Consider the following 144,179-nt stretch of genomic DNA (forward strand, 5'->3'; position numbering starts at 1 on the left):
TCAATTAGCTCTCTTTCCAAAAAGAAAAGAAAACCAGATGCCACCAGATGTAAAGTAGCTATCCTAAAAGTTAATGGTTGACCTTTTATACAGGCCTTGAGGCATCACTTGGACAATAGCTAAGCCATTATCTTATCTGCAGACAGCTGTTTTGAGGTGAAAGATGGTCCTATAGATGGTGTGAACTTACACAGGTCGTCTACACCTGCATCTGATTTATCTCAGTGGCTCAGGCTGGATGATGAGCAGGTGTGGACACTTTTGTCTAGATCAATACCAACTATTGGTTGGCTTGCTCTAAAACAGAATTTTAGGCACAAATTGTGGCTCAATTTTGGCACAAAATGGCATATCTTAGACCATGCCCCTTTCCTGTGAATCACAGCTGCTTTCTGATAAGTCCTACCTCCTTTTCAATCAAGTCGAGAAAAAAAAAATAGAAACCCTAGTTCTGCCAAATTATGACAAAATTGCCAAAATTTGCACAGATTTTAGGTGCAGACAGATTAGTAAATGTAGGCCAAAGTGTAATGAAGGAGGGTTATCCACTATCATACCATTCTGGAGTGTAAGCCCAGGTTTTGTGTGTCATCCCTTCTTAAAGAAAGAAGCTGAGCTCCAGTTTAGGGCTTTGGAGCCATGTTTTGCAAGGGTTTTAGTCTCGGCTGTCAAATGCTGTGAGAGAAAGAATTGCTCTACACGTGATTATGAGAAGGTCCAGAGCAGCAGTGAATAATATCTGTGCAAAAGTGAGGGACATTATCTCAGAGACTTAAACAATCAACCACTGAACAGCCTACATTATAAGGCTAATTTCAAGCACGTGTGTTCTGTCTGGAAAATACTTTTTGTGTGATGGTTGCATTCTCTGGACTGAACACTGCTCCTTATATTCAAACTCACAACATCATAATGATCTATGATCCTGTGAGCTTGTGCCCGATTGTGGGTCTACTGTACTGTACTTGCATAATGCTGTGAGTACAGTTCAATAGACCTGCAGTCAGGCAGGAACTGACAGCATCATAAGTCATTATGATGCTGCGATTTCAAGTCAGAGAAGCAGCGTTCAGTCCAGGAAATGCAGCCATCATAGAGAGCATGTTTCCCAGACTGAACATGCTCATGTGAAACTGGCCTATATTTCTAACCGACATGTACTGAACTGTGTACTGTATATATGCAATGAAAAAGGGGGTGTCCTCACTAGTGTTGAGCACGAATATTCGAATAGCAATTTTTTTTATCGAATATCGGCACTTCGCTAATTCACGAATATGTCAAATATAGCGCTATAAATTCGTTATTTCGAATATTCATATTTTTTTTTTTTATTGTTATATTTTTTTCTTTCCCACTTCCCAAAAGTAGTTCTTACCTGTTCTGAGTATTCCTGGCTTCCTGGCTGCTCCAGTCAATAACCGTTGCCGCTTCTGCCCACTTCCGTGCTCATGGAGTGTCCCCATCACCATGGGAACGTCTCCATACTAGAATGTACTGTCGGATGCGAGAATTAAGTTGAAATCGCAATGCGATTAATATAACTTGAAGTAATCGCATTGCGATTTCAACTTAGAGCTGGGTTTCTAATGGGTCAGCTTGCTAGAATTAACAAAGTTAACAAATATGGAATATAGCAGTGCTAAGTTGAAATCGCAATGCGATTACTTCAAGTTATATTAATCGCATGGCGATTTCAACTTAGCACTGCTATATTCCATATTCGTTAACTTTGTTAATTCTAGCAAGCTGACCCATTATAAACACAGATCTAAGTTGAAATCGCAATGCGATTAGTATAACTTGAAGTAATCGCATTGCGATTTCAACTTAGACCTGATTTACTATGGTTGGCTTGGAAGAATTAGCTAAGATGACGAAGATGACGAATGTATTCGTCATATTCCTCAAAATGAAGATAACAAAATATTCTCCATCTTCGTTTTAGCTCCATATTCGTCAACTTCGCTAATTCTAGCAATGATATAGGAAAGTTGACTATAGAGACAGCTGTGTTTAATTCGCTATGGGATTATATTACTTAGCTTTTTTTTAAATAAATAGAATAATTATAATAATTATCAAGTATTATAATTATTCTATTTATTAAAAAAAAAAGCAATGTAATATTATCGCATAGCAAATTAAAAACTTAGCTGTCTCTAGTCAACTTTCCTATTTGATTGCTAGAATTAGCGAAGTTGACGAATATGGAGCTAAAACGAAGATGGAGAATATTTCGTTATCTTCGTTTTGAGGAATATGAAGAATACATTCGTCATCTTCGCTAATTCTAGATATCAAACCAATAGGAAAGTTGCCTTAAGTTAAGATCGCAAATCGATTATTTAAATCGCATATTAATCGCGATAACTGGAATAACGACGACTATTCGATTTTGACGAATATAAGTCGAATATTCAATCGAATATTCGCGAAATATCGCGAAATCGAATATGGCACCTCCCGTTCAACACTAGTTCTCACATCTCAATGTGCAGGTGCTTGTTGCCATGGCTGAAAGCACAAAGACAAAAAAAAAACAATGCAACAGCACTCTGCAAACACAAATAAAGTACAATAATGCCATAATTATAGAAATTATTCTGGTGCTAATGCTGCGCTTATTTTGTAAATGTGAGATTCTTGGCAATTACATTTTGTACAAAATTTTCTGTGCCTGTCCGCCGGCATCAAGACGATCTCTATAGAACAGGAACCTAACACTAAATGCTACCTGTTATGGTGCTGTACTGGCCACCATTACATCCATGGTATGCAGGTACCAAGATGCATGCTGAGCCCACTCTATACCTTACCTCTCCTGGTGCCAGACGGCTTCCAATGAATGCAGGGAGAGCAGGCTAGCTTTATACTTATATACTAATTAAAATCAGCCTAGGGGCAGACAGACTGGTCAGGGGTGTAAGACTTAATGAAGTCAGTCACACCACCAGTACAAACTGCAAAGAAAAAGGGGGTCAGTCAGCACAACCTAATGCGCAGGTGCATGTTGCCATGGCTGAATACACAAAGACAAAAAACTATGCAACAGCGCTCTGCAAACACAAATAAAGTACAATAATGCCATAATTCTAGAAAATATTCTTGTGCTAATGCGACGCTTATTTTATAAATTTTGTTGTGCCTGTCTGCCGACGTCAAGGCGAGGAAAAGGCAGAATGGACCCAGAATGCACGTGAAACCTGCATTACCTGTATTTTATGGTGGCCAGTATGGCACCATAACAGGTAGCATTTAGTGATAGGTTCCTGTCCTATAGAGAGCGTCTTGACATCTTGTATACAGGTATATAACTGTGTATATATGTCATCGCCAAGCTTTAAACCATGTACCTATCTTGTTTATATGCCAGTGTACCAAGTCATGTTGAACTTCCTTTGCACTTCACCTCATGTCTTCGCTCAGGCTTGGTGAATTTGGGATTTGCAAATGTGGGATGGGTAATATTTACATATAGCTGTACAGTAGGCCCCAAACAAAATGTTATTACTAATTATAACGTTGCACACAAACAGATTAGGGATATTATATCAAAACACTGGAACATTTTAAAATGTAAGCCCGTATTTAAGGATTGTCTCTTTGTCTCCCCAAATATCACTTTTAGGACAAATCAGACCCTAAAAAAATCTATTACTATCAAGTACATTAAGAACATTTTCAGTTAGGAAATTTTAAATCTAGGGGCACTTCTGTGCCTATGTTGCTCACTGATCCAACACCAATAGCTTTTATTTCACATTGTGGGGAAACAGTTTAATATTAAGCAGCGTTTGGATTGCTCCTCTATGTCTGTAATTTAAAGGGGTATTCCGGTAAAGTAACTTAAAGTGGTATTCCCACCACACACAATGGGGGCACACCACCAGGACACGCCCCCATCGTCCAACAAGCGCGGGCCCCCCCCCCCGGGAGCCACACCCCACAGTGAGAACGGAGCATGGAGAGCTGTATCTGGAGGATCCGGGTTTCCTGGTGTCCGTCTACCACCAAACGCTGCTCCCAACTGCTCCCATACAAGTGAATGGTAGTTGTGACGCAAGGTAACCACAAAATGGCTGTTCTGGCACAGTTTTGATTATTATTATTTTTTTTACAATTTTCATCTAACAGGTTAGATCATGTGATTTTTTTTATAAAGCAAGTTTTTTATGGATGCAGTGATACTTAATATGTTTATTTTTTATTTTATTTTTGTTTTACACAATAAAAGCTTTTTGGAAAAATAAAATCATGTTTTTGGATGATTATCTTATGTAGGGGCTAATTTTTTGCGGGATGAGATGACGGTTTGATTGGTACCATTTTGGGGAACATATGACTTTTTGATCACTTGGTATTACACTTTTTGTGTATTTTTGTGATTTTTTTTACTGCGTTCACCGTTTTTTTAAATCGTTTTGAGCAGGTTGTTATGGATGCGGCAATACCTAATATGTCTATTTTTGTTATTTTATTTCGGTTATACAGAATAAAAGCATTTTTGGAAAAAGAAATCATGTTTTTGTGTCTCCATTTTCTGAAAGTCAGATTTATTTATTTTTTTGGCGATTGTCTTATGTAGGGGCAAATTTTTTGTGGGATGAGATAACGGTTTGATTGGTACCATTTTGGGTACATATGACTTTTTAATTTTTTTAAGTTTTAAATGATTTATTAAAGAAATGCTAAATACATTACAAGATATATAGCATCCGAAAGATCAGTATACAGACGGCTTACATACACTCACCTAAAGAATTATTAGGAACACCATACTAATACGGTGATGGACCCGCTTTTGCCTTCAGAACTTAATTCTACGTAGCATTGAATCAACAAGGTGCTGATAGAATTCTTTAGAAATGTTGGCCCATATTGATAGGATAGCATCTTGCAGTTGATGGAGATTTGAGGGATGCACATCCAGGGCATGAAGCTCCCGTTCCACCACATCCCAAAGATGCTCTATTGGGTTGAGATCTGGTGACTGTGGGGGCCATTTTAGTACAGTAAACTCATTGTCATGTTCAAGAAACCAATTTGAAATGATTTGAGCTTTGTGACATGGTGCATTATCCTGCTGGAAGTAGCCATCAGAGGATGGGTACATGGTGGTCATGAAGGGATGGACATGGTCAGAAACAATGCTCATGTAGCCCGTGGCATTTAAACGATGGCCAATTGGCACTAAGGGGCCTAAAGTGTGCCCAGAAAACCTCCTCCACACCATTACACCACCACCACCAGCCTGCACAGTGGTAACAAGGCATGATGGATACATGTTCTCATTCTGTTTACGCCAAATTCGGACTCTACCATTTGAATGTCTCAACAGAAATCGAGACTCATCAGACCAGGCAACATTTTTCCAGTCTTCAACAGTCCAATTTTGGTGAGCTTGTGCAAATTGTAGCCTCTTTTTCCTATTTGTAGTGGAGATGAGTGGTACCCGGTGGGGACTTCTGCTGTTGTAGCCCATCCGCCTCAATGTTGTGCGTGTTGTGGCTTCACAAATGCTTTACTGCATACCTCGGTTGTAACGAGTGGTTATTTCAGTCAACGTTGCTCTTCTATCAGGTTGAATCAGTCAGCCCATTCTCCTCTGACCTCTAGCATCAACAAGGCATTTTCGCCCACAGGACTGCCGCATACTGGATGTTTTTCCCTTTTCACACCATTCTTTGTAAACCCTAGAAAAGGTTGTGCTTGAAAATCCCAGTAACTGAGCAGATTGTGAAATACTCAGACCGGCCCGTCTGGCACCAACAACCATGCCACGCTCAAAATTGCTTAAATCACCTTTCTTTCCCATTCGGACATTCAGTTTGGAGTTCAGGAGATTGTCTTGACCAGGACCACAACCCTACATGCATTGAAGCAACTGCCATGTGATTGGTTGACTAGATAATCGCATTAATGAGAAATAGAACAGGTGTTCCTAATAATTCTTTAGGTGAGTGTATATTATTATGAAATAACAGAAAGTCCAAAGAAAACCAACTGTGAGGGCGGTGGGGGGAAGGGAAAGAAACAGGGGGTGGGGTGGGAAAAGGGGACCATTTAGGAGCAGCTAAGACTACTTTCACATTAGCATTTTTGCTGGATCCGGCAGAGTTCAGCAAAAACGCTTCCGTTATTGATAATACAACCGTCTGAACCTGTTATGAACGGATCCGTTTGTATTATCTTTAACATACCCAAGAGGATGCGCCATGAACTCCATTGAAAGTCATTTGGGGATGGATCAGTTTTCTATAGTAAGTGGAGATAGTATATCAAAATATCAGTTTATTATTAAATATAAAATATGGGGAAAAGACAGGATGTAAACAGTATACAGAAAAGCGAAAGGCAGTTTACACAAATGCATTTACATGCATATCCACGCGGCAATAATCACTAGGTGGCTAGCAGGTAAAGGGGGGCTATAATTCAAGGACAACCAAATCTGCATAGCCATAAGTAATAATCACCTTAATTGGGCTGTATAATATATTGCAGAAAATAGTAATAACTGGATGTCCGTGAGTTATCCCACAGCGTCCAGGGATCATAGACAACCAAGACTGACAAGTATAATACAAAATATCTAAAGTCTGATCTGTGACTAAATCCCAAGGTATAGCGAAGGTCTGAGAATAATCTGAGGCCCAATATGGATATAAGGAAATACCATATATAGGTGTCGAGCTATACTATACACAGGACGTACCTGATGACATGGTGAACACAGGAGGATACTGGACCCTAAGTGCAAGACCTCGACGCGCATTTCACCTCAGCGGCTTCGTCAGGAGGTACTAAATGATATAATGGCAGGGTATATATATAAATAAAGGTGGGAGGGATTTACCTGGGTTGCGAACACCTGCGGTCCAATGAAGTGGGCGCGGGAACATCATGATCCACGGAGCCATCTCTCAGCGCGTCCCTGCCTGCATACCGCGCATGCACGGCACATACAGACGTCACGGAGCACGTTGAGATGACGCCGTGCAGTGCATGCGTGATCCGCGACCCAATGGAACGCAGGTGACCCGCAAACACCAGCGGATAGATCCTATTTAGGGAAGACTGCAGAATTAACAGCAAATCGCATAATACATATAGACAATGCCGATCGGGGAAAGGGGGAAGCTATTTGTACATAAGGAACATCCATATTAAGCCCACGATCATCCACGTACATCGCGATACCCACAAACAGAGCACAAGTCCAGCATACATTCGTATATAGGTAGAACTATACCACCGGTCCACATAATGGCATGGTGATATAGTACATAATCGGCCATAAATAAGTGCCCACGTGAAAAGAAAGAAGTATTAATAAAAAATAATTAATAAAAAAAAAATATAAAATAGAGAGATATAAATAAGCACCATATAAAACATTAAAAAGAGGTACTATAATAATTCATAAGTGATAGATATCATGATTAATGTCTATCACTTATGAATTATTATAGTACCTCTTTTTAATGTTTTATATGGTGCTTATTTATATCTCTATATATATATATTTTTTTTTTATTAATTATTTTTTATTAATACTTCTTTCTTTTCACGTGGACACTTATTTATGGCCGATTATGTACTATATCACCATGCCATTATGGCACCACTTGCTTGTTTGATACTATATTGGATGCCGTACAGGTGGAATGTTTTGCTGTCTAGTTTAGACAGAGAGGTTTTTGTAGGTTAATCAGTTTTCTATAGTGTCAGATAGTGTCAGAGTTAAACTTGACTTGCATTGTGGGTCATGACGGATCAGTTTTGGTCTGCATCCCATGACGGAAAGAAAACCGCAGCATGCTGTGGTTTGCTCTCCGGTATGAGAACACAACCAAACAGAACAGAATGCATTTTGGGCATTCCATTCTGTTATGTTTTGTCCCCATTGACAATAAATGGGGGCAAAACTGAAGCGCTTTATTCCAGTATTGAGACCCTATGACGGATCTCAATACCGTAAAATATTAACGCTAGTGTAAAAGTAGCCTTAGACTCTGTCCGAGAGAGGTGTTGGCGATGCGGGTTGTTATATCGCCTGTAAGCTAAAAGGATCATTGACAAAAAATCCTAAATTCCTTCCAGGGAGTCCAAGCCACTTGGAACAACCTTGTGCTCCTTGATTCCCATCCTGCGATTTGTTCCATTTCATAAATACTGTCACATTTTACCAGCCACTGTGAGAATGCTGGGGCATCTATAGATTTCCATTTAGTAGCTACCAATATCATGGCAACGGCTAGTAGTGCGAGAGTAATGTCCTCATTTGTCTGTGTAACGGATCACATGGCACCCCGACTGAGTACCTCCGTTTACGGATGCGCCTAGCGTTTTCCTGAGGCTTCCAAGCACTCTGGCAGACACCACAATCACCAAACCAGCATATAAATCCTCTCCCAGCAATGAATGCTGTAGGCAGTTGAATAGGAACCATACAAATAGGTTTTCACTCCTAGCAGTCAAACTGGGACAGCATGCAATAAATCCTCCCCCAAGAATGAGACGACACTTCACCTTGAGGTTTAAAACAGGAACTCCCTTTATTTTAACACAAGCATTGATTTATACATATCTTCCAACAAGGTACCACCCACAGGCTCTGCAAAACAGCCAATCATATGTATCTACAGTATTTAAACCTTCCCAGCAATTGTACACAAAATCCCCTTCCCTCTGTCTGTAACGCAATAAACAAAACACAATGAGCATTGTCTGAGATGTAATTAACCAACACAATAGCATTGTCTCAGACGCAATCCACAAAATACAATTATCAAACGTAATGGACTAACTTGAACCCTGGCATACACAGATACAATGTAACCGAACACATAATAACATACATAGTATTTAAGACAGCCTGAATGCAATCTGCTACACAGTCTTAAAGGGGCATTGCTCCTAAAAGTCAGACATGTCCACGGATGGCCATTAAAGGGCCAGTAGCAGCAATATAAAATAGCACATGCCCAAATATTGCATTCAAACGTACCAAATCACCAGGGGCCATAGTCAGTAGGTAGGAGGCGGGTAGCCAGTCCTCTCCAATGCCCAGTGGCGAGGCGGGTTCCGCCACATTTCTCCCCTTTCCCATTGAGACTATCCAGACTCCAGACCTCCAGTCGGTCTGGGGCTCTGATAGTCAGCCGGCCTTTCTCCAAGGGTGTAGTTGTCCCTATGGCCCCCTGCCACTTGTGCCCAGTTGTAGATCCATGACTTGGGGGGAAGGTAACCAGGGTGCCCTCTCCCCTGGTTGAACAAAGCTGTTGCTGGGGGGAAGGGGTAACAGGCTCCTCTCTCTGCGACACCCTCCCTTGTTGTAGGGGAAAACAGACTGCCTCTCCTTCCAATACATTGTCCTGTTATTGTGGACCAGGACAGACTGTCCATATCTCCAGTGGTGCAGGTACAGAGACTACGGTCCCATCTGCACTGTTGTGGGGCTTGCTGTCTCCCCTTGGTGTGCTAGGCAAACCGCTGGGGCTACTTGGGGAACAGCGGCCAGCGGTGTTCTGCACTGATGCCAGCAATTCTGCTGGGGCGAGGGGGGTACAAGCCAGCCCTGTAACAAGGGGGTCGGTGGAGCAGAGGCTAGCGGCTCTCTGCCCTGATGCCAGCTCTTCTGCTGGAGGGACTGGAGTACAGTCCTGCTGGGTAGTAAGGGGACAAGTAGGGCAGAGGCCCGCGGCGCTCTGCCCAGATGCCAGCTCTTCTGCTGGGAGGGGGCCAGAGGGGGCTAACGACTCCTCTACTGACCCCAGTACCTGGTTTGGAGTTGGCTGTGGAGGGGAGGGGTTGCTTACCTCCTCCTCCTGGTACTGCTGCTGGAGTTGGAGATCTGGGCTGGCTGCCCAGTATCCCTGTAGGGCCGGTAGAGAGATCTCGGTCCCATCTCCACCTGCCATCTGTGGGTCTTCCCAGGACCAGTCTGTGAGGTCCCTCAACATTTGCGAGTAAGGACCACCTGCGTCCACACCTGGCAACTTCGGCTGCTGCTGAGGGTCTGGGCCAGCTGCCCAGCATCCCGGTGGAGAGACCTCGGTCCCGTCTCCACCTGCCTGTTGTGGTTCCTCACAGGACCAGTCTATGAGGACCCCTACTTCGGGTTCCTCTGGCCGCCTCAAGGGGAAACGGCTTACCTCCTCGGATGCAGCCTCTGCTCGGCTGCTGTAACACTCCTTCTGCTGGGCAATTTCTCTCTCTTTCGCCAGTCGGAATTCTCGTTCCATCCTTGCGTGTCGCTTGGCTGTGACCTGGTTCCAGATGGCCTGGCATATATCCATGGACACATTATCTCCATACTGGTCCACTCGCTGCCTCACCTCGGCCAGCCAGTCATCTTCAGAGCCTTCCATACTTGTCTGCTCCAAGTCGCTGGATACCTCTGCTCCCAGGGGCGCTGCACGAGTGCTAGCGTTTGCCCTCAATTTGTAACTCCACACGTTACCGGTGTCTCTGAGCTGCTTCTCCTCGCACTAGGACGCCATCCCACTGCTTGCCACCAATGTAACGGATCACCTGGCACCCCGACTGAGTACCTCCGTTTACGGATGCGCCTAGCGTTTTCCTGAGGCTTCCAAGCACTCTGGCAGACACCACAATCACCGAACCAGCATATAAATCCTCTCCCAGCAATGAATGCTGTAGGCAGTTGAATAGGAACCATACAAATAGGTTTTCACTCCTAGCAGTCAAACTGGGACAGCATGCAATAAATCCTCCCCCAAGAATGAGACGACACTTCACCTTGAGGTTTAAAACAGGAACTCCCTTTATTTTAACACAAGCATTGATTTATACACATCTTCCAACAAGGTACCCACAGGCTCTGCAAACAGCCAATCATATGTATCTACAGTATTTAAACCTTCCCAGCAATTGTACACAAAATCCCCTTCCCTCTGTCTGTAACGCAATAAACAAAACACAATGAGCATTGTCTGAGATGTAATTAACCAACACAATAGCATTGTCTCAGACGCAATCCACAAAATACAATTATCAAACGTAATGGACTAACTTGAACCCTGGCATACACATATACAATGTAACCGAACACATAATAACATACATAGTATTTAAGACAGCCTGAATGCAATCTGCTACACAGTCTTAAAGGGGCATTGCTCCTAAAAGTCAGACATGTCCACGGATGGCCATTAAAGGGCCAGTAGCAGCAATATAAAATAGCACATGCCCAAATATTGCATTCAAACGTACCAAATCACCAGGGGCCATAGTCAGTAGGTAGGAGGCGGGTAGCCAGTCCTCTCCAATGCCCAGTGGCGAGGCGGGTTCCGCCACATTTCTCCCCTTTCCCATTGAGACTATCCAGACTCCAGACCTCCAGTCGGTCTGGGGCTCTGATAGTCAGCCGGCCTTTCTCCAAGGGTGTAGTTGTCCCTATGGCCCCCTGCCACTTGTGCCCAGTTGTAGATCCATGACTTGGGGGGAAGGTAACCAGGGTGCCCTCTCCCCTGGTTGAACAAAGCTGTTGCTGGGGGGAAGGGGTAACAGGCTCCTCTCTCTGCGACACCCTCCCTTGTTGTAGGGGAAAACAGACTGCCTCTCCTTCCAATACATTGTCCTGTTGTTGTGGACCAGGACAGACTGTCCATATCTCCAGTGGTGCAGGTACAGAGACTACGGTCCCATCTGCACTGTTGTGGGGCTTGCTGTCTCCCCTTGGTGTGCTAGGCAAACCGCTGGGGCTACTTGGGGAACAGCGGCCAGCGGTGTTCTGCACTGATGCCAGCAATTCTGCTGGGGCGAGGGGGGTACAAGCCAGCCCTGTAACAAGGGGGTCGGTGGAGCAGAGGCTAGCGGCTCTCTGCCCTGATGCCAGCTCTTCTGCTGGAGGGACTGGAGTACAGTCCTGCTGGGTAGTAAGGGGACAAGTAGGGCAGAGGCCAGCGGCGCTCTGCCCAGATGCCAGCTCTTCTGCTGGGAGGGGGCCAGAGGGGGCTAACGACTCCTCTACTGACCCCAGTACCTGGTTTGGAGTTGGCTGTGGAGGGGAGGGGTTGCTTACCTCCTCCTCCTGGTACTGCTGCTGGAGTTGGAGATCTGGGCCGGCTGCCCAGTATCCCTGTAGGGCCGGTAGAGAGATCTCGGTCCCATCTCCACCTGCCATCTGTGGGTCTTCCCAGGACCAGTCTGTGAGGTCCCTCAACATTTGCGAGTAAGGACCACCTGCGTCCACACCTGGCAACTTCGGCTGCTGCTGAGGGTCTGGGCCAGCTGCCCAGCATCCCGGTGGAGAGACCTCGGTCCCGTCTCCACCTGCCTGTTGTGGTTCCTCACAGGACCAGTCTATGAGGACCCCTACTTCGGGTTCCTCTGGCCACCTCAAGGGGAAACGGCTTACCTCCTCGGATGCAGCCTCTGCTCGGCTGCTGTAACACTCCTTCTGCTGGGCAATTTCTCTCTCTTTCGCCAGTCGGAATTCTCGTTCCATCCTTGCAGTGTCGCTTGGCTGTGACCTGGTTCCAGATGGCCTGGCATATATCCATGGACACATTATCTCCATACTGGTCCACTCGCTGCCTCACTTCGGCCAGCCAGTCATCTTCAGAGCCTTCCATACTTGTCTGCTCCAAGTCGCTGGATACCTCTGCTCCCAGGGGCGCTGCACGAGTGCTAGCGTTTGCCCTCAATTTGTAACTCCACACGTTACCGGTGTCTCTGAGCTGCTTCTCCTCGCACTAGGACGCCATCCCACTGCTTGCCACCAATGTAACGGATCACATGGCACCCCGACTGAGTACCTCCGTTTACGGATGCGCCTAGCGTTTTCCTGAGGCTTCCAAGCACTCTGGCAGACACCACAATCACCAAACCAGCATATAAATCCTCTCCCAGCAATGAATGCTGTAGGCAGTTGAATAGGAACCATACAAATAGGTTTTCACTCCTAGCAGTCAAACTGGGACAGCATGCAATAAATCCTCCCCCAACAATGAGACGACACTTCACCTTGAGGTTTAAAACAGGAACTCCCTTTATTTTAACACAAGCATTGATTTATACACATCTTCCAACAAGGTACCACCCACAGCTGCACAGCCAATCATATGTATCTACAGTATTTAAACCTTCCCAGCAATTGTACACAAAATCCCCTTCCCTCTGTCTGTAACGCAATAAACAAAACACAATGAGCATTGTCTGAGATGTAATTAACCAACACAATAGCATTGTCTCAGACGCAATCCACAAAATACAATTATCAAACGTAATGGACTAACTTGAACCCTGGCATACACATATACAATGTCAACCGAACACATAATAACATACATAGTATTTAAGACAGCCTGAATGCAATCTGCTACACAGTCTTAAAGGGGCATTGCTCCTAAAAGTCAGACATGTCCACGGATGGCCATTAAAGGGCCAGTAGCAGCAATATAAAATAGCACATGCCCAAATATTGCATTCAAACGTACCAAATCACCAGGGGCCATAGTCAGTAGGTAGGAGGCGGGTAGCCAGTCCTCTCTAATGCCCAGTGGCGAGGCGGGTTCCGCCACAGTCTGTTACCTTTGACGTCTCCCATGAGACCTAGCAAACAAAGTTTTTCAGATGGTATTATTTAGACCTTACTTATACGAGTGAGTGTTGCACAGATCTGCCGCCCGTAGGCCATTATATCGGGGCATTGCCACCATATGTGTAGGAACGTGCCTGATGCATTTTGGCATCTCCAGCACATGGGGTCACAGTCTGGGAAGAGAGTATGTAGCTTCTGTGGCATGTAATACCATCTAGTAAGTATCTTATAATAATTTTCCTGCACTTTACACAACGTGACACTTTTGGTGCAGAGAATAGGAGGTGTGTTATTTCTTTAGCTAAAAACCATATGACTTTTTTTATCACTTTTTATACCATTTTTTTTTTTGGAAGTGAGGTGGGCAAAATTGCAATTCCATCATAGTTTTTCTTTATGGCATTAAAAGTACAGATCAGGTCATTACAGGCCTGGTTAAAATTTTTAACCAATTATATGTGTGAAACAAAAAATAGATGAGCAGCACACGCACTTCTTATCAATAGGCGCAATTCCTTGGGGCAGACCACGGACTTGATCCAAATTGAATATGTATAGAAAAATCCAAGGCAGCACACAGATATCCGTGTAAAAAAAGGAGTATTTATTCACCCATGTGAAGACAGCAACGTTTCAGCTCTCTCTATGAAGCCTTTGTCAAGCCATAACATTCAGTGCAAACACAGGTGCTTATATAGCATACAAGATTACTGTGTAATTTACATGATTACAATCCAATTAATACAGAAATTCATAAAAAACAAGTGAATATTAATGATACAAATTCATAATACACATATAGTAAACCAGCATTATAAATGTCCAAATTGTGATTTATAAAAAAATCCATAAACCAGTTAATTATGGTATATAAACATAATTATTACTCATTGAGTACAGGTGCCCATAATTGTGTAATTTAAAAAAATCTATGGATATCTCACATACTGTAGAAGAGAGCAGGATTCGCTCGGCGTCTGGAACTTGATGCTGCGCATGCGAGGGACACAACTCGTACCGCAAAACTATCTGTAATGAGCAGAGACCGGCAGCCCGTAACCAAAATGGCCGCGAGACACCAGAGGCGAACCGAGCATGCCCATTCCCAATCATGGGCGGACACGGATCAGCGGGCATAACAATCATGTGAGCAGTCACAGGATGTACACACATCAACACGTCACGGGCTTATCTTAATCTCAGAACGTGGATTACACTGTCATAGAGATAAGGGGGTCCAGCGGTTTCTATCAAAGCCAGTGGAAAAAGCCACTCTCAAATTTCACCACCTCATCCCCATCCTATTAAAACTTATTACCCTCTACGTCCATACATCCCATGCATTCAAACTTATGACTCCTATGCAGCAACCTCCAATTGGAGACCAATCGGAGGCAACAAGCATTAGATGCACCAGCAGATAGAGATGTCACCGTAAGATGACCCTAGATCCCGGTTACCCCATTAGGAGAACACACAATTATACCCATTCTCCACGTGTCATGCCTCTACCCTCCGTTCAGCCACATGTCTATCTGGATGAGCCAGGTCTCAGACCGCAACCGGTGTTCAGCTCCATCTAAAATATCGGGCCCCAGATATCTGCTCATAAATCACACATTCTTTACAAAATTGTATCAATAATGTCAACTAATTAATGCCGGAAGGTCCTGCCATCTTCCAGTATTCACAGAGATGATCCAATTGTAGAATATAACTTCACGTTCATCTACAAAAAATATATAGAGAGACAATATTAATAATCAACATATAGTATAGCGATTGCACTTGTAGACTATCTAACGAGAGGGGCAAGTAGAATTTCTCAGAACCCCACATAAAATTCACACAAAGGGTATCGCAGGATCACCTACATTAATAACAAACATACATAAAGGAAAACAATGAGACAAGACTGAGAGAGTCAAACCACCCTAAAATCTACATTGAGCCCCCTTTGTTTTAAGAGTCTTGAGCTCAAAAATCCAATAGAGCTCCCTTCTTTTAAGACGTATCGTCCTGTCCCCACCCCGTCTGGGTAAGGGCACCTGTTCAAGCATCCTAAACTTTAAATCCTGTTCTAAATGTCCTGCTTCTGTGAAATGCTTGGGTACAGGTAAATCCAGCCTCTTTTTTCTTATAGTATATCTGTGCTGATTTAACCTTGTTTTGACATCCCAGGTTGTTTCCCCGACATACCATAGTCCACAGGGACACGATAATAAATAAATTACATATGTTGAATCACATGTCAAATACTGCTTTATTCGAACTGTCTTCCCAGAGGCTGGATTTACAAATGAATCACCCCTAAGCATATAGGGGAAATTCACACAATTGTAGCATGGATAGGAGCCCTTACGAGTAGAACCAAAATACGTGCTACAATCGACCCTCGCAGACCCAACGTCAGTTTTGACTAATTTGTCTCCTAAATTCCGGCTTCTCCGAAAGGAGCATAGTGGAGGAGTTTTAAATTCTTCTATATTGTCGAAACCACTAGCCAAAATCGACCAGTGTTTCCTAACAATAGAAGAAACCTGAGGGCTGCTGATACAATAATCCGTCACCAACGGTATCCTTTGTGTTGACTCTTTCAATCTCACATGGTCTCACATTATATGTGTGGATATATGAAGAAGTTAGATTTTTTTTTTACACTTTTTTGCCCCAGACCCACTTAGTTCTTGAAGATCTAGTGGGTCTGATGGCTCTTCAATACACTGCTGTACAGTCTATAGTGTACTGCAGTGTATTTTCATTTACACTTAGCCTGATCAGGCTCCTGCCTTTAGCCCTGTGAAGGCGTCCGGTTTCCATGGTAACCGTCAGGACGCTGTCACAGCAGCACAGCAGCCCGATGGGAGAGAGAGCAAGCACTCCGTATAGGTAGGTAGGGTCTACTAGCCCCCTCCCCCTTCTATTAGGGACACACTAGGGACTAATTTTCCCGACCTTGCCTACCATCTAGCAAATTTCGGTACCATCCTTAATGCACGCTCTCCAGTGACCACCACCCTCCAAGATCCGGACTTCTCCCCTGAGGCATCACCAACCAGGCTCCGTCCATACAGACCTGTCTGTCTATCAACTATCCGGGTGAGAACGTTCCATTCTTTACACTGGTGTATTGTCGTGCAATTGTTTTTGGCCCATCCGGGCTTGTCTAATTTTTGTATCCTTTTTTGTGCCATTTATTCTAATCTTATTACCATTAAATGTTAAGTTTTATTCCCTTTGAGGGAACAGTCCATTTACTCCACATATTTTGGGATTATTTTGGTCAAGGCTCCAAGCTAGACCCGTGCACTTTTTGGTTCCATGACACAGCAGCGGCCCTATGGGAGAGGAAAGAGCTCTCTCCCTCTGTTAACCCCTTCCATACAGCAATCCCTAAGGACAGCTGACATGGAAGTCGTTAAACGGCCAACATTGGAGCCAGCACCGATGTCGGTCGTTACGATGTATGTTACAGCTGACACTCTGCACACCGCTTGGCCATCCTGAAATATTGAATGATGATTGCAGTGTGGGGGATGGGGTGGAGGGCGGGAGCGCTACATGCTGCTGCCAGTCATCCTGAAAGGGGAGGGGGGTCCGACCACTAGGGTAAGGGGCTTCTAATAAACTTTAAATCCATTTTACATGGTTCTGATCCACACAGTCACATACTGTGGGGCTAAGAACATTTTACCAGGGTTTCAATCCTCTGATTCGCTAGTCTGTTCAGACTAGCCAATCACAGCGATCACCAGCCCGGGACTGACCTCATTGGCCGGTTAGCTGAGATCCCAGGATGTGTGTAATAGCCGGGATATCAGCGCTATCGCCATGTCTTCAGACATGGTGACAGCGTTCTGCCATGACTAACCTGTACCTCATGATTGCTTAAGGCAGTGCAGTTCATGACGTACAGGTACATCATGGTGGCTTAAGGGATTAATGCTGGGTATCGTAGACTACCTTGCCAATTGAGTTAGAGATCAGCGAATTTCTCAAAAATTCAATTCGGCTAGTTCGCCGAATTTTCCGAAACAATTAACTTCAATCCAAATTTATTTGCTGCGATTAGAATCACTGCATACTTCACTTATTTGGGCAGTCATAGGGCCAAAACTGACAAAATGAACTCAGCCTTACAGGTCGATGTTAGCGCCAAGAAGAAGCGCACTCCTTTTATACCGTCGTCAGCTGATTCCACATAGATGTCTACAGAACCTGTTCTATTAAATGCTAATACAAGTAGAGCCCCCCTGACAGAGTGGAGAGGGTTTCAGCAGTAAGTTTGTGTTGATTAGTTTTCCCTTCCTCTGATCCATCAGAATAGTAACCCACAAAAAACGGATCCTGTCTGTGGAGCATACCCCTTCGCTCGCTCAGCATTTGGTCAGTAATCCATCAGTATTGCTAATGGATAAAAAAAAAACAGGAGTGGATCTAAAACAGAGATGACATGTGAATGGAATATTTGCATGTCTTCTGTGTTTTGTACCCACTCATGCTTTTGGTAACCAAATCATAAGCCAATTCTGATGGGACCATACAGGCCTTACAGCTGCTACACAGACAGGATCCGTTGTGCATCTAATTTTTCCTTCCTTCTGACAGATCAAAAGAAGGGTCAAACAAATGATGATGTCAGCCAGGCCGAAAGGCAAAATAGTGGCCCAGTCATTAATTGGGGAGGTTGGGAACAGCATGAGGAGCCCACAGAGTGGCACAATGACAGTGTGGAGGTGGCGGCAGCATCAGGAGGCCACAGAGTGGCACGACGATGAGAGATTGCGGAGGTGGCAGCAGCATGAGGGGGCCACAGAGTGGCATGACCACAAAGCGATTGTGAATGTGGCAGCAGCATATAGGGAATATGGGACAGAACAGAAGCTTAAAATGTCTCAACTATATAAAGTGCTTAAAACACAATTTAAAAATACACGTTATCCAGCACAAAAGGCTTGGCAAATTGATTGTCCATGAATTTCCCTCGAAGATTGGGATAATATATATGCAAATTTAAGTTTACTTTCTTATAATTTTAATCAAGTTTTAGTTCAACTTAATATTCAATATTTAATAAATTTTATAATAATAAAGTCGACATCGACGATGTGGTTACGATGGAGAAAGCATTCCAAAAAACTATTTCTCTCCACCTGAAGACAAATCCTGTCAAGATTGATGCAAGTGCGGTATCGGCTGCTCATCGACCCAGATACTTCTGGGGGAACCTGCCTGGCATGAACAGGCCTAAAGTAGCTACAGACAATGAGAAGACAAAGCTTGAAGATAGCTTTAAGCCCAGAAGATTTGCAAAGTTCATCAAGATACATCACTAAAGATTTTACCGCATATAACCGCAGAGCTGACCACTGAATTAATTTGTTTTTTCGACTAAAATACTTCAATAAAGATTTAACCACATATAACCGCAGCGCCGACCGCTGAATAAATTTTGTTTTTCAACCAAAATAGTTCAATAAAGATTTAACCGCATATAACCGCAGCGCTGACCACTGAATTAATTAGGTTTTTCAACCGAAATGCTTCAATAAAGATTTTACCACATATAACCGCAGTTCTAAACGCTGAATATATAAAAAATTTTGACCGAAATACGTCAATAAAGATTTTACCGCATATAACCGCAGCAATGACCACTGAATACATTTTGTTTTTCGACCGAAATACATCAATAAAGATTTTACCGCATATAACTAACAGCAGCACTGACCACTGAATTAATTTTGTTTTTCGCCCAAAATACTTCAATAAAGATTTTACCACTAGTGTTCATCGAGCACTGTATTGCTCGGGTGCTCGGGCCGAACACATCAGGATGTTCGGGTGCTCAACCGAGCACCCGAGCATAATGGAAGTCAATGGGAGAACCCGAGCATTAAACCACGCACCGCCTGCTCTGAAGAGTGGAGGGTGTCTGGTTCATAGGAAAAGGTCAGAAATTGATGGAAACACCACCAAAATGGTTCTGTAACAGCATAGGGAGGATTTCTGGATGCATCTTGTACTTGCAGGTCGCTGCTGGGAATGATGTTGTCCAAATAGTACGCCACTTTTACAGACTGACAATAATACGCACAAAACCGAAGAAAAAATATTGATTTTAGAGGAAAAATTTATAGGAAACATTCTTTCCTGTATATTTACCAGTATATAAAGTGCAAGTGCTGCCAAAAATTACAAGAAAGAGGCACTTCGAAACAACCTGTATATCACATAAAGGAGGTACAATTGTTCATCTAGTGGGACTCCTATACTCATAAAGCCTATGCACTAAGTGAAAGGGCTGCCAAAAAATTCAAAGGCACCGGCACTTAAATACACCCTTTGTTACACACAAATTGATGGCCTGCTGGTGACCCTCAAAAACATTTGGAGCAAGGGCCTGCTGATCTGACCATCTAAAACATTATGGGCGAGGGGCTGCTGCCACTTTAGTGACTCTAGATAACCTGGGGATGATCGCACGTCCCGTGACGGCGATGATCCATTCGGATGTCTGCCCTATCAACTTTCGATGTTATTTTCAGCCCAAACCATGTAGACCATAGGACACAGGAAATCATGGTTTGATTCAGGAGAGGGTGCCTGAGAAACAGCTACGGCTACCACTTCCAAGCAAGGCAGCATGTGTGCAAATTACCTATTAGGTATAATTAGGTGAGGACCTGAAGGTGAGCTGACCCTGTAAAAGAATTTAGGTGTGGGCCTGCAGATGAGCTGACCCTGTAACAGATTTTAGGTGTGGGCCTGCAGGTCAGCTGACCCTGTAAAATATTTTAGGTGTGGGCCTGCTAGTGAGCTGACCATGTAAAAGATTGTAGGTGAAGGCCTTCAGGTGAGCTGACCCTGTAAAACATTATAGGCGAGGGAATGCAAGTGAGCTTACCATCTAAAAATTAAATGCGAGGGCCTTCAGTTGAGCTGACCCTGTAAAAGATTTGAGGTGCGGGCCTGCTGGTGAGCTGACCCTGTAAAAGATTTTAGGTGCAGGCCTGCTGGTGAGCTGACCCTGTAAAAGATTTTATGTGTGGGCCTGCATGTGAGCTGACCCTTTAAAAATTAAATGCGAGGGCCTTCGGGTGAGCTGACCCTGTAAAAGATTTGAGGTGCGGGCCTGTTGTTGAGCTGACCCTGTGAAAGATTTGAGGTGCAGGCCTGCTGGTGAGCTGACCCTGTAAAAGATTCGAGGGACGAGCCTGCTGGTGAGCTGACCCAGTAAAAGATTTTAGGTGCGGGCCTGCTGGTGAGCTGACCCTCTAAAAAATTATATGTGAGAGCCTGCAGCTGAGCTGACCCTCTAAAAAAATGTATTCGAGGGCCTGCAGGTGAGCTGACCCTGTAAAACATTATATGCGAAGGGCATATATGCGAGGGCATTATATGTGACGAATAGGCATGTTGATATGATAGGAGGAGGATGAGAAAAGGAAGATTCAACCATATACCCTTGTTTGTGGTGGAAGGGGCGCATGGGAATACAGTGTATTCAGAACATTATAAATAACACATTAAGGCCTCATGCACACGACCGTTGTGTGCATCCGTGGCCGTTGTGCCGTTTTCCGTTTTTTTTCGCGGACCCATTGACTTTCAATGGGTCCGTGGAAAAATCGGAAAATGCACAGTTTTGCAGCCGAGGCCGTGATCCGTGTATCCTGTCCGTCAAAAAAATATGACCTGTCCTATTTTTTTGACGGACAACGGTTCACGGACCCATTCAAGTCAATGGGTCCGTGAAAGAACACGGATGCACACAAGATTGGCATCCGTGTCCGTGATCCGTGGCCGTAGGTTGCTTTCATACAGACGGATCCGAAGATCCGTCTGCATAAAAGCTTTTTCAGAGGTGAGTTTTCACTTCGCGAAAACTCAGATCCGACAGTATATTCTAACACAGAGGCGTTCCCATGGTGATGGGGACGCTTCAGGTTAGAATATACTGAAAAACTGTGTACATGACTGCCCCCTGCTGTTAACTCATTTGTGGCCAGTGCGGCCGCCCCCCCCCCCTCCCTCCCCTGTAGTTAACTTCTTGGTAGCCAGCCCCCCCTCCCTCCCCTGTAGTTAACTAATTGGTGTCCAGTGGGCCCCCCCTCCGTCCGCTATAGATAACTCATTGGTGGCCAGTGGGCCCTCTCCCCTCCCACCCCCTCCTAATTAAAATCGCCCCCCTATCATTGGTGGCAGTGGTGAGTACCGATCGGAGTCCCAGTGTAATCGCTGGGGCTCCGATCGGTAACCATGGCAAGCGGGACGCTACTGCAGTCCCGGTTGCCATGGTAGCTTAGCAATTTGTAGAAGCTTTATACTTACCTGAAGAGCAGCGATGTCTGTGACCGGCCGGGAGCTCCTCCTACTGGTAAGTGACAGGTCTGTGCTATAAGCAATGCGCCGCACAGACCTTTCACTTACCAGTAGGAGGAGCTCCCGGCCGGTCACAGACATCGCAGCTCTTCAGGTAAGTATGAAGCTTCTACAAATTGCTAAGCTACCATGGCAACCGGGACTGCAGTAGCGTCCCGGTTGCCATGGTTACCGATCGGAGCCCCAGCGATTACACTGGGACTCCGATCGGTACTCACCACTGCCACCAATGATAGGGGGGCGATTTTAATGAGGAGGGGGAGGGAGGGGAGAGGGCCCACTGGCCACCAACAAGTTATCTACAGCGGAGGGAGGGGGGGCCCACTGGACACCAATGAGTTATCTATAGCGGACGGAGGGGGGGCCCACTGGACACCAATGAGTTATCTATAGAGGACGGAGGGGGGGGGCCCACTGGCCACCAACGAGTTAACTACAGGGGAGGGAGGGGGGGCCCACTGGACACCAACGAGTTTACTACAGGGGAGGGAGGGGGGGGGCGGCCGCACTGGCCACCAATGAGTTAACTACAGGGGAGGGAGGGGGGGCGGCCGCACTGGCCACCAATGAGTTAAAAACAGGGGGGGGGGTCTGCCCCCTGCTGCCTGGCAGCACCTGCCAGGCAGCAGCGGGCAGTCATGTACACAGTTTTTCAGTATATTCTAACCTGAAGCGTCCCCATCACCATGGGAACGCCTCTGTGTTAGAATATACTGTCGGATCTGATTTTCACGATGTAGCTCATATCCGACAGTATATTCTAACATAGAGGCGTTCCCATGGTGATGGGGACGCTTCAAGTTAAAATATACCATCGGATTGGAGAAAACTCCAATCCGATGGTATAAAAGAACTCCAGACTTTACATTGAAAGTCAATGGGGACGGATCCGTTTGAAATGGCACCATATTGTGTCAACTTCAAACGGATCCGTCCCTATTGACTTGCATTGTAATTCAGGACGGATCCGTTTGGCTCCGCACGGCCAGGCGGACACCAAAACGACTTTTTTTTCATGTCCGTGGATCCTCCAAAAATCAAGGAAGACCCACGGACGAAAAAACGGTCACGGATCACGGACCCACGGACCCCGTTTTTGCGGACCGTGAAAAAAAACGGTCGTGTGCATGAGGCCTTAAAGTGCCTTTATGTTCATCAGCTTTCCTCTGGTGGAGTCGAGGCCATGGTCAATCCAGGCCTTGTTCATTTTTATAATGCTTATCTGTTAAAATGCCACCAGCAGCACTAAATACCAGCTCAGACAAAACGCTGGCGGCAGGGAAGGCCGGCACCTACAAGGCATAGATGAAAATTTTTGGAGCAATTTTTCAACAAGGATCTTCTGTTATTGCACCATTTTGCTCGTCCTCTCCACCACAGGAATGAGAGATGAGAAGTTCTCTTTGTAGTGGGGGTCGAGAAGGGTGAACAACCCGTAATCAGTGCTGGCCAAAATGCGTACAATGCGAGGGTCACGGGAAAGGCAGCCTAACATAAAGTCAGCCATGTGTGCCAGAGTCCCAACAGACAAGACTTTGCTGTCCTCCTCAGGAGGATGACTCAACCTCCTCATCCTCTTCCTCCTCTTTGGCCCTTCCACGCTGAACAGATGTAATAAACCTGCTATGGATACTCCCCTCTGTAGCGGAGGCAACCGTCTCCTGCCCCTCCTACTCCTTATTATCCAATTCACGCTGAGAAGACGAACTGAGGGTTGTCTGGCTATCACCCTGTGCACTTTCTTCCCCCATTTCCACCTCTTCCACATGCAAAGCGTCCACCTTAATTTTGGGCAGCGAGCATTTGAGTAGACACAGAAGTGGGATGGTTACACTTATAATAGCGTTATGGCCGCTCACCATCTGTGTTGATTCCTCAAAGTTGCGTAAAACCTCACAGAGGTCAGACATCAATGCCCACTCGTCGCTTGTGAAGAGCAGAAGCTGACTGGAAAGGCAACAACCATGTTGCAGCTGGTATTCCACTACTGCCCTCTGCTGCTCACAAAGCCTAGCCAACATGTGGAACGTGGAGTTCCAGCGTGTGCTCACATCGCACAACAGTCAGTGAGCACCCCATTGCCGCAAGGGGGTGCTCCGGGGAACAGTTGCGGCCCTGTTTGGTGTGGACCGCCTTCTCCCTTTTGCCACCCCACTGCCTCTTCCAGCCTGTTGCAGTGCTGCAGATCCCTCCCCCTCCGTACTGCTGTCCTCGCTCGGCTTGCCACCTTCCCAGGTTGGGACAGTGATTTCATCGTCCAGCACCTCCTCTTTCAGTTCCTCACTCTGGTCTTCCTTTTGACTTGTTGACCTAACAACAACCTCAGTTATTGACAACTGAGTCTCATCCTATCATGAACTTCTTGAGACACTAATTGCGGTTGACTTATTGGCAACTGTGTCTCATCATCATCCACCTTGTGAAACACTAATTGCCATTCCCCACCGTCATCTTCTTCTGACTGTGCAGGCTTCAGAGTTTGGGAATCAGGGCACAAAATCTCCTCATGTCCCGGCCTTCAACCGGGCTTGGCGAGAGGCCTAAATTAAGGAATGGCGATGAAAACATCTCCTCGGAATATCCGAGTGTGGGATAACTTGTTTGCCAAGACATTCCATGGTGGGTGGAAGGAGTATCAGGGTGAGGATTCTGTTGACCAGACTATTGGCTACTGAGACTGGACTTTGTGGAAGACAGGGTGATGCTTAACCGACTGGAAGCATTATCTGCTGCAATCTAACTGAACTCCTGGTCGCACTGGTTTGACTTCGAGTGGTGTCCTGCACCACTCTGCAAACTAGAACATGAAGCTAGGTATCGTGGATGAGTGTGTTTCTTGTGTTCTGGAGGAGACTCGATCATCGCGCTCGAGCACACACAGATTTTCGGCCGAACACCGCGATGTGCCAAGCATCACGATGCTCTAGCCGAACTAGTGTTCGGCGAGCATGCTTGCCCAACACTAATAAGTATGCCTAAATGAATTAAGCACTTGGAAAGCATTGAATAATTTTGAACAGAACGAGTTTTACTCCAACAATTACCTGATCTACATCAAAGTTTGCTTACTAAACAGTGTATGAAAATGTAATGGAATACCAAAATGTCAAAAAGTCTAATTTTTCAGTTTAAAATTCTTACTTAAGCAAGGCCCAGTACTGTTAAAAGTGCTTCAGGTATCTGCTTTTGCAAAAAACAGCAGTAGTCCCCCATAATGTTGGGATTCCAGAGGCCTTGATACCTGTTCTCCATCAAAGAAATATCTTTATGGAACTGCTCTCCATGTTCGTCACTTGTCCCAAATTGGGTGGGAAAAATTCAAGATGGGAATGTAAGAAATGCACTTTCAATGACATTTGGCAGCCAAGTTGTTCATATGCTCCTCCAGATCTTGGCTGGGCAGTAGCTGCTGACTGTCCTCTAGTAGCTCATCCTTGCTGAAAATTGAAGCCGAGCCTACGGCATATAATACTTCTCACGCTGAGAGAACTGAAAATGAAAGAGGAAGGTTCAGGACAGGTAGGGCCACAGGGCCTGCTCCTGAGCCATGCCAACTAAGCGTCATGTCAGAGGAACCCACCGACTCTTGGCTGGGGGTGTCACTTGAGACGAAGTCGAAGACCGAGTTAACCATTCTAGCATCGCTGGGTTGCTGGTCAAGACACAACCGCTAGATGACACCAGGAGTACAGGCCTCTCGCTGCGACTCCTTCTGCAACCTCTCCTTTTTCTGCTGCCTGCAACAGAAAGATTTTGGCCACTGCCCATTCCCTTTGAAGAGCCTGCCACCTGTTTGTCTGACATACTGTATAATAAAAGAATTAAATTAAAATAATACCTCCCAAAAAAGGCTGTAGTACAAGGTAACTTAACCGCTGAACTGCAATTAAGACATATATTTTTTTTTCTGATTAAAAAATTTCCCCCCCCCAAAAAAAAAAATATAACAATCACAATTCACTGCAGAATTGCAATCAAGATGTATTCTTTTTCCTTTTAATACACTCCAACAAAAGAAATATAACAATCACAATTCACCGAAAAATGGCTAATGGGACTTACAGTACATATATTTCCTTTTAATACGCCACATAAATGGCTGTAGTACAATGTAACTTCACCGCTGAGCGGCGTTTATGACATATATTTTCCCTTTTTTTTCCCCTATTAATACACCCCCCCAAAAAATGAAAACAATGTAAAATCAATGCAGAATGGCTAATACGACGTACGTATCTTTCCTATTAATACACCCCGTAAATGGCTGTAGTACAATGTAACTTCACCGCAGAACGGCAATCATAACATATATTTTTTCTTTTTTTTCCCTAATAATACATCCCCCCAAAAAATTTAAACAATGTAAAATCAACGCAGATTGGCTAATAGTACATATGTATCTTTCCTATTAATATACCCCATAAACAGCTGTATCACACCGAACTTGCACCCGAATAACAAGCAAGGTTTGCTGGAATTAGTGATATATCATATAGTGCAAACAACCTAAAAGCAGCAGTATCACTGCAATTTGGATCCCCAATTAGTGCAGCAAGGTGTAATAGAATCGCTCCTATTACCCAGGCTGTACACTCCCCTATTGCACCCTGTTCCCCTTTTATAATGTAGATGATGCCTCCCTATCCTTTCCCTACACCTTAAATAATCTTTCCCTGAACTTCTAAATAGTTTTTTCAGCACAAATGAAATCTGCTGACATCTATCCCTGCACTAAGCACACTGGAAAATGGCAGAATCCAAGATGACTGAGGCTATTTATAGGGCTGTGACATCACAGGGGCTGGCTGCTGATTGGCTGCATGCATGCCATTGTGGATAATCCCTTGTTCCCAGAGTTCTTTGCTCCATGTCCTCACACGTGCAGCAGCCATTTTAGGAAAAAATGTGATTCGTTACCAGAAAGCGTGAGGAAATTGGGATTTGGAGCAAATATTTTTTTTTACTGAAATTCAGATCGAATTCCACTTCATCAACTGTGATTCACTCATCTCTAATGGTAGCACTTCTGTTCATAAGGTGTTCATAAGATTTAGTTCATTACAGTAAATGTTTCAATAAGGAACAAATAAAAGCAAGCTATTTCATGTTTTCTGCATTGACTGGTGATTTTGTACAGATGATGTTTTGCTAGCCTTATGGTTTGGAGTCGTTAATTAATAGGTAGGTTTGATGTGTCATGCCCGGATGTTGCCTCCTTTCAACTGCTGTAATCCATGAAGTATGGGTCACTGGATACATTTCTATCATCATGAGATGAAACGTCTTTTGTATTTTGAAACATCTTATAAAGCTCGGTAATTAGAATTCCTCCTTTTTATCGAGCTAGTGTCAGCGTGGTACCATTATTTACACATTGAAGGCCAAACAGCAAGTGTTCTATGAGAGCCTAACACACATTCCACAACCTTTGTCATGTAATAGATCATAACGGTGGTAATTCATGACTGCGGTCAAACTGTGCCAAAGATACAAAGCTTCTATGCTCTTGTGCGAGCAGTACAAGATTTCTGTAGCAAAGCTATGTCACACACTTTCAAATTCAAAGTACAAAGCTATAGTCATACGTAGAGATGAGTGAAGTTTTGAAAAATTTGATTCAGCAACTTTAGCGAAGTTAGCGAAGAAATTTGATTTGTTATGAATTAATTTGTAACAAATCACTATAAATCAGGTATACCCAGGCCACTCTGCCTTTGAGTACGGCCACATGGAGCGGCCGTGTTAAGATGAAGAACCATATGCCCAATTAGCCCGCAGCTGCCTTTCATTATATATATATATATATATATATATATAGTCCAGAAAATGAACGGTACTCCAGTAGGTCATGAACAAATAACTCCTTTAGTCACCCATGCGGTGCAACGTTTCGGCTCAATTCTAGAGCCTTTTTCAAACTTGAAAAAGGCTCTAGTATTGAGACGAAACGTTGCACCGCATGGGTGAATAAAGGAGTTATTTGTTCATGACCTACTGGAGTGCCGTTCATTTTCTGGACTATTTATTGGGGTAAGAAGCCTATTCCCTCAAGAATGCGCACTCACATTTTCACTTTTTGCCATTGCTGCCATTTTTCTCTGATATATATATGTACAGAACAGACCAAAAGTTTGGACACACCTTCTCATTCACAGAGTTTTCTTTATTTTCATGACTATGAAAATTGTAGATTCACACTGAAGGCATCAAAACCATGAATTAACACATGTGGAATTATATACATAAAAAAGTGTGAAACAACTGAAAATATGTCATATTCTAGGTTCTTTTTTTTTTTTTTTTTTTTATTATTTATATATTTTATTTTCCAAAAAAGATTAATGTACAACAGTCTTCCATTTCAATATAAAAGAGATAAAGTGAGAATGCAGAAATGGTTTCATCTCAACCTGTACTAAATTTCCATTTTAATTATTTATAAACCCCCCCTGTCCCTCCCTCCACCCCCCCCCCCTTTTTTTTTTTTTTTTTTTTCCTTTTTTTTTTTTTCCTTTCCGCGGGGCTGCCATATCTGCATCTTTAACATTGTTATTGTTTCCAATTGTTTCCAATTGCCAGTGGCCCCCCCTTCTCCTCCACAAAACCGCTGTACCCACATAGACTGTCATTGTTTCCAGTTACCCCAGATCCGCAGCCAGGCTATATTCTAGGTTCTTTAAAGTAGCCACCTTTTGCTTTGATTACTGCTTTGCACACTCTTGGCATTCTCTTGATGAGCTTCAAGAGGCAGTCACCTGAAATGGTTTTCACTTCACAGGTGTGCCCTGTCAGGTTTAATAAGTGGGATTTCTTGCCTTTTAAATGGGGTTGGGACCATCAGTTGCGTTGTGGAGAAGTCAGATGGATACACAGCTGATAGTCCTACTGAATAGACTGTTAGAATTTGTATTATTGCAAGAAAAAAGCAGCTAAGTAAAGAAAAACGAGTGGCCATCATTATTTTAAGAAATGAAGGTCAGTCAGTCCGAAAAATTGGGAAAACGTTGAAAGTGTCCTCAAGTGCAGTCACAAAAACCATCAAGCGCTACAAAGAAACTGGCTCACATGCGGACCGCCCCAGGAAAGGAAGATCAAAAGTCACCTCTGCTGCAGAGGATAAATTCATCCGAGTCACCAGCCTCAGAAATCGCAGATTAACAGCAGCTCAGATTAGAGACCAGGTCAATGCCACACAGAGTTCTAGCAACAGACACATCTCTAGAAAAACTGTTAAGAAGAGACTGTTTGAATCAGGCCTTAATGGTAGAATATCTGCTAGGAAACCACTGCTAAGGACAGGCAACAAGCTGAAGAGACTTGTTTGGGCTAAAGAACACAAGGAATGGATATTAGACCAGTGGAAATCTGTGCTTTGGTCTGATGAGTCCAAATTTGAGATCTTTGGTTCCAACCACCGTGTCTTTGTGCGATGCAGAAAAGGTGAACGGATGAACTCTACATGCCTGGTTCCCACTGTGAAGCATGGAGGAGGAGGTGGTGTGATGGTGCTTTGCTGGTGACACTGTTGGGGATTTATTCTAATTGAAGGCATACTGAACTAGCATGGCTGCCACAGCATCTTGCAGCGGCATGCTATTCCATCCGGTTTGCGTTTAGTTGCACCACCATTTATTTTTCAACTGGACAATGACCCCAAACACACTTCCAGGCTGTGTAAGGGCTATTTGACCATGAAGGAGAGTGATGGGGTGCTGTGCCAGATGACCTGGCCTCCACAGTCATCGGACCTGAACCCAATCGAGATGGTTTGGGGTGAGCTGGACCGCAGAGTGAAGGCAAAAGGGCCAACAAGTGCTAAGCATCTCTGGCAACTCCTTCAAGACTGTTGGAAGACCATTTCAGATGACTACCTCTTGAAGCTCATCAAGAGAATGCCAAGAGTGTGCAAAGCAGTAATCAAAGCAAAATGTGGCTACTTTGAAGAACCTAGAATATGACATATTTTCAGTTGTTTCACACTTTTTTGTTATGTATATAATTCCACATGTGTTAATTCATAGTTTTGATACCTTCAGTGTGAATCTACAATTTTCATAGTCATGAAAATAAAGAAAACTCTTTGAATGAGAAGATGTGTCCAAACTTTTGGTCTGTACTGTATATTAGTGATGAGCGGGAGGTGCCATATTCGATTTCGCGATATTTCGCGAATATTCGAATGAATATTCGTGTTATATTCGTCGAAATCGAATATTCGTAATTATTCCAATTATCGCGAATAATATACGAATAAAAATTTTCGCGTATTGCGATTATTTATCTTGATAGTATAAGGCAACGTTCCTATGCTAATTGACAATGGCTAGGCTAATATGTGCATTTTACGAAATTTCGTAATATTGCTCTAACTTCGTCTTTTCGAAATTTCGTAATATTGCTCTAACTTCGTCTTTTAGAATATTCGTAATATTCTAATAGACGAAGTTAGAGCAATATTAAGAACATTTGCAAAAGCCGAAATTGCGATGCGAGTAATATAATACGAAATAATCGCATGAAGATTTCAATTTAGCACTGCTATATTCCATATTCTAGCCTAATATGGAATATAGCTGTGCTAAGTTAGCACTGCTACATTCCATACTAGGCTAGAATATGGAATATAGCAGTGCTAAAGTTGAAATCTTCATGCGATTATTTCGTATTATATTATTCGCATCGCAATTTCGACTTATTCAAATGTTCTTATTATTGCTCTAACTTCGTCTTTTCGAAATTTCGTAATATTCTGAAAGACGAAGTTAAAGCAATATTACGAATATTCTAAAAGACGAAGTTAGAGCAATATTACGAAATTTCGTAAAATACACATATAGATTGTAATTTAGCTTATATAGTGCTATAATCCCTTTTTTTTCCTCTAAGTTTTTTTTTGCCTCTTCTGAACTTAAGTTTTGTAAAATATGTACACTATTAAAAAATATTACTATAGCAGTATATTAGCTTAAATACAATCTATGTGTATTTTACGAAATTTTGTAATATTGCTCTAACTTCGTCTTTTCGAAATTTCGTAATATTGCTTTAACTTCGTCTTTCAGAATATTACGAAATTTCGAAAAGACGAAGTTAGAGCAATAATAAGAACATTTGAAAAAGTCGAAATTGCGATGCGAATAATATAATACGAAATAATCGCATGAAGATTTCAACTTTAGCACTGCTATATTCCATATTCTAGCCTAGTATGGAATGTAGCAGTGCTAACTTAGCACAGCTATATTCCATATTAGGCTAGAATATGGAATATAGCAGTGCTAAATTGAAATCTTCATGCGATTATTTCGTATTATATTACTCGCATCGCAATTTCGGCTTTTGCGAAATTTCGTAAAATACACATATAGATTAGATTGTAATTTAGCTAATATTGAATATAGCAGTAAGTTGAAAACGCCACTGACTGGAGCAGCCAGGAAGCCAGGAATCCAAAGGACAGGTAAGAACAACTTTAGGGAAGTGGGAAAGGAAAAAATTATAATAATAAAAAAAAAAAAAAAAAAAAAAAAAGACGAATATTCGAATTCGCGAATATATAGAACGATATTCTAAATATTCGCGAAATCTCGAAATTGCGATATTCGAGAAAAAAATTCGCGATTCGAATATTCGCGCTCAACACTACTGTATATATATATATATATATATATATATATACAGTTGCAAGAAAAAGTATGGGAACCCTTTAGAGTGATATGGATTTCTGCAAAAATTGGTCATAAAATGTTATCTGATCATCTAAGTCCCAACAATAGACAATCACAGTCTGCTTAACCCTCCTCTTATGTTAGCTTTCTGTTACTATCCATGATGTTAACGGGTCGGTTTTGACCCGTGTCTTAAATCAGCCATAAAATACCCTCTGAACAATTATTTATCATCCAATTTGTTTCTTACCTTTTGGTTACCCTGTTAGGCTTCTTTATCCTTGAAAAGATTGGTTTTAATATTTTTGGTGTGACCCTTAGACCTTTCTTTTGATAGCATACCTCCCATGCTGCATATTGGAGATGATTACTCTGCAAGTCAGCAACTCTGAAATGTATTGGTCCTATGTTTCTTTACTTTATTTAGAGAAGCAGACAAGCAGGCAAAGAGATAGGCCCCTCCCTAACTACAGCTCACAGGGTTGAGAGGTGATTGGCTGTCAGTGTTACTAAGCAGAGAGAGTGTTTATGATTTCAGTTTTGGCACTTATTAGTATCCTATAATCCTATATTATTACTGTGTCAGAATTGACCCTAACACCATAAACGTCTTAATTTTAACCACAGTATTTTATAATTTAGTGAAAAGGATTCTTTTTCTATTACATTGTTTAAATAGAGGTTCCTGACAAAGTAAAAAAAATCTTGATGCAATAAACAAATTTATGTGATACTTATAGACATTCAAAACCTGAAAACGGGTCGGTTCTGACCCTAACATAAGAGGAGTGTTAAACTAATAACACACAAAGAATTAAATGTTACCATATTTTTATTGAACACACCATGTAAATATTCACAGTGCAGGTGGAAAAAGTATGTGAACTCCTAGACTAATGACATCTCCAAGAACTAATTGAAGTGAGGTGTCAGCCAACTGGAGTCCAATCAATGAGATGAGATTTGAGGTGTTGGTTACAGCTGCCCTGCCCTATAAAAAACACACACCAGTTCTGGATTTGCTTTTCACAAGAAGCATTGCCTGATGTGAATGATGCCTCGCACAAAAGAGCTCTCAGAAGACCTACGATTAAGACTTGCATAAAGCTGGAAAGGGTTATAAAAGTATCTCCAAAAGCCTTGCTGTTCATCAGTCCACGGTAAGACAAATTGTCTATAAATGGAGAAAGTTCAGCACTGCTGCTACTCTCTCTAGGAGGGGCCATCCTGTAAAGATGACTACAAGAGCACAGCGCAGACTGCTCAGTGAGGTGAAGAAGAATCCTAGAGTGTCAGCTAAAGACTTACAACAGTCTCTGGCATATGCTAACATCCCTGTTAGCTAATCTACGATACATAAAACACTAAACAAGAATTGATTTAATGGGAGGATAACACAGAGGAAGCCACTGCTGTCCAAAAAAAAAATTGCTGCACGTTTACAGTTTGCACAAGAGCACCTGGATGTTCCACAGCAGTACTGGCAAAATATTCTATTGACAGATAAAACCAAAGCTGAATTGTTTGGAAGAAATACACAACACTATGTGTGGAGCAAAAGAGGCACAGCACACCAACATCGAAACCTCATCCCAACTGTGAAGTATGCTGGTGGGGGCATCCTGGTTTGGGGCTGCTTTGCTGCGTCAGGGCCTGCACGGATTGCTATCAAAGGAAAAATGAATTCCCAAGTTTATCAAGACATTTTGTAGGAGAACTTAAGGTCATCTGTCCACCAGCTGAAGCTCAACAGAAGATGAATGTTGCAACAGGACAACGACCCAAAGCATAAAAGTAAATCAAGAACAGAATGGCTTAAACAGAAGAAAATACGCCTTCTGGAAAGGCCCAATCAGAGTCCTGACCTCAACCCGATTGAGATACTGTGGCATGACCTCAAGAAAGCGATTCACACCAGACATCCCAAGAATATGACTATGATTGTCTATTGCTGTGACTTAGATGAAGATCAGATCACATTTTATGACCAATTTGTGCAGAAATCCATATCATTCCATAGGGTTCACATACTTTTTCTTGCAACTGTATATATATATATATATATATATATATATATATATATTATTATTATTATTTTTTTGTAATTACATATTTATTTTGTGCATTTTTTACTATTACTAAAAAAAATATTAGATATATAAATCTAATTTAACCTCTATTTCTGAAAAAGTTTGTGATGGGACTTGAACTCACAGCTTCTGCATAATAGTCCAAAACTTTAACCACTACACTATACAGCTGCATAGCCAGTCACTTAGAAAAATAAGTAAATGTGACTTCTACTCTACTGTACTTCTACTGAGATCTATACAGTAGAGGTCTCTCTTTTTTTTGTGACTGGCTATCCAGCTATATAGTGTAGTGGTTAAAGTTCTGGGCTGTGATGCAGAAGCTGTGAGTTCAAACCCTGTCACAAACATTTTCAAAAATAGAGGCTAAACTTAATATATAGATATAGATATATATATATATGTTTTTAGCCATAATATATTTACACATATTATTATATATTTAGAATATATAATATATTATAATATATGTAAATATATTATGGATAAAACATAAGTAGTAGTTTACCACATATTATGCATTTATATATATATCAGAAGTATGATTATATACAGTGGATATAAAAAGTCTACACACCCCTGTTAAAATGTCAGGTTTCTGTGATGTAAAAAAATGAGACAAAGATAAATCATTTCAGAACTTTTTCCACCTTTAATGTGACTTATAAACTGTACAACTCTGAAATCTTTTAGGTAGAGGGAAGAAAAAAAATATAAAAATAAAGTAATATGGTTGCATAAGTGTGCACACCCTTAAACTAATACTTTGTTGAAGCACTTTTTTATTTTATTACAGCACTCAGTCTTTTTGGGTATGAGTCTATCAGCATGGCACATTTTGACTTGGCAAGATCTGCCCACTCTTCTTTGTAAACACACTCCAAATCTGTCAGATTGCTAGGGCATCTCCTGTGCACAGCCCTCTTCAGATCACCTCACAGATTTTCAATCCGATTCAGGTCTGGACTCTGGCTGGGCCATTCCAAAACTTTAATCTTCTTCTGGTGAAGCCATTTCTTTGTTGATTTGGATGTATGCTTTGGGTCATTGCCATGCTGAAAGATGAAGTTCCTCTTCATGTTCAGCTTTCTAGGAGAAGCCTGAAGGTTTTCTGCCAATATTGACTGGTATTTGGAATTGCTCATAATTCCCTCTAGCTTAACTAAGGCCCCAGTTCCAGCTAAAGAAAAACAGCCCCAAAGCATGATGCTGCCACCACCATGCTTCACTGTGGGTATGGTAATCTTTTGGTGTTGTTTTTGCCCCCAACATCTTTTGGAATTATCACCAAAAAGTTAAACCTTGGTTTCATCAGACCATAGCACCTTTTCCCACATGCTTTTGGGAGACTTTAGATGTGTTTTTGCAAAATGTAGCCTGGCTTGGATTTTTTTCTTCGTAAGAAAAGGCTTTCGTCTTGCCACTCTACCCCATAGCCCAGACATATGAAGAATACGGGAGATTGTTGTTACATGTACCATACAGCCAGTACTTGCCAGATATTCCTGCAGCTCCTTTAATATTGTTGTAGGCCTCTTGGTAGCCTCCCAGACCAGTTTTCTTTTCGTCTTTGCATCAATTTTGGAGGGACGTCCAGTTCTTGGTAATGTCACTGTTGTGCCATATTTTCTCCACTTGATGATGACTGCTTTCACTGTGTTCCATGGTATATCTAATGCCTTGGAAATTATTTTGTACCCTTCTCCTGACTGATACCTTTGATGCCTTGGAAGCTCTCTGGACCATGGCTTTTGCTGTGGGATGAGAATAAGAAAATTTCAGGAAAGACTAACTAGAGCAGCAGAACTTTATTTGGGATTAGACAGAGGCACTTTAAATGATGGCAGGTGTATGCTGACTCCTATTTAACATGATTTTGAATGTGATTGCTTAATTTTGAACACAGCTACATCCCCAGTTATAAGAGGGTGTGCACACTTATGCAACCACATTTTTTTTTCATTCTTCCCTCCACCTAAAAGATTTCAGTTTGTTTTTCAATTGAGTTGTACAGTTTGTAGGTCACATTAAAGGTGGAAAAAGTTGTGAAATGATTTATCTTTGCCTCAATTTTATTTACAGCACAGAAACCTGACATTTTAACAGGGGTGTGTAGACTTTTTATATACACTGTGTGTATATACATATATACACTGCTCAAAAAAATAAAGGGAACACAAAAATAACACATCCTAGATCTGAATTAATTAAATATTCTTCTGAAATACTTTGTTTTTTACATAGTTGAATGTGCTGACAACAAAATCACACAAAAATAAAAAAATGGAAATTAAATTGTTCAACCCATGGAGGTCTGAAGTTGGAGTCACACTCAAAATTAAAGTGGAAAAACACACTACAGGCTGATCCAACTTTGATGTAATGTCCTCAAAACAAGTCAAAATGAGGCTCAGTAGTGTGTGTGGCCTCCACGTGCCTGTATGACCTCCCTACAACGCCTGAGCATGCTCCTGATGAGGTGGCGGACGGCCTCCTGAGGGATCTCCTCCCAGACCTGGACTAAAGCATCTGCCAACTCCTGGACAGTCTGTGGTGCAACGTGACGTTGGTGGATAGAGCGAGACATGATGTCCCAGATGTGCTCAATTGGATTCAGGTCTAGGGAACGGGCGGGCCAGTCCATAGCATCAATGCCTTCGTCTTGTAGAAACTGCTGACACACTCCAGCCACATGAGGTCTAGCATTGTCTTGCATCAGGAGGAACCCAGGGCCAACCGCACCAGCATATGGTCTCACAAGGGGTCTGAGGATCTCATCTCGGTACCTAATGGCAGTCAGGCTACCTCTGGCGAGCACATGGAGGGCTGTGCGGCCCTCCTAAGAATTGCCACCCCACATTATTACTGACCCATTGCCAAACCGGTCATGCTGGAGGATATTGCAGGCAGCAGAACGTTCTCCACGGCGTCTCCAGACTCTGTCACGTCTGTCATGTGCTCAGTGTGAACCTGCTTTCATCTGTGAAGAGCACAGGGCGCCAGTGGCGAATTTGCCAATCTTGGTGTTCTCTGGCAAATGCCAAACGTCCTGCAAGGTGTTGGGCTGTAAGCACAACCCCCACCTGTGGACGTTGGGTCCTCATATCACCCTCATGGAGTCTGTTTCTAAACATTTGAGCAGACACATGCACATTTGTGGCCTGCTGGAGGTCATTTTGCAGGGCTCTGGCAGTGCTCCTCCTGTTCCTCCTTGCACAAAGGCGGAGGTAGCGGTCCTGATGCTGGGTTGTTGCCCTCCTACGGCCTCCTCCACGTCCCCTAATGTACTGGCCTGTCTCCTGGTAGTGCCTCCATGCTCTGGACACTACGCTGACAGACACAGCAAACCTTCTTGCCACAGCTCGCATTGATGTGCCATCCTGGATAAGCTGCACTACCTGAGCCACTTGTGTGGGTTCTAGACTCCGTCTCATGCTACCACTAGAGTGAAAGCACTGCCAGCATTCAAAAGTGACCAAAACATCAGCCAGGAAGCATAGGAACTGAGAAGTGGTCTGTGGTCACCACCTGCAGAACCACTCCTTTATTGGGGGTGTCTTGCTAATTGCCTATAATTTCCACCTGCTGTATATCCCATTTGCACAACAGCATGTGAAATTGATTGTCACTCAGTGTTGATTCCTAAGTGGAAGGCAAAAGGGCCAACAAGTGCTAAGCATCTCTGGGAACTCCTTCAAGACTGTTGGAAGACCATTTCAGGTGACTACCTCTTGAAGCTCACCAAGAGAATGCCAAGAGTGTGCAAAGCAGTAAACAAAGCAAAAGGTGGCTACTTTGAAGAACCTAGAATATGACATATTTTCAGTTCTTTCACACTTTTTTGTTATGTATGGTATATAATTCCACATGTGTTAATTCATAATTTTGATGCCTTCAGTGTGAATCTACAATTTTCATAGTTATGAAAATAAATAAAACTCTTTGAATGAGGTGTGTCCAAAACTTTTGGTCTGTACTGTATATATATATATATATATATATACACACACAAAAGGAAAAATGGCAGCACAGACATAAATGTTGATGATGTACGAGTGCAAAGCCCAATGGGAATAAGCAATTACCCACACACAAAAACAAAAAAGGACAACACTCCAAAAAATTAAATAAAAACTATTTATTACCCAGTGGTACAGCGACGTTTCAGCTCAACAATAGAGCCTTTCTCAAGCAAGGAAAAGGACAAAGTGCTTAAAATATATACCTTACATAATTAAGTGCATGATTACATCTTAATTGAATACATAATTAACTAATAAGTGCAAACATAAGTCTCATATATATATATATATATATATACAGTACAGACCAAAAGTTTGGACACACCTTCTCATTCAAAGAGTTTTCTTTATTTTCATGACTATAAAAATTGTAGATTCACACTGAAGGCATAAAAACTATGAATTAACACATGTGGAATTATATACATAACAAAAAAGTGTGAAACAACTGAAAATATGTCATATTCTATGTTCTTCAAAGTAGCCACCTTTTGCTTTGATTACTGCTTTGCACACTCTTGGCATTCTCTTGATGAGCTTCAAGAGGTAGTCACCTGAAATGGTTTTCACTTCACAGGTGTGCCCTGTCAGATTTAATAAGTGGATTTCTTGCCTTATAAATGGGGTTGGGACCATCAGTTGCGTTGTGGAGAAATCAGGTGGATACACAGCTGATAGTCCTACTGAATAGACTGTTAGAATTTGTATTATGGCAAGAAAAAAGCAGCTAAGTAAAGAAAAACTAGTGGCAATCAGTACTTTAAGAAATGAAGGTCAGTCAGTCCGAAAAATTGGGAAAACTTTGAAAGTATCCCCAAGTGCAGTCACAAAAACCATCAAGCGCTACAAAGAAACTGGCTCACATGCAGACCGCCCCAGGAAAGGAAGACCAAGAGTCACCTCTGCTGCGGAGGATAAGTTCATCCGAGTCACCAGCCTCAGAAATCGCAGGTTAACAGCAGCTCAGATTAGAGACCAGGTCAATGCCACACAGAGTTCTAGCAGCAGACACATCTCTAGAACAACTGTTAAGAGGAGACTGTGTGAATCAGGCCTTCATGGTAGAATATCTGCTAGGAAGCCACTGCTAAGGACAGGCAACAAGCAGAAAGAGACTTGTTTGGGCTAAAGAACACAAGGAATAGGACATTAGACCAGTGGAAATCTGTGCTTTGGTCTGATGAGTCCAAATTTGAGATCTTTGGTTCCAACCACCGTGTCTTTGTGCGACGCAGAAAAGGTGAACGGATGGACTCTACATGCCTGGTTCCCACCGTGAAGCATGGAGGAGGTAGGTGTGATGGTGTGGGGGTGCTTTGCTGGTGACACTGCTGGGGATTTATTCAAAATTGAAGGCATACTGAACCAGCATGGCTACCACAGCATCTTGCAGCGGCATGCTATTCCATCCGGTTTGCGTTTAGTTGGACCATCATTTATTTTTCAACAGGACAATGACCCCAAACACACCTCCAGGCTGTGTAAGGGCTATTTGACCATGAAGGAGAGTGATGGGGTGCTGCGCCAGATGACCTGGCCTCCACAGTCACCGAACCTGAACCCAATAGAAATGTTTTGGGGTGAGCTGGACCGCAGAGTGAAGGCAAAAGGGCCAAAAAGTGCTAAGCATCTCTGGGAACTCCTTCAAGACTGTTGGAAGACCATTTCAGGTGACTACCTCTTGAAGCTCATCAAGTCGGAACAGAAGACCGGCACTTCACTCAGAATCTGAGTGAAGTGCCGGTCTTCTGTTCCGTATTGTAAGTGGGCTTTTCATACCCTGGACGCGAGCACCACGACTCTGCCAGAGGAGTGCCGACTGTTTTTCCTTTTTGAAGCTCATCAAGAAAATGCCAAGAGCAAAATCAAAGCAAAAGGTGGCTACTTTGAAGAACCTAGAATATGACATATTTTCGGTTGTTTCATACTTTTTTGATGAGTATATAATTCCACATGTGTTAATTCATAGTTTTGATGCCTTCAGTGTGAATCTACAATTTTCATAGTCATGAAAATAAAGAAAACTCTTTGAATGAGAAGGTGTGTCCAAACTTTTGGTCTGTACTGTATATATATATATATATATATATATATATATATATATTTATTTTTATTTTTTTATTCCACATTTATTTTGTACCATACATTTTTTACAATTACTAAAAAAATCTAAAATATATAAATCTAATTTAACCTCTATTTCTGAAAAGGTTTGTGATGGGATTTGAACTCACAGCTTCTGCATCATAGCCTAAACGTTTAACCACTACACTATATAGCTACATAGTCACAAAAAAAAAAAAAAAGAAAAAATAATTGACTTCTACTGTATAGGTCTCAATAGAAGTACAGTACAGTACAGTAGAAGTATTTTTTATTTTTTTTTTAGTAACTGGCTATACAGCTATTAAGTGCCTTGCCTCTTATACAGAAGATTGTGAGTTTGAATCCCAGCAGAAACTTTTCTGAAATACAGGGTAAATTAGATTTTAATACACTAAGGTGTCCCCAAGCACTGACTTCATATATGGACATAGCTATATATGGAGTCAGGAACTCCTAAGCTGCGGACTCACACTGATCGATTCCCTCACTGTACAGCGATCTTCTGCAGAGAAATAGGGGGTAAATTAGATTTAAATACACTGACTCGAGCATCACGCTCGAGCACACGCTGTGTTCGGCTGAACTCCGCGATGTGCCGAGCATAGTGATGCTCGATCCGAACTGGTGTTCGGCTGAGCATACTTGCTCAACACTAGTCATATGTCACAAGGCGCAAGGTTTTGCGCGGTGTCTTCAACCAAGATGGCTACGACTGCTTTTTTTTCCACACGCAAATGGATGAGGTGAGTATATCTTTTTTTTTTCTCCCATTTCGGGGAAAATTGATTTTTTATCATGAAGCGCCTGGAAATTCGGATTTGCGCGCAATCAAATTTTTTCAGAAATTCGTATCGAAGTCAATTTGTTTAACTTTGATTCGCTTCACACTATTAATAACTATAACCTATAATATTATTATACTCCAGAAATACATCCAGGCCCCTCTTGAACTCTTTTAATGAACTCACCATCACCACCTCCTCAGGCAGAGAGCTCCATAGTCTCACTGCTCTTACTGTAAAGAATCCTCCTGTATGTTTGTGTAGAAACCTTCTTTCCTCCAGACGCAGAGGATGTCCCCTCGTCACAGTCCTGGGGATAAATAAATGATAGGAGAAATATCTGTACTGACCCCTGATATATTTATACATAGTTATTAGATCTCCCCTCAGTTGTCTTTTTTCTAAAGTGAATAACACTAATTTTGATCATCTTTCTGGGTATTGTAGTCCACCCATTCCATTTATTACTTTAGTAGCCCTCCTCTGAATCCTCTCCAGCTCTGCTATGTCTGCCTTGTTTACAGGAGCCCAGATCTGTACACAGTACCCCAGGTGTGGTCTAAATAGTGATTTGTAAAGTTGCAGGACTATGTCCTTTTCAATGTCAGTGTTACCCAGTGTTTTACCATTTAGTATGTCCTGGTGACTTGCATTATTCCTTCCCATGTGCATAACCTTACATTTGTCAGTGTTAAATCTCAACTACCATTTATCTGCACTTCTACAAGATCATTAATACATACACTCACCTAAAGAATTATTAGGAACAACTGTTCTATTTCTCATTAATGCGATTATCTAGTCAACCAATCACATGGCAGTTGCTTCAATGCATGTAGGGTTGTGGTCCTGGTCAAGACAATCTCCTGAACTCCAAACTGAATGTCAGAATAAGAAAGAAAAGGTGATTTAAGCAATTTTGAGCATGGCATGGTTGTTGGTGCCAGACGGGCCGGTCTGAGTATTTCAAATCTGCTCAGTTACTGGGATTTTCACGCACAACCATTTCTAGGGTTTACAAAGAATGGTGTGAAAAGTGAAAAACATCCAGTATGCGGCAGTCCTGTGGGCGAAAATTCCTTGTTTATACTAGAGGTCAGAGGAGAATGGGCCGACTGATTCAAGCTGATAGAAGAGCAACGTTGACTGAAATAACCACTAGTTACAACCGAGGTATGCAGCAAAGCATTTGTGAAGCCACAACACGCACAACCTTGAGGTGGACGGGCTACAACAGCAGAAGTCCCCACCAGGTACCACTCATCTCCACTACAAATAGGAAAAAGAGGCTACAATTTGCACGAGCTCTGTTGAGACATTCAAATGGTAGAGTCCGAATTTGGTGTAAACAGAATGAGAACATGTATCCATCATGCCTTGTTACCACTGTGCAGGCTGGTGGTGGTGGTGTAATGGTGTGGAGGAGGTTTTCTGGGCACACTTTTGGCCCCTTAGTGCCAATTGGCCATCATTTAAATGCCACAGGCTACCTGAGCATTGTTTATGACCATGTCCATCCCTTCATGACCACCTTTTACCCATCCTCTGATGGCTACTTCCAGCAGGATAATGCACCATGTCACAAAGCTCGAATCATTTCAAATTGGTTTCTTGAACATGACAATGAGTTCACTGTACTAAAATGGCCCCCACAGTCACCAGATCTCAACCCAATAGAGCATCTTTGGGATGTTGTGGAACGGGAGCTTCGTGCACTGGATGTGCATCCCTCAAATCTCCATCAACTGCAAGATGCTATCCTATCAATATGGGCCAACATTTCTAAAGAATGCTATCAGCACCTTGTTGAATCAATGCCACGTAGAATTAAGGCAGTTCTGAAGGCAAAAGGGGTCCAACACCGTATTAGTATGGTGTTCCTAATTATTCTTTAGGTGAGTGTATGTGGTGGTAAACCGCTGTTTGGGGGCAAGGCAGCATTCAGAAGGGAAGCAACGGCATTGGGATTTTATAACATGTAATTTGCTAAAATTTTTAGGGGTCATAACATTATTTTTTCACCAATGTAGCTATATGGGGCTTGTTTTTTTGTGGGATGGGCTGTAGTTTTTATTGGTATAATTTTGGGGTACATAAGTCTTTTTTATCACTTTTTATAACATTTTTTGTGGAGGTGAAGTGTGTAAAAATGGCAGTTCTATCAGTGTTTTTTATTTTAATTTTTTATGGGGTTCCTCTTGCTGTAAATATCATATGCTTCTGTGGGTTGATATGGTTATTGCGATACCAAATTGATATTTTTTTTATGTTTTACTATTTTTTCATCGTAAAATCACTTTTGTGTATAAAATAAATTATATTTGCATCATCATAGATAATGTAGCTGTGTGGGGGCTTTTTTTGCAGGATGGGCTGTAGCTTTTATTGCTATCATTTTGGGGCACATATGTATTTTTGATCACTTTTTATACCATTTTGTGTAGAAGTGAAGTGGGTAAAAACAGAAATTCCATAATAGTTTTTTACATAATTTTTTTACGGCGTTCACCATGTGGGATTATTAACATGATACTTTTATAGATCAGGTCATTACGGATGCAGCAATACCAATTATGTGTATTTTTTTTCTCATTTTTTTATGACAAATGAATGGATATGAGAAAAGACAATTTTTTATTTTAATTTTATTTAATTATTTATTTTAACTTTTTTTTTACACTTTTTTTTTATCAAGTCCCATTGGATCTTGAAGATCCAGTGTGTCTGATGGCTATACAGTGCATTGTAATAGTAATCTATTGCAATGCACTGTGTTGTCAGTGTTACACTTACAGGTGAAACTCGAAAAATTAGAATATCGTGCAAAAGTCAATTTATTTCAGTAATGCAAATTAAAAGGAATTGCATTAATTCAGCTTAAAATTAGAATTTTGTGAAAAGGTTCAATATTCTAGGCTCAAAGTGTCACATTCTAGTCAGCTAATTAATCCATAACCCCTGAGCAAAGGGTACCTCACAATTGTTACTTTGGGGTTTCATAAGCTGTAAGCCATAATCATTCAAATTATAACAAATAAAAGCTTGAAATATCTCGCTTTGCATGTAATGAGTCTATCTCATATGTTAGTTTCACCTTTTACGTTGCATTACTGAAATAAATGAACTTTGCACAATATTCTAATTTTTCGAGTTTCACCTGTATGCTAAGCCTGATCAGACCCTCAGGGGGGATGCCCCCTCTCCCCCCTGATCTTTGTTTTGGTTATGGAAACTCTTGAGACAAGAGAGGGGCATCCTTGGTTTGAAACTAGGTTCTCAAGAAATTAAATTGGCTGCCTTTGCTGATGACCTTTTGATTTTTACTACTAATCCCATCAAGTCCATGCCCCTGATACTCTCCCTTTTAAAAAGATTTAACCTCATCTCCAATTTCAGAGTTAATCCTCAGAAATCCCAAATCCTTCACACTGGCCTCTCCCCCCCTAGCATAGCCGCCCTTAAACTGGTCTCCCCCTTCAACTGGTCTACCCAATACTTAACCTATCTGGGTATTAAAATATCCTCTTATCTCCCCGACCTTTTCCATCTTAATTATATCCCCCTCCTGCGGGCGATCGCCGCTCAGTTGGACTCGTTGGAAGGTCATCATCTTTCATGGTTTGGCAGAAAGAACATGGTGATGTCTTTAGTGATGCCTAGACTTACCTTCTCCAGGTACTACCCATTAATATAGCCAGATCATTCTTCCGATCCTTGAACAGTCACATTTGTCAGTTTATATGGCAGGGGAATTTCACTTTCGTCTCTGATTAAACCAAAACACTTTGGTGTATTAGGTCTTCCTGTCCCTGAATTAGATATGAAAGCTATTCATCTCTGTAGAGTGGTTGATTGGATACGCTCCCCTCCCCATAAACAATGTCTCTCTCTGGAAAATGTTTACTTTACCTCCTCGCTCAGGGCCCTGTTGTTGGCGGACCGACAGCCCCTAGCACTATCTTCTATCCCCAACCCATTGGTACGCTCTACGTTAAGAGTGTGGCGGTGGTTCTTGTCTAACCATCGAGCCCTATATCTCCTCTCTCCTCTTCTCCAGGTTAGAGACATAATCTCCCTAGCCCCGAAAGAAATTAGAGACTCAGACCCCCTGGGGATAAAAACCTCTTCCATGCCCATAACTGATCTCTTAGACAAAGATAGTTGTATCCTCTGGGAATCAACGCTTGTAACTAGCCTAAACATTCTCCCTTCAAGTTTCCTAATTCTTAAATATCTCAGAAAAGAAGTCACTTCTTGGTGCAAATCTTTACACACTCAAAAAAAAACTGAGTGGTTTGGGAACTTATTATCAACTTCTAAACTGATATCCACTCTGTATAAAAAACTTAACTTCCCCCCCAGAAATGTCAAACCAGCCATCATAAGTTTATGGGAGAGAGATTTGGGAAGGCAAGTTTCTGAGAGAGACATCATTAAACTTTTCTGCACTCCTCAGAAGCTCTCCAGATGCGTCAGTGTGCAGGAAAACGGATACAAAGTCCTGTCCAGATGGTATAATCCCCCGGACAAAATCTCACTCTTCTACCCTAATATTTCGGATCAGTGCTGGAGATGCGGATCTGAAAAAGGCCCTTTCTTCCATATTTGGTGGAAATGCCCCTTAATAGCCGAGTGGTGGAAACAGATTTTTCACCTGAGTAACAATACCTGCAAGTCTAATCTCCCATGCACTCCTGAAATTGCGCTTTTATCCTTTGGTATAACTGAAGTTGATAAACACAAAACGTCCCTACTATGTTTTTTGCTCTAAGCAGCTCGCCTCCTGATCCCCACATTCTGGCAGTAACTCCTTCACTCGACCAAAAGACTAATAAAGTAGATTAACTCTAGCGTCTGGACGAACTCTCTAATTGGAAACTCAGGACTAGAAATGCCTTTCTTTCCACTTGGTCACTCTGGAGGGCTTACAGACATTTTGCATAGCATAAGATATTTCCGAGGTTTACCCATGCGTTCCTATTAATACAAGTAGTACCCTATCCTATGGTTCTGCCACAGTGTTCATTCTGCATCTATACTTATACTACAATGGCATCTACCTGTGCATTTGCTTTGCTCGTTATTTGTCATTTACATTGATGTAATCCTTTATTTTGGATTTTGGAAGATTTGCAAAAACCTAATAAAAACTGTTTATAAAAAAAAAGAGAAAGAAAAAAAATACAATAATACAGTGCAACTGATTTAGTGTAGTCTCTTTCTAAAGTCTTTGAATCTAAAGTCACTTATTCTTAAGTCACACATTTAATACAAACACACACTTGAAATCAAATATGCGAGGGTCACAAACTTGAGTTTTTTGTCTGCTGGTATAGGTGCTGCTCCCAAACAACTTCAAACCAGATTGCTGTTTTGTTTTTCCTCTCGATTCAAAGGGTTCACATCTTTCAAATGTTTTAATACAGATCCATATTTCAACAACATTCTGAAGTTCTGAGATTTCCAGGTGTTTAATATTGATGACCTATCTTAACGATAGATCAGCAATGTCAGATCAGTGGGGATCTGGTACCTGGCATCCTCATTGATGAGCTGTTTGAGGAAGCCGTGGAACTCCAAGCACAGCTCAATCCATTGGATGTTTTTGTGTAAAAAATACAGTTCATGCTAAATTGTAAAAAGAATGTCCAAGTGGATGATGGCCAGAAAAATTACTTAAAAACCACTTGCTCCTGGCAAGACTCAAGACTTTCTGGACCCTCTTCTATCTGGGCAGCCACCTTTTTACTTAATTAAAATTTTCCATTCTTAATCTTTTTTCACTATCATTGTAAATCTTTCATACTCTTTCTACTTTAAAATGTTGCTCACTGTGAGAGACAAGACTTTTATTTAAAGAAGCACCATAAGTGCCAGTTATTTATTAAACTCTATCACAGGAAATCTTCCATTGTTGAAGCATCGGCATGTAGAACCACTGCACCTATTAACCGGTTTGACTTTGCAATAGACCTAAGGTCATTATCCTAGCAGTCTCCTGGTTTTCACCCTTTAAAGTTATCTAGTATTTACTACTGGGGAGCCTCCAGGCTGATAACTCTGAGAAAGGTTCAGGTGTGGTTGGCTGCTGACCCATGGATCAGAGATATTCACACATGAAGGTGCCACTCCTTCAAGAACATAAACTTATCAAAAATCACTAAAAAAAGATGCAAAACAAGCCTTAGGTAGGGTTAGAGTAGGACCTGCCTTACTGAGAGCTCCTTGGCACTGTTAGGCGGGCACAGATGTGTTTTGATCAAAATATATTGGCTGAGAGTCTTAGATTTGATCATATCAGAGTGAGGGCTTAGTCCATATATAATGCTTGCATCTATTGTGTTAGTGCATTATTTTCTGTGATTTATTTTATTTTATAAATGTAGCCAGGGACATCCGCATATTCAGTTATCATATCACACATGATGTTTTGTATCTTTTCATGTTTTGAATCTTTTTCTTAGATTTTTGATAAATGTATGTTCTTGAAGGAGTGGCACCTTCATGTGTGAATGGGCTTCTATTATCTGGGAGCAGCATTTTGTGCACTTTTGCCCTGCCTATCTCACAGGTGACCTTGATTAGGTGGTACAGTACATATAGCTGTGCTGGCTCCTCCTCTTATTGGTTGCTTGATGCACACAGAGGTAACAAGGAGCAGCACACTATATGTGCAGGGTCTGCTCTCCTGAATGTAGATATCCAACAGCAGGTACGTTTAGAGTAGGACCTGCCTGCCTGAGACCACCTTGGCACTGGTAAGCGGCCACAGATGTGTTTTGATCAAAATATATTGGCTGAGAGTCTCAAATTTTATCATATCATGGCTAAGTCCATATATCATGTTTGCATCTATTGTATGAGTGCATTATTTTCCATGTTTTTTTTTTTTACCCAGAAGAAACAACACAGTAAGCAGGACATTAAGTTGGCGACCATACACAAAGATAAAGGAGACTTGTCCGTAGATTCACTAGTATGGTTATTATCCTAATTAGCCTAGTCATCCTAATGTACATTGTTAAAATGAAGCAAATAGTTTGTTAAGATCTGGTTGATGTGCTCCAATTGTCCATTGGTCTGCAAATGGTAGGCGGTAAATGTGGCCTTGCGTTTCGCCCGGCGGTCGTCTCGTGGCGAACTTTGCTCGTTCGCTGTTTGCCGAATGGGCGTACATATGGCGATATTCGTGCCCGCCATATTCTTTTACATTGTGAAGAACTTTGACCCATGACACATCCAGGAGGTACAGGACAGCCAATTGAGACGTTTCAGCACATGGACATACCCCCTACCTTATAAATAAACCTGATCTGGCCACCATTTTACATTCAGTCTTTTGCCAGGGTAGGGAGAGGTTGCTGTGTGGAGCAGGGACAGACTGTTAGGGACACAAATCGCTAGCTAATAGGGCCACAAAAGTCCTTTTAAGGACTGGTATAGGTGTGCTACCGATAGGTGTGACATACTGAGGGGTGTAATATACTTATAATATACTTTCTAACATAGAAAGTATATTATAGTGCATTTGTATTGTGCAGCAGTTGTGTGCGGTTCTGCTGCAATACTGCAGCCACACAGAGTGCCAAACGCTATTGGAACAAAAAATTTCTACTTGTGTGATTTACCAGTTGCCCCCCCAAAAAACTGATTGAAGCAGGGGTGTTATATATCAATAATATACTTTCTATATAGTGCATTTAGGTAGTGCAGCATTTGTTTGCGGTTTTGCTACGTTACTGCATATACACAGAGTGAAAAACACTATTTGAAGAAATAATTTCTACTGGTGTGATTAACCAGTTGCCCCCAAAAATAACTGATTGGAGCAAGGGTGTTATATACCAATAAAATACTTTCTATATAGTGCATTTAGGTAGTGCAGCATTTGTCTGCGGGTTTGCTGCATTGCCTCATCTACACAGAGTGAAAAACACTATTTGAAGAAATAATTTCTACTGGTGTGATTTACCAGTTGCCCCCAAAAAAATCTGATTGAGGCAGGGATGTGATATACCTTCTTTATGGACTTTTGTCACAGGGTCATTTTGAAAATGACAGGCAGAGGAAGAGGCAGGCCATTCCGCAGGGGTGGTAGGGGTCCGGCAGGTGCACCAGGCCAAAGCCTAAGTGGGAAGTTGCAGAAGGTGCGTGCTATTACGTCAAAGGACGCACCAGACTTGGTTGAGTGGCTCACTCAGCCTTCCGCTTCTGCACCCTCTTCACTCTCTGCTGTGTGCACCCCCAAAGACACCGCCACCACCACCACCATATTCCCTCCGCTCGAGTCAGAGGAATTATTTTACCATCCATTGCAAGACCTTACCAATGCTGGTGGTCCCTGCTGTTGCTGCCTACTCTGAGATCTCTAATGTCAGTGGTGGTGAAGGTGATGAATCCGATGATGACGTGTCGATGGACGTCACGTGGGTGCCCAAAAGAGAGGAAGAGGAGGGGAGTTCAGAGGGAGAGACGGAGCAGCAGATAGGGAGGAGAAGGAGGAGAAGCAGGCAGGACTCGCAGTGCACAGGAGGCAAAAAGCAGACTACTAATGTATCTGGAACGAGCCATCCACCATGCATGGTCACATCTGGTGCTCCCAGGATGCCGGCACATGGCTCCGCAGTGTGGGCTTTTTTTAACGTATCCTCTGCTGACAATAGTGTTGCCATCTGCAGCCTGTGCTGTCAATGCATAAGTCGCTGTAAGCCCAACACTCACCTAGGGACGACCGCTTTAAGAAGACACCTGGCCTCCCATCACCGAGCACAGTGGGAGCAACACCGTCAGAACCCACAAAGCCACACTCCCGTCTCTCCCTGTCCTGCCTCTTCTCCTTCTCCTCCTAGTTGTCCTCCACTCCACCTTCCACCATGTCGTCGTCGCATTTATCTGGCAAAAGGCAGGCTTCCTTGCCCCAAATGTTCGAGCTAAAACACCGCAATGGAAAGTGGCTATATGAGCTATATGGCCATGTTCAGCGGCAAGTGAATGTATCCCTGGCACACAGTGTCGGTGCCAAAAAACATCTGACCACAGACACAAGTTCTAGCAAACACGGGCAGTGAAGGTACATAACTTTTACTGCCCACTGCGCGAACCTTCTGACGGCTGTCAAGCATTCAACCCGTGGCACCCATGTAGATTTGGTGTTACCGCCACGGATTGCATGCAGGCCTGCCTCTTCTTCTCCTCCTACTCCATCCTCCCCTCTCCTCCTCGGCTGACTCCTCCTTTTCCGCTGCTACCGTCTCTTCCGCTGCGCCCCCAAGATCCGATTCCCCAGAACCTATTCAACGTGAGACGTTGCCATGCTGTGCTGTGTCTGTTGTGCCTGGAAGCCAAGAGCTACACCGGTCCTGCACCTTTCAGCTTTGCGGTCACAGGCTGATTAGTGGCTAACCCTGTTCATTTTGGCAGTTGGTAAAGTGGTGTGCGACAACGGTGCCACTCTGCTGAGCGCGCTGAAACAGGGCAAAATGACACACGTACTGTGCGTGGCACACGTCCTGAACTTAGTCCTGCAGCGATTCGTTGCCAAATACCCAGGGGTCCAGGACGTCTTGGGGCAGGCCAGGAAAATCTCTGGCCATTTTAGAACATCGTACACGGCCATGGCTCGCCTTGCTGATATTCAGCGGCGACACCACCTACCCGTCAGACGTCTGATTTGTGACTGCTCGACGCAATGGAACTCCAATGTACTTAGACCCCCAACACAAACACAAAATCATGGAAATGTTACCACCATCCCTTCCAGGCCTTGATTCGAGAAATGCTGCATTCTGCTTTTGCTTCCTCTGGCAGAGGAATTTTACATTTACAGCGAAACAGTTGCGGATACCAATCCAACAGCATGACCGATAAGCACACTCGCCTAGCTCATGACAGTATAGACTACCTCACATTTCTAAAAATGAATGAGGCATGGATCCCGGAGGAATTCAACACATGTGAAGAGTCGAACACGTTTGATTGAATTTCCTCATGACAGCCCACAAATATCTGCCACTACCCAGAACAAATCATAGTCCCTGTCTTAGGTAAATACAGCGACATAAAAGACCTTTTATGTTTGTTGAATGCCTAATTTTTGGGGCCTATACTGTCCGACAGTTACATTTTTATCCTGTGATCGCCTAATGTACCTCCAGCCACAGAATCCAAAGTTCTTTGCTGTCAGGTGAATGCCTATTGGCTATTTTTTGGGGCCTGTACTGGCCGACAGTTACATTTTTATCCTGTGATCGCCTAATGTACCTCCAGCCACAGAATCCAAAGTTATTTGCTGTCAGGTGAATGCCTATTGGCTTATTTTTGGGGCCTATTTTTTTAGCCACATAATCACACCCTTGTCTCACTCTTCTGCCTCTCATTATGGTGGCGTATGAACCGCATTCACCATAAGGACCTTCTAATCTCACAGGGTCATGTGACTGTGCCCCCGACCCTGTGCAGTGCCCCTAGTCATTCCCTGTACTGTGCCCTATTATACTCTTTTATCCGGTCATGGTATGGCGGTGTTATCCGGTCACTGTGCAGAGGTGTTATCCGGTCAATGTATGGCGGTGATATCCAATATCTGGATGTCCATAACTGTACCCCTTTCCCTGCCCACGCCATTCTTTTTTAGACCTGGCATGAGCGGGAAAAATATGCAGATTGCGCTGCTAAGGACCTTTGCACCACAATCTGTGTCAGAAATATGCCTAACATAGATGTATTTCTATAAAATAAATGACCACCTAACTGTATTATCATTCGGGGGTAGGGCTAGTATCTTTATATTATATAGATTCTAGTGTATTATACTGTGCCCTGTATTTCCGACTAGAATATGATCCTTGGGAAACACAGTCCTCATCCCTGACCACCAGGACCAGGTAGCGCTCTGTCAGTACATAGTGTCCTCCCCTCTCCGCCACGCTGCTCCACTGTGTACTGGTGCTTATTCTGACACTATTCTGACACTATTCTGACAAAAATGTATGCGTTAACAGATGCCTCAGACTGATGCCGTACAGTGGCGTACGTTTACCATACAGTTCCATGGTAGAAAAAAAAATTGATGCTAACGTATGCATTTTTTAAATAGACTCTGCAGGATACAAAAACGTGGAGTGTTGCACATTTGTATACATCAAACCGATAGGAAATAAAAAATTCTAGGCTCTAGCAGGGCACATTTTTGAGAGTTTCCTTTTAAGACGCATAAAAATGGCCCCTGATTAAAATAGATATTTTTTGTGGGAACTTTTGCCAATGATCCCCTTTTGGTATATCACTGTCCATGTTGTGGGACTATTTTTGTGTACTTCTAGTAAGTGTTTGCTGACTGCAAATATGAGCTGAAGGTTTTTCAGGTTCGCCTGCCATTAAACTTAATGGGGCCCGCCGCGAACTTGCGGTTCGCTAACATTTGATCGCGATCCGTCTCAGCCGATGTTCGTCTATAGTAGGCGGATGAGAAGTCCAATTCAACATTCAGAAGGTTGCAGACAGCTCTCCAGAATTTGGATGTAAACTGAACTCAATGTGTAGAGGGAACACACAAAGAAAGAAAAATATATTCAATGAATAATTGAGCTAGCAGGGTGGCAGAGGGTAGACCAGGCAGCGGTACACAGTGGACCATTGTTTAAAAACAATATGCTACTACCCAGATGACTGCGCAGCCAGAGGATGAAGGCAAATCATAATAAAGTCCATGGCAGCCATGGAACCCCTGCTGCTAGGGAACAAGATGGCATGAGCAAAGGAAGGAGGATTCTCATAGGTGTCTGTTTCAGAGTCTTGTTTTAGGCACATGTAGTAGAAGCTGAGAAAAAAAATCTAAGATTTCCTTGGACATGGAAGGCCACCAATAATGAACAGTTATCAAATCAGATGTTTTAAGAAAGTTTTGAACAATGACCCAAATCAGTTCCTGTCTTCTCATTGTAGAACAAACAAATATTTTGCCTGGGGGAATGTCCTTCAGCTGGACCGGGGCAACTGAAACAATACAAGCTCAATATAAGATACGTGGAGGCTTTTCCAAATGATCAGCGGGGACAAAATAACGGGACAAGGCATTTGTCTTTGTATTCTTTTCTGCAGATTGGAAGTGCAAGATAAAAGAAAAATGGGCAAAAAATAAAGACAAGAGGGTCTGGCAAGTATTAACTCATAATGTAGGCTGTAAATAGATCAAGTTTTTATTGTCGGTCTAATCCAGGACAGGACAATGCAGGCAGAACCAGAGAAGCATCATAAGTAGTTAACTGGTAGACAAAGGCAGGCCATAAAGGATCATTTTCTCCATGTGGATTTCATCCATTTGAAGCTAAAAGAGCTTGGTCATGTAATGTATGGTCTCAGAGAGATAGACTTCCCATTGACACATGTCACCACCAAGAGCTTCTTTAGATGCAGGACAGGTATTTGGTACTGGATCTCCAAGGACTTCTGCAGGAAATTTCATGCCGAGCCAGTCTATGAAGGCATGTACTATAAAACGCATACCACCGAACTACAAAAACACTGGTAACGCCAACTTTGGTGAAAGCTAAACTTCACCCAGAGCCATCTCTGAGGAGTTTTCAGCCTTGTAGGGACACGTGTGGACATAGTGTCCAATGGCTCCACAATAAAGACACAGGTCGCTGGACACTCCTCTTCTGACAGCCTTACTCTACTCACTTGCATAGGTTCTGGTGCTGGAGTTGAAGAAGATGGAGCCAGTGTCTCTGGAAAGATGGTACAAACTCCTTGGCATGTTCTAGAAACCGAAGATAAATATGGGTGGCAAGGGACATCAAGGCTTCTAATGTAGCAGGCATATAAAGACCCACAAGTTTGTCCTTTATATGCCTTGACAGACCCTTCCAGAATGCAGGGAAACTCAGAGGCCACGGTGCGAGACTGAATGGCATATAACTAGGGTTAAGCGAACCCGAACTGTAAAGTTCGGGTTCGTACCGAACTTTTGGATTTTTGGACCCCGGACCCGAACATTTCTGTAAAAGTCCGGGTTTGTTGTTCTGTGATTTCTTAGCGCTTTTTGAAAGGCTGCAGAGCAGCCAATCAACAAGCGTTTCACTGTGTGCCCTTAGAAGCCATCACAGCCATGCCTACTAATAGCATGGCTGTGATTGGCCAGTGCAGCATGTGACCCAGCCTCTATATAAGCTGGAGTCACGTAGCGCCGCATGTCACTCTGCTGTCCTTAGTGTAGGGAGAGGATGCTGCTGCTGTGAGGGAGAGAATAGGACTGAATCTTTAATCAGAACTCCAATTGAACTCAGCGATCTACATAGATTTAGTTGTGTGGGTGCAGTGCACAATCTTTTTACCCTGCCCTGAGCCCAGTGACAGAGAAAAATAACTTTTATCCATCTGTTAGTTAGGTTGGCAGCCGCGGCCATTTTATGCAAGCTCAGTGCACCAGCATGTGCTTTTGTGACATTCAAATCCAAGTTTGAAATACTGCAATAATAATCTGGTTTTAAAAAAAAACATCCTTTTTTGGCAATATCCTACATCTGGTGCCTTTGCAGCATTAGTCAGTGTGCAATTTAAGCTAAAAATACAGCTATAATAATTTTTTTTTTTTTAAACACTCTTTTTGGGCAAAATACACAATTTTAGGCTACTTTCACACAGCCGTTTCAGGTTCCGCCTGTGAGATCCGTTTCACGGCTCTCACAAGCGGCCCGAAACGGATCAGTTTAGCCCAAATGCATTCTGAATGGATGTGGATCCATTTAGAATGCATCAGTTTGGCTCCGTTCCGCCTCCATTCCGCTCTGGAGGCGGACACCAAAACGTTGCTTGCAGTGTTTTGGTGTCCGCCTGGCGGTGCGGAGCCAAACGGATCCGTCCTGACTTACAATGTACAGTAAGTCAATAGGGACGGATCCGTTTACATTGACACAATATTGGTGCAATTGTAAACGGATCCGTCCAACATTGACTTTCAATGTAAAGTCAGGACGGATCCGTTGGACTTACACTTAGACTTAGACTTTTTTTTGACTAAGTGTATGCTGATGGATCCATACTGAACGGATACCATCGTTTGCATTTATAGGTGCGGATCCGTCTGTGCAGATACCAGACGGATCCACACCTTACGTAGGTGTGAAAGTAGCCTTACAGCCCTTGCTACATCTGCACAAGTAAAATTCAAGTGTTATATACAGCTGTCATATTCTGTTAGTAAAAAAACACCCTTTTTGTGCAAAATACATAGGAGCCCTTGCTGCATCTGCAATTGTTAAAAACAAGTTTGAAATACTTCAATAATTTTCTGTCTTTGAAAAAACATTTTTGGCAATAGCCTTCATCTTGGGCCTTTGCCGCATTAGTCAGTGCTCAATTTTAGCTAGAAATACAGCTATAATTTTCTGTGTTTTAAAAAATACCCTTTTTGGGCAAAATACACAATTTTACAGCCCTTGCTGCATCTGCACGTGTGAAATTGAAGCGTTATATACTGCTGTTGTATTCTGTTAGTAAAAAAACACCCTTTTTGAGCAAAATACTTAATATTGCAGCTTTTGCTGCATCTGTCATTGTGAGATACACCCTTTACATACTGTTGTTCTATTCTGCTATTTATAAAACACCAATTTTGGGCAAAAATCTTAAATTTCGGCCTAGTCTGCAATTGTACGTACTCCCTTTACATATTGTGGTTCTATTCTGCTATTAAAAAAAACACCCATTTTGGAAAAAAAATCTTAAATTGCGCCTAGTCTACATTTGTACGTGTGAGATACACCATTTAGATACTGTGGTTCTATTCTGCTATTAAAAAAACACCTATTAAGGGCAAGATGCTAAATTTGAGATATATGAGGAGAGCGTCAAATAAGGGACGTGGCCCCGGTCGTGGTGCTGCTGGTGGAGCTCCTGTTGCAGGGAGAAGACGTGTGCCAGCTACACACACAAGTGAAACACCTTCCTCAGGTGTGAGTAGGCGACAGAACCTACAGCGGTATTTGGTCGGGCCTAATGCGGCTCTATGAATGGTGAGGCCAGAACAAGTACAGGCGATAGTAGATTGGGTTGCTGACAGTGCCTCCAGTTCCTTCACATTGTCTCCCACCCAGACTCCTGCTGAAAGATCAGAGTTGGCACCTGCAGCCGATGTCCATCAGTCTTTTACCTATCCCCCTTGCAAATCAGCCAAGCAGTCTGAGCCCCAAGTCATGCAGCAGTCTCTTCTGCTTTTTGATGACTCTGCTAGCAGGGTTTCCCAGGGCCATCCACCTATCCCTGCCCCAGAAGTGGAAGAGATTGAGTGCACCGATGCCCAACCACTTATCTTTCAAGATGAGTACATGGGAGGACCATCGCAGCACGTCTCGGATGATGATGAAACACAGGTGCCAACTGCTGGGGCTTTCGAAAGTGTGCAGATCGATAAGGTGGTCAGGGGAGAAGATGATGTGGAGGACGAAGAGGTCCTCGACCCCACATGGAATCAAGGTAATGCGAGTGACCTCTATAGTTCGGAGGAAAAGACAGTGGTCGCACAGAGCCACTAGCACAGCAGAAGAGGGAGCAGGGTGCAAAAGCGGAGCGGCCATCCCCTAGACAGTACACCTGCTAATGCCCACCGCAGAAAGGGACCGAGCACACCAAAGCCAGCTCCAAGGAGTTCCCTGGCATGGCAGTTCTTCAGACAATGTGCTGACGACAAGACACGAGTGGTTTGCACGCTGTGCAATCAGAGCCTGAAGCGGGGCATAAAAGTTCTCAACCTGAGCACAACTTGCATGACCAGGCATCTAAGTGTAAAGCACAAGCTGCAGTGGAGTAGACACCTCAAAAACCAAGAAAGGTCTCTGGCTCCTCCTGCTTCCTCTTCTGCTGCAGTCTCGGCCTCTTCATCCACCTCTGGAGTGACAGTGCCAAACAGAGGATCTGCCAGCAACACCACCATCTGGGTCACCAAGCATCTCCACAATGTTCCACCGAAGCATTCAGCTCTCCATCTCCAAAACACTGAAGAGGAAGTACAACCCTACCCACCCGCGATCCCTGGCCCTGAATGCGAGCATTTCAAAACTACTGGCCTTTGAAATGCTGTCATTCCGTCTGGTGGAGACAGAGAGTTTTAAACCCCTTATAGGTGGATGTCCCATAGTACGTCATGCCCAGCCGCCACTACTTTTCCAGGCGTGCCATCCCTTCCCTACACAACCAAGTGGGGGACAAAATCAGGTGTGCACTGTGCAACGCCATCTGTGGAAAGGTGCACCTCACTACGGATACGTGGACCAGTAAGCACGTGGCCTAGTAAGCACGTGGACCAGTAAGCACGGTCAGGGACGTTATATCTCCATAACAGCACACTGGGTAAATGCAGTGGCAGTTGGGCCTGAGGCGGATAGCAGTTTGCGTGCATGTCCTTCCACCACCAAGGATTGCAGGGCGCTTCAGTTTGCCTCCTGTTGCTTCCTCCTCTTACTCCGCTTCCTCATCCTCTACCGGCTCCTCATCCGGTCAGCGTAACACCTTCACCACCAACTTCAGCACAGCCAGGGGTAAACAACAGCAGGCAGTTTTAAAACTTATCTGTTTGGGGGACAAACCCCACACCGTGTAGGAGCTATGGATGGGCCTTGAACAACAGACCGATGAGTGGTTGGTGCCAGTGATATAGGTAATGTTATTCAGCTCACCTGGTCGGCGTGTAATATCCCGTGTGCACGGAGTCAAGTCAGCAAGTTCCTGGGCGTAGACAAAGTGAAATAGAAAAAACGATTCCGGCACCTATTTTTCTTCCCATAAAATCCACAACTTGCGGACTGCACGTTACACACACCATAATACAGGATGCCTTTCCTGGTCCGCAATTGCGGACAAGGTGGACATGTTCTATTAATTTTTTTCCGGAATGATCCCGAAAAGACGGATCCCGAAAAAATGGATGCGGATCCAGGTATTGTGGATTTGCATCCGTTCCAGTCCAATTGAAAGTGAATGGGTCCGCTAGTTGCGGAGCGAATGCGGACCCAAATTGCGGACGTGTGAATGGACCCTTAGTGCACAAGAATATCTTTTTAGATTGTACATTTACTGTGATATATTCCAACACATCTTTTTCATTATATTGTATTTTATTTTAGTTTTATAAAGATATGAAAATTGCAGCCGTGGTCATCCATTTTTGCATGTAGATTTCTACAGGCTTACATTTTATTTAAATTTATAATATTTTGTATGGCCCTGTACACATGATGTGGTTTCTAACACCCTGCGCTTGTGCTTTGCAGACAGATTTACCCATTTACATTGTTAATGATGCTTCAGGTGTGAGTCTGCGAGCTGATTGATTTGTGACGTCATGTTACCACCACCCACTAGATGGGGGAGGGAACGTGGGTCTTTAAATTCTTTTAGACTCGCAGACCACTTTGTTACGACTAAGGAGAAGGTCTCCGAAACGCGTAAACAGCTTGTTTGTGATACTGTCCCGCATATGATGTGATTGAATAAAGAGGAAGATTTTATGGGAAGAAAAATAGGTGCCGGAATCGTTTTTTCTATTTCACTTTGGTGCCAGTGAGCCTCAAGCCCGGCCTGGTGGTGTGCGATAATGGGCGAAATCTTGTAGCAGCTCTGGGACTAGCCAGTTTGACGCACATACCTTGCCTGGCGCATGTGCTCAATTTGGTGGTGCAGAGATTCCTTAAAAATTATTATATGTCAGAGCTGCTTCATAAAGTGCAGGCCGTCTGTGCGCACTTTTGGCGTTCTCACCCTGCTGCTTCTCGCCTGTCAGCGCTACAGCGTAACTTTTGCCTTCCCATTCACCGCCTCACAAGCTACGTGCCCACAAGGTGGAACTCCACCTTGCACATGCTGGCCAGACTGTGCGAGCAGCAGCAGGCGATTGTGGAGTTTCAGCTGCAGCACGCACGGATGAGTCGCTCTGCGGAACAGCACCACTTCACCACCAATGACTGGGCCTCCATGCGAGACCTGTGTTCCTTGTTGCACTGTTTTGAGTACTCCACCAACATGGCCAGTGGCGATAATGCCATTCTCAGCATTACTATCCCACTTCTATGCCTCCTTGAAAAAACTCTGCTGCCAATGATGGGAGAGGATGTGGCACAGGAGGAGGAAGAGGGATCATTTCATAGGTTTTCCAGCCAGTCATTCCCAAGTGGCTCCGAGGGTGGGTTCCTGCACCCACAAACGTCAGGTACACAATTGTCCAGCCAGGGCACAGTTCTGGAGGATGAGGAGGTGGAGGATGAGGAGATGGAGGAGAAGGAACCATGTTCACAGCAGGGTGGAACCCAGACCAGCTCATGGCCATCACTGGTGCGTGGCTGGGGGGGATACAGATGACACAGACGATACACCTCCCACAGAGGACAGATTTTCGTTGCCTCTGGGCAGCCTGGCACACATGAGCGATTACATGCTGCAGTGTCTCCGCAACGACCGCCGAGTTGCCCACATTCTAACTTGTGCTGATTACTGGGTGGCCACACTGCTGGATCCCCATTACAAGGAAAACATACCGTCCTTAATTCCCTCACTGGAGCGTGATCGTAAGATGCTCGAGTATTAGCGCACGCTGGTAGACGCACTGCTGATGGCATTCCCACCTGACAGCGGGTGCACAGAGGAAGCACAAGGCGAAGGCAGAGGAGGAGGAAGAGGTCGCCAACGCAGCTGGGGCACCGCCAGCACCTCAGAAGGCAGGGTTAGCATGGCCGAAATGTGGAATAGCTTTGTCAGCACGCCACAACAACCAGCACCACCAGCTGATATGGAACGTCTTAGCAGGAGGCAGCATTTCACCAACATGGTGGAACAGTATGTGTGCACACGCCTACGCGTACTGAATGACTGCTCTTCCCCCTTCAACTTCTGGGTCTCCAAATTGGGCACATGGCCTGAGCTTGCCCTTTACGCCTTGGAGGTGCTGGCCTGCCCTGCAGCCAGTGTATTATCTGAACGTGAGTTTAGCACGGCAGGGGGCGTTATCACAGACAAGCGCAGCCGCCTGTCCACAGCCAATGTGGACAAGCTCACTTTCATTAAAATGAACCAGGCATGGATCCCTCAAGACTTGTCCGTACCTTGTGCAGAATAGACATGTATACTGGTCTTACCCAGCCATTGTTATACTACAGCGCAATTGCTTATTGCTGTATTTTTGATATTTCCTACTCTTTTGGGGTGTACCCTAATAAAAAATTAAAATTAAAACCAAAAACAAGTGTTGGCTACCTCGTCCTCCTCCACCGCCGCTTCTACCTACACCGCTACGTCCACCGCCTTCTCAAACTTCTACTCTATATGGACCTCTACCTCATAAATAAAGTTTTTTATTTTTTTTGTATGTATTTTATTTTATGTCATTTCACTAATTGGTCTGTTAAATTTTCGGGTGAAATTCACAAATTTTTGGCTGTAATATACCCAAAAATATAAAATAAAAATTTGTGAAATTTATTAAGATGTCAACTAGGTAGTAGTTGACATCTTAATAAATTTCACAAATTTTTATTTTACATTTTCTGGTGACATTCAACAATTTTTGGCTGTGATAGACCCCTGCTCTGCCTAGTAGACAGGTTAATAAATTTCACTAATTTTTCTGTTACATTCTTGGGTTGACATTTTACAATTTTTTCCGTGAATAAACCCCTGCTCTGCATAGGTGACAGGGACGAAATTTTTTAAAATAATCTGTTCCATTGGTCGGCATTTTTGGCGATGAAAACCCCCTGCTCTGCATAAGTGACAGGGACTAAAATTTCAAAAATGAGTCATTAATTGGCCCTTTCCTTCAATCCTTCTGCTTTAATAATTTGTCCCACGTTTTTGCTTCATCCCATTGCAGCCATTGACCTCCCTTGGATGAGGTCTCCCTTTCTCACGCTCCCTCTTTGGCGTGGAACCCTGATTCGCTGATAACCGTGATCAACATGGTAGGCTCAGAAAATAACATCGAAAGTTGATGAGAAGATATCCAAATGAATGGTGGACGTCACAGGAACATGCGATCAGGCAGAAGTTATCTAGAGTCAACAAAGCGGCAGCAGGGCCTCTCCTGGCTAACGTTTACAAATCCAAAATATCCCAGTGACATTCCCTATAATTTTTTATTAATCATTCAAATAACAGGGCATCTTAAGAGTCCTGTATTGTTATTTATAGTCACTCCCTCCCCGAGTCGGGAGTGGGTAATTGCCGCGAGCCACCTCCTTTCCTTCAATTCTTCCGTTTTAATAGCTTCTCCCACATTTCCGTTCGATCACATCCATTGATCTCCCTTGGATGTGGTCTCTCTTTCTCACGGTCCCTCTCTGAGGTGGAACCCTGATTTGCTGCTAACCGTGATCAACATGATAGGCGCAGAAAAGAACATTGAAAGTTGATAGAGCAGATATCCAATTGGATCGTGAACATCACGGGGAAGTGCGACATGGTGGGGCAGTATGTTTGCACACGCCTACACAAACTGTCTGATGGTTCTGCCCCCTTCAACTTCTGGGTCTCCAAATTGGGCACATGGCCGGAGCTTGCCCTTTACGCCTTGGAGGGGCTGGCCTGCCCTGCAGCCAGTGTATTGTCTGAACTTGTGTTTAGCACGACTGGAGGGAGTTATCACAGGTTATATTTCCCAATGTTTTGGGGTGTACCCTAATAAAAAAAAATAATAATAATTTAAAAACAAAAAGCAGTCTAGGCTACTTCCTCCTCCTCCACCTACCTCCTACTCCATATGGACCTCATCCTCCTAGTTCAAGATTATAATTTTTTATTTTTACGTATTTTATGTTATTTAAAGTTATTTCCCTATCCACATTTGTTTGCAGAGCACTTTCCATGCTCTTAACCACATGTTGATGCCATTTGCAGCCCTCTAGCCCTTTCCATTACATTTTTACAGCCATTTTAGTGCTCAAAAGTTCAGGTCCCCATTGACTTCAATGAGGTTCGGGGTCAAGTTCGGGCCCCGAACTCAAACTGTTTTGTAAAGTTTGGCCAAACCCGTCGAACCCAAACATCCAGGTGTCAGCTCAACTCTATATTTAACCAACGGTGAGATTGGCCTGGCAAAATTACAGAAAATGTCCTGGTCCCTCAAAGACTCTGCAAATTCCTGCAGACTTCTGGCCTCAGGATCACTTCTCTCCCACAGTGAATCAGCCCAGGCTAGTGCCTTGTCAGACATGAGTGAAATTAGAATGGCTACTGGTTTGGCTGCAACTGGAGGTTGCAATACCGTTGAGGTAGTTATTATGCAATTGGATATATTGTGAATGAAGGACAGCAGTTGTTCCTAGCAATCATGCTATTTAGCCAATTTTTGAAATACGTCTGGTAAACCCATCCAGGGTGGGCCAGCTGGTTCCATGGCCTTAGCTTACTATCACGGACAGTAGATGTAGAACCACTGCTCCAACCAACTGGTTTGACTTTGAGCTAGACCTAAGGGTGTAATACTGGTGGCTCCCTGGTCTCTACCTCTTGTAATAGTCCCAATATGGTTGGCTGTTGACCCATGGGGGTCAGTGAAACCAGTGTGAAGCACTGAAAGATCAGGCAATACTTATATTCAAGAAACAAATGGAGGTCAGGACTGCAGGTGTGTATCCGTGACACAATGTCCGAGGTCAGATTCAAGCATGCACACCCTATAGGCAGACAGAAGAGGCTGCTCATAGAAGAGCAGGCCGCGGGTTCAGGGCGTCAGACCCTTGCCAATCTGATATTAATGACCTATCTAGAGTATAGGCCATCAATATTTAAATTCTGGAAAACCGCTTTAAAACTGGGTGAGGTACAGCCAAACTTTGCTACAAAGGGGAGGTTGTGGAAGACAATTTCATGACACAGGTCATACACCAGGGCAAGACTGAGCACAGCAACACTCAACACAAGTTTGTTACACTGCATCAGAAAGGTCTCTCCCAGGCAAAGTTTGCCATGCAGGGGTTTCAGAATGATAATAATCAAATTGTTTTGAAACACAAAGAAATGGACAATGTTGAGGACCATAGCCAAGGAAACATATGAGCGTGGGTACAGAAAAGTGACAGAAGATGCTCTGGAGTTTGGACTAATTAGTTAAGATTTTAATAATTTGTCTGTAACAGAAGGCAGTTTGTTCAACAAAGGGCTGGAGAGCAGTACACTAATAAGTGTCTGAAAGCAACAGTGAAGCATGGTGGAAGTTCCTTGCAAGATTTGAGCTACATTTCAGCAAATGAAGTTGGGGATTTGGTCAGGATTAATTGTGTCTACACTGAGAAATACAGGAAGATACTTATCCATCATTCAATACCATAAGAAAGGCATCTGACTGTCTCCAAATTTATTCTGCAGCAGGACCCCAAACATACAGCCAATGTCTTTAAAAGGGTTGTCTCACTTCAGCTAATGGCATCTCACATGTCGAGAAAGTTAATACAAGGCACTTACTAATGTATTGCGATTGTCCATATTGCCTCTTTTGTGGGCTTGATTCATTTTCATCATATTATACACTGCTCCAGGGGTTACGACCACCGCTGCAGCACAGATAGGAGGTGGCCAGGATGGGAGCTGCTGCACATGCATGCCTCCACGTCCCACCAGAGAGGCAGGAGCTTTTTCCTATAGTGTGCAAGCACAGACAATGCTGCCGGATTGCAGCGGCAGCTGTAACCCCTGGAAGCAAAAAGTGTATAATGCAATGAGAGACAATCCCTTTAAGAGCTACCTTCACTGTAAAGAAGAAGTGATGATATGGCCCCCACTGATCACTGATCTCAACATTATCGAGTCAATCTTGGACTACATGAAGAGACAAAAGGATTTGAGCAAGCCTACATCCACAGAAGATCTGTGCTTACTTCTCCAAGATGTTTGGAACAACGTATCTGCAGAGTTGGGCAAGTCTACCTAGAAGAACTCATACTCTTTTGAAGGCAAAGTGTGTTGTGAGGATTTGCTCTGGTAGGCAGGGTAAGCGGACTCAGTACAGAGGCAAAACAAGTTCATAAATCAAAATGTCAGTGTTTATTCATACAAAAGGCAAAGGAAAAACGACTCATTACAGTCTTGGTGTTAATTCACACAACGAAAAGTTCCCAGCTTGCAGCCCTCAGGCGGCTCTCAACCTTCCAGCACAGCACCATACTGCAGATCCCAAAACAGAGACTCGGCTACTGAGCCCAGCTGCCTATTTAAAGGACATCCAGGTGATGCCAAAACCCAGACCGGCACTTAAACTCCGGTCCGGTATTTGATTTCACCTGGCTGGAAATCAGCCCAGCTGCCCATGTTGGGAGGAAAATATCTGCCTTCCCAAACAAAACCCCTTGCTATGTCACAGTGGTCACACCAAATATTGATTATATTTACATTTCTCTTTTGCTCATTAGCTTTGCATGTAGTTAATTTATAAAAATGAATAACACTTCTATTTTTGAAAGCCTTCTTACTTGGCAGATTATTTTTTCCACACGCCTAAACCTTTTGCACAGTACTATAAGCACAGTGTGCATCTTCTGCATGAAATTCTGAGAAGTACAACAGATGCATAATCACTCTTTATCCTCCATCACCTCTTACTTCATGCCCTGTATCTGATACATTATCTAGACAGTACATATGTAATGTATTACAGGTCACAATGGAGCTGGGAATCCATTTAAATCTCTAAACCGTAGTCATTGTGTGATTCTATAATCTTGAGTTATGCAGTGACAGTACCTGAAGAAACTGTGAGCTCTGGTTATCTGATGGAGCCTACAGTTTAATCTGACAATAGTTCAGATTAGTCAGGATTATTTCAAATCGTGCTGCCAAACACGGGCTCCTGCTGGGAGGAATAATATAGAATCTTTTGGTCACTGACAAATTAACTGTAATAATGATTCATTCTGTGCTCATGTCATATGATTTTTTATATATGATAAAGGGTATAGATTACATAAAGTACTGTATAGCCATTCAATTTGATGGATTATCTATCTATCAATTTATTTGTTTAGGTGCAGGTGGACAGGCGACAGACTTTAGAGAAAAGATATAAAAACAATGACAGATGGTAACAGGGATTTTTTTAATACTGTGAAATAGAATGAAATAATAGCAAAACTGGATACAGTTTAAAAAAAAAATGAACTAGAGGCCGGAGCTTTTACCTCTCTTAGCAGTTGGTGCTCCTTTACTCCAGGTGCCTTCTCCTTGCCTAGGCATGTAGAGGACTTCCACCCCTACACCCCCACCACCTGTATTCCTCAGGCTGTACATGCTACTGGAGCGAAAAGCGTCCAGTCAGGTAGGGATTTACTTGTGGTGGTTGGCATTGCACCAGCGATGTGTACTAAACGAAGTGCACAGATATCACGCTCTATACCGGACAGAGTCTTTTCTGAGGGCCACACAATTTACACGTGCATGAGCCCAAAGCACACTGCCTGCCCACTTCCAGTTCCAAACCTCCTTCCCCGATTGCAGTGGCTCTCTGGTTCTTTATCTATCTATCTATCTCATATCTATCTATGGTATCTATCTATCTATCTATCAGGGGTGGATTGGCCATAGTGCACAGAAAAATTGGGGGTCAATCAGCAAATCCAGTGCGCGTTGCCAAGGCAAAATAATATAAACAATGCAACAGCACTCTGCAAACCAAATAAAGTACAATAATGCCAAAATTATAGAAAGTATTCTGGTGCTAATGCTACGCTAATAAATTTGAGATGCTTGGCAAATAATTTTGTACAAAATTATTTGGGCCCGTCTGCCAAACGTCAAGGTGATCTCAGTAAGACGGGAACCTAACACTAAATACTGCATTAACTAGTGCCATACTGGCCTCCATTACATTAAAGAAATGCAGGTTCCACATGCATGCCGAGCCCACATTATATTATGCCTCTTATGGTGCCAAAATGGCCTCCATTATTTTCAGGGGATGCAGGCTCCACGTGCATGCTGAACTCACACTATATGATACCTCTTTGGTGCCGGCCTCCATTATGTTCAAGGAATGCAGGTTCCACTACCATGCTGAGCCCACTCTGTATTCCACCTTTACTGGTGCCAAATGGCTACCAATACATACAGAGAGAGTAGGCTACAGCTTTAGAGCTATACTAATTAAAATCAGATTGATAAGGAGTGCACGACCAACAGAGTCAGCCACACCTCCAATACAAACTGCAAAGAAAAATTGGGGGTCAGTCAGCACATCCAGTGAGCAGGTGCACGTTGCCATGGCTGAAAGCACAAAGGCAAAAAAATATACAATGCAACAGCACTCTGCAAACTAAATAAAGTACAATAATGCCAAAATAATAGAAAGTATTCTGGTGCTAATGCTACGCTAATAAATTTGAGATGCTTGGAAAATCATTTTGTACAAAATTATTTTGGCCCGTCTGCCAAATGTCAAGGTGATCTCAGTAAGACGAGAACCTAACACTAAATACTGCATTAACTGTTGCCATACTGGCCTCCATTAAATTCAGGGAATTGGCCATAGACCTTACAGCGAAATCTTCCGGTGGGCCGATGCCCAGGGGGCCACTCAAGCCCTCCTCGCAGCCGCCAGTGGAAGTTATTGGGGATGTATTTCGTTTCTGCTGGCGGTATTTTATGATGGACTGTGGTATTTGTCTCTGTTGGGTGGCATAATGTGCCACAATATGGTATTGCTGGCTCTGCCTGCCATCAGTTTGGACCCAACTACAAAACGAGGCCACATTTTTATTTTTTCCAGGGCCACTTTAAGTTCCCAGTCCGCCCCTGCTATCTATCTATCTAGAAAAGAAAAAAAGCAGCACACATTAATGGCGGGTGCAAATCCTTCCAAGGACCTGTGACCAAAAAAGAAGTGGATGGTTTATTAACCCATCTAGCAACAACGTTTTAGCTCTCTCAATGGAGCTAGACAAAGGCCATCCACTTATTTTTTCATCACAATTCTGGAGTGCTGCCGTCTTTCTTATACATTTCTATATATTATCTCTTGTAAGGGTTTACACTCTCAGGCAGGGTGGCGATGACATATTCTCGTGCAGCACACAGGGTTAAAGGGCTTCTGTCACCCCACTAAAGTGATTATTTTTTTTTGGGCTAGTGAAATTAGTTATATTGCGATATATGACAATATAATTGTGTTACTTACTTTGATCCAGCAGTTTCTGCAAAAAACGAAGTTTTATAATATGTAAATTCGGTCTCTACCAGCAAGTAGGGCGGCTACTTGCTGGTAGCTGCTGCAAAAATCCGCCCCCTCGTCGTGTTGATTGACAGGGCCAGCCGGGATCTCCTCCTCCGGCCAGCCCTGTCGGCATTTCAAAAATCGCGCGTCTGTGTTGATTCGGCGCAGGCGCTCTGAGATGAGGAGGCTCGTCTCCTCAGCACTCCCTCAGTGCGCCTGCGCCGATGACGTCTTCTATTTCGGTGATGTCATCGGCGCAGGCGCACTGAGGGAGTTCTGAGGAGACGAGCCTCCTCATCTCAGAGCGCCTGCGCCGAATCAACACAGGCGCGCGATTTTTGAAATGCCGACAGGGCTGGCCGGAGGAGGAGATCCCGGCTGGCCCTGTCAATCAACACGACGAGGGGGCGGATTTCTGCAGCAGCTACCAGCAAGTAGCCGCCCTACTTGCTGGTAGAGACCGAATTTACATATATTAAAACTTTGTTTTTTGCAGAAACTGCTGGATCAAAGTAAGTAACACAATTATATTGTCATATATCGCAATATAACTAATTTCACTAGCCCAAAAAAAAATATCACTTTAGTGGGGTGACAGAAGCCCTTTAAAGTCCAAACGTTGCTTTATTTATAACACTCCGGCAATACAGGCACCCCAGTTATAATTCACTGGGTAAGGTGAAGGTCCAGCACCACAAAACATAAACCAAACCAAAACAAACACCTGCCTGTCTGGGCTCTGGCTAATACAGTGAAGATCCTAGCTCACCTATTGAACACAGGTCACACAGAGAATGCGGCTTCTCTAGCCAGCAGGGTAGCCATGACTTTCTCCAGGCATTACTCTCTCTAGATTGACAGCCTGGACTTTGCTTTATTTCTCCTTGACGATCCCAGCTGGCTTCAGCTGGGGATCCCTCAGACTAGGGGAAAACCTGCCCGAATGGGGTGGACTGGGGAGGTCCCTCTACCAAGCCTACCTTCTCCCAGTCCAATAAAATCCAGCCCATAAACTTAACAAAACTGTCTCAGAAACCTTCTGGATTTTATTGACCTCACTCAGTTGAGGAAGCTGGGTGGAATATACACCCCTTCCAGGACTTTACCATACATTTTTCTGTTCACCTTACCACACTATCTATCCATTATCTATCATATCTATCTGTCTGTTTGTCTGTCTATCTATCTGGATAATTGTTGTGCCTACACGTATCCTCTTTCCATTTATTGGAATATATCTGTTGATCTTCCTGTGTGTTATTCAGTATAAGAAAACAATGTCTCAAAAAGCGCACTTGGCTATACATGGTGGTATATATGACCCTAACCAGATGATAAGGCCGATAACTGGATTGTGTATGGACAGCTATAATCAGAAGTGCGTTCTGTTACCCAGACACAGAGACAATGTAGGAACATAACAGTAGAGAAAAAAAAGGGGGTCAGTCAGCACATCCCAAAGCGCAGGGGCACGTTGCTATGGCTGAGAACAAGACTGTTAAACACAACAAGCAATGCAACAGCTCACTGCAAACCAAATAAAGTACAAAATTGCATCATAATATCAAATGCTGAACTAATAAGTTAGAGATACTTGGCAAATAGTTTTGTACAAAATTATTTGAGCCCGTCTGCCGAACGTCAAGGCAATCTCTAGTTAGACGGGTTCCTAACACTAAATATACCTGTTAGGTGCCATAGCGGCTATCATATAATTCAGAAAGTGCAGTACATAACAGTAGAACTTACCCCACGGCTGCAGTAAGTGCCGTATTCTTCTCTGTACTGGTAATGCTTATATAGTATAAACTCCTAGAAATAACAATTCACCATGATATGCTGTATAACATTATGATGTCACCATATCATATAGTAACAACAGTGATTAAATGTTTTACTTGGAGTGAATAATTTTCCATACTGGGTATACTATCATGTATATTATTATCAGAGGTGAATTTGGAATCTTTGGGGCCCCAGCCAAAGTTATGTCAAAGTTCTAGTCACACCATCAAGCTCTGCCGTGCAACACTGCTAAGATAATGAAGTGTGTCCCCCTCAAAGTATAGTGCCTTCTTATGTACCCTTCAAAGAGTATGATGCCCCCTTATGTGCCCATCACACAGTATAATGCCCCCGTACAAACCCTCAACACAGTACAGTTTCTCTTTATGTGTCCCCAACACAATATAATGCACCATTATGTGCATTCCAGCACAATAAAGTGCCCCCTTAGTGTCTCCAAAAAAAAATTTCTCCCTAACCCACATTCCCATCATGAACGGAGCAATTCTGCTCCAATTTGTTTGGGCACAAGACGCAGCAGGCACGATGACATCAATTTATCACACCTGCCAGCATCACAACGCTGGTTGCAGCAAGAATGATGGAGCAGGCAGCTGATGGCTCTCTGCTTCACCATGGCATTCAACTGTATCTGCATTTAGAGGATGAGGATGCAGCTGAAAGTGATTCTGCCACTGTGGGAACATGGATGCCAGGGAGCAGCACGGAATCCCTATGATCTCTGGGGCCTTATGCAATTGCATTGTCTGCATGTTAGACAAATTTGCGCCGTTGCTGGTGATGATGATGATGATTATCAGAGCCGTTTCTAGGGGCGGGCGGGACGGGCGGCCGCCCGGGGCGCTGTCAGCAGCAGGGGGCGCCCGTTGAGGTAAAAAAAGAAAAAAAAAAAAAAAAAAAAGAAAATCGTTATGATGGTAAATGATCGGGCGGCCGGCGGCGCCCCTCATGCTGAGCCTCCTGAGCGGCCGGCTCAGTGCTGCGCAGCCTGCCTGCGCTGCAGACTGCTGAGTTATTAGTGTAGCGTGGCCGAGCTCTGTTCGGTCCGGCCCGGGGTACAGGAGCATTTGTTTCTTGTACCCGGCCGGACTGAAAGGAAGTGCACACTAAGTGAGCACTTCCTGTCAGCCGGGTACAGGAAACAAAAGCTCCTGTACCGCGGAGCGAACAGAGCTCGGCCACGCTACATTAGAGGTGACAAGGGGGAGGAAATGAGAGGGGGGGAGTAGAATGAGACTAGTGACAAGGGAGGGGGGGAGTAGAATGAGACTAGTGACAAGGGAGGGGGGGGGAGTAGAATGAGACTAGTGACAAGGGAGGGGGGGGGGAGTAGAATGAGACTAGTGACAAGGGAGGGGGGGGGAGTAGTAGAATGAGAGTGACAAGAGGGAGGGGGGAGTAGTAGAATGAGAGTGACAAGGGAGGGGGGGGAGTAGTAGAATGAGAGTGACAAGGGAGGGGGGGAGAAGAGAGTGACAAGGGAGGGGGGGAGAAGAGAGTGACAAGGGAGGGGGGGGAGAAGAGAGTGACAAGGGAGGGGGGGGGGAGAAGAGAGTGACAAGGGAGGGGGGGGGGGAGAAGAGAGTGACAAGGGAGGGGGGGGGAGTAGTAGAATGAGAGTGACAAGGGAGGGGGGGGGAGTAGTAGAATGAGAGTGACAAGGGAGGGGGGGAGAAGAGAGTGACAAGGGAGGGGGGGGGAGAAGAGAGTGACAAGGGAGGGGGGGGAGAAGAGAGTGACAAGGGAGGGGGGGGAGAAGAGAGTGACAAGGGAGGGGGGGAGAAGAGAGTGACAAGGGAGTCCGCAGAGCCAGACTGCAGCCAGAGACCAGATCATCTAATTGTCCTGGTGGTAAGTAGACAATGCAATATGTGTATTATTTAATTGTTTAGTTATTAATACTACATTTTGCGGACCGCACATTGCCGGCACTAAGAGAATATGCCTATTCTTGTCCGTTATTGGGGACAAGAATAGGACATGTACTATTTTTTTTCAGGTTCGGAATTGCGGATCCGGTCCGCAATTCCGGATCTGATAAGGGGGGGGCGGGGGTGCCAATTTTTATCTTGCCTAGGGCGGCAAAAATCCTTGCACCGGCCCTGGTCAGACTTACTGACGTCACGCGCCTGCTCCTCCCACTAGGCGGCGCAGGCGCGTGACATACAGTGACTGAGTGAGCGCCGCACTGCCTGCCTGTTACCGCCCGCCCTGAGCCCCTGAGCAGTGCTGATGCCTGCTGTGAGGCGAGTGATGGTCTGGGGGGGGCATTAATTACAATGGGGGGGGGCATTAATTACAATGGGGGGGAATTAATTACAATGGGGGGAATTAATTACAATGGGGGGGGCCACTGTGGGAGACATGAAAATGGGGGCCACTGTCACTGTGGGGGACATTAAGTTTAATAAGGATCACTATGGACATTATTTAGAATGGAGGCTGCTGTTGGTGTCATTACTCATTATAACTGTATAATGTCTGATAGGCCTAGTCCTGAGCTGAGTTATATTACCCTGCCCATGCCCTGTATAATAATGTACCCATCCCTGATACCCCTAAGGCTACTTTCACACTAGCGTTCGGGCGGATCCGTTCTGAACGGATCCGATCATATTAATGCAGACGGTGGCTCCGTTCAGTACGGATCCGTCTGCATTAATAACTTTAAAAAAATTCGCAAGTGCGCAAGTAGCCTGCGCGGATCCGTTCAGACTTTCAATGTAAAGTCAATGGGGGACGGATCCGCTTGAAGATTGAGTCAATTGGTGACATCTTCAAGCGGATCCGTTCCCATTGACTTACATTGTAAGTCTGAACGGATCCGCACGGCCAGGCGGACACCCGAACGCTGCAAGCAGCGTTCAGCTGTCCGCCTGTCCGTGCGGAGGCGAGCGGAGCGGAGGCTGAACGCCGCCAGACTGATGCAGTCTGAGCGGATCCGCTCCATTCAGACTGCATCAGGGCTGGACGGCTGCGTTCGGGTCCGCTCGTGAGCCCCTTCAAACGGAGCTCACGAGCGGACCGACGAACGCTAGTGTGAAAGTAGCCTTAAGTTATATTACCCCGCTGGAGTAATATAACTAAGGGGTATCGGGGTACATTATTATACAGGGCAGGGTAATATAACTCAGGACTAGGCCTATCAGACATTATACAGTTATAATGACATCCACAGCAGCCTCCATTCTAAATAATGTCCATAGTGATCCTTATTAAAAATAATGTCCCCCCACAGGCAGGCAGTGCGGGCGGCGGCGCTCACTCACTGTACCTCACGCACTGCGTGACGTACAGTGAGTGAGGTCAGCACTGCCTGCCTGTCTGTTACCGGGGGGGGGGAGTTTTTTTGACACTCGCCCTGAGAGAAATTTTACCTAGAAACTGCACTGATGATTATTATATTCTTCATCTATTAGCAAATTACCAAATTACCCAATAGTTAAAGGGATTTCTCAAGATTTTTTAACTGATGGTCTATCCCCTGGTAGGTCCTCAGTATCTGACACCCAGGACCCTGCCGATCAGCTGTTTCATAAGGCACCGGCGCTCACAGTAGCCTTCTCTCAGCTCACCAAGCACAGCATTGTCAATTTGCTTGTGGCTGTGCTTGGTATCGCAGCTCATACCCATTCACTTGTGTCGCTACTGCGAGTGACCGATGCCTTCTCAAATAGCTGATTGGTGGGGTCCCGGGTATCAGACCCCCACTGATCAGATACTGATTACCAGGGGTGTAGCTAGAAATGCATGGGCCCCATAGCAAAAAAAAATTATGGGTCCCCTAGCCCCCACATATCTATCAGGCCTCCCACCACCCCTTCCAGAGCTACCACCCAAACACCCATCCTAGATCTCCCACCGCTCAATGGGGACGGAGCAGCGGTCCAGCGAAATAGCGGTAGGACGGATCCGACAGCCTGCCGGATCCGTCCTGCCGCAAGTGTAAAAGTACCCTTAGTCTGTCATATAAGGGAGGGGGGGGGAAAGAAACCCCAGAGCTAGAGTGTGCCCCCCAAAAGAAGGAAGGGGTGCCCTCCTTATCACTGCAGGCATCTCTTTTTAACTTCAGATCATCAGACTCTCACTTACTAATTACAGCACACACACCTGTAGTGTCCACCATCAGACAGGGGAGGGAAGAAAAGAAACCCCAGAACTAGAGTGTCAGTGTGCCCCCCAAGTTGGGGGCACACTAGTTCTGGGGTTTCTTCCCTCCCCTGTCTGATGGTGGACACTACAGGCCAGGGTGTGTGTGTTGTAAATTTGTAATTAGTGAGAGTCTGATGATCTGAATTCTGAAGTTAAAAAGAGCTGCCTGCAGACCCGCAATAATAAGGAGGGCGCCCCTTTCTTCTCTTAGGGGCCCCACTCTGCAAGCAGCTCTTTTTAACTTCAGAATTAAGATCAAGTATCTCATAAATCATAAGTTCTCACTTTCTTTCACTAACTTTTATTTAGAGCACACTAGTCACAGCAGGCAGCAGGCAGCAGGCACAGACTGGAGTGGCAGGACTGGAGACTGGAGTGGAGACCAGTTGAGGAGGAGGCAGGAGCACCGAGCAGAGAGAAGAGGACTGGCCCAGTACAGCGCAGGCAGGCACAGGCAGCAGTAGCAGTGTGAGACTGAGACTATGGCACTCTCCCTCAGTCAATCTCAGTCAGACACTGCTGAGCTGTTTCCGGCAGTCAGAGAGCGGGAATCTGACTGGCGCCAGTGCGGCAGGCGGGACCACTCCCTCCCTAGTCCCTCCACTCCAGGTACACCCCTGGCCCGGCCCCCTCCACCGCCTGAGTCCGCCTCCCTCTGCTGCTTCTCCAACCTGGTGGCTAGCTGGCTGGCTGGCTCCAGTCCCTCCTCCCTCCCTCCACTCAGGTATGCCGCCGGTCCGGCCCCCTCAACTGCCTACCTCTATCTGTGCTGCTCACCTGCTCTGACTGCTCCTGACTCCTCCCCAGCCAGGCCCGAGCCGGCCTGGGCCACGGACGGACCGCCCACTATTTGTGCCCGCCCTCGGCCCTCCTCTAGCCAGCCCTGCAGCTCACAATGGCGCTGCAAGTTGCCGGCAGCGGCAGCCGCAGACCCCACCTCCCCCCCCACACGCCTGCCGCGGCTTCAAATGAAGATCCAGAACTTAGGATTCCTGCGCTGCGGGCCTGAGGCTCCGTCCCTCAGGTACGCCCCTGTCCCGGCCCCCTCCACCGCCTACCTCATCTGCTGCGTGTGCACCCTGCTCCATTCCTGACTCCTTCTCCCCAGCCAGGCCCAAGCCGCAGACCGGGCCTGGCTGCCTGTGTGTGTAAATAAAAAACTATATATAAAAAATATAAAAATCAACAGAAGGCGGCCCGGACGGGCCCCCAGTGGCGTAGTGCCCCATAGCCACTGCTATGGTTGCTATGGCGATCCCTATGCCACTGCTGATGACCTATCAAGAGGATAGGTCATCAGTTAAAAATATCTTAGAAAACCCATTTAAGTCTCTACATAATTTTAGCATAAGCAGTAGAATTATATTGCTTATAATGGAACCTTCCCTAAAATGAGGGTCTCCAGTCCCCCTGCCTTTCCTGTTATGATGTACTGAGATGTACTGTATGGTGCACTGGCTAAGGCTACCTTCACACTAGCGTTTTTCTTTTCCGGCGCTGAGTTCCGTCCTAGGGGCTCAAATCTGTAAAAGAACTGATCAGTTTTATCCTAATGCATTCTGAATGGAGAGTAATCCGTTCAGGATGCATCAGGATGTCCTCAGTTCAGTCTTTTTGACTGATTAGGCTTTTCAGAAAACAGTAGCATGTTGTATTTTTACCTCCGGCCCAAAATCCGGAACACTTTGACTGAACGCCGTATCCGGCCTTTTTCCCATTGCCTTGCATTAATGCCGTGTGTTCCGTCAAACCGGATCCGGCTCTTGCATGTAAAACCCGGAAAATTTGAAAAAAAAGTTAAAGTCCATAAATGGCGGATCCGTTTTTTCCAATGCATTTTTCAATGTGATCAAAATCCTGATCAGGATTCAAATGTAATCAGTTTTCACACGTTTTTACGGATCCGGCGGGCAGTTCCGGCGACGGAATTGCACGCCGGATTCAAACAACGCTAGTGTGAAAGTAGCCTAAGCAGTGGAAGCATATTGGGGAAGATTTATCAAACTGGTGTATAGTAGAACTGACTTGGTTACCCATAGCAATCAATCAGATTTCACCTTTGTTTTTCAAAAGGAGCTGTCAAAAATAAAAGGTGGAATCTGATTGGTTGCTATGGGCAACTAAGTCAGTTCTATTTTACACCAGTTTGATAAATCTCCCCCATTTTCTGGAGTGATAAATCTTGTTTCACTATCTGTCAATCTGATGTATACAGTCAGGTCCATAAATATTGGGACATCGACACAATTCTAAAATTTTGGGCTCTATACACCACCAAAATGGATTTGAAATAAAACAAACAAGATGTGCCTTAACTGCAGACTGTCAGCTTTAATTTAAGGGTAATTACATCCAAATCATGTGAACGGTGTAGGAATTACAACAGTTTGCATATGTGCCTCCCACTTGTTAAGGGACCAAAAGTAATGGGACAATTGGCTTCTCAGCTAATCCATGGCCAGGTGTGTGTTATTCCCTCATTATCGCAATTACAATGAGCAGATAAAAGGTCCAGAGTTCATTTCAAGTGTGTTATTTGCATTTGGAATCTGTTGCTGTCAACTCTCAAGATGAGATCCAAAGAGCTGTCACAATCAGTGAAGCAAGCCATCATTAGGCTGAAAAAACAAAGCAAACCCATCAGAGAGATAGCAAAAACATTAGGCGTGGCCAAAACAACTGTTTGGAACATTCTTAAAAAGAAGGAACGCACCGGGGAGCTCAGCAACACCAAAAGACCCGAAAGACCATGGAAAACAACTGTGGTGGATGACTGAATAATTATTTCCCTGGTGAAGAAAACACCCTTCACAACAGTTGGCCAGATCAAGAACACTCTCCAGGAGGTAGGTATATGTGTGTCAAAGTCAACAATCAAGAGAAGACTTCACCAGAGTGAATACAAAGGGTTCGCCACAAGATGTAAATAATTGGTGAACCTCAAAAACAGGAAGGTCATTCGAGTTTGCCAAACGACATCTAAAAAAGCCTTCACAGTTCTGGAACAACATCCTATGGACAGATGAGACCAAGATCAACTTGTACCAGAGTGATGGGAAGAGAAGAGTATGGAGAAGGAAAGGAACTGCTCATGATCCTAAGCATACCACCTCATCAGTGAAGCATGGTGGTGGTAGTGTCATGGCATGGGCATGTATGGCTGCCAATGGAACTGGTTCTCTTGTATTTATTGATGATGTGACTGCTGACAAAAGAAGCAGGATGAATTCTGAAGTGTTTCGGGCAATATTATCTGCTCATATTCAGCCAAATGCTTCAGAACTCATTGGACGGTGCTTCATAGTGCAGATGGACAATGACCCAAAGCATACAGCAAAAGCAACCAAAGAGTTTTTTAAGTGAAAGAAGTGGAATGTTATGCAATGTCCAAGTCAATCGCCTGACCTGACTTTGATTTAGCATGCATTTCACTTGCTGAAAACAAAACTGAAGGGAAAATGCTCCAAGAACAAGCAAGAACTATAGACAGTTGCAGTAGAGGCCTGGCAGAGCATCACCAGGGATGAAACCCGGCGTCTGGTGATGTCTATGCGTTCCAGATTTCAGGCTGTAATTGACTACAAAGGATTTGCAACTAAGTATTAAAAAGTGAAAGTTTGATTTATGATTATTATTATGTCCCATTACTTTTGGTCCCTTAACAAGAGGGAGGCACATATGCAAACTGTTGTAATTCCTACACCGTTCACCTGATTTGGATGTAAATAAACTCAAATTAAAGCTGACAGTCTGCAGTTAAAGCACATCTTGTTTGTTTCATTTCAAATACGTTGTGGTGGTGGATATAGCCAAAAATGTTAGAATTGTGTCGATGTCCCGATATTTATGGACCTGACTGTAAATCTAAGTTTGGTCGATGCCCAATGGTGTGGGCCTATTTTGTAAAGTTTGGACAACATGAGGTCTATATAGGCATGCGGGAGCGGATTGGCCATAGACCTTACAGGGAAATTTCCCGGGGGGCCTATGTCCAGGGGGCCTTCTCGTTCTCGACCCTCCTCACTGACGGCCAGTGGAAGTTTTTGGGCGGCGTATTTTGTGCTGGTGGCAGTATTTTGTGATGGACTGTGGTATTTTGCTGTGTAGTGGTGATATAATGTGCCACAATATGGTATTGCTGACTGTCACAACCAGACAGCTGAGAAGCTCTGACAGAGGCCTTTCAGAACCTCCTCCTTGAGTTTCTGTGTTGTGGTATTCAGCTCCTCCTCTCGTTAGCCTCTCTCAGCTGTCATGTGTTGGACTAATTGCGTCCCTTTAAATTCTTCCCCAGAAGGCTTTTCTGGGCGGCTTATACTACTTCCTGGAGTGTGTGTGCACGCTGACTCTGTCCTCCTGTTTGCTTCAAAGCTAAGTGTTGTACCTTTATCTGTTATTTTCTGTTTGCTGGATCCCAGGTGACCCTGACTCCCTCCGTATCTTGTGTAGGGAGCCGGTGGTCGTGTCCCCTCACTATTGTAGGGTGCTCAGGGCTTTATAGTCAAGGTTCGTGGATATGCAAACCTCCACCATTCAGATCTTTGCATAGGCTGAGCAGCCAGGGAAAGTGCCAGGTCTTCTGCAGGGGTCTCCCTTGGTTCCTTAGTTTTTGGATCCAGCGAGTCGTTTATACATGTTGCTTTGCCTTGTTTCCTGTACACCGTCCGTGACACTGACCCTGCCTTCCATCAGTGTGGATCCAACTACAAAACAGGGCCACTTTTAGTATTTTTTCCAGGGCCACTTTAAGTTCCCAGTCTGCCCCTGCAGCCATGGCTTGACAAATATGAACTGAAACATGTAATAAGAGCCAGGCCTTCTCATCTAGCATCAGTGTCTGACCTTTTTTGGCTGAATGGTTTCAGACACACACCTTCCAAAATCTTATGGAAAGCCTTCCCAGAATAGTGGAGTCTGTTAGAGCTGCAAAAGGGGAACCGATTCCATATTGACTCCCATGGTTTAGGAATAGGAAGTACAAAAAGTTCATATATAGTGACGAGTGAAGCGAGCTTCAGAAGCTACATCCAAAGTTGCTTCGTTCAAAACTTTGGATTAATACTTTATGGAGATCCATCTCTGTACAGTATTAAAATGTATGGGCTCTAATGAGCCGAAGTTAGTTATTCGCAAAGTCGCGCATGACTTCATTGAATAAGTAGTTGATTTTTAACGTGGAAAACTACTTTAAAACCAGCAAACAAACTCTGCTTCAGTTCCGACTGGTACCTCAGAAAGGGAGCCGAGTTCGGTTTCAGGTTTTAAACTGGTTTTCCACTTTAAAAATCAACTACCGAAGTTATTCAATGAAGTCACGTGCGACTTCGCGAATAACTAACTTCAGCTCATCGGAGACAATACTTTCTAATACTGTACAGAGACAGATCTCCATATAGTATTAATCTGAAGTTTTGAACGAAGCGACTTCGAACATAGCATCAGAAGCTCGTTTCACTCATCACTATTTATATACATCGGTTTGATGGTCAGGTGTCCACATTCGTTTGGCCATGTAGTGTATATGTTAATGGCCGGAATATCATAAAGGATGAAAATCCCTAATTATATCTAGCAGATTAAGTTAGTAGAATTAAATATATTTAACCATCAAAGCCATGAGTTCAGAAATTTTCTGATGAATCACATTAATTTGCTCAGTGCTATAAATTTATAATTAAAAGATAAGTGAGAGTAATTATTAATTAAGAATTTTAATGATTTACCATGAAAACGCAGCTAAGTAAAAAGGTAATAGATAAGTGACTAGTAATGTCACGGCTTGTCTGGATGCGTGCACACTTAATTGATCTGACCACATTAGCCATTCTTTGATGTGATAATGTTGTTTTACTCCACGTGAGATCTATAGCTTTATCTCCCATTTATGGCTATTGTAAAGTAGGATGACATGGGACGGACTTCAAAAATTAGACAAACTTAGCAGCATTTATTTATGTATTCATTTTTTCATAAGCAAATTAAAGGGAACCTTTCACACTGAACATAATACATATTATAGAGCAGGAGGAGCTGAGCAGGTTGATATATATTTTTATGTAAAAAGATTCAGTATAATATATTACTTTTTAATTTAAAGGGGTTATACCATGATTAATGTAAAAATAAATAAATTGACATCATATATAGGGGTGATCGAATCGTGCTTTGGATCCAAGATCCAAAGTCGATTTGTTCCCCAACTTCCATACAGAATTAAAATGTATGTGCTGCACTGAGGCAAAATTCTCATGAGTCCAAAGTCTCACGAGACATCTGTGAAGAACTTCGGCCTTCAATTCTACAACTTTAAAAACATTTTAAAATAGCAATCCAAACTTAGCTTCGGTAACGAGGTATCAGTCAGTACCGAAGCAGATTTCAGATTGGATCCAAAGTGCGATTCGCTCACTCCGAATCCTATAGTACATGACAATCTCTTTCTAACAAAGCTAGAACCATCGCTGTACCTGACATGGGTCCAGAGATCTCCTCATTCATTCCTCCAATAGCTCTGCTTGAGTCAAGCTGGCAGCTCAGGGGCCGTATTCTTTCTCAGGGGTGTGTCTTTTCTTAGGGGGTGTGTATTTTATGCTGCAGCTGTTTCCCAGTAATTGTCACAGCTTCTAACAGAACATAAGGCTAGTAGCAGTTTAACAGGAAACTGAGCATGTGCGATCACTGCAGCAAGACAGGCGAGAAATAAAGAAAAGAAAAAACAGCAGGTGGCGCAATACAGATACATTTTATAGAATAACTCAGTGCAGTTACCAAAGTATTTAGACCCATGTAATGCTTTGAAAAATGTAGAATATTTTTTGTAGGACAAAGCCTTTAAAGGGAACCTGTCATCAATTTTATGCTGACATCACTGAGGGGAGCATAAAATAGCGACAGAAACGCTGATGTCAGCGGGGTGTCACTCATGAGCTAAAAGTAAGTGGTTGCTGAGAACCAGCATCATAATCATTACAGCCCAGGCCTTGAAAAGAAGAGTCCTGGTTATTCCTAATCTCCTGCTCTCCCCGACCACCTGCTGATGATTGGCAGTTCTCTTCTAGAGAGAAAGGGAGAAAACTAGGTAGAAGACTGTCAGCCATCAGCAGGTGGGTGAGAGCAGGAATTCATGAATAACCAGGACTCTTCTCAGGTAGATTTGACTCTTGTCAAGGTCTGTGCTGCAATGATTATGATGCTGGTTCTCGGCAACCACTTACTTTTAGCTGATGAGTGACACCCCGCTGACATCAGCATTTCTGTCACTATTTTATGCTGCCCTCAGTGAGGTCAGCATAAAATTGATGACAGGTTCCCTTTAAATATCTGCTCCTTCTATACTGTTGTCTAGCGGATGAGCCTAATCAGTTCATAGATTACGCTCTCTATTCCCATAGTTATATAGAGAAAGCTGGCGATCGCTGATTAGAACCCCACACTGGACTTCTAAGGATAATTAAATTACTAAAATCCAAGTTGGACTGAATATTTCTGAATCTGCTCAGCCTCTCCTGCTCTATAACATTCTGCCTGCATATAGCACTGCATTTCCAAGGTGAAATGTTCCCTTTAAGGCATCCTGCACACGAAGGTGTGCGCCTCGTTGCCGTATTGCGGACCGCATTTGCGGAATGGTGTGTGATGGAAGCATGGAACGGAACCCTACGGGAGCACTACAGAGTTCTTCTGTGGGATTTCATTCCGTACTTCTGTTCCGCAAAAAGATAGAACATGTCCTATCTTTTTGCGGAACGGCCGGATTGCGGACCCATTAAAGTGAATGGGCCCGCGATCCGCTGCGGCTGCCCCACGGACGGTGTTCGTGCATTGCGGCCCGCAATTAGCGGGCCGCAGCAGGACCACGGGTCGCACACGTTCGTGTGCAGGAGGCCTAAGTAATATGCTGTTGAAACTGGCAAAAAAGTATCATCTTTATCTGGTACTTGTAACTGGGTGTTGCCCATGAAGTTTGGTGCCTTTTAATATGTAAGGTTCAAGAGTCCCAGATCACTGAACTTTGCCTGCTTTACTCTGCAGATGTTATCTCTTGCATTCCACAGATGTCTCCAGGTTTCAACTGGATAGCCTTTAGAACGATCACTGAAGGATTTATAAAGGCAAATCATATCTAATTTCATTTTGCGCTTATGAAAGCAATGGTGTTGGGTATATGGGATCTATATATAAATAGAGCAGCCACAGCAATTCAAAGTCATAAATGTAATGGGTGGAGGGCACCATAAAAAAGCATGAGATTATTGGGAAAAAAGATAGCTTTTTTATGATCTGTTCACACCCAGTACTGAAACTATAAAAAGGAGACATCCTGTACATGAGACTGCATGTACTGTATTACTGGAAAAAGACTGTTAATCCATTGATCGGTTCTGATTGCCAGATTTAGAGTCAGGACGATTTTTTTTTTTACCCTAACATGATATAAATTTTCCACTCCTGTGCGAAATATTTTCCATTTTTATGATATAAATTACGCTTAAATTTTTGTCTTCCTCTGGATCAACACTGCAGTAGAATTGTTTGAAGTAGATGGACTTATGTCATTTTTCAGCCTCACCATAAAAACAATATATTCACTCCTGTTATGACAACTCCTGAATCCACCACCGCAGGTTGTGGGATGTATGGTGGAGCTGGTAGCAATCTGCTTACCCATTGTATTCAACCTGTGTCTGCATTCTGAAGAACCCAGCTCGGGCCCCTGTTATCTCCAGTGCACCACGCAATTACATTGTGTGCATGGTGGCAGGAATATTCTGAGGGGGAGAAGCATTGACTTATGATGCTGATGAGGACAGTGCATTGCATGTGCATGCGGCCTGTCTCCCGCAAAGGAGACCAAGAGAAGCAAGACACTCTTGTTGTGCCATCTGGCGGCCAGTTCAATTTCCCCACCAGATGGTGTGAGGCCACTTCATGTGCCGCAATAGAGACACAAATATAGCAGCAACAGAGCTTGGCTTAGCTCTGGCACATTTTTGAACCTGTGCCCACAACATCAGTGGCACCACCAGCTTCCGAGTTAATCATAATAGAAGCAGATTTGATCTTGGCAGTTTTTTGGGAAGTTCTGGCTGTATATTGCCTCCTCTGTAGCCCCCACCATCATCATCTTATGTCACCTCCTCCTCAGTTCCCCAATCTGGCTCCTAGGTCCTGTCCAACACACAATCGTTTCCATAGTCCTCCCCCTTGCCACCACTTTTATTAGACTGTGATATGCCATTATCAGCTCTCCTGATTGCCTGCTCTGTATTTGTGCCGAGTGCCAGTCACTGCTACTACAACTACCAACATAGCTCTGCATGGGATCCCCCCTCCCTCCCTCCACCTGAACCTCCTCCTCATGGCAGCCCAAACGCAGACTGTTCTCACACAAGTCATCAACTAGGAGTCTATCGCGAGTATCTTCCACTCTGAATAAAGCAATAATGTATAACTTGCTCACTAACACAGGTATAATGCACTGAAATATGCTGAAGGGCCCAATTATAAATGGTAAATAGAAACAGTTTTTTTAGAAAAATAAAGATGCAATTCTCCAGTATTTGCAGCAGAATGTATGCTATTGAGGTGCTGGCAATAAGACTATGAATTGTTGAAACATTTTTACAAAAAGCTAGCTAGTTGATCATACAGAAATATATGAGTTTCCTACAGCATATTGTAATGCAGAACTTTCCAGTAAGCTGTATGAAACAACTTACACAATTACCAATGTCTCACTAGTTCTCTATACTATGGGGGAGATTTATCATTCTCATAAGTCAGAAAACTTGTGTAAAAAAGTTGCAAACGGCATGGTGGGTAGTGGTGTAGGCATGGCCATCAGCCCTGGCACATTTATCATCATTTACGCCAGTTTCCTGGTGTAAATGATGACTGAAACAAATGTCAGCCACGAGCCTGGCAATGATTAAGGGCATCTTCTGGTGGTATAGGGAACAACAAGACTGGCAGTGAAAATGTACCTTGATAAATCTCACCCTAAATGTCAGTCTGTTCAGCTCCTCCTGCTCTATAACATGTTGCCTGCAAGTGACTGCGGAGAACTAACCACCTAACGCTTCAGACTTTACTCCCTCCTGAAATAAAAGCACTAGACACCATGTTGGATTGGGTTCAGTCAAAGCTTTATTGCCATAATAATTTTCACCATCAAGCAGATCTTAAAGCAATGTAAAAATCCAAGTGGGCTGAACCACTGAACTCCCAGTGGGCAAGTCCATCACAAGCTCCATACGTGATCTCCATAAATAGTGATGGCCTTGCGGTTCGCCCGGCGGTCGGTTTGCGGCGAACTTTGCAAGTTTGCGATAAGCTGAACATGTGAACATATTGCGATGTCCGCGTGCGACATATTCTTTTGCATTGCGCCATACTTTGACACATCCATGACACATCCATCAGGCGGGACAGGACAGCTAATTGAGATGTTTCAGCACATGGACGCACCCCCAACCCTATAACAGATCCTGATCTGGCAGCCATTTTACATTACGTGTTTTGCCAGTGTAGGGAGAGGTTGCATTTTGGAGCAGAGACAGGCTGTTGGGAACTTAGGGACACCAAATGCTAGCTATAAGGGCCACGAAAGTTCTTTTAAGAACTGGTAACGTTGTTCTATCGATAGGTGTGATACACAGAGGGGTATGATATACTTATAATATACTTTCTAACATAGAAAGTATATTATAGTGCATTTGTATGCTTCCAGAAAATACGGATTAAGGGCTGCGATCTAGCAGCTTCCACAAAATAGTGTTTGAGGTTTTCCATATACCTGTGTCCACAAAATTGCAGATTGTGGGTTTTGATATACCTGCTTCAACTAACAACTGATTGAGACCTGGCATATATTAGCTTCCACAAAATAGTGATAGAGGTTTTCCATATACCTGCGTCCCAAAAAATACAGATTGCGGGTTTTGATATACCTGCTTCAACTAACAACTGATTAAGGCCTGCCATATATCACTTTCCACAAAATAGTGATAGAGGTTTTTCATATACCAGCTTCCACAAACACTGCTCTTCTCTAGAAACTTTGGCACAGGGTCATTTTGAAAATGACAGGCAGAGGAAGAGGCAGGCCGTTCCGTAGGGGTTGTAGGGGTCGGGCAGGTGCACCAGGCCGGGGCCTAAGTGGGAAGTTGGAGAAGGTGCGTGCGATTACGTCAAAGAACGCACCAAAGTTGGTTGAGTGGTTCACTCAGCCTTCCGCTTCTGCACCCGCCTCATCCTCTGTATCTGCACCCTCCTCACTGCTGTGTGCACCCCCAAAGACACCACCATAGCCCCGTTCGAGTCAGAGCAATTATTTTCCCACCCATTCCCAGACCTTACCGATGCGCAGCCATTCTTGGCATCTGATGAGGAAGAGGAGGTAGCAACAGCCGCCACCCAGCGGTCTGACGACAGTACCTAGATCATCCCAAGGAGGGTGGTCCCCGCTGTTGCTACCTACTCCGAGATCTTTAATGTCAGTAATGGTGAAGGTGATGATGATGACGTGTCGATGGACGTCACGTGGGTGCCCACAAGAGAGGAAGAGGAGGGGAGTTCAGAGGGAGAGATGGAGCAGTAGATAGGGAGGAGAAGGAGGAGAAGCAGGCAGAACTCGCAGTGCACACGAGGCAAAAAGCAGACTGCAAATGTATTTGGAGCGAGCCATCCACCATGCAGGGTCACATCTTCCGGCACATGTCTCCGCAGTGTGGGCTTTTTTTAAAAGGTCAGCTGCTGACAATAGTGTTGCCATCTGCAGCCTGTGCTGTCAACGCATAAGTCGCGGTAAGCCCAACACTCACCTAGGGATGACCGCCTTAAGAAGGCACCTGGCCTCCCATCATCGAGCCCAGTGGGAGCAACGCCGTCAGAACCCACAAAGCCACACTCCCAGCGCTCCACGTCCTGCCTCTTCTCCTTCTTCTCCCATTTGTCCTTTACTCCACCTTCCAACGTGCCATCGTCACTTTCATCTGGCACAAGGCAGGCTTCCGTGACCCAAATGTTTGAGAGTAAAAAAATTATGACGCCGGATAATCCTCTTGCCCAATGGCTGACTGCTGACCTGTCGGAACCGCTAGCCCGCCAACTACTGCCATATAAATTGCTGGACTCGGAGGCCTTCAGAAAATTTGTGGCCATTGGCACACCGCAATGGAAGGTCCCCGGAAGGAAATATTTCTCCCAGAAGGGCATCCCTGAACTATATGGCCACGTTCAGAGGCAAGTTAATATATCTCTGGCACACAGTTTCGGTGCCAAGATACATCTGACCACAGACACATGGTCTAGCAAACATGGGCAGGGATGGTACATAACTTTTACTGCCCACTAGGTGAACCTTCTGATGGCCATCAAGCATGTAACCTGTGGCACCCGTGTGGATTTGGTGTTATGTTACCACCACGGATTGCATGGAGGCCGGCCTCTTCTTCTCCTTCTCCTGCTCTATCTTCCCAAGCTCCCCAGAACCAATGCGACGTGCCAGGTGAGACGTTGCCATGCTCTGCTGCGGCTGTTGTGCCTGAAAGCCAAAAGCCACACCAGTCCTACACTGCTTTCAGCTCTGCGGTCACAGGCCGATCAGTGGCTAACCCCGTTCATTTTGACAGTTGGTAAAGTGGTTTGCGACAACGGTGCCAATCTGCTGAGCGTCATGGAACAGGGCAAAATGACACACATGCCATGCATTGCACACGTCCTGAACTTAGTCGTGCAATGATTCATTGCCAAATACCCCGGGGTCCAGGACATCTTGCGGCAAGCCATGGCTCGCCTTGCTGACATTCAGCGGCAAAACCACTTGCCCGTCAGACGACTAATTTATAACTGTTCGACGTGCTGGAACTCCACCATGTATATGCTTGATAGGCTGCTCCAGCAGAAACATGCCGTTAATGACTAGCTGTACGAACTCTGCGGCAAAACAGGTTCTGGCAAGCTTGGTTTCTTTTCACCGCGCCAGTGGCTGGTGGGAGGGAACCAAGGACAACATTCTCCTGGGCAATGAGCAGGAGCAAGGGCGCTCCACCACTTCCAATTTAGTGTAAATGGGGGCCTTCATGCTCCAGTGTTTTAAGAGGGACCCCCGTATAGAAAGCATAAAGGTCAAGGACCTGTACTGGGTGGCAACGTACTCAGACCCCCGGTACAAACACAAAATGGTGGACATGTTACCAGCATCACAGAGGGCTGTCATAATGCAGCATTTCCAGGCCTTGCTGTGAGAGAAGCTGCATTCTGCTGTTGCGGGCACTGGCAGAGGAATTTCCACCCACAGCGAAACAGGTACGGGTACCAATCCTATCGTGCCTGCAAAAAGAAGGCGGTTTGAAGATGTGTTAGTGACTTCGGATATGAGATCATACGTGCAGCCAACCCATCAACAGCCGCCCTCCATATCCAGCCTCAGGGAATGCCTAGACCGAACGGTGTCCGACTACATCGAGTTAATGGCCGATGTGGACGCTCTGAGAAGCAAGGAACCCCTTGACTACTGAGTGTGCAGGATTGACCTTTGGACAGAGCTGGCACAATTTGCCATGGAACTGTTGGCTTGCCCCTCGTCCAGTGTCCTGTCCGAAAGGACGTTAAGCGCAGCAGATGGGATAGTGACCAATAAACGCACTTGCCTAGCTCACGACAGTGTGGACTACCTCACATTTTTAAAAATAAATGAAGCATGGATCTCGGAGGAATTCAACATCTGTGATGACCACGTTTAATTGATTTTCCTCATGTCAGCCCACACATGTCCGCCACTACCCAGCACAAAGAATGGTCCTTGCCTTATGTATATACAGGGGCAAAAAAAGCCTTTTATGTCAGGTGAATGCCTAATTTTTGGTCCCTGTACTGGCCGACAGTTAAAAATTTATCCTTTGACTGCCTACTGTACCTCCAGTCACAGAATCCAAAGTTCTTTGCTGTCAGGTGAATGCTTATTGCCTAAATTTGGGGACTATACTGGCCACATAATCACACCGCTGTCTCACTCTTCTTCCTCTCATTATGGTGGCGTGTGAACCGCATTCACCATAAGGACCTTCTAATGTCACAGGGTCATGTAACTGTCCCCCCCCACCCCGTACTGTGCCCGTCACCCCGTACTGTGCCCTCTTATACCCTGTATTGTGCCCTCTTACCACACCCTGTGCAGTGTCCCTAGTCATTCCCTGTACTGGGCCCTCTTACACTCTTTTTTTCCGGTCACGGTATGGCGGTGTTATCCGGTCACTCTACAGAGGTGTTATCCGGTCAATATATGGCGGTGGTATCCAATAACTGGATGGCCTTAACTGTATCCCTTTCCCTGCCCACTCCATCCTTTTTTAGACCTGTCATGAGCGGGAAAAATATGTAGATTGCGGTGCTAGGGACCTTTGCGCCACAATCTGTGTCAGAAATACTCCTTATAACATAGACTTATTTCTATGTAATAAATGACCACCTAATTGTATTATTATTTGGGGGTAGGGCTAATATCTTTATATTATATAGATTCTAATGTATCATACTGTGCCTTGTATTTCCCAGTAGAAAATGATCCTTGGGAAACAGTCCTCATCCCTGACCACCAAGACCCGGCAGCACTCTGTCAGTACTTGGCGGCCTCCCCTCTCCGCCACGCTGCTCCTCTGTGTACTGGTGCTTATTCTGACACTGGGGCTGGGTTCACATTCTATTTTTGCCATCCATTTAATGCATACCAAAAATGTATGCGTTAACAGATGCCTTAGACTGATGCCACGTACAGTGGCGTCCGTTCACCATACAGTTCCATGGTAGAAAAAAATATTACGTTGTCGTATTAATTTTTTAATGGACTCTGCAGGATACAAAAAGTGGAGTGCTGCACATTTGTATACATCAAACCGATAGAAAAAATAAAAATAAATAGGCTCTAGCAGGGCACATTTTTGAGAGTTTCCCTTTAAGACACATAAAAATGGCCCTTGATTAAAATACATATATTTTGTGGGAATTTTTGCCAATGATCTCCCTCTGGTATGTCACTGTCCATGTTGTGGGACTATTTGTGTACTTCTAGTAAGTATTTGCTGGCTGCAAATATGAGCTGAAGGTTTTTCAGGTTCATCTGCCATTAAAGTGAATGGTGCCTGGGGTAGAAGGGGTTAAAAATTCAATTTGGCTGCTTCGCCAAATTATACAAAAAAAATCCACTTCGTGATGAATTATGAAGCGCATAAATAGTGGGTGCAATGACAGGGAGCAATGATCCCCATCATTGTACCCCTCACGTTCATACGACATCTGATATTAAGAACAGGGTGTAAAAATTATAAATAATAATACTTAACTGATCTATTTGATCACGACAAGCCAGCCGCCTCCATTTTGCTTGAAGGTGTGGCGCGATATACTTGATCGTGCCAGCCGGCGTGTTGACATCATACGTCACCGTGCATGGGATTTCAGCCGAGATCTTCAAGCAAGATGTCGGCGGCAGGCCCGTTGTGAACTAATGGATCAGGTAAGTATAATTTTTTTTGTTTTTTACACTATTTCTCCTGAAATTTAGATCGATTCGCTCATCACCAACTATTACCATTAGCACCAATGTGATTTTTACTGAGGATCTGAAACATGGTGTGATGGCATCACTGGAATCAAGAGCAGCACAAAATACTGAAAGTGACACCAAACAGACTACCTGTGAGTCTCCTGAACGAATAGCTGAAGTTAAAGGGGTATTCTCATCTTGCTTATTCATCCTCACCTGCAGTCACTCTGCTGTTCACTTCCTGGTTTTCTGCAGATAAGGCTGGACGGGCTTAGGCAGCTAGAGTGAAGGCCGGCCACGCCTCCTTATGACATCACACTGAGAGCTGAGTTCTTACGTGCTAGTTCATGTGAAGACTATGACTCATCAGTCTGGCAGCCTGCAGTGTCTGTGAGGCCCCTCCCCCTGCTGGGGAATCATCAGAGAGCTGTGATAAGGGAGCTCAGTGCACAGTAACACTAGGCTGTTCTGCAGTTTTACACACAAAATCTCTGTCTGATCTCTTACAAACCCATTATGTTTATCAAAAACTATAATTCCATATTATACATTAGGCCAAAAGCTTGTCCGCTAGTAAACGTATTGTCACGCCAATGAGCAGATACAACCAAACCGAGATGCAGAACCAGGAGAAAACAAAGGTAAACCACCTGTGTTTCTCTCACACAAGGTGAGCACAGTCAGCGTATATGAACCTACATCTTGGGAAGACATATCCCAACTTCCAGGTGAAGCCAACAAATGGATAAAGGTAGAAGAAGAAATTAGATCCATGCACAAAACTAAAACATGGACATTGACAGAAATGCCACCTGGAAGAGAAACTGTAGGCTATAAATGTACTTTTAAAGTTAAATACAACACAGATGGCGCAGTAGAATGATACAAAGTTAAACTCATTACCAAAGGATACTGACAAAAATATGGTGAGAACTCTGATGAAACATGCGTTCCTGTAGTCAAGCACTATATTGTCAGAACCTTGCTACATGGTAGCCACATGGAAGATGCATGTGAAGCATTTTGATGTGAAAACAGCGTTTTTTGTATGGTGAACTAATGACATTTAAGGACATTTAAATAGAACAACCACCAGGATTCAAGAATGAACAAAGGTCTGACCTGGTATACGAACTTCAGAGAAGTTTATATGGTCTAAAACAGGCTGCACGAGCATAGAACATCAATATGAATGAAGTGCTTACAGATGAAGGCTTTCAGAGGAGTAAAGCAGACCCTTGCTTATACACAAAAAATTGACAAACAGATGAATTTTTGTGCTGATTTATGTGGACGATTTTCTAGTCTGCTTTGAGCAAGAAGGGTACGAGACAAGAATACTACAAACTCTAAATAAGAATTTTGATACAAAAGATGTTGAAAACATAAATCTTTACCTCGGTATTCAGATGAGGAGAGAGGAGGATGGCAGTTTTCTTCGAAACCAAAGGCATAAGATTCAAGAAATAATTGAAACATTTGTCCTAAAGCATGCAAAGCCAGTAAAGTCTCCTGTGGAAACCAACTACTTAAAGGAGATAAACAGCCAAGCAACTTTGTTATGAAATGATAACATAGGTCTGCAAAAAAAAAAAAAATTAAAGAGCTGTTTTGGTTATTCCACATAAACTTTATGTTTTTTACTGCGCTGAATCCAAAAATGACCTCCATTTTGTCATAGGACATCACGTTCCATGACAATTTAGGTAAGGCTACTTTCACACTCGCGACAGTGTTATCCGGCAAGCAGTTCCGTCGTCGGAACTGCCTGCCGGATCCGCCGATCTGGATGTGACTGAAAGCATTTGTGAGACGCATCCGGATGCGGATCGTCTCGTAAATGCATTGCAAGAACGGATCCGTCTCTCTGCCTGTCATGCGGACAGATGGATCCGTCTTATATTTTTTTTTTCACATTTTTACCGGTCTGCGCATGCGTAGACAGGAAGGACAGATCCGGCATTCTGGTATTTTGAATGCCGGATCCGGCACTAATACATTACTATAGGGAAAAATGCCGGCATATAGGCAAGTCTTCAGTTTTTTTTGCCGGAGATAAAACCGTAGCAAAATGACTGAACTGAAGACATCCTGATTAGAGTTGAGCGAACACCTGGATGTTTGGGTTAGAGAACTTCGGCCGAACTTCCCGGAAATGTTCGGGTTCGGGATCCGAACTCGATCCGAACTTCGTCCCGAACCCGAACCCCATTGAAGTCAATGGGGACCCGAACTTTTCGGCACTAAAAAGGAAAGGGCTAGAGGGCTGCAAAAGGCAGCAACATGTAGGTAAATCCCCTGCAAACAAATGTGGATAGGGAAATTAATAAAAATAAAAATAAAAGAAATAAAAATTAACCAATATCAATTGGAGAGAGGTCCCATAGCAGAGAATCTGGCTTCACGTCACCCACCACTGTAACAGTCCATTGTCATATATTTAGGCCCCGGCACCCAGGCAGAGGAGAGAGGTCCCATAACAGAGAATCTGACTTCATGTCAGCAGAGAATCAGTCTTCATGTCATAGCAGAGAATCAGGCTTCACGTCACCCAACATTGGAACAGTCCATTGTCAGATATTTAGGCCCAGGCACCCAGGCAGAGGAGAGAGGTCCCGTAACAGAGAATCTGGCATCATGTCAGCAGAGAATCAGTCTTCATGTCATAGCAGAGAATCAGGCATCACGTCACCCACCACTGGAACAGTCCATTGTCAGATATTTAGGCCCCGGCACCCAGGCAGAGGAGAGAGGTCCCGTAACAGAGAATCTGGCTTCATGTCAGCAGAGATTCAGTTTTCATATCATAGCAGAGAATCAGGCTTCACGTCACCCAACACTGGAACAGTCCATTGTCAGATATTTGGGCCCCGGCACCCAGGCAGAGGAGAGAGGTCCCGTAACAGAGAATCTGGCTTCATGTCAGCAGAGAATCAGTCTTCATGTCATAGAAGAGAATCATGCTTCACGTCACCCAACACTGTAACAGTCCATTGTCATATATTAAGGCCCCGGCACCCAGGCAGAGGAGAGAGGTCCCATAACAGAGAATCTGACTTCATGTCAGCAGAGAATCAGTCTTCATATCATAGCAGAGAATCATGCTTCACGTCACCCAACACTGGAACAGTCCATTGTCAGATATTTAGGCCCAGGCACCCAGGCAGAGGAGAGAGGTCCCGTAACAGAGAATCTGGCTTCATGTCAGCAGAGAATCAGTCTTCATGTCATAGCAGAGAATCAGGCTTCACGTCACCCACGACTGTAACAGTCTATTGTCATATATTTAGGCCCCAGCACACAGGCAGAGGAGAGAGGTTCTATAACAGAGAATCTGTCTTCATGTCAGCAGAGAATCAGTCTTCATGTCATAGCAGAGAATCATGCATCACGTCACCCAACACTGGAACAGTCCATTGTCAGATATTTAGGCCCAGGCACCCAGGCAAAGGAGAGAGGTCCCGTAACAGAGAATCTGTCTTCATGTCAGCAGAGAATCAGTCTTCATGTCATAGCAGAGAATCAGGCTTTACGTCACCCAACACTAGAACAGTCCATTGTCAGATATTTAGGCCCAGGCACCTAGGCAGAGGAGAGAGGTCCCGTAACAGAGAATCTGGCTTCATGTCAGCAGAGAATCAGTCTTCATATCATAGCAGAGAATCATGCTTCACGTCACCCAACACTGGAACAGTCCATTGTCAGATATTTAGGCCCCGGCACCCAGGCAGAGGAGAGAGGTCCCATAACAGAGAATCTGGCTTCATGTCAGCAGAGAATTAGTCTTCATGTCATAGCAGAGAATCAGGCTTCACGTCACCCAACATTGGAACAGTCCATTGTCATTTATTTAGGCCCCGGCACCCAGAGAGGAGAGGTTCATTCAACTTTGGGATGCCCCGCAATATAATGGTAAAATGAAAATAAAAATAGGATTGAATTAGGAAGTGCCCTGGAGTACAATAATATATGGTTAAGGGGAGGTAGTTAATGTCTAATCTGCACAAGGGATGGACAGGTCCTGTGGGATCCATGCCTGGTTCATTTTTATGAACGTCAGCTTGTCCACATTGGCTGTAGACAGGCGGCTGCGTTTGTCTGTAATGACGCCCCCTGCCGTGCTGAATACACGTTCTGACAAAACGCTGGCCGCCGGGCAGGCCAGCACCTCCAAGGCATAAAAGGCTAGCTCTGGCCACGTGGACAATTTAGAGACCCAGAAGTTGAATGGGGCCGAACCATCAGTCAGTACATGGAGGGGTGTGCACACGTACTGTTCAACCATGTTAGTGAAATGTTGTCTCCTGCTAACACGTTGCGTATCAGGTGGTGGTGCAGTTAGCTGCGGCGTGTTGACAAAACTTTTCCACATCTCTGCCATGCTAACCCTGCCCTCACAGGAGCTGGCCGTGACACAGCTGCCTTGGCGACCTCTTACTCCTCCTCTGCCTTGGCCTTGGGCTTCCATTTGTTCTCCTGTGACATTTGGGAATGCTCTCAGTAGCGCGTCTACCAACGTGCGCTTGTACTTGCGCATCTTCCTATCACGCTCCAGTGCAGGAAGTAAGGTGGGCACATTGTCTTTGTACCGTGGATCCAGCAGGGTGGCAACCCAGTAGTCCGCACACCTTAAAATGTGGGCAACTCTGCTGTCGTTGCGCAGGCACTGCAGTATGTAGTCGCTCATGTGTGCCAGGCTGCCCAGAGATAAGGACAAGCTGTCCTCTGTGGGAGGCGTATCGTCATCGTCCTGCGTTTCCCCCCAGCCACGCACCAGTGATGGGCCCGAGCTGCGATGGGTGCCACCCCGCTGTGACCATGCTTCATCCTCATCCTCCTCCACCTCCTCCTCATCCTCGTCCTTCTCGTCCTCCAGTAGTTGGCCCTGGCTGGCCACATTTGTACCTGGCCTCTGCTGTTGCAAAAAACCTCCCTCTGAGTCACTTCGAAGAGACTGGCCTGAAAGTGTTAAAAATGACCCCTCTTCCTCCTCCTCCTCCTCCTGGGCCACCTCCTCTACCATCATCGCCCTAAGTGTTTTCTCAAGGAGACATAGAAGTGGTATTGTAACGCTAATAACGGCGTCATCGCCACTGGCCATGTTGGTGGAGTACTTGAAACAGCGCAACAGGGCACACAGGTCTCGCATGGAGGCCCAGTCATTGGTGGTGAAGTGGTGCTGCTCCGCAGTGCGACTGACCCGTGCGTGCTGCAGCTGAAACTCCACTATGGCCTGCTGCTGCTCGCACAGTCTGTCCAGCATGTGCAAGGTGGAGTTCCACCTGGTGGGCACGTCGCATATGAGGCGGTGAGCGGGAAGGCCAAAGTTACGCTGTAGCGCAGACAGGCAAGCAGCGGCAGGATGTGAACGCCGGAAGCGCGAACAGACGGCCCGCACTTTGTGCAGCAGCTCTGACATGTCGGGGTAGTTGTGAATGAACTTCTGCACCACCAAATTCAGTACATGCGCCAGGCAAGGGATGTGCATCAAACCGGCTAGTCCCAGAGCTGCAACGAGATTTCGCCCATTATCGCACACCACCAGGCCGGGCTTGAGGCTCACCGGCAGCAACCACTCGTCGGTCTGTTGTTCTATACCCCGCCACAACTCCTGTGCGGTGTGGGGCCTGTCCCCCAAACATATGAGTTTCATAATAGCCTGCTGACGTTTACCCTGGGCTGTGCTGAAGTTGGTGGTGAAGGAGTGTGGCTGACTGGATGAGCAGGTGGAAAAAGAGGAGGAGGAAGCCGAGTAGGAGGAGGAGGCAACAGGAGGCAAAGAATGTTGCCCTGCGATCCTTGGAAGGACGTGCGCCTAACAGCTCTCCGCCTGGGGCCCAGCCGCCACTACATTTACCCAGTGTGCAGTTAGGGAGATATAGCGTCCCTGGCCGTGCTTACTGGTCCACGTATCTGTGGTTAGGTGGACCTTGCTACAGATGGCGTTGCGCAGTGCACACTTGATTTTATCGGATACTTGGTTGTGCAGGGAAGGCACGTCTCTCTTGGAGAAGTAGTGGCGGCTGGGAACAACATACTGTGGGACAGCAAGCGACATGAGCTGTTTGAAGCTGTCTGTGTCCACCAGCCTAAATGACAGCATTTCATAGGCCAGTAGTTTAGAAATGCCTGCATTCAGGGCCAGGGATCGAGGGTGGCTAGGTGGGAATTTACGCTTTCTCTCAAATGTTTGTGAGATGGAGAGCTGAACGCTGGCGTGTGACATGGTTGAGATGCTTGGTGACGGAGGTGGTGGTGTTGGTGATACATCCACTGTTTGCTGGGCGGCAGGTGCCAATGTTCCTCCAGAGGCAGAGAAAGAGGCCGATGCGGCAGCAGCAGTAGAGGCCGAGGCGGCAGCAGCAGAAGAGGCCGAGGCGGCAGCAGCAGAAGAGGTAGCAGGGGGAGCCTGAGTGACTTCCTTGGTTTTAAGGTGTTTACTCCACTGCAGTTCATGCTTTGCATGCAGGTGCCTGGTCATGCAGGTTGTGCTAAGGTTCAGAACGTTAATGCCTCGCTACAGGCTCTGATAGCACAGCGTGCAAACCACTCGGGTCTTGTCGTCAACACATTGTTTGAAAAAGTGCCATGCCAGGGAACTCCTTGAAGCTGCCTTTGGGGTGCTCGGTCCCAGATGGCGGCGGTCAGTAGCAGGCGGAGTCTCTTGGCGGCGGGTGTTCTGCTTTTGCCCACTGCTCCCTCTTTTGCTACGCTGTTGGCTCGGTCTCACCACTGCCTCTTCCTCCGAACTGTGAAAGTCAGTGGCACGACCTTCATTCCATGTGGGGTCTAGGACCTCATCGTCCCCTGCATCGTCTTCCACCCAGTCTTGATCCCTGACCTCCTGTTCAGTCTGCACACTGCAGAAAGATGCAGCAGTTGGCACCTGTGTTTCGTCATCATCAGAGACATGTTGAGGTGGTATTCCCATGTCCTCATCATCAGGAAACATAAGTGGTTGCGCGTCAGTGCATTCTATGTCTTCCACCGCTGGGGAAGGGCTAGGTGGATGCCCTTGGGAAACCCTGCCAGCGGAGTCTTCAAACAGCATAAGAGACTGCTGCATAACTTGAGGCTCAGACAGTTTCCCTGATATGCATGGGGGTGATGTGACAGACTGATGGGCTTGGTTTTCAGGCGCCATCTGGGCGCTTTCTGCAGAAGACTGGGTGGGAGATAATGTGAACGTGCTGGATCCACTTTCGGCCACCCAATTAACTAATGCCTGTACCTGCTCAGGCCTTACCATCCTTAGAACGGCATTGGGCCCCACCAAATATCGCTGTAAATTCTGGCGGCTACTGGGACCTGAGGTAGTTGGTTTACTACGACATGTGGCTGTGGCAGAACGGCCACGTCCTCTCCCAGCACCAGAGGGTCCACTAACACCACCACGACCATGTCCTCGTCCGCGTCCCTTACTAGATGTTTTCCTCATTGTTACTGTTCACCACAATAAGAAAAAAATTATTTGGCCCAATGTATTGAATTCAAATTCAGGCCTTTTTTTTACAGACACCTAACACTATCTGGCTATCTATTTAGGTACCGTATTACACTAATACAGACACAGGAGTAACCACAGATTTAGCTGAATATAAATTGTAGGCCTAGTATTTAGGCCCTGGATGACAGGTATACGTTTACGGACAGAATTAGACTTGGAAATGCACGGTAGCGTGTGAAGTTATTGAGGATGACCCTATCAGCACCTTTAATCTAATATACCCTTTTATGGATAGATTTAAAGTTGGCCTGATACAGCAGAAACCACTGATTTAGGGAATTGCTAAGTTGGGAATTGTATTTCAACCCAGAACAAAAATATATCCTTTGCCAGACAGCAGACAGTATTACAATTGGCTAGCCACAGCTGAAACACCAGATTTAGGGTACTGCTATCTTGGCAATTGTATTTCACCCCTTAATAAAATAGCAAGCACAGCCAAGCCCCACAAGACACACCACAAGACACGAAATGGCCGCCGATCACCCCAGAAAAAAGTGACATAAAAACGCTCTTGGCAGCCTAAAAACAGTGAGCAATTAAATAGCAGCAGTTCAATAATCCACAGCTGTAGATCGATCACTGAATTAAGTGTTTTTGCTGAGTTAATCACTGCCTAATCTCGCCCTAACAGCAGCTGGTACCTCTCCCTACACTGATCAGAGCAGAGTGACGGGCGGCGCTATGTGACTCCAGCTTAAATAGAGGCTGGGTCACATGCTGCACTGGCCAATCACAGCCATGCCAATAGTAGGCATGGCTGTGATGGCCTCTTGGGGCAAGTAGTATGACGCTTGTTGATTGGCTGCTTTGCAGCCTTTCAAAAAGCGCCAAGAAAGCGACGAACACCGAACCCGGACTTTTACGAAAATATATACATTTCGGGTTCGCTCACCCCTAGTCCCGGCCAATTTTTTTATGTTTAACCATCACTAGACACAGCAAATAGGTGGAAGGGGCTCTGAGGAGGATTTATAGAAGTAGTGGCAGGAGGTCTGTGCAGGGGAGCAATAGGAGATAGGAGGGTGGAACAGGAGCTCTGGATACATGAGGGAGGAATGGATACAGAAGGGGCTTCATGAGGATGAGTGAGATAAGAGAAGGACAGGATATGGGGGGGGGGACGTCATGGAAGCAAACTGCATAACATAGCTAACAGAGCTTAAATATAGTTAATGAAGCAGATAAGCAGCACATGGCTACATTGTATTTTAGTGGTATCCACTTTTACAGTACTTCTGTGCTCTGAGCTAATCCTGCAGATCCTGTCATTGGATGCTGAATTCCTGTTAGACTGGGTGCAAATACCCAAAATGGTATGCATAAGCCATAAAATGATCCTTTTTTTAATAAGTTGGTGAAAATGTTCCTTGCAACTGGTTTTTAGAGTCCTCCACGGTAAAGCTGACGAGTGTGGCAGTGATACTGGGCCATCATGCCAGTGTGATCTTGAACATGGCACACTCAGCACATGAAGCCACTACTGTCCTATATTAGGCTCACTGTGGGCACTCATTATTGACTAGAAGTAATGCTTAAAGGGGTGAATACCTCCATAATAAATTTTCTTTTGGAATATGGCTTAATATCCGTCGATGTGTCAACTATTTTGCAGGCTACAGGTGGCAAGAATAATATAGGTAATAGAGCATGAATATAATGTAGGCATTGTCTCTTTCAGGGTTTATAGGGGAAAGTTTTTTATTTATTTTTTATAATATAAAACATACAATATAAAATAGAAAAATGATAAAAAGTATCCAAAGGGAAGTAAATTAAGATTGTCTGAAACTAAATCCAATGAAAAAAAAAAGTAATATGTGTTTAAGTCTGTGTACTATGTAGAAAGTGTCAAAAACAGATTTACACAAATATATAATGGAGCAGTGTATACAGATATATAATAGATTGGTGGATACAGATATACAATAGAGCGGAAAATACAGATATATAATACACGGTGGATACAGATATATAACAGAGTTGTATACAGATATATAATGAAGCAGTGTATACAGATATATAATGAAGCGGTGTATACAGACATATAATGAAGCGGTGTATACAGATATATAATGAAGCGGTGTATACAGATATATAATGAAGCGGTGTATACAGATATATAATGAAGCGGTGTATACAGATATATAATGAAGCGGTGTATACAGATAAATAATGAAGCGGTGTATACAGATATATAACAGAGAGGTGTACACAGATATAAAATAGAGCGTTGCATACAGATATATAACAGATTGGTGGATACAGATATATTTATTGTATTTATTTATATTATTGTTATGTTATGTACAGACTAATATGTACAGACTTAGGCTACTTTCACACTAGCGTTCGTTGGTCCACTCGTGAGCTCCGTTTGAAGGAGCTCACGAGCGGACCCGAACGCAGCCGTCCAGCCCTGATGCAGTCTGAATGGAGCGGATCCGCTCAGACTGCATCAGTCTGGCGGCGTTCAGCCTCCGCTCCGCTCGCCTCCGCACGGACAGGCGGACAGCTGAACGCTGCTTGCAGCGTTCAGCTGTCCGCCTGGCCGTGTGGAGGCGTGCGGATCCGTTCAGACTTACAATGTAAGTCAATGGGAACGGATCCGCTTGAGGATGTCACCATATGGCTCAATCTTCAAGCGGATCCGTCCCCCATTGACTTTACATTGAAAGTGTGAACGGATCCGCTCAGGCTACTTGCGCACTTGCGAAAATTTTCTAAGTTATTAATGCAGACGGATCCGTACTGAACGGAGCCTCCGTCTGCATTAATATGATCGGATCCGTTCAGAACGGATCCGATCAAGCGCAAGTGTGAAAGTAGCCTAATATTCCTAGTGGCGATATCATATGTTATGTGTAGACTGGTATAACTAGTAGCGATATATGTTATGTGCACACTACTTCGGAGAGGGAAGACCACATAGGTATAAATCATCGTTGGTCATACGATATGAGGACTTCCTAGTGCTGGTAAGATACACCATATCAAATTGAAAGATCTATAAAGCAGGCCATCCTGAAAATGAGGGAAGGGAGGGGGATCGGGATCGCTCACCAGCTCGGCCATCCTGAAATGGGGCATTATATCCTTTCATGACCCTGCCATTTTTCACCTTAAGGACCAGGCCATTTTTAGCAAATCTGACGTGTCACTTTATGTGGTAATAACTTTGAAATGCTTTTACTTATCCAGGCCATTCTGAGAATGTTTTCTCGTCACATATTGTACTTCATGACAGTGGTAAAATTGAGTCCAAATATTTCATTTTCATTTATAAAAAAAATACCAAATTTACCAAACATTTTGAAAAATTGGGAAATTTCCAAATTTCAATTTATCTAATTGTATAATAGATAGTAATAACTCCAAAAATAGTTATTACTTTACATTTCCCATATGTCTACTTCATGATTGGATCATTTTGAAAATTACATTTAATTTTTTGGGGATGTTACTTTGGAGAGAGTTCAGAGAAGAGCTACTAAACTGGTACATGGATTGCAGGATAAAACTTACCAGGAAAGATTAAAGGACCTTAACATGTATAGCTTGGAAGAAAGACGAGACAGAGGGGATATGATAGAAACTGCTAAATACATAAAGGGAATCAACAAGGTAAAAGAGGAGAGAATTTAAAAGAAGAAAAACTGCTACAAGAGGACATCGTTTTAAATTAGAGGGGCAAAGGTTTAAAAGTAATATCAGGAAGTATTACTTTACTGAGAGAGTAGTGGATGCATGGAATAGCCTTCCTGCAGAAGTGGTAGCTGCAAATACAGTGAAGGAGTTTAAGCATGCATGGGATAGGCATCAGGCCACCCTTTATATATCTGCCAACACATTCTATGTTTCTATGTTAGAAGGCCGAAAGGCCCAAGGACGCTTAAGGACCAGTTAAGGTCTGAAGTCACTTTGTGAGGCTTGACCCCATGACCCCATTTTGGAAACTATGATATAAGGTGGCAGTTTTTTTTATACTATTTTAGGGAGCATATGATTTTTCGCTGATCTATATTTTGTGATGTAAGGTGACAAAAAATTGCTTTTTATTTTTTACGGTGTTCATCTGAGGTGTTAGGTCATGTGATATTTTTATACAGCAGGTTCTTACAGACGTGGCGATACCGAATATGTATAATAAAAAATAAAAAAATCATGTTTTAGTGTCTCCATAGTCTGAGAGCGATAGTTTATTTTTTATTTTTTGGGCAATTGTTTTTTTTTGCTCATTTTTTGCGGGAGGAGGTAATAGTTTGATTGGTACTATTTTGGAGCACATATGACTTTTTGATCACTTTGTATTACACTTCTTGCTATGTAAGGTGACAAAAAATAGCTTTTTTGGCACAGTTTTTATTTTATTTTTTATGGTGTTCACCTGAGGGGTTAGATCATGTGATATTTTTATAGAGCTGGTTGTACCGTACCGGATGCGGCAATACCTAATATGTATACTTTTTTATTTTTTTCACTTTAACACAATAAAAGCATTTTAGAAAAATAATACATGTTTTTGTGTCTCCATTTTCTAATGGCCATATATTTTCATTTTTTTGGTGTGATTGTCTCATGTAGGGGATAATTGTTTGTGGAATGAGGTGACAGTTTTATTGGTACCATTTTTTGGGTACATACAACTTTATTGATCACTTTTAAGACCTTTTTTGGGGAAGTGAGGTGGGCAAAATTTCAATTCCATCATAGTTTTTTTTTTATTATAGCGTTTACCGTGTGGGGAAATTAACAGATCGCCAGGTCCCAGGCCAGCATGCAGTATTTTCTCAGTCCAAAAAATGTATAGTGACTGAACTGAACGGATTGGTCTCCATTCAGAATGCATTAGGATAAAATTGATATTATAGGATGGAACTCAATACGGGAAAAGCTTAACGCAATTGTGAAAGTACCCTTAGCTGATAAAAAAAATAAAAAATTACTTTTTTGTCACTCTAATGATAATGATCTAGGTGCGCAGGTCCCCCAAGCCATACAACAGGATTCAAGCAACTTTGAGGCTTACCAGCTCTCAGTCGGATGAGAGATAGGCTTGAATGTCTCATTGCACACAAAACTGCCATTGTAAAGTACAGGTGAAAAATTTTGAATATTGTGCAAAGGTCCATTTATTTCAGTAATGCAAATGAAAAGGAATTGCATTAATGCAGCTTAAAATTAGAATTTTGTAAAAAGGTTCAATATTCTAGGCTCAAAGTGTCACATTCTAGTCAGCTAATTAATCCATATCCCCTGAGCAAAGGGTACCTCAAAATTGTGACTTTGGGATTTCATAAGCTATAAGCCATAATCATCCAAATTATAACAAATAAAGGCTTGAAATATCTTGCTTTGCATGTAATGAGTCTATCTAATATGTTAGCTTTACCTTTTAAGAATTGAATTACTGAAATAAATGAACTTTGCACAATATTCTAATTTTCACCTATATGCTGCCAGCACCTGTCTCCTGGATAGGTTGTTGGCTTGCACATACCCAGCTTTTGGCATACAGCCTTTGTGTGATTATCTGTTCAGTATTGTCTATTGTATGTCATAGATACTGATTTATTTTGAAAATAATATAGCATCTATAAAAAAAATATATAAATGATATGTAAATAATAACTATAGAAAAGTATATTAATGATAGAATAATAACTATAAAAAATATAAAGTCTAGAGTATTGGTGTTCTTTCAAGATCGCAATACATTTATTCATTACTTTATTAGGTCCATGTGCTGGTTACGACCCCAAATTGCATACAGAATTTACTATTACTTACTATTATTTTTATGCTCTTGGTAGCTAATGAAACAGGATATCGCCCTGCGCTTTTGCGAGTCCACCATAATCGCTAAAGCTGCTACATCTGTATATGCAGCTTAATTAAAATGAACCCTAGAAAAAAAAATTGCAACTGTGTGGATACTTAATTTATGCAAATGGACAATTGATGCTTGACGCTCAATTTCACCTTAATACACACAGGTATATTGCTGCTATACCTTGGATGTTTCTATAATAATCATGTATTCTGTGTATGCAAATTAATTAAGATGAACTCTCCCAAACAAAATTTTAATAGCAACTATGTGGAAACTGAATGTATGTAAATGAACGATTGAGACCTGACGCTCAATTTCACCTAAATATAAATAGGTAGATTACTGCCACACCTTGGATATTACTGCAGTAATCATGTATATATGCAAATGGTTCACTCATCCTTAGTGTATATATATAAAAAACTGTATATATCATGACGTAGATATATAGAATAGATGATCCACACTGTATAAACCAATATATTGCATTTATCTTTTCTTGAAGTATAGGCAAAGAATTTGTAGTTCCTCTTCTGAAATCTTTTTTAGATCAAATATGAACTCTCTAAGCTGTGTATTTACAATAATAATCCTTCTACAGCTTAAGCTACTGGATTTTTATATAAGAGAAACACTTTATAAGCTGCTTTCAGTTCTCAATTCCCTTTTTGAAAAACAGTAAATCTTCAAGAAAAAAGTTAAGATTAAAAGAACTACACTGGCATAGTGAATTTGACTTTATTTTTCTTCAAATTGACATGAAAGATACAGTATAGTGCTAACATTGAAATTTAGTCGGTTACTTCTTTATCCTTGTTTTCTTGGGGTAAATGTGAATGGTTCTCACCATTGTTATTAAGAACACCAGAGCTACAATTGCACAAGATCATTATCTTTAGACTCCATCTTCAGATATAAATCTCCAGATTAAGATAATTATAAGGACTGGGGAGAGCAGTACAAACAGAGTGTGAATATGAAGTTTTATTCTGCTAGATTATTCTGCCAGGGTGAACCTTTCTCGTGCTGTCTGCAGTGAGCAGCTTCACACCTACCATCTGCTCTAACAGCTGTAATGGCCTTCCCTGTGGATGCTGATAGTGTTAACAGACTCCCTTTAAAGTCTATATGGAAATCTTATTATTTTTCCTTGCATTTACAAGAAGCATTTGTAACAATGATTGACTGTTAACCCCTTCCAGGCCTCATCCATACATGTATGGCAGAAGTCCAGTATTTGAACATGGCGACCGCTCAGAATCCAGCAGACACGAGACACCTGGAGATAATGTCTGTGATCAGCAATAATACCAATCATGGACATTTAACCTCTCAGATGCCATGGTCATTTGTGACAATGGCATTTGGGAGACTTTTATCCAGGAACACTTTGTTTTGGGGGTCTGAACAGCGCCCCTGCGGAGCGATCGGTAGAGCCATTCATTCCTTTTGGTATGCTCGAGACTGTTGGAGGCTGAAAGGCTTAGTAAAGCAATCTTCCTATGGAAAAGAACATAACAAAAGTCCTATAATTTGCAAAAATAATTTAACATAATAATAATAAAAATAAAGATCATAGGTATTTCCATGTTCCAAAACACCCGTACTATTAAAATGTAAATGTAAATTTATTTATCCTGTATGGTGAATGCTATAAACGAGGAAAAAAATCATAATGGACAATTCATCATCTTAATCTCTCAAAATGTTTTTATGAAAAGGGTTCAAAAATGTATAATAGTTTCAATAACAATTACAAATCATCTCGCAAAAAAAAAAATTGCTGTCACTCAGCCCTGTAGACATAAGTATAAAAAAGTTATAGGAGTCAAAAATGAGTTTTTAGTAGCTTAGTTTTCAGTTATTTTTTTTTATTTTTTTATATTAAAACACGAGAAAAACAATATATAATAAATGTGGTATAGCTGTAATCATACTCATCTGAAAAATGAGGGTAACAGGTTAGTTTAACCACATAGTGAATATCATAAAAACAAAACCCATAAAACTGTGGCAGAATGTATTTATTTTTTTCCAATTCTATTCGGAATATTTTAGCTTCTGATTACATTGTATGCAATACAATTTAGAAAGTACAATTTGTCTAGAAAAAAAAACACAAGCCCTTATATGGCTATGTGAATGGAAAAATTAAAAAGTTACGGCTTAGAAAGGCAGAGCTAAATATGTTTGTACATTTCTTTCTCTCTTAAACATGGTCTTTCTTTTTTTTTTCTCTCTTAAACATGGTCTTTCACAAGGGAAGGCGCAGCAACATGACGTAGGTCACGGGCGTGCCGCGGTTCACTGCCCCCAATGACGGCCTCAGCTCCGGCCCTTGATACACCACCCCTATTACCGATATGCCTTCCTGGATATGCCGATGAGTGCCATCTTACTCGCTCCAAGCCACACTGAAAGCCGCCGCTGTGTTACAGTCTCAGCTGTACTTGCTCTGTGCCACATTGCCGCTGCCCCAGGTGCCGAACTGCTGAGCTGCCCCCAGTAGCACTGGCTGCCTTAAGCCGTAGCACTGCACTGAGCTGCCCCCAGTAGCACTGGCTGCTTTAAGCCGTGAACCGCCCGGAGAAGCAGTGGGACTGTTAAACTCCAGATGCTACATTGGTGCTTCTTCGCCATACACTGCACTATTGACCCCTGAGCCTCCGGTGGATGCATTGGGCCAGTGAAATCGATCATCTAGTGGTCAAGTGATGGTCTCTGGCCGGGCTGAAGTGTTAATAAGCAGGGCGGCCACGCTGAAGATCCTAGGAACACCCCACTTGAAGGACACTTGGACTCTGCAACCCAGGATACCAAGGATATGTAAGATTTCCCGTTATATAAGATATGTAGTATTGGTTGTTTAGAAATATAGAGGTTTGAGTAACATTGGAATTTGATAGTAATGCTAAAGCAGCAAGAGTTGGGGGCTGATACTCAATCCCCTTTAATACATCTGCCTTTGTCACTCGAGGACCCCTGATTGAAGCAAGTGTTTGAGGCACACAAGGGCGGCAGGGTATTAGGGGTTGATATAAAGGGGAACAAAAACATATAAAAAAAGGAGTAACCAGAAGCAGTCACTGCAAATGGAGGATCATGATGAAATTGAAAATCAGCTAAACGGGGCAGGAGAAAGCAGGGCATCAGATGCAGACATCCAGATGAGTAACATTGACCTCCAATTAGCGGGCAGACTGGAGGCAGTTAAAATAACTAATCAATCTTCAAACACCTTGACAACTATGGTGGCAGCGGTGCAGATTGACATCTCAGTGATTCGAGATGATCTAAACAAAATGAGGCAACGTATAAAGGAGTCTGAAATGTTAACCACAGAATTACAAAAATAAACTAATCAGATAAAAAAAAAGGATTGAAGCAGTCGAAAGTGATAATAAGGCAATAAAAGAAAAAATGGCAGATCTAGAGGACAGATCCCAGAGAAACAATCTTAAATTGGTTGGATTTCCGGAAGGAGCAGAACGAGATGACCCCATGAGCTATTTCCGCGGGGGACTACCGAAGTGTTGTTAGAGGTGTCCCTCTCCTTCTGTTCTGCGCTGTCATAAAAGAAAAAAAATGTCCAAGATATTGACATGGAATATTCACGGTTTTGCCGATAAAATCAAGAGTTGTGCAGTGTTTGATTTAGTCTCTAGACATTTACCGGCTATAGTAGCCTTGTTAGAAACACACCTATCACATGAAAAAGTGGCAGCGTTCGGCAGAAGGAGATGGGCCTCACACGAATATCACTCCTGTTATACTACATATTCTCGTGGAATTAGTGTTTATGTTCACAGACAGGTAGATTACGACCCGATAGAACAATTAATTGACCAACGACATCTTTCTCCACTGTCGATGGCAGGGTCAAAGGAGTATTATTGCCTTCATCTACATCCCACCTCCTTTTACAGTAACGGTGTTATGCAAATTGATGGAATACATCTCATTACGAGAGGAGTGCCTGGTGCTGGGCGATTTTAACTCGGTCATGGACGAAAAAGTAGACAGGATATCTACCATAACCAATTATGAACAAAATGCCAGTTCCAGTACATTACTATTCAGAATGTGCAAAGAGATGGCACTGGTCGATATATGGTGCTCCCTTCATGGAAATAAACGAGCATTTTCCTGCTTTAGTAATACATACAGGTCCATGTCTCGATTTGATCTGGCCCTCGCCAGCCCCGGGCTTGTTAATAGGGTTAGGAAGATGAAATACGAAAGCCATGGAATTTCCGACCACTCCCCGATCATGGTATTAATTGACAGTTTGAAAAAATCAAACAAATACAGGATTTTTAAACTTAACCCTTACTGGATGATAAGAGATATGGATAAGATTAATACAGAAATTGAGTCCTTCTGGACCGACAATGTTAATTCAACACATATTCACATGGTCTGGGACTCGCTAAAGGCATACTTACGAGGATTATATTCATATCAAATTAGGAAACAGAAAAACTCCTTCGCCAAAACACAAAGAGAATTAGAAGGGACAATTAATTAATCAAGGAGATCACTCAGTTAAACACCCCAGAAAAACAATATCAGCTAAAAAAAGCGCGAGATGAATATAAACAATATCCATATAAAAAAGCGCAGAACAAAATGTTCTTTTTGGGGCTGAGGACCTTTAGCGAATCCGGTAAACCAAGTAGATTGTTATCCACCATAATAAAAAATCAAAGAAGGAGTAATAATATTGTCGGCATTAGGACAGAGGCAGGTAACACCTTACGAGACCCCGACGACATCCTAGGGGAATTTACCCGATACTTTTCTGGGTTATACCAGGCGGGGCATATAGATCAGGGAGAAAAAAATAGATCGATATCTAGACAATATTAAGATCCCGGAATTTGACAAACAAGATATAGAATGGTTGAATAGACCGATTCAACTGATTGAGTTACAAGACACGTTGAAATCCATTAAGGGCAATACATCCTCAGGGCAGGACAGTTTTCCATTCGAACTATACCGTAAGCATGAGGGAATTATTCTCCCTAAAATGCTGGAAGTATTAAACCAGTCCTGGATACTGGGCTCGCTCCCCCCCTCCTGGATGGAAGCAAATATTACCTTAATCCCCAAAAAGGGGAAGGACCCGTTACAAACGGCCTCTTATCGTCCCATCTTTCTGTTGAACACAGATTAAAAAATCCTCACCAAACTGTTAGCCAATAGATTAAAAACTGTAATCCACAAAGTCGTCCACGCTGACCAAACTGGGTTTATCCCTAGAAGGAACATACAGGACAACGTAAGGAGGGCTTTTTTGAACATACAGACGGGGGAGGGGGAGGACTGCTCCATCCTGTCTGTGGATGCGGCCAAAGCTTTTGACAGGGTGGAGTGGCCCTTCCTCTGGAAAGTGATGACACAGGTGAAAATAGGCGAATACTTCTCCAGATGGGTCCGCATCCTGTACCAAAACCCTGTATCCAAAGTCCGAATCAATGGGGAGTCTTCGTCACCTTTCTCCTTGACTTGAGGAACTCGTCAGTGTTGCCCCCTCTCCCCTCTGCTCTTTTCGTTGTTCCTGGAACCAGTGGCATGTAAAATTAGAGCAGACAAGAAAATACAGGGCTTTGGTTGCGAGGGAGAGGTTGACAAAATAAGCTCATATGCAGACGACATTTTGCTTTTCTTGGGGAGGGGATATACGATCTTACCAAGGATTATGGAAAGTGTAGACGACTTTGGAGGCTTATCTGGATACGAAATAAACTGGGAAAAATCTAAATTTCTTCCATTAACACGTCCAGTACCTCCGGGTTATAGGTCCCGGGTTAGCATATTGGATCCATCGGACTCTTTATTATACCTGGGCATCCACATAGGGACTAAACTAGAACAGTATACGAAAATGAATATACTGCCAATAATAGCTAAAGTAAGGGAAAAAATTTGAACGTGGCTAAAACTCCCCTTGTCACAAATCAATCATATTGCTCTTATAAAAATGACATAACTACCAATGTTATTATATGTACTAAATGCAAGTCCAATAACGATTGAAGATAAGTTCTTTAATAAACTTAAGACCCTTTTTAATGAATTATTATGGGGTCGCAAACGGGTTAGAATTAAACTACAATATCTATACAAAGAAGAGGGAGGACTATCTATCCCCTTTCTTAAAGGATATTATGTAGCTGCACAATTGAGATGGTGTATGAGAAATCGAAAGAATAACTGTATACGGCTAATTTTTAGGGAGGAATGCAGACCTTGGGAAGATCTTTTTCAGATTCTGGAAACGGACACTATTGAGAAGAAAACAGCAACCAATCCATTTAGCAGAATGCTTAGGCATATTTGGAAACATGTTAGGCTTATGGTCGGATTATACCAAGCGATTCAGTTTACCCCTCTTTGGGGGAACGTCTGTCTACCGCAAGTCAGGCAGTTAGTGGATATTGAGTACTGGGAAAAACAGGGGATACACTTAATTTCACAGGTTCTTCACAAAGGACAGGTTAAAGGGATTCTGTCACCTCTCATAACACAAATTCAGATTTTAAACCAGTCATGCTCCACAGATTACCTTGTATCGGTTTTGCTGTTCTATACTGTAATCCGTCCAGTAGTTTTGCTGAAAAAGGACTTTTATAATTATGCTAATTAATCCTGAAGGTGCCCAGAGGGGCGTTATGTTCCACTTTGTGTGCCCAGTAACGCCCCCCTGCAGTGCCCAAAACACCTTCCTCCTGAATCCCTAACCGCCCACTGCGTCTCATCCCTCTCCTCCCCCTCCCTAACGGCCGAGCGAAGACTCGCGCAGACGCAGTACCCACTGAGGGCTGCGCCAGTGCGGTTTGCTGGAGACTGAGGGAAGAGCGAGCATCGGACGTCACTGGGCTCGGCGCATGCCCAGTGACAACGATGAAGCTCCTGACGTCTTGATAGCACTTCTAAGACCAAACAAGACTAGAGATTCTGGACATTGGAAGAGGGTGATTTAGACCATTTCTGCTGAGGTCCAGTTTGTTTACTGACAATTATGAGCATGACAGACAATGCAGAAGGCAGATATCTTTGGAAAATTGGATCAGCCTTGTCTCATTGCTTTGTTCATTGCTGGATTTATTTTTCTTCAATATGATAATTTACTCAGTCAGGCCATTAATTCAAGGTCATCATTTGGAAAATATTTGTTTATAAGTAGGGTTGAGCGAACCTGAACTGTAAAGTTCGGGTTTGTACCGAACTTTACGATTTTTTGACCCCGGACCTGAACCCGAACATTTCAGTAAAAGTTCAGGTTTGAGTTCAGTGTTCGGCGATTTATTGGCGCTTTTTGAAAGGTTGCAGAACAGCCAATCAACAAGCGTTTAACTCTGTGCCCTTAGAAGCCATCACAGCCATGCCTACTAATGGCATGGCTGTGATTGGCCAGTGCAGCATGTGACCCAGCCTCTATATAAGCTGGAGTCACGTAGCGCCGCACGTCACTCTGCTCTTACTAGTGTAGGGATAGGATGCTGCTGCTGTGAGGGAGAGAATAGGAAAGAATCTGGTATCAGAACTTGTTGTTAATCTACAGCGAATTATTATTATTTTTTTGTAGGTGCAATGCTGCATTTTTGTACCCTGCCCAGAGCCCAGTGACAAAGAAAAATAAGTTTTATCCGTCTGTTAGTTAGGTGGGCGTCGGCGGCCATTTTGTGTAAGTGCCAGGGACAATAATTTAATCCTGTTCTTTTAGTTCAGTGGGCAAGATATACCCATTTTTTAAGTGCACCTGCACTGCATATGTGCCAGGGGAAGGGAAAATAATATAGGTAATCCGTCTGTGAGTTCAGGGACCCAGGGGGTGACATATTCAAAAAAAAATCTGTAAAGTACCCCTGTGCTACATATGTGAGTGTAATCAATTCAGTAAATCCATCTGTTAGATTCTGGGGGGATAATTTTTTTTGCTAAAAAGTACATTTGTGCCCTGCAGTATTTCTGATAGTGAAAGAAAATCTGTTAAATCCATCTCTTTCATTTGTGGGTGAAAAAAAATATTTTTTTTTTCCATAAAATACCTTTGCAGCCTGCACTGCATATCTGATAGTGAAATAAAATCAGTAAATCCATCTGTTTCACTGTGGGTGAAAAAATAATATGTTTTTTTTCCATACAGTACCTTTGCGGCCTGTGCTGCAAATCCGATAGTGAAATATAATCAGTGAATACAAATTGGACATTGTGGGTGAAAAAAACCCATAAAGTACCTTTGCGGCCTGCGCTGTATATCTGACAGCCAGGCAAATACAGTCAGGTCCATAAATGTTGGGACATCTACACAATTCTAACATTTTTGGCTCTATACACCACCACAATGGATTTGAAATGAAACACATAAGATGTGCTTTAACTGCAGACTGTCAGCTTTAATTTGAGGGTATTTACATCCAAATCAGGTGAACGGTGTAGGAATTACAACAGTTTGCATATGTGCCTCCCACTTGTTAAGGGACCGAAAGTAATGGGGCAGAATAATAATCATAAATCAAACTTTCACTTTTTAATACTTGGTTGCAAATCCTTTGCAGTCAATTACATCCTGAAGTCTAGAACGCATAGACATCACCAGACGCTGGGTTTCATCCCTGGTGATGCTCTGCCAGGCCTCTAATGCAACTGTCTTCTGCTCGTTCTTGGGGCATTTTCCCTTCAGTTTTGTCTTCAGCGAAGTGAAATGCATGCTTAATCGGATTCAGGCCAGGTGATTGACTTGGCCATTGCATAACATTCCACTTCTTTCTCTTAAAAAACTGTTTGGTTGCTTTTGCAGTATGCTTTGGGTCATTGTCCATATGCACTGTGAAGCGCTGTCCAATGAGTTCTGAAGCATTTGGCTGAATATGAGCAGATAATATTGCCCGAAACACTTCAGAATTCATCCTGCTGCTTTTGTCAGCAGTCGCATCATCAATAAATACAAGAGAACCAGTTCCATTTGCAGCCATACATGCCCACGCCATGACACTACCACCACCATGCTTAACTGATGAGGTGGTATGCTTAAGATCATGAGCAGTTCCTTTCCTTCTCCATACTCTTCTCTTCCCATCACTCTTGTACAAGTTGATCTTGGTCTCATCTGTCCATAGGATGTTGTTCCAGAACTGTGAAGGCTTTTTTAGATGTTGTTTAGCAAACTCTAATCTGGCCTTCCTGTTTTTGAGGCTTACCAATGGTTCACATCTTGTGGTGAACCCTCTGTATTTACTCTGGTGAAGTGTTCTCTTGATTGTTGACTTTGACACACATACACCTACCTCCTAGAGAAAGTTCTTGATCTGGCCAACTGTGGTGTTTTCTTCATCCACCACAGTTGTTTTCCATGGTCTTCCGGTGTGTTCCTTCTTTTTAAGAATGTTCCAAACAGTTGTTTTGGCCAAGCCTAATGTTTTTGTTATTTCTCTGATGGGTTTGTTTTGTTTTTCCAGCCTAATGATGGCTTGCTTCACTGATCGTGACAGCAATTTGGATCTCATCTTGAGAGTTGACAGCAACAGATTCCAAATGCAAATAGCACACTTGAAATGAACTCCGGACCTTTTATCTGCTCATTGTAATTGGAATAATGAGGGAATAACACACACCTGGCCATGGAACAGCTGAGAATCCAATTGTCCCATTAGTTTTGGTTAGAGTTGAGCGGACACCTGGATGTTCGCTTTCGAGAAGTTCGGCCGAACTTCCCGAAAATGTTCGGGTTCGGGATCCGAACCCGATCCGAACTTCGTCCCGAACCCGAACCCCATTGAAGTCAATGGGGACCCGAACTTTTTGGCACTAAAAAGGCTGTAAAACAGCCCAGGAAAGGGCTAGAGGGCTGCAAAAGGCAGCAACATGTAGGTAAATCCCCTGCAAACAAATGTGGATAGGGAAATGAATAAAAATAAAAATTAAATAAATAAAAATTAACCAAAATCAATTGGAGAGAGGTCCCATAGCAGAGAATCTGGCTTCACGTCACCCACCACTGGAACAGTTCATTCTCAGATATTTAGGCCCCGGCACCCAGGCAGAGGAGAGAGGTCCCGTAACAGAGAATCTGTCTTCATGTCAGCAGAGAATCAGTCTGCATGTCATAGCAGAGAATCAGGCTTCACGTCAGCCATCACTGCAACAGTCCATTGTCATAAATTTAGGCCAAGCACCCAGGCAGAGGAGAGAGGTCCCGTAACAGACAATCTGGCTTCATGTCAGCAGAGAATCAGTCTTCATATCATAGCAGAGAATCAGGCTTCACGTCAGCCACCAATGCAACAGTCCATTGGCATATATTTAGGCCCGGCACCCAGGCAGAGGAGAGAGGTCCCGTAACAGAGAATCTGGCTTCATGTCAGCAGAGAATCAGTCTGCATGTCATAGCAGAGAACCAGGCTTCACGTCACCCAACATTGGAACAGTCCATTGGCATATATTTAGGCCCCGGCACCCAGACAGAGGAGAGGTTCATTCAAATTTGGGTAGCCTCGCAATATAATGGTAAAATGAAAATAAAAATAGGATTGAATGAGGAAGTGCCCTGGAGTACAATAATATATGGTTAAGGGGAGGTAGTTAATGTCTAATCTGGACAAGGGACGGACAGGTCCTGTGGGATCCATGCCTGGTTCATTTTTATGAACGTCAGCTTGTCCACATTGGCTGTAGACAGGCGGCTGCGTTTGTCTGTAATGACACCCCCTGCCGTGCTGAATACACGTTCAGACAAAACGCTGGCCGCCGGGCAGGCCAGCACCTCCAAAGCATAAAAGGCTAGCTCTGGCCACGTGGACAATTTAGAGACCCAGTAGTTGAATGGGGCCGAACCATCAGTCAGTACGTGGAGGGGTGTGCACACGTACTGTTCCACCATGTTAGTGAAATGTTGCCTCCTGCTAACACGTTGCGTATCAGGTGGTGGTGCAGTTAGCTGTGGCGTGTTGACAAAACTTTTCCACATCTCTGCCATGCTAACCCTGCCCTCAGAGGAGCTGGCCGTGACACAGCTGCCTTGGCGACCTCTTGCTCCTCCTCTGCCTTGGCCTTGGGCTTCCACTTGTTCCCCTGTGACATTTGGAAATTCTCACAGTAGCGCGTCTACCAACGTGCGCTTGTACTCGCGCATCTTCCTATCACGCTCCAGTGCAGGAAGTAAGGTGGGCACATTGTCTTTGTAGCATGGATCCAGCAGGGTGGCAACCCAGTAGTCCGCATACGTTAAAATGTGGGCAACTCTGCTGTCGTTGCGCAGGCACTGCAGCATGTAGTCGCTCATGTGTGCCAGGCTGCCCAGGGGTAAGGACAAGCTGTCCTCTGTGGGAGGCGTATCGTCATCGTCCTGCCTTTCCCCCCAGCCACGCACCAGTGATGGACCCGAGCTGCGTTGGGTGCCACCCCGCTGTGACCATGCTTCATCCTCATCCTCCTCCACCTACTCCTCATCCTCGTCCTCCTCGTCCTCCAGTAGTGGGCCCTGGCTGGCCACATTTGTACCTGGCCTCTGCTGTTGAAATAAACCTCCCTCTGAGTCACTTCGAAGAGACTGGCCTGAAAGTGCTAAAAATGACCCCTCTTCCTCCTCCTCCTCCTCCTCCTCCTGGGCCACCTCCTCTTCCATCATCGCCCTAAGTGTTTTCTCAAGGAGACATAGAAGTGGTATTGTAACGCTGATAACGGCGTCATCGCCACTGGCCATGTTGGTGGAGTACTCGAAACAGCGCAACAGGGCACACAGATCTCGCATGGAGGCCCAGTCATTGGTGGTGAAGTGGTGCTGTTCTGTAGTGCGACTGACCCGTGCGTGCTGCAGCTGAAACTCCACTATGGCCTGCTGCTGCTCGCACAGTCTGTCCAGCATGTGCAAGGTGGAGTTCCACCTGGTGGGCACGTCGCATATGAGGCGGTGAGCGGGAAGGCCGAAGTTACGCTGTAGCGTAGACAGGCGAGCAGCAGCAGGATGTGAACGCCGGAAGCGTGAACAGACGGCCCGCACTTTATGCAGCAGCTCTGACATGTCGGGGTAGTTGTGAATGAACTTCTGCACCACCAAATTCAGCACATGCGCCAAGCAAGGGATGTGCGTCAAACCGGCTAGTCCCAGAGCTGCAACGAGATTTCGCCCATTATCACACACCACCAGGCCGGGCTTGAGGCTCACCGGCAGCAACCACTCGTCGGTCTGTTGTTCTATACCCTGCCACAACTCCTGTGCGGTGTGGGGCCTGTCCCCCAAACATATGAGTTTCAGAATGGCCTGCTGACTTTTACCCCGGGCTGTGCTGAAGTTGGTGGTGAAGGTGTGTGGCTGACTGGATGAGCAGGTGGAAGATAAGGAGGAGGAAGCCGAGTAGGAGGAGGTGGCAACAGGAGGCAAAGAATGTTGCCCTGTGATCCTTGGCGGCGGAAGGACGTGCGCCAAACAGCTCTCCGCCTGGGGCCCAGCTGCCACTACATTTACCCAGTGTGCAGTTAGGGAGATATAGCGTCCCTGGCCGTGCTTACTGGTCCACGTATCTGTGGTTAGGTGGACCTTGCCACAGATGGCGTTGCGCAGTGCACACTTGATTTTATCGGATACTTGGTTGTGCAGGGAAGGCACGGCTCTCCTTGGAGAAGTAGTGCCGGCTGGGAACAACATACTGTGGGACAGCAAGCGACATGAGCTGTTTGAAGCTGTCTGTGTCCACCAGCCTAAATGACAGCATTTCATAGGCCAGTAGTTTAGAAATGCTGGCATTCAGAGCCAGGGATCGAGGGTGGCTAGGTGGGAATTTACGCTTTCTGTCAAATGTTTGTGATATGGAGAGCTGAACGCTGCCGTGTTACATGGTTGAGATGCTTGGTGACGGAGGTGGTGGTGGTGTTGGTGGTACATCCACTGTTTGCTGGGCGGCAGGTGCCAACGTTCCTCGAGAGGCAGAGGAAGAGGCCGAGGCGGCAGCAGCAGAAGAGGCCGAGGCGGCAGCAGCAGAAGAGGCCGAGGCGGCAGCAGCAGAAGAGGTAGCAGGGGGAGCCTGAGTGACTTCCTTGTTTTTAAGGTGTTTACTCCACTGCAGTTCATGCTTTGCATGCAGGTGCCTGGTCATGCAGGTTGTGCTAAGGTTCAGAACGTTAATGCCTCGCTTCAGGCTCTGATGGCACAGCGTGCAAACCACTTGGGTCTTGTCGTCAGCACATTGTTTGAAGAAGTGCCATGCCAGGGAACTCCTTGAAGCTGCCTTTGGGGTGCTCGGTCCAAGATGGCGGCGGTCAGTAGCAGGCGGAGTCTCTTGGCGGCGGGTGTTCTGCTTTTGCCCACTGCTCCCTCTTTTGCTACGCTGTTGGCTCGGTCTCACCACTGCCTCTTCCTCCGAACTGTGAAAGTCAGTGGCACGACCTTCATTCCATGTGGGGTCTAGGACCTCATCGTCCCCTGCATCGTCTTCCACCCAGTCTTGATCCCTGACCTCCTGTTCAGTCTGCACACTGCAGAAAGACGCAGCAGTTGGCACCTGTGTTTCGTCATCATCAGAGACATGCTGAGGTGGTATTCCCATGTCCTCATCATCAGGAAACATAAGTGGTTGTGCGTCAGTGCATTCTATGTCTTTCACCGCTGGGGAAGGGCTAGGTGGATGCCCTTGGGAAACCCTGCCAGCGGAGTCTTCAAACAGCATAAGAGACTGCTGCATAACTTGAGGCTGAGACAGTTTCCCTGGTATGCATGGGGTTGATGTGACAGACTGATGGGGTTGGTTTTCAGGCGCCATCTGTGCGCTTTCTGCAGAAGACTGGGTGGGAGATAATGTGAACGTGCTGGATCCACTGTCGGCCACCCAATTGACTAATGCCTGTACCTGCTCAGGCCTTACCATCCTTAGAACGGCATTGGGCCCCACCATATATCGCTGTAAATTCTGGCGGCTACTGGGACCTGAGGTAGTTGGTACACTAGGACGTGTGGATGTGGCAGAACGGCCACGTCCTCTCCCAGCACCAGAGGGTCCACTAACACCACCACGACCATGTCCACGTCCGCGTCCCTTACTAGATGTTTTCCTCATTGTTATCGTTCACCACAACAACAAAAATATTATTTGGCCCAATGTATTGTATTCAAATTCAGCTGAATATAAATTTGAGGCCTAGTATTTAGGCGCTGGGTGACCGGTATGGATTTACTGACAGAATTAGACTTGGAAATGCACAGTAGCGGGTGTGTGAAGTTATTCTGAATGTCCCTATGTGCACCTTGAATATTATATACCCTTTTAGGGATAGATTTCAAATAGCTCTGATACAGCAGAAACCACTAAATTATGAAGTTGCTAAATTGGGAATTGTATTTCAACCCAGAACAAAAAATATGTGCTTTGACGGACACTAAATAACTTGCCCAGCCAGAACAGTACAGCGATAACGACAGATTTAGCGGGATATAAATTTGAGGCCTAGTATTTAGGCGCTGGGTGACCGGTATGGATTTACTGACAGAATTAGACTTGGAAATGCGCAGTAGCGTGTGTTTGAAGTTATTCTGAATGACCCTATGTGCGCCTTGAATATTATATACCCTTTTAGGGATAGATTTCAAATAGCTCTGATACAGCAGAAACCACTAAATTATGAAATTGCTAAATTGGGAATTGTATTTCAACCCAGAACAAAAAATATGTGCTTTGACGGACACTAAATAACTTGCCCAGCCACAACAGTACAGCAGTAACGACGGATTTAGCGGGATATAAATTTGAGGCCTAGTATTTAGGCGCTGGGTGACCGGTATGGATTTACTGACAGAATTAGACTTGGAAATGCACAGTAGCGTGTGTGTGAAGTTATTCTGAATGTCCCTATGTGCACCTTGAATATTATATTCCCTTTTAGGGATAGATTTCAAATAGCTCTGATACAGCAGAAACCACTAAATTATGAAATTGCTAAATTGGGAATTGTATTTCAACCCAGAACAAAAAATGTGCTTTGACGGACACTAAATAACTTGCCCAGCCACAACAGTACAGCGGTAACGACAGATTTAGCGGGATATAAATTTGAGGCCTAGTATTTAGGCGCTGGGTGACCGGTATAGATTTACTGACAGAATTAGACTGGGATATGGCCAAAAAATAACCACACTATTGCTGGTTAAATGCACTTGGTGTGACAGCTTGACCAACCACACTACTGAGGGTTAAATGCACTTGGTGACAGGCGCAGCTTGCCCCTGATGTAGTATATGGCCAAAAAATGAACAGACTATTGCTGGTTAAATGCACTTGGTGTGACAGCTTGACCAACCACACTACTGAGGGTTAAATGCACTTGGTGACGGGCGCAGCTTGCCCCTGATGTAGTATATGGCCAAAAAATAAACAGACTATTGCTGGTTAAATGCACTTGGTGTGACAGCTTCACCCTGATGTAGGCTTTAGCCAAAAAACAACCACACCATTGAGGGTTAAATACACTTGGTCGCAGCTTGTGCTGGCGCACCACAAGACACAAAATGGCCGCCGATCACCCCAGAAAAAAGTGACTGACAAACGGTCTGGGCAGCCTAAAAACAGTGAGCAATTGAGTATCAGCAGCTCAATGACCCACAGCTGCAGATCGATCAATAATCAAGTCCTTTGGAGGAGTTAATCTGCCTAATCTCGCCCTACTGTCGCAGCCGCAACCTCTCCCTACGCTAATCAGAGCAGAGTGACGGGCGGCGCTATGTGACTCCAGCTTAAATAGAGGCTGGGTCACATGGTGCTCTGGCCAATCACAGCCATGCCAATAGTAGGCATGGCTGTGACGGCCTCTTGGGGCAAGTAGTATGACGCTTGTTGATTGGCTGCTTTGCAGCCTTTCAAAAAGCGCCAAGAAAGCGTCAAAAAGCACCAAGAAAGCGACGAACACCAAACCCGAACCCGGACTTTTACGAAAATGTCCGGGTTCGGGTCCGTGTCACGGACACCCCAAAATTCGGTACGAACCCGAACTATACAGTTCGGGTTCGCTCATCCCTACTTTTGGTCACTTAACAAGTGGGAGGTACATATGCAAACTGTTGTAATTCCTACACCGTTCATCTGATTTGGATGTAAATACCCTCAAATTAAAGCTGACAGTCTGCAGTTTAAGCACATCGTGTCCGTTTCACTTCAAATCCATTGTGGTGGTGTATAGAGCCAAAAATGTTAGAATTGTGTCGATGTCCCAGTATTTATGGACCTGACTGTAAATACAGTAAATCCATCTGTAGGCTTATTGGGTGACATTTCCACGTTTATTAGGCCAGTCATTCACAAGTGGCTCGGATGTTGGGTTCCTGCACCAACATAGAACAGGTACACAATTGTACAGCCAGGGCACATGTGCAATACACCGTTTTTACACCCCTGACACAGAAAGATAATTTATCTGTTAATTCTGTGGCTGATCTTCTTACAGAAATTTTTGGGTGGGCGCAATGCAACATCTAAAATAAATATTAATAATTTAATACTTAATCTGTCTGTTAGTTAGGTGGGTGACAAAAACCAATTTTTGTGTGAAGTACACCTGCACCTGCACATGTGCCAGGGACAATAATATAGTTAATCCGTCTGTGAGTTCAGGGGTTGACATATTTGCATTGTTGGCTGTTTTATATCCCTGCTCTAGCAAAATTTGTCTGTTACATTGTTGGGTGACATTAACCCTTTTTTGCCGTTTAAAAACCCCTGCTCTGCAGAGGTAACAGGGAACAAAATTTCTAAAACTCGTCTGTTCCATTGATGGGTGACATTAACCCATTTTTGCAGTTGAAAAACCCCTGCTCTGCATAGGTGACAAGGACCGAAATTTCATAAAAATCATCTGTTCCATTTGTGGGTGACATTAACCCATTTTTGCCGTTGAAAAACCCCTGCTCTGCATTGCTGACAGGGAACTAAATTTAGTAAAAACATCAGTTATTTCGGTGGGTGACCGCAAAAAAGTTAGGAGAGCGTCAAATAAGGAACATGGCCCTGATCGTGGTGCTACTGGTGTTGGTGGAGCTCCTGTTGCAGGGAAAGGACGTGGTGAATTTGTGCCAGCTACACGCACAAGTGAAACACCTTCCTCAGGTGCGAGTAGATCCTTTAGTGTTATTTGGTTGGGCCTAATGCAGCTCTACGAATGGTGAGGCCAGAACAAGTATAGGCGTTAGTAGATTGGGTGGCTGACAGTGCCTCCAGTTCCTTCACATTGTCTCTCGCCCAGTCCCATGCTGAAAGACCACAGTTGGCACCTGCAGCTGATGTACATCAGTCTTACACCTTACCCCCTTGCAAATCAGCCAAGCAGTCTGAGCCCCAAGTCATGCAGCAATCTATTCTGCTTTTTGATGACTCTGCTAGCAGAGTTTCCCAGGGCCATCAACATAGCCCTGCCCCAGAAGTAGAGGAGATTGAGTGCACCGATGCCCAACCACTTATGTTTCAGGATGAGTACATGAGAGGACCACCGCAGCACATCTCGGATGATGATGAAACACAAGTGCCAAATGCTGTGGCTTTCTTCAGTGTGCAGACCGACAAGGAGAGCTGAAGTGAAGACTGGGTGGAAGATGATGTGAAGGACGATGAGGTCCTTGACCCCACATGGAATCAAGGTCATGCGAGTGACCTGTGTAGTTCGGAGGAAGAGGCGGTGGTCGCAGGGTGCAAAAGCGGATCGGCCGTCCCCTAGACAGTACGCCTGCTACTGCCCACCGGAGCAAGAGACCGAGCACACCAAAGCCAGCTCCAAGGAGTTCCCTGGCGTGGCAGTTCTTCAGACAATGTGCTGACGACAAGACATGAGTGGTTTGCACGCTGTGCAATCAGAGCCTGAAGCGAAGCATAAACGTTCTCAACCTGAGCACAACGTGCATGACCAGGCATCTAAATGCAAAGCACGAGCTGCAGTGGAGTAGACACCTCAAAAACCAAGAAAGGTCTCTGGCTCCTCCTGCTTCCTCTTCTGCTGCAGTCTCAGCCTCTTTATCCCCCTCTGGAGTGACAGTGGCACCTGCCACCAGTGTCGGACTGGGGTACCTAGGGCCCACCAGTAAAATTTATTTTGGGAGGCCCACCGTACATATACATTCAAATATAATAAATAATCTTACAAATTTTTTATAAGAACATAGGCTGGTTGAGGTGCTGTACATAGAATATATATATGTAGTGCAGTAAGTCTGCTGTGTTATGTGCCACTTGTGCAGGGGGTGGGAGACTAGGGGCCCACCGGGGGATTCCCCTGTACCCCTGTGGGCCAGTCCGAGCCTGCCTGCCACCCAACAAACAGAGGATGTGCCAGCAACGCCACCACCTGGGTCACCAAGCATCTCCACAATGTCCCATGGAAGCGTTCAGCTGTCTATCTCTCAAATATTGGAGCATAAGAGGAAGACTCCACTCCTGGTTTTGACTCACAAATAGGGATCAGCAAACCTGAACTGCAAAGTTCACGTTCGTACTGAACTTTGCGAGTTTGGACTTTTTCACTGAAGTCTGGGTTCAGGTTCGGTGTTCGAGTGATTTTATTATTTTCTATTATAGCATGGTTATATTGGAAAATAATAGCATTCTTAAGACAGAATGCAAAAGAACATGGCCATTTAGGGGTTAAAAAAAAAGCAAGAAAAAAACTTACATTATCTACTTGATCACTCTGCAGCAGTTTCTTCTATCTTCACTGAACAGGACCTGCCAAAGGACCTGCAATATGCGTGATGATGTCACCACGTGGGAGGGTGCGGTGACATCATCATGCACATTGCAGGTCCTTTGGCAGATCCTGTTAAGAACAGTTAAGTAAAGAGAGAAGAAGCTGCTGCAGCGAGATCAAGTGGATAAGGTGAGGTTTTTTTTAACCCCTAAATGACCATATTCTTTTGCATTTTGTCTTAAGAATGCTATTATTTTCCAATATAACCATGTTATAATAAAATTATAAAGTTAAGTTCGGGTCCCTATTGACTTCAATGGGGTTCAGGGTCAAGGTCCCGAACTCGAACCTTCCACGGGTTTGCTCATCCCTACTCGCAAAGGCTACATGCACACGCCCATTGTGTGTTTTGCGGTCCACAAATTGCAGATACGCAAAACACGAATGGTGTCCGTGTGTGTTCTGATCGGCGGTGACAGCCATTAATATAACTGGATATTCTTGTCCGCAAAATGAACAAGAATAGGACAGGTTATATTTTTTTTGTGGACCATGGAACGGAGCAACGGATGCGGACAGCACACATAGTGCTGTCTGCATCTTTTGTGGCCCCGTTGAAGTGAATGGGTCCGCATCCAAGTCGCAAATACTGCAGCTCGGATGCGGACCAAAACAACGGTCATGTGCATGAGGCCAAACACTGATGGAAATCACTGAACAAACACTGACTAAATCACTAACATGTGAACAAAGTCTTAAAAGTAATGGGTCACAGGCAGGATTAGAATATATAACTACAGTAAAGTGATCTGTACAGACCAAGAAGTGGCGCCTAATATTAGGCTTAGTGGCAAGTGCGAAAACTGCAGGATTTTATGTTTTTTGTTTAATTATAGATATTGACATGGAAAATTAAAAATAATATTAAAAAAAAAACTTTAAAAATATGTTAAACATAAAAACATAATATAAACAATAGATCATTTTCTGATGACACATTCCCTTTAATAATTCAGACCACCTATACAGTGCGGTCTTCATTAGTTAAATACCAGGCAACTGCAGCCTAATTGGCCGCGCGGTTCTTGATTGCAGATGGCCACGACCCGAATGGATCAAGACCACGCCATTTGGGGTCGTCCCCGTAGATGCATCAACAAAAAGATAACTCCATGAAATCAAACTCAGGTCCACCAACAACAAAGCAGGCCATGCCTCCTGTTCTACAGAAAGTGGAGCTTCCTTTAAGGGCTGAGAATATAGAAAACTTACAGTACAGTCATCCTGTGTTAAACTGTATTAAATGTGTCTGTGACTGAAGACAAGCTATCTAGATCCATTCTTCAGAGAAGATGCAATTTCCTGCAACAGAAATCACTGCTGAAAGAGAAATGTCATTATCTGCACAAAAATGAACCGAGCCGAGTGACTGAAACCTTAACTTTACATAGGAAAATGGCTATTGCTTGAATCGAGTCCTATCTGTGAGGCAGCTTAAAGATTGATTTTGATAAAACACGGGATAAGAAGTAGAAGATTAGCAGACCAGAGACAGATATAATGAAACTGTCTCCTGTTTTGTATTTTCTTGCCTATAACATGACAATGTAAATAAATGAGAACCCGTAGTAGATGAATAAAAACGCATTTCAAGCTGAAGTGAGCGCCCTAAATTGTGGGTGTGTGACTGGCTTCCATCAAAGGCCTCCCTTGTGTCCTCCGCGTATGGTTTTCACTGCTCAGGAGATGTGAAATAGAATTTGTTCGACAAGAAAAACTTTGTTAATGTTCAAATTACGTGAAACGTGACATCTGGCTAGAGGGAAAGATAATTGCCTCCGATAAGATGGACTTGTTCTAGCCACCTTGCAGTGCATTTATTTTCTACTGATTTACTGTTGCAGCTAAGAATATACTAGAGTGGAGAGCACTTACTTGACACTTGATCTAGAGCGGTGAGCATTAACCTCTGTACGCTTAATAGTAAGTACCGTATTCTCATTATGGCAGGCAGTAGGCACTTCCGCTGTGCCTGGGTGATAAAGAGGAGGCAGTGGTTGTAGTTCACATTCACAGTCCTGTTCTAATAGAATAAAACTGAATTTATTAGCAATCAGGTATACTGTTTCCATGGAGGACCATACACTCACAAATGCAGGCCAGGAGAAGAGTCAATAAGTTCCAAAGATGTTTAGTCATTAAGTCTCAATAAGCAACGCATTTTGAGCCTTGTGGTGCCCCTTCGTTGGGTAAGTACATTTTAATGTATATCTTTATTACCTGCCAAGGGGCGCCAAAATTCCTTAAAAATGCACTATTTATTGAGACTTGAAGAATAAACATTATTGGAACTTATTCTTCACCTTGGAACACTGATTCCAAGAAATTCTCTCTTATGTGTCTCTCCCCATCGAGGTGGACACCTTTGCAGATGGGGAAGGAGAACAGTGGAATTCAGATCACAACTATTAGATTCACTGTCTATTGAGACTTAAAGGGAACCTGTCATGTGGATATTTGAATATAATCTAACTAATTATATACAATCGTTAACTGCTAAAAAGTGCCTTAGATGTATTCACTTACTGGTGTGACAGATGGTTACCTCATAATATACACACAAAGATGCCGCATGCCGCATGCTAATGAGCTGATTTGAGTCCAGCGTGATGTCAGTGAGTCCAGCGTTTTTTTAAATTCGGAGCCATAGCCACTTTCCTGCCCACCTGCTGCTGATTCATATGGAAAATAACTGTCAATCAGCAGCAGGTAGGCAGGGAGAGTGAGATGCTCATGAATATTCAGGACTCATCATTATGAGCTGGAGCTTTTCAATACAAGATATTGGCAGATTGACTGGGTCAATTAAAGAAAGTGACCCAGCATTTTGCTAAGAGAATCAGTCACTTATTTATGTTGCCCTTAGTTAGGACACCATAAAACTGGTGACAGGTTCCCTTTAAAGAATAAAACATTTTTGGAACGTATTTATTCTTCTGCTTGAAACACTCATTTTGAGAAATTTTCTCTTCCCCGCATCGAGGTGGACAACAGCTGGGGCAGGGGGAAGGAGGGGAAGCGGCTGCTTTGGGGCCTGAATCCAGAAGGGGCCCACCCAGGATGAGGACTAAAAGATTTTATTGTCAGGGTCCCTCAACAGTATATAACTTACATTATATACCTTGACAACATAGGAAACGGACAGAGGGGCTACCGGGCATTGTCTGAAAGAGTAATCTTGACTAGCCACAGGAGTGGAAGTTGCACAGGAGGAGGAGGTTTTTTTAAAAAAAAATCTGATATATTTTTTATTTTTGGGGGGAGTCATAAATTTGCTGTGGGGCCCAGTCATTTCTAGTTACACTACTGGGTGGGATGCAGATGACAACTATTAGATGCTGTACATTAGTGTTGCGTCTATAGTTTCACAGTTCTGTAATGTGGGTTTCTTGTCTCTGTGACGTATTTATTTTACTATATGTACTCAGGCTATAGTGAGCTTTTCTTCTCTGCAGCCTTTTTATCCTGTTCTAATGGCAGGCGCTAAAAACGCTTCTAATCTCCTAAATTAAAAACTGTGTAGGCCACAATGAATGCTAATCACGGCACAAAAAACAGCCTGAGAAAGGATCCCACTTTGATTGTGTCACTGGGAACTCCTGTGAAATAATTGAAGCCGGTACTTTGCATTTGTAGCCAGCCCAAAGTTCATCGATGGAGTGTTCTTCTGATAGATACAGTATATACAGTGTATATGGCCACCTTTAGACTACAAATCCTCGGTCTTATAAATAAGGGAGTGGTAAGGAAGCTACCTTTAGAGGCTTATCTATCTTGCATATCCAGGCTTTTGGCAGTTCAACACAACTGTCTTCAGTCATTAAATTCCCCATCCTCTAAGTGTGATAATTCTGCTGACACTGTCTATTCAGGAAAGCTGGAAAGTGAGCTGTGAAACAGGAAATAATAGCCGGTTTACTTGGCCCCATTGTCGGGCAGACTATCGGGGACGAACGTTTCTACGAAAGCTTGTTCCTGATAATCTGTCCATCTAAAGGTGCAGTGGTTGGTGCAGGCAAGTAAATTTTCATTTCTGGGCAGCAGATCGTCCTGTCTAAACTAGCAATAGCGACCATTCATCCTTAGGCCTCTTGCACACGATTGTATGGCTTTTTCAGTATTTTGCGGTCCACAAAAAATGGATCTGCAAAAAATACGGATGACGTCCGTGTGCATTCCGTTTTTTGTGAAACAGAACAGCTGGCCCCTGATAGAAAAGTACTATACTTTTGCGTTATGTAGACAATAATAGGACATTTTCTATCTTTGAACGGAATGGAAAAAACAGAAATACGGAAACGGAAGGCATACGGAGCACCTTCTTTATTTTTTGCGGATCCATTGAAATGAATGGTTCCATATACGGAATGCAAAAACGAAACGGAAAAAAAATAATGTTTTGTGCAAGAGGCCTTAGGGCTCATGCACACGACTGTATGCCCTCCGAGACATACGGTCCGCGAGCGCGCCATATGTCCCGGAGCAGCATACATCGTGTGCACGGGAGCTCACAGCATCATAGGTTACTATTATACTGTGCGCATCGGGCCGCCTGCGGGGCTATTGTCCCGCACTCATATGATCATATGAGTGCAGGACAATAGTCCCGCGGGCAGCCCCCGTGCGCACGATGTATGCCGCTCCGGGACATATGGCGCGCTCACGGACCGTATGTCTCGGAGGGCATACGGTCGTATGCATGAGCCCTTATACTGTAGAATTGATCGTGGCTGGTAAATGCAGTACTTCTTCCCCACTGAACGAGCAGCCAGTCTTCAGGTAGGAGCGCTTCCTTCCTGATAATCTGCTGCTCCTCAGGACATGTAAACCCTCCATATCAGTCTACTAAGTGTTCTTCAGTGGCTATTATGAAAACGGGAATATTTTGAGACTTTTTATGTGATTAATGACATTAAAGAAAAGTTATAGAAAAACAGTTATGAAAAATATGTTTAATATGAAAACCAGATTTCAAGAATGAAACAGGAAAAATCCAAGAAAAATGCAAGAAAAAATGTGAGTTTGACTTGATATAGAAGTTTAGATTCACTTTTATTAAACCAAAACTTTATATAAAGATATGTAGAGGTTTATCTCCTCTAACAAAGAGATAAAAAATAATAATGCAGAGCTTGTAACTACTGTCATTCATTGTTAAAGATTAAACCAGAGAAATCAAATGATGAAATTCAATAAAAAGAGATAAACAGTATCTGAGCGGAATTCCCCTGAGATTCTGACTAATAACATAACAAGTTTTACCTCAACATGAAATCATTAGTGTTGGTCGAGCACTGAAATGCTCGGGTGCTCGAGTAGAACACCTTGGGATGCTCTAGTGCTCTACCGAGCACCTGATCACAATGGATGTCAATGGTAGAACCCGAGCATTAAGCTAGGCACCCCCTGCTCTGAAGAGGGGAGGGTGTCAGGTTCACAGGAAAAGGTCAGAAATTGATGGAAACACCACTGAAATGGTTCAGGAACAGCATGGGGAGGATGTCTGGATGCATCTTGGACTCCCAGGTCGCTGCTGGGAACGATGTTGTCCGAGTAGTACGCCACTTTTACAGACTGACAATAATACGCACCAAACCGAAGATAAAATTGATTGCAGAGGAAAAATTGCTATGAAACTGTTGAGGAAGGGTTGAGACATATGTGTATATATATATATATACAAACATGTGCATGCATGTATAATATATACGCATACATAAATGGGCACATTATAGGATGATGTGCGCAGATGTGCCCAGCATCTGCACACATATGCCCTTAGTATTCCACAGGGGCTCATTGTGGCCCCTGTGGGGAATATGTGCCCCCTTATATGTCCCTTTATATATATATATATATATATGTCCCATAAATATGTGCCCCCTTATATGTCCCTTTTTATATATATGTCATATATATATATGTCCCCTAAATATGTGCCCCTTTAAACATATCCCCCTCCATAGGCCCGATTGATGGGAAAATGTCCCTTGGTTCACCTGAAACCAGAGGTATCAGTGTGAATGTGCCCCAAGCATTTGCACTGATGCCATCTGGTTAATTGCATTAGAATGACCGGACAAGAGTCCGGTCATCCTGCATGCTTCAAAGAACTCAGATTCAATAGAATCAGAGTCCTCTGTATCAATTCCGCTGGAGATAATTATGCATAATAGGAAGAAGGGAGAAACCTCCCCTGCTTCTATTATGCGCATTCCAGCAGCGCGATTACTATCTCGCTGCCCGGAATGTAAAGTGCTACAGGCGGGAGATCAAAGGCTTCTCCCGCCTGTCACATAAATGTCCGGCAGGCCCTGCACTGGGACAGAAGAGCCGAGCCGCCCCCCAAAGAAGAACCCCTGGACAACGAGCATAATCCCTGGAGGGCTGAGTATCACCCCCGCTATCCCACCAACGATTAACCCCTACTGGCCCTATCCCACCAACAACCCATATTCCTGATTAACCCCTATTGGCCCTATCTCACCAACAATCCTGATTTACCCCTACTTGCCCTATCCCACCAACGCCCTATTACCCCTATCTGCCCATATTCCCCTGCCATATTACCCTTACCTGCCCATATTCCCCTGCCATATTAACCCCTGAACCACCAATCCCCTACCCTATCCCTGCAGGAGCATCCCTACTCCCCTGTACCCCTTTTACCCCTGCTGTACCCCTGCATCCCTGTGTCTGTGGCCTGCATTAACCCCTGCAGTGCCACCGTTAACCCTTTGTTACTAGTAGGGATAGTTTAGAGCAAGGTTGGGGGCTGATAATGTGTATGTATGTGTATTAGTTAGAGTTTGTGGGTGGAATTTGGGATTGTGTAGTGTAGTTAGTACAGTATTGTTAGTGTATTGCGTGCGTAGTGTACTGTAGATGTTAATAAATATCTTGTATTATTTGTAACTATCTGTGTAATGTGTGGTTATTAATGGTAGTTAGTTCAGTAAGGCGCATGCAGCTAGTGTGGCGATTAGTGTAAGGCAAGGTAATAGTGTTATCTTTATTTAAGGTATAAATAAATCCTATTTATGAATATTAATTATTGATATTTGCATAAATATTGGTAATTGTGCTCGGATCGGCTCATTACGAGAGGGTCCCCTACCTAAGCCTATATTCCCCCCCCCCTACCTAGAAGCAGCAGAGTTATGCCGGAACTGCTTATCGAAGGGTAGCCTAAAGGGGGCCACACCAATGATGAGTCCTGAGAAGAAGGGAGGGCTTCTGGGTGGGTCGAAAGCATTCGAACCGACAAGTGGGGGCAGGAGAGCCAGGTTTAAATAATTAAAGCCCCGCCTCCCCTCACACAAACACGGCACTCTTTAATTGCCTACCACTTGTGCTCGGATCGGCTCATTACGAGAGGGTCCCCTACCTAAGCCTATATTCCCCCCCCCCTACCTAGAAGCAGCAGAGTTATGCCGGAACTGCTTATCGAAGGGTAGCCTAAAGGGGCCAAAAGAACCATGCATAGGAGTTTTGAAAGACTTTGATAACAGAAACTACAAAACCAAAACTCGGAAAGCCAGTGACATTTTGTATTAAGGATCCGGGATATAACGCATGGAACACGCGGAACTCCAACGATCCAACCGTTTGATTACATGTACTGGTACCTTATGCATGGACGCCGCAGCTGCTGCGCCCCTGTGGAAGGAATGTCCTGTGATCGAGAGAGGATCGACCCCTGAACCTGTTAACTAAACCCGAATGTGCTGAATACCTGCCAGGTATAGTTAACAGTGCTATAGGACAGGTTTAATTGAGAGTGGCAAAAAACCTGACGAAGCCCAATAGGTGAGTGATAGTCCCCCCGGCCAGCAGCCGGGTAGGTGTTCATATTTCTGAAACAGGCGCCAAGCTGTCTTGTAAGCCCTCAGGGTATTACTGGCCAAGGAATTGGCCATCAGTCTGTTAGCTATGGTGAGATGAGAGACTAGTCCCAGCGCAGCTGGGCCTGGTGAGGAATTGGCATTGGCAACCGATCTGCCCCTGGACAAACCTGAAAGAAAAAGTGGGAAATTTTTAGTTTTTTTTTTTTTTTTTTTTTTAAACGGAGAAGCCATGCGTGAGACTCTAATGGCAGAGTCATATGTGTAAACCTAAAACTGAGAAGCCATGCGCGAGAGGCTCTAATGGCGGAGTCATATGTGTAACTTAAACGGAGAAGCCATGCATGAGAGACTAATGGCGGAGTCATATGTGTAAACCTAAACGGAGAAGTCGTGCGTGAGAGACTGTAATGGCAGAGTCATCTGTGTAAACCTAAAGCGGAGAAGCCATGCGCGATAGACTAATGGCGGAGCTATGCGCGAGAGACTAATGGCGGAGTCATATGTGTAAAACTAAAACGGAGAAGCCAAGCGTGAGACTCAGATGGCGGAGTTATATGTGTAACTAAAACGGAGAAGCCATGCGTGAGAGACTCTAATGGCAGAGTCATATGTGTAAACCTAAATGGAGAAGCCATGCGTGAGAGACTCTAATGGTGGAGTCATATGTGTACACCTAAACGGAGAAGCCATGCGTGAGAGACTCTAATGGTGGAGTCATATGTGTACACCTAAAACGGAGAAGCCATGCGTGAGAGCCTCTAATGGTGGAGTCATATGTGTAAACCTAAAACGGAGAAGCCATGCGTGAGAGCCTCTAATGGTGGAGTCATATGTGTAAACCTAAAACTGAGAAGCCATGCGCGAGAGACTCTAATGGCGGAGTCATATGTGTAACCTAAACGGAGAAGCCATGCATGAGAGACTAATGGCGGAGTCATATGTGTAAACCTAAACGGAGAAGTCGTGCGTGAGAGACTCTAATGCCAGAGTCATCTGTGTAAACCTAAAGCGGAGAAGCCATGCGCGATAGACTAATGGCGGAGCTATGCGCGAGAGACTAATGGCGGAGTCATATGTGTAAAACTAAAACGGAGAAGCCATGCGTGAGACTCAGATGGCGGAGTCATATGTGTAACTAAAACGGAGAAGCCATGCGTGAGAGACTCTAATGGCAGAGTCATATGTGTAAACCTAAAACGGAGAAGCCATGCGTGAGAGACTCTAATGGTGGAGTCATATGTGTACACCTAAACGGAGAAGACATGCGTGAGAGACTCTAATGGTGGAGTCATATGTGTACACCTAAAACGGAGAAGCCATGCGTGAGAGCCTCTAATGGTGGAGTCATATGTGTAAACCTAAAACGGAGAAGCCATGCGTGAGAGACTCTAATGGCGGAGTCATATGTGTAACCTAAAACGGAGAAGCCATGCGTGGGAGACTCTAATGGTGGAGTCATATGTGTAAACCTAAAACGGAGAAGCCATGCGTGAGAGACTCTAATGGCGGAGTCATATGTGTAAACCTAAAACGGAGAAGCCATGCATGAGAGCCTCTTACGGCGGAGTCATATGTGTAAAACTAACACGGAGAAGCCATGCGTGAGAGCCTCTTACGGCGGAGTCATATGTGTAAACCTAAAACGGAGAAGCCATGCGTGAGAGACTCTAATGGTGGAGTCATATGTGTGCACCTAAAACGGAGAAGCCATGCATGAGAGACTCTAATGGCGGAGTCATATGTGTAACCTAAACGGAGAAGCCATGCGTGAGAGACTCTAATGGTGGAGTCATATGTGTGCACCTAAAACGGAGAAGCCATGCATGAGAGACTCTAATGGCGGAGTCATATGTGTAACCTAAACGGAGAAGCCATGCGTGAAAGACTCTAATGGCGGACTATATGTGTAAACCTAAAACGGAGAAGCCATGTGTGAGAGACTCCAATGGCGGACTATATGTGTAAACCTAAAACGGAGAAGCCATGCGTGAAAGACTCTAATTGTGGTTTGAATTTTTTTTTTTTTTTTAAACTATAAACCACTTACGCAGCTCCAGTATGGGCACAGCTCTGAGTACGAGCATGAAGAGCATGGTATAACGCAGGTCACCTGCACAGACTAACTAACATCCTGTGCCTAAATGACCCCCTTGGAACCTTCTGTACGGCCGGCAGCAGGAAGCCAGCCACCGCCTATGATCTGCTCCCCCTGACCGAGCCTGGTACTCCTTCCCCCGATCCCTGCCTACCTAACGGCACGGCGGCCCGTGCCAGACTTTATTGAAGATGAGGAGCGGGGAAACGGTGTCCAGCACCTTTACCCCCAGCCGCGTGGGGAGCTCACGCTGCTCCCTGGCAGAGTGCACCAGTGCGGGGGAGCCCCCCCCCCCCCTCAGCCAGGGCCGACCCACCGCCGGCTGGACACTCGTACCACGTGGGGAGCAGCGCCGCTCCCTGGCGATGTGCACCGGATCAGAGGGAGCCCTTCCTTTACCGTGAACCCGGCCCTCGCCGGTTTGAATCGTGTGCCGCGTGGGGAGCCACATAGCTCCCTGGCATTATGCGCCGGCGCGGGAGTGCCCCCCCTAGGGGCTGGTTATTGTGACTGGAACCCGCTGGGAGACTGAGGTTGGACCGGACCTACCTGTGACCGAGAAGGCTGACCCCCCAGGCCGTGGCTGACCCGCGTGCGTAGACGTGACGCAACTACCTGTAGATGCCCCCCCAGTGCCTGTAGTCAACGGGAGTGCGACCGAGTCTGTGGATGTGACCGACTGGCCCCTGTAGTCGTGAGGGGACCCTACCTCGGGAGTAGCGGTAACGGACCATCGCCTGTAGACGTGGTAGTATTACCTCACGAGTCTGTTGACATGAGACTAATGCCTGCAGTCGTGGCAGGGCTTTATAACGAGTCTGTAGTCATAACGGATTTGTGCCTGCAGTCATGGCAGGGCTTTAGAGCGGGTCTGTAGTCGTGACAGACTGATGCCTCCAGTCGTGGCAGGGCTTTATAACGGGTCTGTAGTCGTGACAGACTGATGCCTGCAGTCGTGGCAGGGCTTTATAACGGGTCTGTAGTCGTGACAGACTGATGCCTGCAGTCGTGGCAGGGCTTTATAACGGGTCTGTAGTCGTGACAGACTGATGCCTGCAGTCGTGGCAGGACTTTATAACGGGTCTGTAGTCGTGACAGACTGATGCCTGCAGTCGTGGCAGGACTTTATAACGAGTCTGTAGTCGTGACAGACTGATGCCTGCAGTCGTGGCAGGGCTTTATAACGGGTCTGTAGTCGTGACAGACTGATGCCTGCAGTCGTGGCAGGGCTTTATAACGGGTCTGTAGTCGTGACAGACTGATGCCTGCAGTCGTGGCAGGGCTTTATAACGGGTCTGTAGTCGTGACAGACTGATGCCTGCAGTCGTGGCAGGACTTTATAACGAGTCTGTAGTCGTGACAGACTGATGCCTGCAGTCGTGGCAGGGCTTTATAACGGGTCTGTAGTCGTGACAGACTGTTGCCTGCAGTCGTGGCAGGACTTTATAACGAGTCTGTAGTCGTGACAGACTGATGCCTGCAGTCGTGGCAGGGCTTTAGAGCGGGTCTGTAGTCATGACAGACTGATGCCTGCAGTCGTGGCAGGGCTTTATAAGGAGTCTGTAGTCGTGACAGACCTGGCAAAGCAACATTCCTATCTATACCATTTTTTATTTTTTATTTTTTTTTATTTCTTTATTTAAAGGCCAAAGGCCACGACTGTAGGCGCCACCCTGTAAGAGATGCGCCAGAGGCCTGGCCATAATAGTCCACCACCCCCCGTCCCCCAAGCCTATGCAGGAGAAAAGGAGGGGGTTGGCCCACGCCTGCACCACCCCTGACTCACCTGGCGGCCATGACAGCCACAAACCCCACAGTATCGTAAGTTAGCCAACCACCTGTGGACCTGAATAAACAAGGACAGACATGTGAGTGAGCGCACGGTGACTGGGTGACCCTTCACTCCTGCCACCGCTCCTTTGCTGTCCACCGGATTATTGCGACTGCGCCCGAACCAACCCCCTGACTCGCCGTATGGGCTAGCGGGCGGCCCGGCTGCGTGCGCAAAGTGACGTGGTCAGCCCCCCTTTTTGGAGCACTCTTTATATTTGATCCTTAAAACATATCCCAAATATATAATATTTTTTTTTTTTTTTTTTTTGTCCTGCCTTAGTACCTAGCCACTGTGCCTGAGCAAGGAGCCCTGTACCTGGACTGCAGTACCAGTATGGGCCTGTAGGTGTCGCCCTCTATCAAGCCAGGGCCTGCTGGAGCGCAGCAAGCCAGTGAGCTGCACTGAGGAGCCGACGGCCGGCGTGACCGCTGCTCTGGGTATGTGAAGGACGTGTGACCCGTCGCTGCTGAGCCACAGATGAGGGGTGCCCGCCTGGGGGACGCTGCACGTGGGAGCAGGGGTGCTTGGCGCAGGGCCTGGAGCGGATCGGGGTGCCTGAATCGGGGTGCCTGGAGCGGGGTGCCGGAAGCGATCGGGAGTGCGGGCAGTCGCCAGCGCGGCTGGGGCCCGGCGGCACGCTCGGCAGCGCCCCATGTTATACATAGCGAGACGGGTGTGCAGCCACCCTGCCTACCTAATCACCGAAGCGACGAGCCCGACGCAGCCGACCACCCGATTCTCCAGTGACGCATGCACTTCTCTGGCACCAACCCACGAGCCGATTCGAAAGCATTCGAACCGACAAGTGGGGGCAGGAGAGCCAGGTTTAAATAATTAAAGCCCCGCCTCCCCTCACACAAACACGGCACTCTTTAATTGCCTACCACTTAATAGTCCCCCCTAACAGAAACATTCTTTCTATTATATTTACTTGTATATAAAGTGCAAGAGCTGCCAAAAATTACAAGAGGCACTCCGATACAACCTGTATATCACATAATGGAGGGCCTCATTCACATTGTGGTACAATTGTTCAGGTAGTGGGACTCCTACACTCATAAAGCCTATGCACTAAGGGAAAGGGCTGCCAAAAATTACAAGGAACCGGCACTCCAATACACCCTTTATTACACATAAAGGAGGGCATCATACACATCCTTCATGGTGACCCTGCTGGTGACCCTCTAAAACATTAGGGGTGAGGGCCTGCTGCTGATCTGACCATCTAAAATATTCAGGGTGAGGGTCTGCTGCTAAGCTGACCCTTTAAAACATTATGCTTGTGGGCCCACTGGTGACCCTCCAAAACATTATGAGTGAGAGCCTGCTGGTGACCCTCTAAAACAATATGGGTGAAGGTCTGCTGGTAACCCTCTAAAACATTATACTGAGCTGACCCTCTAAAACATTAGGAGCGAGGGCAGCCTAATAGGCATGTTGATATGATGGAGGAGGAGGACGACGAAAAAAGGGAGATTGAACCATATATCCTTTTTATTGGTGGAAGGGGTGCATCGGAATACAGTGTATTCAATACACCATAAAAGCCACATTTAGAGCGCCTTTAGGTTTAGCCGCTTTCCTCTGGTGGAGTAGAGAAGTCATGGGCAATTCAGGCCTTGTTCATTTTTATAAGAGTCAACCGGTCAGCATTTTCAGTTGACAGGCGGATGCACTTATCAGTTATTATGCCCCCAGCAGCACTAAATACACGCTCTGACAAAACGCTGGTAGCAGGGCAGGCAAGCAGCTCCAAGGCAGTTCGTGCCATGTGTCCAGCTTGGACACCCAATAGTTGTAAGGCACACAGGGATCACTGAGGACGCTGACACAGTCTGCTATGTACTTCTTTACCATCTTCCAAAATTTTCCCTCCTTGTGACACTAGGTCGTGCATCAGGATGAGGGTGCTGGCGGGGTGTCATAAAACTGTCCCAGGCCTTGGAGAGTGTTGCCGTGCCTCTGTTGGAACTGCTGTGTGTTCCTCTTGTCTCCCCTCCTCGATTGGCCAAGGAACTACGTACTCTGCAGCCAGCGTTGTCAGCTGTAAATTTTGATGCAAATTTTCTCATCTTCTCAACCACAAGAATGAGAGATGAGAAGTTCTATTTGTAGCGGGGGTCGAGAAGGGTGAACAACCAGTTATCAATGTTGGCCAAAATGCATACAACGCGAGGGTCACGGGAAAGGCAGCCTAACATAAAGTCAGCCATATGTGCCATGAGTCCCAACAGACAAGACTTTGCTGTCCTCATCAGGAGGAAGACTCTCAATCTTCTTATCCTCTTCCTCCTCTTCTATCCATCCACGCTAAACAGATGGAATAAAACTTCCATGGGTATTACCCTCTGTAGCGGAGGCACCATCTGTGTTGATACCTCAAAGTTGCGTAAAACCTCACAGAGGTCAGACATTAATGCCCACTGGTCCCTTGTGAAGAGCAGAAGCTGACTGGAAAAGCGACAACCATGTTGCAGTGGGTATTCTACTACTGCCCTCTGCTGCTCACAAAGCCTGGCCAACATGTGGAACGTGGAGTTCCAGTGCGGGCTCACGTCGCACAACAGTCGGTGAGCTGGCAATTGCAAGCCCTGCTGCAGCGTTGCCAGACCGGCGGCAGCTGTAGATAAATTTCGGAAATGGGCATACACACGGCACACCTTCACCAGTAGCTCAGGCAATTGGGGTAGGTTTTGAGAAACCGCTGAACCGCTAAGTTGAACACGTAACCTAGGCATGGTATGTGTGTGAGCTTGCCGATACTCCAAAGCCGCCACCAAGTTACGGTCATTATCAGAAACAACCATGCCTGGTTGTAGGTTGAGTGGCGAGAGCCACAGCTCTGTCTGGTTCCTTATACCCTGCCACAGCTCTGCGGAAGTGTGCTATTTGTCACCTAAGCAAATTAGTTTTAGCTTGGCCTGTTGCCGCTTCCCCACTGCAGTGCTACTGACTGATGTCTGACTGGTGCTGCAAGATGATAATTCAGAGGTGGAAGTGGAGGAGAAGGTAGAGGAAAAGAATGGAGGGTCACTAGTGCTATGGTCTGTGGGTGGGTGGCTGGGTATCTGCGCTTTCGTTCAAAAGCCTGGGGTATAGACATCTGTATGCTGCGCTGGGACACAGAAGTGGATATGTTAGCTGACGGTGCTTGCGAAGGTCCAGGTGCATGGTTGGAGGCATCCGGTCCTGCATCTTGGATAGGGGATTGGCAAACACATAACACAGGGGAAGAGGAGGCAGTTGTGTGACCCGCAGACACTGGTTGTGGACCCAGGCGTTTGGCCCACCTATTAGGGTGCTTTGATGCCAAGTGGTGGATTATGCTGGTGGTGGTGAGGTTGCTAGTGTTCACGCCCCTGCTGATTTTGGTACGGCACAGGTTGCAAATGACAATTCTTTTATCGTCCGCACTTTCCTCAAAAAAGCGCCATACTGCAGAACACCTAACCCTTAGCAAGAGAGATTGCCGCAAGGGGGTGCTCTGGGAACAGTTGTGGGCCTGTTTGGTGTGGCCCGCCTTCTCCCTTTTGCCATCCCATTGCCTCTTCTAGCCTGTTGCGGTGCTGTGGATCCCTCCCCCTCTATACTGCTGTCCTTGCTCGGCTTGCCACCTTTCCAGGTTTTGTCAATGACTTCATCGTCCAGCACCTCCTCTTCCACTTCCTCACTCTGTTCATCCTCCTGACTTGTTGACCTAACAACAACCTCAGTTATTGACAACTGTGTCTCATCCTCATCATGAACCTATTGAGACACTAATTGCGGTTGACTTATTGACAACTGTGTCTCATCATCATCATCCACCTCGCAAAACACTAATTGCCGTCCCCTATCGTCATTTTCCTCTGACTGTGGGTGCTCCAGAGTTTGGGAATCAGGGCACAAGATCTCCTCATGTCCCTCTTCAAGCGGGCTTGGCAAGAGGCCCAAATTAGGAATGGTGATGAAAACAACTCCTTGGAATATCCGAGTGTGGGATCACTTGTTTGCCAAGACTCTCCAAGGTGGGTGGAAGGAATATCAGGGTGAGGATTCTGTTGACCAGACTCTTGGCTACTGAGACTGGACTTTGTGGAAGACATGGTGGTGCTTAACCGACTGGAAGCATTATCTGCTGCAATCCAACCGACCACCTGGTCGCACTGGTCTGATTTTGAGAGTGGTGTCCTGCGCCGCCCTGCAAACTGGGACATGAAGCTAGGTGTTTCTTGTGCTCTGGCACACAGTTTCACCGCGCCCATGGCCACGGCCTTTGCGAGCACCATCAGCAGCACGGCCACTTCCCTGTCCCTTGGCGCTCGCCTTGCGCATATTAAATGGTATATATGCTTGCAAGTATGTCACATGAACAGTAGCACAGGTTTTGTAAGTGTATGCGCAAATAAAGTACACAGAATGTCACAGATATTTTTAGGATGCGCACATGTTACACAGGAGATATAGCGCAAATAATGTTGCTGTCACCACCGCCTAATGAAAAATTACAGTGAATGAATGTCACTGATATTTAGGATGCGCACACGTTAAACAGGAGGTATAGCGCAAGTAATTTCGCTGTCACCATGGCCTAATTAAAAATTACACTAAATTAATGTTACTAATATTTACGATGAGCACACGTTAAACAGGAGATATAGCGCAAGCAATTTCGCTGTCACCACGGCCTAATAAAAAATTACACTGAATTAATGTCACTGATATTTTCAATGTGCACACATTAAACAGGAGGTATAGCGCAAATAATGCCACTGTCACCACCGCCTAATAAAAAAATTGTTGCTGCCGCCAGCAGCAAAATAATTTGACCTAATAACACTGATATTTCGGATACACAAAAATTATACAGGAGATGTAGCGCTGGTAATGTAACTGTCCGCAGCGGACACCGTCTACGAAAAAAGTACACTGGATGTCACAGATATTTTTAGGCTGTGCACACATTAGACAGGAGATGTAGCACAGATAATGTCGCTGTCTGCGGCGGCCAAACAATTGCAAGCTATTTAGCGCAGGTTGCACTAAAAATATATATTGCAGCCAGATACAACTATAGTCCTTAAAGGGACTTTTGGGTCTCTAACAAGTTTTAGCAATTTAGTGCAGGTTGTACTAAAAATATATATTGCTGCCACACACAATAGTCCTTAAAGGGACACTGACAGGCCGCTAGAGCATATAAAGTGACATATATTCTTCTATTGATCTTAATATGCTTAATTAAACTATACCATTATCACCCCTCGCTGCCTTTCCGTTACTTATAAAAAGTGTTTTTATTAATATGCAAATTACCTTACTTTGTGCCCAAGGGGCTGTCCCTCATTCAGTTCTGTGCCCAGCCGCGCCCCAACTGTCGTCTCCTAGTGCCGCCCAGCTTATTAGTATTTATTGCACTGGGCGGCTTTTTTTTCTCCCGACGCGTGCCCAGTACTAGCTTTATCTTGTCTCTCTGTGCCTGCGTCAGATAATGTCCTCGGCACCCTCCAGCTCCAGTAGAAGATAGTACTGGGCATGCGCGGGATCTCGCCGCGTCAGGAGAGCGGCGGCACTAGGAGACGACAGTTGGGGCGCGGCTGGGCACAGAACTGAATGAGGGACAGCCCCTTGGGCACAAAGTAAGGTAATTTGCATATTGATAAAAACACTTTTTATAAGTAGCGGAAAGGCAGCGAGGGGTGATAATGGTATAGTTTAATTAAGCATATTAAGATCAATAGAAGAATATATGTCACTTTATATGCTCTAACGGCCTGTCAGTGTCCCTTTAAAAGGACTTTTGGGTCTCTAACAAGTTTTAGCAATTTAGCGTAGGCTGCACTAAAAATATATATTGCTGTCACACACAACAATAGTCGTTAAAAGGTCTTTTGGGTCTATAACAAGTATAGAAACTAAAATATTGCTATTTCAATCCCTGCACTATTTCTCCCTTCTAATCTCCAGCTCTCTGACTAATACTGAGCCGAACACGTGTCATCGGGTGCTATATGGCACGCAATGACGCATTCCGGCCAGCCAATCACTGAAATGCCAACATGGCTACGGCATTACAGTGAATAGCAGTACTTACCTGCATGTTTATTGGCTGCGTAGCAGCCAACAAACGTGCGGGGTGGAGACTCATGCATCGCGCTTGAGCACACGCTGTATTTGGCCGAAGACCGTGATGTGCCGAGCATCGCGATGCTCGAGCCGAACTAGTGTTTGGCCGAGCATGCTTACCCAACACTAGAAATCATGAATTCCAAGGTATAGTTCACTAAAATAACCTTAAAAGGGATCACCTAGAGTGACTTTTTACCTGTCTGTATTCCAGATGTAACACCCAGATAAGGGTCGGTTCGCATTTGCATGTTAGGCTTCCGTTATAATGGAATATAAAGGAATTTTAAGACAGAATGCAAAACGGAAGCCTTTAAGAGACATTCCGTTTTGCTCCATCCTAATACATGTCTATGGGGACAAATAAATGTTCTGTTTTTGCTCCATTATACATGACTGAAAAAACAGGAACCTATAATGGAATTCCACAGCGCAAATGCGAACCCGCTCTAACCTGTGGTAATACTGAAAAAGACTTACAGCCAGGGCCATCATATGACATTTCACATGACATATTGTCAGGTGACAATATAGAGCCCTAAACTCACCTGTCGGCTGAGACCACTGTTTCCATTGAGCTATATGACTATGCAGCTCAGAAACACTTCCCATTCTCCAACTCAGAGAAAGTCTGTTCTCCTCTTAGAGATGGAGCACAGTGTTCAAAAAATAACGTGCACAATAATCCCATAGAGAACTGTGTGTCCTTACAATTACAGCTGCAAAAAAAGTTAAACCAGCACCTCCCAACTATATATATAAAGAGGATACAGGTGCACGCTACCATGGCTGCAATGCAAAAACAAACAAGGACTACAAGTAGCAGCTCACTGCTTTATGCACAAAGGCACATGCAAACCTTGAAAACAAGAATAAATGTAAACTTCATTACTGCTATACTAACTTAAATATATAGCAGTAATGTAGTTTACATTTATTCTTGTTTTCACTATTTGCATGTGTCTGTGTGCATAAAGCAATGTGCTGCTACTTATATTCCTTATTTGTTTTTGCACTACAATTATAGCTGCATAGTCTTCTTTCTTCCGTCCATGCATTCATCTTTATAATCAGTGCCAGGAGGAAACGGGAAAATAAATAATCTGTGTTCAGCCTGCTGTTACATGCAGGACAAAGTTGTAGGTTGGCACTATGTGTAGCATGTAAGATGTAGCGTGAAATATTAAGCGTTACACTTCCCTAGATCTCCAGGAATGGTATCATGAACCCTTCGTATCTCTTCCATAATCCACCAGGGATGTTGATTACAATCCCCTTCTCTGCCCCAGACCACCAGGGATTATAATAATCCCATTCCTCTGTCAGAAGCCTCCAAAAACACAGATATTGACTCCTTTCACTGACCTAGATAACCACTGACCACTGACTTGGACCTTAGGGATGTTACCATAAACTCATTAACTATCCTATAAGCTAAGCATGCCTAATTATTCAGGAGTGTATTTAATTGGTGTTTTTTGATTATCCGGATTAGAGGGTGTGGTGCGCAGGTTTCCAACTATCCAACTCAATACCTACAAAGGCTTAGAGGTCACCCACCTGCTAATTATCAACTGAGAGTCCAAATAATAATTAAGTGTCCTTAGTTTCAAATAAATGCTAAGGCAGAGTCTTCAGCTAATATTCTGTTCCCCCTCTCGCATGGTCTACTAAATACATTATAAATACCTGAGAGGCTGCATCGTGATCATATTATTACCCTTCATCTGTAAATTAGAAAATAGAAGAAATATTAGAACCTTATTTTGCCATAAAAGGAAGGTCAGAAGCATTGACCATTTGCCTGTATTAAGCAGAGATATTTCTAAAAATCGCATAGTGGCCCTGCTTTCAGCATTGCTGATCTTTGTGGCTATGTTAAGTTCTAAAGTCAATAAACAGATTGCATTCCAGCTCACCATATGATCCCACTGCGCGGGACAGACCGGACAAGTCCTTGGTGCAAACACAGAAAATAAGTTCCAGCATCCATGGTTGTATATGTTGCCGTTATCTTTATTTGTCTTTGGTTAAAATACAGCTGTACAGACATCAACTCCCTCCACCGCCCGGTTAACATGTTTCGAACTTAGCAGTTCTTACTCATAACCTGATTTGTTGTCCAGCTACTGGGGTGAAATAGTCACCATCCCCCATTGGGAGGGAAAGGGGATGGGGAAAAAATTGGAGGGCGGAGACAACAATCTCCAGGCCGGACTATACACCATAGACCACTTGTCATGTTCAAATTCACCAAGCTTCACCCACATTTAAATGTTGAATACTAAAAATACATTTCACCAAAGCATGCATGCAGCAGAATCCATCAAAATATCACAGAGAGGGCTGCGGAGTTAGCGCTTGCAGCGGATGGCTGTGTGAAGCTGCTGCTCCGTGTATGAAATCACCCATTCAGCCTGGTATTACTGCCTGGAGAACCTAAAATGGTAAAGATCGGAGGATCCAAAGCTGGTGAATCCACAGGCCACCCCAAATCATCCACAAGCGGCGGCAAAATGGAAAAATTCATAAAAAAATCTGCCTCTGCATACGTGGCCCGAGAGACAAAGATGGTGCCGACCTCGCCGCGAGTGACAAAAAGCAAGCAGGCAGAACTGTCGGATCAAGTGCATGGAGGTGAGGACGAGCCCGGGGATCTCCCCATATCCTGCACATACCTGAAAGAGGCTTTGACATCTTCCCTAGCCTCTGCTCTCGAGCCGCTGAGCTCCGATCTAGCGGCAATCAAACAAGATGTCCACCACATAGGGAGGAGGGTAGAGGCCCTGGAGGAGTCACAATCCTCACTAATCCACCACCAAACAGCGGTATATCAATGAATGCACACCATTTAATCTAACCTAAACTTACTGTATAGTGCCCTGGAAGACCAGAAAAACCGAGGGAGACGCAACAACCTTTGCTTCAGAGGCATCCCTGAAACTGTGGTGGCAGGGGACATTTCTAACACAGTGGTCCAAATCTGCCTCTCCCTGCTGGGACCGGACACGGTCCATGAAGTAATCCTGGAGAGTGCCCATCGGGCCTTGAAACCTAAGCCATCTAATAATTCCCCACCTAGGGATGTAATATGTAAGCTTTTAAGCTTCGCTGTGAGAGAAGCCATACTTGCCAAGGCAAGGGAAGCCAAATCCATATTATGGGACGGTCAAAAAATCCTAGTCTTTCAGGACTTAGCCCAATCTACCTTAAAAAAAGGAGAGCAGTGAAACCCCTGACAGACTGGCTCAGAGCGCATAACATACCAAATAGATGGTCGTTCCCCTTTGGCGTCTCCTTCATATATGAAGGCCGGAGAATGTCATTGAATACGTATCTGGACTTGGATCCAATATACGACCACCTGAAGATCAAACCGCTGGATATCCAAAATTGGGATCCCATTCAAGACCTAAAATCTCTCCCAGCACTTCCTCCATGTGAACCCTGGGACAGACCAATCACACCACACAAACCAAAGAAAGGCACCCTAGGAGCTACTCCCAAGAGACTTCCTATGGGAGACTGAGGAAAATTAACGTTTTCTTGTTCACACAAGAATATGGTATATGGTATTCATACATGCCTTCTAGGGGGATTTTCTACAATACTTCCGCTAAATACTTCCATTAGCAGTTAAACCTCTCACCTGTTACTTAACACAAACTAACCCTCCTGACTTCTCTCATACTATCGGTTCCTTATCTATACTGGGTGATAACTCACATCATATTTACCCCTATATTCTCTACCCTACGGCACATATATGCCGTTATTACTCTCAACACTTATGCAATGTTACTGTTATGGGTTAAATGTTGTTCTTACTGATCTATGTTTAAGGGGATATTCCCCTGATGGTACATCTAACAGAAATATCTATAATAAGGATTAGTGATGGCTGACTTACAGATAGCCTCATTTAACGTTAAAGGCTTCAAGGCCCCATCTAAAAGATGTCAAATCCTGTCCCATTTAAAAAAGAAAAACTGTTCTATACTTTTCTTACAAGAGACACACTTCAAGTTTAACCAATACCCTAATTTGTCCTATTCACAATTCCCCATATGGTACCACTGCGGGTCAAATTCCTCAGCCTCCAGAGGAGTGAGTGTGGGTTTTCATAGAGGTATTCCATTCCAATACTGTGCTCACTTACAAGATGTAGATGGTAGATACATCCTTCTCAAGAGTACTATAGCTAACCAAGTATATACGTTTATTAACATATATGCACCTAATACTAATCAAATAACAAGGTTTAAGACGTTTTTCCAGATAATGGAACTGTGGCGAAACCAACCTCGCCACTGGGTTTTGGAGGGGCCTGTTTACCAGCCTCTTGCCCCAGGATTATGGGCCCTCTAATCAGCCAGGCCTCATTTGTTCACAAAGGACTTGAACTAACTTGAACCCCTGGTCTAATTCGTGCCATTGTTGGATGTTAAATGTCTATGTGTATTGAAAAGGGTGGGACATTGTATACGTTGAGTAGGGAGGTCTGTTCCATTGTCTCTCTGTGTGTATTGGCGATGTCCTTTGTCCTGAGAGATAATTGAATTACTTCTCAATTGTCTCCAGGACAGAGGATATTGTGTATTCGCCTGTCTGTGATAATTGCATCAACCCAGTGTGAGGTAATTCTATCACGGGCAGAGGGGAGGATTTTGTGTGGGAGTGTCTGAGTGTATTGTACGTGGTTATTGGCTGTTTTTACAAAACCCTGTGTTTTGTTAACCTTGTTGGAAAATGTGTATAAAATGCTTGTGTGTTAAAATAAATAGGCTGCTTTTATACCTTCATGAAGTTTTGGCTCATGTTTGGGGAATGCGATAACTACACTCTTGGGGATTGCTATATCACAATACTCCCCTGAGTATAAGCTCTTGTAAGAGCTTGTTCAAGGTTCCTGCTCTCAGGATGTAGGAGAGGTTCCCCCCATGGAAGCTGAAGCCCGGTCTTGGGTCCAGCGTGGGTGGAGGACGGTGAGACCCCAACCAAGCTGCGGCGGTTCGTGGGGTCTGCAGTGCGTACGGTGTCAGGTGGAGTGCTTGGAGTCCTCGGAAAGCACTAGGAGCATCTATCGACGGAGGTACCCGGTCGGGGTGCCAGGCATTCAGTTACATTGGTGGCAAGCAGTGGGATGGCGTCCTAGTGTGAGGAGAAGCAGCTCGGAGACACCGTTCGTGGAGTATATTCAGGGCAACGCTAGTATCCGTACAGCGCCCCTGGCTACAGCAATATGGATGCCGTTGGTTCCTGCACAGCATTAAATGAGGAAGATCACCCGGATTACAGGGATGCCGAGCGGAAAGGCGTATGGCACCAGGCCCTGGAGGACGTGCAGCGTCGGAGGGGTGAGAGTCTTCCCAGTGAGGAGCAGAGATTACAAATGCGATTGGCGCTGCGACTACCTCTACTGGGAGAGCAACCATTGACGGAGTGGGTGTCAGAGCTTGAGACACTGGTATGGCAGGAAACCTGGCTAGATGACGCTTACCAAGCACTATGGTGGGACACAGTACGACAGTCTCCATGGATGGAGGAGTACGCCAAGCCCGAAGGTGAGGAATATAATTGCCCTGGGTTATTGTGGGAGTCTTTTGAAGACATTGACTTTGGGAGCACAGAAGAATCTAGATTTTGGGACATTACTGACTACAGGTGGGACTTGCACAATTGGCCTACAACTAATGGGGTGAGGGCAGATCTGACCTTTCTGGTCCAAAGGGAGTGGGAGCTGGAGCAAGATTATCAACAGTTGTTTCGCTCCATTCAAGCCCAGTGCAAGATACAAGACAGTTTGATACCAGGCCCAGACCTGCAGCCCTACCCCTGGCAAGTCACAGCTGAGGTATTCCCTATTTCCTCACTAACTGTGGAGGTAGGGGACTTCATAGACTGGTACTGGGAGGAACCCCAGTCGGT

This window comes from Bufo gargarizans, chromosome 1 (genome assembly GCF_014858855.1).
Source record: "Bufo gargarizans isolate SCDJY-AF-19 chromosome 1, ASM1485885v1, whole genome shotgun sequence".
Taxonomy (NCBI): Eukaryota; Metazoa; Chordata; class Amphibia; order Anura; family Bufonidae; genus Bufo; species Bufo gargarizans.